The 114,516-nt window shown below is 43.9% G+C and overlaps 4 protein-coding genes, 2 non-coding genes and 1 pseudogene across 8 annotated transcripts; 3 read left to right on the forward strand and 4 right to left on the reverse strand.

Moving 5' to 3' along the window:
- The first annotated feature begins 41,085 nt into the window (after nt 1-41,085).
- On the forward strand, nt 41,086-43,172 carry SOWAHD (sosondowah ankyrin repeat domain family member D). The gene is made up of 2 exons (XM_061136654.1): nt 41,086-41,178; nt 41,563-43,172. The coding sequence occupies exon 2, from the start codon at nt 41,640-41,642 to the stop codon at nt 42,612-42,614; it is 975 nt and encodes a 324-aa protein (XP_060992637.1). The 5' UTR covers nt 41,086-41,178; nt 41,563-41,639; the 3' UTR covers nt 42,615-43,172.
- Nucleotides 43,173-58,249: 15,077 nt separating this feature from the next.
- LOC133053057 (large ribosomal subunit protein P1-like) lies at nt 58,250-58,594 on the forward strand. The gene is made up of 2 exons (XM_061137849.1): nt 58,250-58,320; nt 58,396-58,594. Exons 1-2 carry the CDS (start codon nt 58,250-58,252, stop codon nt 58,592-58,594), a joined length of 270 nt encoding a protein of 89 aa, XP_060993832.1.
- An 11,569-nt stretch (nt 58,595-70,163) lies between these two features.
- Nucleotides 70,164-73,605, reverse strand: RPL39 (ribosomal protein L39). The gene is made up of 3 exons (XM_061136510.1): nt 73,441-73,605; nt 71,739-71,842; nt 70,164-70,362 (listed from the first exon to the last, which is right to left on the reverse strand). Exons 1-3 carry the CDS (start codon nt 73,588-73,590, stop codon nt 70,314-70,316), a joined length of 303 nt encoding a protein of 100 aa, XP_060992493.1. The 5' UTR covers nt 73,591-73,605; the 3' UTR covers nt 70,164-70,313.
- LOC133053320 (small nucleolar RNA SNORA69) lies at nt 70,809-70,940 on the reverse strand. Its single transcript, XR_009692237.1, has one exon. It is a non-coding gene; the product is annotated as a small nucleolar RNA SNORA69 (small nucleolar RNA).
- Nucleotides 73,606-77,294: 3,689 nt separating the features above from the next.
- On the forward strand, nt 77,295-77,367 carry TRNAG-CCC (transfer RNA glycine (anticodon CCC)). Its single transcript has one exon. It is a non-coding gene; the product is annotated as a tRNA-Gly (tRNA).
- Nucleotides 77,368-79,233: 1,866 nt separating this feature from the next.
- On the reverse strand, nt 79,234-83,401 carry LOC133052568 (vasculin-like protein 1; annotated as a pseudogene).
- Nucleotides 83,402-89,540: 6,139 nt separating this feature from the next.
- On the reverse strand, nt 89,541-105,671 carry UPF3B (UPF3B regulator of nonsense mediated mRNA decay). Of its 3 annotated transcripts, none has more exons than XM_061138029.1 (11): nt 105,362-105,671; nt 104,397-104,503; nt 104,124-104,230; nt 100,349-100,447; nt 98,703-98,813; nt 97,211-97,254; nt 96,567-96,749; nt 96,146-96,184; nt 94,154-94,314; nt 93,521-93,815; nt 89,541-90,650 (listed from the first exon to the last, which is right to left on the reverse strand). In XM_061138029.1, the coding sequence occupies exons 1-11, from the start codon at nt 105,515-105,517 to the stop codon at nt 90,501-90,503; spliced, it is 1,452 nt and encodes a 483-aa protein (XP_060994012.1). In that variant the 5' UTR covers nt 105,518-105,671; the 3' UTR covers nt 89,541-90,500. The 3 variants fall into 3 exon arrangements, with proteins under 3 accessions (XP_060994012.1, XP_060994014.1, XP_060994013.1); XM_061138031.1 differs by lacking the exon at nt 104,397-104,503 and adding an exon at nt 104,558-104,607 and having other exon boundaries at nt 105,362-105,493; XM_061138030.1 differs by lacking the exon at nt 96,146-96,184 and having other exon boundaries at nt 105,362-105,664.
- Nucleotides 105,672-114,516: the final 8,845 nt, after the last annotated feature.

Genomic DNA, 114,516 nt, shown 5'->3' on the forward strand with positions numbered 1-114,516 from the left:
AGCCTTTCGCTTACTCCACGGGATCGAACCAACCCAGGGATCGAACCCACCTAGGGATAAAACCCAGGTCTCCTGCATTGCAGGTGGATTCTTTACCAGCTGAGCCACAAAGGAAGCACAAGAATACTGGAGTGGGTGGCCTGTCCCTTCTCCAGCGGATCTTCACAACCCAGGATTCGAACTGGGTTCTCCTGCATTGCAGGCGGATTCTTTACCAACTGAGCTATCAGCAAGCATCTTTTAATTTCATGGCTGCAGTCACCGTCCTTGTGATTTAGGAGCCCAGGATAATAAAATCTGTCACTGCTTTCACTTTTTCCCCCTTTATTTGCCATGATGTGATGGGATTGCATGCCCTGATCTTAGTATTTTGAATGTTGAGATTTAAGCCAGCTTTTTCACTCTCCTCTTTCACCCTCATCAAAAGGCCCTTGTCCTCACTGCGTGACTTGTGGGATTTCTCTTCCCAGAGATTGTACCCAGGCCGTAGCAGTGTAAGTCCGTAATCCTAACCAGTACACCACCAGGTACTGGTGATTGTATCAATTCTGATACAATCTGATAGTGTCAGATCCCACAGGTTAAGGGTCAGTATTACAAGATGCCCCCTCACCCCGATCTCAGATGCTAATTGCAAGTTCTGGTTACCTGTGCTTCTAACCAAGCTGCTGTAAATCAAAGGTTCCAGTGACACCACTCCTTAGGGGTCAATTAACCCAGGGATTGAACCCAGGTCTCCTGCATTGCAGGTGGATTCTTTACCAGCTGAGCTACAGGGAAGCAAAATGAATCTGCTAGAATAGCTCATACAACTCAGAGAAACACTTCCTCACATTTACCAGTTTAATTAAAGGCTATGATAAGGATACAGAAGGATATCCAGGTGGAAGAGATGCACAGGGCGAGTAACGTGGGAAGGGGGCAGAGCTTGCCTGCACTCTCCAGCTGCACTATTCTCCAGGCACCTCCAACTGTGCGCCAACCTGGAGGCTCTCGAAGCCCATACTTTTGGGATTTTTCTAGCGACTCCATCACATAGTCATGATTGAACATTATTATTCCATTTGCAGCCTTTCTCCCTTTTTGAGAGAATAGGGGGCAGGCGGTGCTGAAATTTTCAAGCTTCTAAACATGGCTTTTCTGTCTGGTGACCAGCCCCCACCTAGGAGCCATCCAGGAGTCCACCCAGAGTTGCCTCATGAGAACAACGGACACTCCTACCACTCGGGTAATTATAAGGGTTTCAGGAGCCCTGTGTCAGAAACCAGGGTTAAAAACCAAATATTAGAACAAAAGATGCTCCTTTGCTCTCATCAGTTAGGAAATTACAGGGTTTCAGGAGCTCTGTGCCAGCAGCCAGGCCAGAGCCCAACACTTATATTTTCTGTTATCTCATAACTATGAATTCTACATGCCACAACTGACATCTTTAGATATTGAGTCTTCCCGTTCCTGAACATGGTGTGTCCCTCCAAACATTCAGGTCTTCTTTTATGTCCCTCAGTAACAGTGCAAGTCTTTACTGTGCTCAACACTATATCTTGTAAATTGTTGTTATTGTTCAGTCACTAAGTCGTGTCCAACTCTCTGTGACCCCACGAACTGCAGCACTCCAGGCTTCCCTGTCCTTGACACACAATAAATATCTGCTGATGATTATCTGAAAAGGGTTTACTTGAGAACTGGAGAGTGAGAAGACAGAGCCAACCTTAGGGAAAAGCAGTGACTTTGGGCCAGTTTCTTGTTGTGCCTCAGTCTCCCTTTCAGACAAATAGGTATAATCATAGTACCTGCACCAGAGGGTTACTGTAAGAAGGGAGATAATTCATGCAATTTAGAACAGTGAGTGCCGGGCAAAAATTAGTGCCTGCTTTTCATTAGCTGCTATTATTGTTGCTAGCTGGGTTTCCTAGGTGGTACAGTGGTAAAGAATCCACCTGCCAGTGCAGGATACGCAAGAGACGCATATTTGATCCCTGGGTTGGGACAATCCCCTGGAGAAAGAAATGGCAACCCACTCCATTTTTCTTACCTGGAAAATTCCACAGACATAGGAGCCGGGCGGGCTACAGTCCATGTGGTTGAAAAAGAGTCTGACATGATTTAGCAACTAAAAAACACCACCCATGCATTGTTGCTAGCTAATTGGCCTTAACCATGCTATTGAACCTGTCAACTGTCATTCATTAAGTCTCTCATTTAACTTCTCATCTTTCCTCACTTGATTGCTCTAAGGCTTCAAAGCACCTGACATATAATAGGTATTCAATAACTCAGTTGGTAAACAATCTGCCTGCAATGCAGAAGACCCCAGTTCAATTCCTGGGTTGGGAAGATCCCCTGGAGAAGGGATAGGCTACCCACTCCAGTATTCTTGGGCTTCACTTGTGGCTCAGCTGGTAAAGAATCTGCCCGCAATGTGGGAGACCTGGGTTTGATCCCTGGGTTGGGAAGATCCCCTGGAGAAGGGAAAGGCTACCCACTCCAGTATTCTGACCTGGAGAATTCCATGGACCATATAGTCTATGGGGTCGCAAAGAGTCGGATGCGACTGAATGACTCACTTTCACAAAAGTTCCCTTGGTTCTTTATATGGTTATAGTGATATTTAACATATGAATACTTTATGCCCAGCATTTTACCTATTACCTTAGTTATCCCACTTAATTATCAAGACAATGATGTAAATGGTGTGGTATTGAGAAGCAGGTATCCCTAGTTTAAGATTGACTAACTTGAACGTGAAATAGATTGTGACCAGCCCAAGGGCATATTTCACGTGGTTCCGCTGAAATTTAAACTCTTATTGCATTTTCAAAGATCGACACTGGAGAGGGTCATTTGTAAATTCAGTGGCTGAGCCTTTATTGCTATGTAGCCAAAGACTTATTCTCCTTACTGGCTGGATGTGCAAGGATTTCTTGTCTTACTTTAAGAATAGGCGCGCTTTGCTGCCCCTTAGTGGCCTACCAGGTTCTTACCTCCAGGTTCCGTTTTATTAAAAAACAAAATAAATCAAAACATCTTATTCATTCCAATAATTTCCTTCTAGGAAAAGTGATGTGAAGAGCCGACTCATTGGAAAACACCCTGATGCTGGGAAAGATTAAAGGCAGGAGGAGAAGGGGACAACAGAGAACGAGATGGTTGGATGGCATCACTGACTCAATAGACATGAGTTTGAGCAAGCTCTGGGAGATGGTGAAGGACAGAGAAGCCTGGCATGCTGCAGTCTATGGGGTTGCACAGAGTCGGACACGACTCAATGACTGAACAACAAAGGAAAGGTGTTACCTTGGGAGAGGCAAGGAAAATAAGTGATTGGGGTAAACTTTGTTATTGGTTTTTTGAGTTTTTTAATAAAGAGGAGAAAATACAAGTGTCTCTTACACCATTCAGCATGATGTCCCAGAAACATCTGAAAAAAAGCAACACAGCAGCACAGCACTCAGATAGTCAGTTTAGGCGACAGAGCCCCCCAACTTTTGGATTTCTCCAGGCAGGGTCGCTTTTTCATCCCTGTGGAAATGTCCCCTCCCTCACCTCCTGGGAAAGCTGGCACTGGTCCTCACAGGAAGGATCTGGAGAATAGGTGATCCATGGGGAGGGTTGCCCCAGCTCCTGGTTCTGCCCACCATTGCTCTATTTGCCTACAGCCAGCCCTGGCCCTTTGGGCACATTGGCACATCTAGAGATCCTGCTTGCAGGTGGGAGTGGCATGGGGCACCTAGACAGAGCCACACCTCCTGGCGTGTCAGGCATGAGCACAAAACTGTCAGCTATTAATGGAATTAAGATGGTGGGGGCAGTCACCTGCTACAACATGGAGATCCACTGGTATGAAATGGAAGGTGCAGTGAGATTCCATTCATGTATTTTACATATGCACTTACAGGTATGTATTATGTTTCATATGCACATACATTAATGCCTACATACATACCAGAGGACGTTATGTCAAAATAGTAATAATGCATCTAGGGTGTAGGATTGTGGATGGGTTCTCTCTGCGCTTACCTGTATTTTGTAAGTAATCTCTAATAAATATGTGTTGATATCAGACCCATGCGTCTTCCCAGGTGACACTAGTGGTAAAGAACCCACCTACCAGTGCAGGAGATGCCAGAGACACAAGTTCAATCCCTAGGTCGGGAAGATCCCCTGGAGGGGAGGGCATGGCAACCCACTGCAGTATTCTTGCCTGGAAAATTCCATGACAGAGGAGCCTGGCGGGTTATAGTCCACAGGGTCACAAAGAGCTGGCCATGACTGAAGCGACTTAGCATGCAGCACACACATCAGATCCATAAGCCCTGATTCTTCATGACATTCACCAGAAAATCAACCTGAATAGACATAGGTCCTGCATGTGACAGATTTCAAAAATTCATTCTTGCTGTCTCTAAAACTCATGCTTAGACTTGTCAGACTATGGGTCCTAATTTGGGGATGGTGGAAACTAAGGCCCTGTGGCAGAGAGGTTAGCACCTAAGTTTGGATGAGGGGCAGAGCACCAGGATTAGTCTGGAGAACTGGGCTCCCAGGCATCCTGAGGACACCTACTGAGAAAGAAAGAGTTCCCTCTTTCCCTCCTTTCTTTTCCCTTCTTCAGCCTCATCTGCTGGTTCATTTATTCTTTCAGCCAGCAAACTTTTACCGGAGAGCCCTGCAGGCACCAGACTAGACTCTGAGGATACAGGATGAAAAGACCCAGTGCCTGCCCTCAGGAAGCACCCCACTTACTGGAGAAGACAGATCGCATAAGGGGCATTAGTTGAGGCCCTTGTAGGATGCTGCAGGGTCACAGAGGGATGAAATACTGGCCAGTTGCCTGGGGATGTGGGAACTTCACAGAGCTGGTGACAGCTGGGTTGGTTCTTCAAGGATGAACAAGAGTTTTCCAGGCAGAGTAGGAGCAGGAAGCATCTTCTGAGTAGACAGTGCAGTGTGGGCAAAGGCACGGAGGTGTGAGGGAGCATTGTCAGAGTCTAAGTTGGGAGGGCAACATGGTCAGATAGATTCACCCTTTGACTCAATACACATGTGCCATAGGAGATGGGGTGGCTGAGGTAGAAGAGGAGCCAATCACAGGAGGGCCTTGTGAGCCACGCACAGCAAGGTGTGGCGACATCTGAGTGGGCTGGGGAGGCAGGAGAGGGAAGTGCAGAGTTACAATGTTGTGAAGGTCTTCACCCAAGCAACTGGAAGTCTGGAGATGCCATTAGGTGACACGGAGGAGACAAGAGGAAGCTGAGGAGTACTCCAGTTTGGATTTGCCAAGTTTGCAAGGCCTATTGGATCTCTAAGGGGAGGATTCACAGCAGCAGGTGTCTGTGTTTATAAACCTCAAACCAGACCAGACAAGACCCTCAAGGGAAGGAGTACACAGAGGGAGGCAGGCCAAAGCCAGAGCCCTGTGGCTCTCCCGCCTCCTGGCACTAGAGGATGAGGGGAGAAGGAGGCAGCTGGAGGCCCTGAGGACTGACTGACTGACTGGCCAGTGGGCTCCAAGGAAAAGCAGGAGAGCTTGCTGTTCAGGAAGCCAAGAGAAGCAAGGCTCAAAGGGAGGATGGAGTGATGAACCACGTCAAATGCCCTGAGAGCCCCAGTAACATGAGGACTCAGAACTCACCATTGGACTCAACAGCAGGAAGGGAGGCCATGGATGGCCTTGGCACACCCCCACCTCATGGGTATGCAAGCCGTGCAGTTGGACAGCTCTCTCTCAGCAGGGTCCCACACTGATCTCATGCTCTTTTATCACCATCTGGAAACTTAAAAAAAAATTTTTTGGCCATGCCACATGGCTTGTGGGATCTTAGTTCCTCGAACCCATGCCCCCTGCAGTGGAAACACAAAACCTTCACCACTGGAACTCCAGGGAAGTCCTTGGATATTCTGAAGCAACTTTCTGCAGTGGGCTGGATGACAAGCCCTCTCCCAAAAGATCATATTAGGAGAAAGGGTTTCTGCAGATGTACTTTAAGTAAAGATCTTGAAGTAAGATCAGATTGGATTAGGGTGGGCCCTAAACCCTGTGACCAAAGTCCCAATGAGAGAAGAGTAGGGAAAGGCATACCCAGAAGGTGATGTGAAGATGGACGCAGACTTTGGAGTGATGCATCTACAAGCTGAGGAATGCCAAGCACTGTCTGTGGCCATCAGGAGCTAGGAGACACAGGTGGAATGGATTCTAAAAGTCTTCAGAAGGAACCCACCCTGCTGACATCTTGATTTTGGACTTCCAGCTTCTAGAACTGTGAGAGAATCCATTTGTGTTGTTTTAAGCCACACAACGTGCAGTAATTTGTTATGATAACTGTGGGAAACAAATAGACTTTTGAACAAAGGGCTCCACATTTTCACTTTGCCCTGGGCCCTGCAAATGATGTAGCTGATCTTGCCTTGCCAAGGGTGGATTCTGAGGCTTGGTGAGGTATGCACTGTACTGCAATGTGTTCAAGAGATAATGGGAGGTAAGGAAGTAGAGACTGCCAGGGAGGACAACTTGAATTCCCAGGAGTCTTGCTGAAAAGAGGACCCAGAAGTGGAGCAATTTTTTTTCCATTCTCACACACACACAAATCAGCATTTTGTGTCTGAGTTGCAGTGCTGTACCCACACCACACATGACAACAGCAACAGCTCTCTTCTTCACTGATAAGCTGCCAAAAGTGTTCACATCAAGGGACTTCCCTGGTGGTCCAGTGGCTAAGAACTTGTGCTCCCAATGTAAGGGGCCAGGGTTTGATCCCTGATTAGGGAACTAGATATGATATGTCATAGCTAGGAATTTTCAGGCCACAACTAAAAATCCCGCCTGCCTCAACAAAGATCAAATATCTTACATGCGGCAACTAAGACCCAGTGCAGCCAAATAAATCAAAATAAATATTTTTTTAAAGTGTTCACATCCATGATTTCATGGAACCCTCACGAAAGGCCTGGGAGGTAATGAAGTCATTCCCTTTATGTCCATTTTTCAAACAGGAAAACAGAGGCTCAGAGAGAATAAGAATAAGAATAAGATGACTGACTGGCAGACCCAGGGCTTCAATCACAGTAAGGTCTTTCCCTCTCTCCTTGGCTGCCCATTTAAGCCTTTTTTTTTTTTTTTTTTTTTTTGGAATTCGAGGAGCAGAGGAAGCAAATTCCTGAGGCACAGCAGCTCTTGAGTGTGGAAGCCAGTGTCTCTCTGGGCGACATGGTGGCTGCTTCTCTCACAACAGAGATCCAGGCCGGCCCTTGGCAGGACTCCCTCCCCGGAGTGGGCTTCAGAGGGGGCCGGCTAGCAGCCGACAAGGCTCGCAGAGAAGACCCTCTCAGAGCCGAGGACCCACTCAGAGCCAAGAGCCCTTTGAAGACAATAGTGCCAGAGGAGACAGAAGACAGGGGCATAGCAGAAAGGCAGATGAAACAGCGCCTGGGGTGGTGGCTGTCGCATTGAGGTTGTGTCAGGCTGGCAGTTTGAGGCTCTGGTTGAGGGAAGGAGGTGACGAGCTGAGCTAAGAGGCAGGAGAGGGTGGGAGGGCTGTCTAGGCTCCAGAGAAAACCGCACAGAACCCTCCTTTGTGACCGAAGTAGCAGAGAGATGTCACTTGCAGGCCTGGGAATGGCCGGGGGGCATAACAGTGATTCTAGCCACAGCCTCCTCCTCAGCTGGGAGCTGGGGCTTGCAGGGCAGGGTGGCCGAACGCATGCCATCTCAACATCTTGGTGACAAGTAGACATAGCACTCCCTATCTAGTCACCAAACTCCAGACCAGGAGCCCTGAAGCCCCCTCCCTGGAGGAGCTGGGTGGGCCAGGTGCTGGAAAGGGCGCCAGAGGACGGGCAGGGCCCCTGTCACAGCCCATCAGGCAGGAGCTGAGTGGATCCCAACACGGGAGGGGAGGGTTTGATACTGCTCTCTGAATGACAGCTGAAGTAGACAAGCTCCAAGGAGAGGATGGAGGAGCCTGAGGCCAGTCAGAGAACTCAGCTGAATCAAGGTCATAAAACAGGAAGGGAGAAACTGGGAGATTGGGATTGACATATATACACTACTATGTATAACTGAGTGAGAGAAAGTCGCTCACTCATGTTTGACTCTTTGTGACCCCATGGACTATACAGTTCATGGAATTCTCCAGGCCAGAATACTGGAGTGGGTAGCCTTTCCCTTCTCCAGGGGATCTTCCCATCCCAGGGACTGAACCCAGGTCTCCCACATTGCAGGTGGATTCTTTTACCAGCTGAACCAACCTACTGTATAGCATAGGGAACTCTACTCAATGCTCTGGGGTGACTATGACGGGATATATGTATACAGATAGCTGATTCACTTTCCTGTACATCAGAAACTAGCACAACATTTTAAAGCAACTATATTCCAGTAGAAAAAAATTTGTATAAGAAGCTCATAAAACCAAACCAAACCCAGCTCCCATTAACTAAGGGTTGCCACAGCCAGCATCATGCTATGTACTGTCTTTGGAAGAGCTACTTCAATTCTTAGGACACTGCTAGAAGGCAGAACTAATTATTACGACCTCCACTATCTGGTGAAGGAAGCCAAGGCACAGAACCATGCAGAGCATTGCCAAGGACACCTAGTTAAGTTCCCAAGTTGGGATTCAAACCAGGTGTGTCTGACTCCAAAGCCCACTCTGTTAGTTCTCTCTTGAAAGGATGTTATAATCAGTAATTTTTTTTCTTTTGTCTGTGCCATGCAACTTGCAGGATCTTAGTTCCCTGACCAGGGATCAAGCCTGTGACCCCTGTAGTGGAAGCACAGAGTTCTAACCATTGGACTGCCAGGGAATTCCCTATAACCAGTAAACAAAATAAAAGATGATATCAATAAAAGTAAAAATAACTGCCTCCTTGTATCAAGCACCTACTATGTGCCAGACATTGTTCTAAGAGTGTTAACAGGAGATGAAGAACTCATTTCATTGTCACTACAACCTCAGAAGTAGGTATTAATATTATCATTGTTACCACTTCCTTCTACAAACAGGAAACTCATTCATGTAGAGTGAGGCAGAGGGCCCAGTTTTTGCAAATTGCCCAAGGGCTCCCAGACAGAGTTGATCACCAGAAAGACCAAGATTGGAAGCATGGCACTTTTAGCTCCACCTCCATCCTCCAGAGAGGAAAAAAGGGGCTGGAAATGGAGTTAATAATGGATCATACACATGTGAGGAAACTTCCATAAGATCCCAATAGTAGGGGATTTGGGAGCTTCCAGGTTGGTGAACACATCCACACGGGAAGTTGACACATCCCAGCTCCATGGTGACAGAAGATCCTGCACTTGGGACCCTCCCAGACCTTGCCCTGTGTGTCTCTTCATCTGGCTGTACATCTGTGTATTCTTTTTTATATCTTTTGATAAACAGGTAAACAGAGGCATTTCCTTGAGTTTTCTGAGCCTCTCTAGCAAATTTGTTGAACTAAAGGAGAGGGTCATGGAATTTTCAGATCGCTAGCCCTATAGCCTGTTGGCAAGCAGCATAGATGAGAACCTGGGGTCACCAGTGGCAGCTGAAGTGGGGACTGAGGGCAGTCTTGTGAAACTGAGCCCTTAACCTGTGAGGTCTGAGGCTATCACTGGGTACATAATATCACAATGGAATTAAGTTGTAGGACACCCAGCTGGTGTCACAGAATTTTTCAAAGTAAGGGAAAAAAGCCACGTATTTGGTGACTGAAAGTGAAGTGTCTTGTATCAGTAATAGAGGAGACTCACAGGGGAGAAATACGTAAAGCAGAAGAGCTGGATTTTTTCCCTAAAGAGTATAGGGAACAAAAAATTATTTTCCCTGTATCCTTCTAAGTTCTTGGCTGAGACACCTCTGTAATAAAAGATAGATTATCATGAGAAAAACAAACAGAAGTTTAATAACATGTATAACTCCTGTACACACAGGAGAGACCCAGGAAAACTGAGTAACTTCCGGAAATGGCCCAAATCATCATCACTTTAAATACCATCAAAAGATACCATACCAGACAAAAGATGTTGAGGGGGGATGGGTGGCAATTTGGGGAGGTTACCAGGAAAAGCAAGGTAAGCAGTAAACAAGGCTGTTATGCAGATTTAAGTTGTTGCTTTCAGCATTGATAAGAATTTCTAGAGATTCAGAGTCATCCTTCTCTTCCTAGTTCAAAGGGGGAAACAGCCTTACACATGGAGATATTCCTTACAAATGTAAATGTCTCTTACTAAAGGGGAATGTCCACTCAGTTTTCAGAGCTTCACCTGTGTCTGCTGTTTCTTAAAAATAATCAGTTAAAGATAATCAATATGCCAAAGAGGCATATTCTAGGGTGGTATATTCTGTTTCCCTTCAACAGGAGGGAAAAGGCTGAGTTTCTCTTTTACAGCTTCTAAGCCAGCTCTGCCAACCACAGGTCTGTTCCCAATGGGGAGAGGGGCCAGAGGAGGGCTTGTCAGAAAATTCTCTGAGCAGAGCTAAAGTGAAAGCTATTCAGTTGTGTCTGACTCTTTACAACCTCATGGACTATACAGTCCATGGAGTTCTCCAGGACAAAATACTGGAGTGGGTAGCTTTTCCCTTCTCCAGGGGATCTTCCTAACCCGGGGATCAAATTTAGGTCTCCTGCATTGCAGGAAGATTCTTTATCAGCTGAGCCACAAGGGAAGCCCGAACAGAGCTAAAGGACAATGACAAGGCCCAGTACAGCCAGCCAGCAGCACAAGGACATATGGGCAAGGCCTAGGCTAGGGACTGCCCAGGCTGGTGGGAGAGAGAAAACCAAGACATAACTCTTGCCCTCAGCTTTGCTAAAAGCATTTCAATTGACCCTATCCAGGGGCATCGGCCCAGGTTGGCAGTTTTGACTAAAGGAGGGAAGGGAAAGAGTGGGGAGAGGTTGAGGCAGTCTCTGGAGAAAACATTGCATGTACCCGTCCTTTGTGACTGTTGTTGGGGAGCAAAACTGGTCACCCTCAAAAGTCTCTTTGTTATGAGGATTGTTTTAAGCTGATTAATTTTCAGGAGTCAAAAGAGTTAGAAAGTCTTATTTTACCTCCTTCTTAACTGCCTAAAATAATTTAGATGGGGCCTGCTCCAGAAAGAGAGCTACCATCAAAGATATCTGTGAAGGAAATGGTCTCATTGTGGTAATGTAACAGGAGGGAAAGGGGCAGGGCACAACTTTTGAAGGAATGACATAGTCTAAGGACACAACATAAAACAATTAGAATCAAATGGAACCAAGATGGCAGATAAGACTAGACCTTGATCCTCAATCAGCAAGTGAAATGACACACCCAGAGGTGCCATGACAGTTCCAGTTCAGTTCAATTCAGTCCCTCAGTCATGTCTGACTCTTTGAGATCCCATGGACTGCAGCACGCCAGGCCTCCTACCATCTCATCCTCTGTTGTCCCCTTAAGGCACTGTTAAAAGACCAAGAGGAGCAACCTCTTGCAGAGAGGAGCAACCCCCCATCCAAGGAGCCACGGCTGCGCGGTTGCAGGAGGGCCGAGAAGAGCTACTCCACGTTCAATGTCAGGAGTAGCTGACCTCCTCACAGGTGGCTGTGAGGAGATAACCCTCATCCAAGGTAAGGAGCAGCGGCTGCACTTTGTTGGAGCAGCCGTGAAGAGATACCCCACGTCCAAGGTAAGAGAAACCCAAGTAAGATGGTAGGTGTTACGAGAGGGCATCAGAGGGCAGACACACTAAAACTATAATCACAGAAAACTAGCCAATCTGATGACAGGACCACAGCCTTGTCTAACTCAGTCAAACTAAGCCATGCCGTGTGGGGCCATCCAAGATAAACGGGTCGTGGTGGAGAGGTCTGACAGAATGTGGTCCACTGGAGAAGGGAATGGCAAACCACTTCAGTATTCTTGCCTTGAGAACCCCATGAACAGTATGAAAAGGCAAAATGATAGGATACTGAAAGAGGAACTCCCCAGGTCAGTAGGTGCCCAATATGCTACTGGAGATCAGGGGAGAAATAACTCCAGAAAGAATGAAGGGATGGAGCCAAAGCAAAAACAATACCCAGTTGTGGATGTGACTGGTGATAGAAGCAAGGTCCAATGCTGTAAAGAGCGATACTGCATAGGAACCTGGAATGTTAGGTCCATGAATCAAGGCAAATTGGAAGTGGGCAAACAGGAGATGGCAAGAGTGAACGTCGACATTCTAGGAATCAGTGAACTAAGACGGACTGGAATGGGTGAATTTAACTCAGATGGCCATTATATCTACGACTGTGGGCAGGAATCCCTTAGAAGAAATGAAGTAGCCATCATGGTCAACAAGAGAGTCCAAAATGCAGTACTTGGATGCAATCTCAAAAACGACAGAATGATCTCTGTTCATTTCCAAGGCAAACCATTCAATATCACAGTAATCCAAGCCTATGCCCCAACTAGTAATGCTGAAGAAGCTGAATTTGAATGGTTCTATGAAGACCTACAAGACCTTTTAGAACTAACACCCAAAAAGAATGCCCTTTTCATTATAGGGGACTGGAATGCAAAAGTAGGAAGTCAAGAATCACCTGGAGTAGCAGGCAAATTTGGCTTTGGAGTATGGAATGAAGCAGGGCAAAGGCTAATAGAGTTTTGCCAAGAGAACGCACTGGTCATAGCAAACACCCTCTTCCCACAACACAAGAAAAGACTCTACACATGGACATCACCAGATGGTCAACACCAAAATCAGATTGATTATATTCTTTGCAGCCAAAGATGAAGAAGCTCTATACAGTCAGCAAAAACAAGACCGGAAGCTGACTGTGGCTCAGATCATGAACTCCATATTGCCAAATTCAGACTTAAATTGAAGAAAGTAGGGAAAACCAACAGACCATTCAGGTATGACCTAAATCAAATCCCTTATGAATATACAGTGGAAGTGAGAAATAGATTTAAGGGACTAGATCTGATAGACAGAGTGCCTGATGAACTATGGACAGAGGTTTGTGACATTGTACAGGAGACAGGGATCAAGACCATCCCCAAGAAAAAGAAATGCAAAAAAGCAAAATGGCTCTCTGAGGAGGCCTTACAAATAGCTGTAAAAAGAAGAGAAGCGAAAAGCAAAGGAGAAAAGGAAAGATATACCCATTTGAATGTGGAGTTCCAAAGAATAGCAAGGAGAGATAAGAAAGCCTTCCTCAGTGATCAATGCAAAGAAATAGAGGAAAACAATAGAATGGGAAAGACTTGGGATCTCTTCAAGAAAATTAGAGATACCAAGGGAACAGTTCATGCAAAGATGAGCTCAATAAAGGACAGAAACGGTATGGACCTAACAGAAGCAGAAGAGATTAAGAAGAGGTGGCAAGAATACACAGAAGAACTGTACAAAAAAGATCTTCACGACCCAGATAATCACGATGGTGTGACCACTCACCTAGAGCCAGACATCCTGGAATGTGAAGTCAAGTGGGCCTTAGGAAGCATCACTACAAACCGAGCTAGTGGAGGTGATGGAATTCCAGTGGAGCTATTTCAAATCCTGAAAGATGATGCTGTGAAAATGCTGCCCTCATTATGCCAGCAAATTTGGAAAACTCAGCAGTGGCCACAGGACTGGAAAAGGTCAGTTTTCATTCCAGTCCCAAAGAATGCTCAAATTACTGCACAATTGCACTCATCTCACACGCTAGTAAAGTAATGTTCAAAATTCTCCAAGTCAGGCTTCAGCAATACATGAACTGTGAACTTCCAGATATCAGGCTGGTTTTAGAAAAGGCAGATGAAATTGCCAACATCAAACTGCCAACATCCGCTGGATCATCGAAAAAGCAAGAGAGTTCCAGAAAAACATATATTTCTGCTTTATTGACTATGCCAAAGCCTTTGACTGTGTGGATCACAATAAACTGTGGAAAGTTCTGAAACAGATGGGAATACCAGACCACCTGACCTGCCTCTTGAGGTATGCCTCTTGACCTGTATGCAGGTCTTGACCTGTATGAAAGCAACAGTTAGAACTGGACATAAAACAACAGACTGGTTCCAAATAGGAAAAGGAGTACGTCAAGGCTGTATATTGTCACCCTGCTTATTTAACTTATATGCAGAGTACATCATGAGAAACACTGGGCTGGAAGAAGCACAAGCTGGAATCAAGATTGCCAGGAGAAATATCAATCACCTCAGATATGCAGATGACACCACCCTTATGGCAGAAAGTAAAGAGGAACTAAAAAACCTCTTGATGAAAGTGAAAGAGGAGAGTGAAAAAGTTGGCTTAAAGCTCAGCATTCAGAAAACTAAGATCATGGCATCTGGTCCCATAATTTCATGTGAAATAGATGGGGAAACAGTGGCTGACTTTTTTTTTGGGGGGGGGGCTCCAAAATCACTGTAGATGGTGATTGCAGCCACGAAATTCAAAGACGCTTACTCCTTGGAAGGAAAGTTATGACCAACGTAGATAGCATATTAAAAAGCAGAGACATTACTTTGCCAACAAAGGTCCATCTAGTCAAGGCTATGGTTTTTCCAGTGGTGATGTATGGATGTGAGAGTTGGACTGTAAAGAAAGCTGAGCACTGAAGAATTGATGCTTTTGAACTGTGGTGTTGGAGAAGACTCTTGAGAGTCCCTTGGACTGCAAGGAGATCCAACCAGTCCATCCTAAAGGAAATCAGTCCTGGGTGTTCTTTGGAAGGAATGATGCTTGAAGCTGAAACTCCAGTACTTTGGCCACCTCATGCGAAGAGTTGACTCATTTGAAAAGACCCTGATGCTGGGAAAGACTGAGGGCAGGAGGAGAAGGGGACGACAGAGGATGAGATGGTTGGATGACATCATTGACTCAATGGACATGAGCTTGAGTAAACTCCGGGAGTTGGTGATGGACAGGGAGGCCTGGCATGCTGCGATTCATGGGGTCACAAAGAGTCAGACACGACTGAGCAACCGAACTGAACTGAACTGAAAAGACCAAGGAGTGGGTGGTGGCCCAAATCCTGGAAATCTCCACCCCTTCCCAAAAATAATTGGAATAATCTTCCCACTCATTAACATATGAAATTACCCAGCCTATAAAAATTAACCATGCCAAATATCAGGGCCTCACTCGCCCTCTGTCTGTGGAGTGTGCTTCTCTCTGAATCTGAATAAATCCATTTCTTACCTATCACTTTGTCTCTCACTCAATTCTTTCTGTGATGAGACATCAAGAACCTGAGCTTCATTAGGTCCTGAAACCAAGTACCATGGGTTTTGGTTGGGTTTGAGTCCCAGCCCATGGGTTCAAGTCCCAAGCAGGGTTTTGGCTGCATTCGAGTCCCAAACTGGATTTTGGTTGGGTTCAAGTTCCAGCACATGGGTTCAAGTCCCAATCTGTGGTAAACAGTTTCAGTAAGGCGACTCATCAGGGCCTGGAAACCGAAGTCTTCTCTGTATCCCATTGTCTCTGCTTGGCCCAGCAAACATTCCTTTTACCAAACCCCTGTTTTTCTATCTCCATGAAAACTGCCTTTTTCCCCTTTGAAGTCCCCGCTTCCACTTCTCATCTTGTCCTTGGCACTGGTGTTCTTATGGAGGCCCTGCACATGCATGATTAAATTTGGATTTTCTTCTATGAGTCTATATCATGTCATTTTCTTAGACCAGCCAGAAGACTTTAGAAAGGGTAGAGGAGATTATTTTTTCTGTCCCCAATACTGTGAATTGAACACAGAAATGTGGCTTCCAGGCCTCACTGGTAAGAAGGTAGGGGGCCTGTCCATGAGCAGCCTGGCCCCGCTGATGAGATCAGAGGTGAAGGGCAGGCAGAGGTGAGAAGCCCCATTCTCACGTGTTACCAAGTCCAAGCTCACTCTGCTCGCCACACGACAGGCCAATGAATCCGAGAGATGAGGTGCTGAGGCAAGGAAGAGACTTTAACTGGGGAGCTGGCAGACCCAGAAGATGGCAGGCTAGTGCCTCAAATAACCATCTTATTGGGTTCTGGATGCCAGGTTCTTTTACAGATCAGAGGGAGAGAAGCTATGTGGAACTAAAGTCAAAAGTCAGCTTAGAGAGGGAGATGAAGTGAGGAAGTATAGTGAAAGGGTCTTCTGTCTTGCAAAACATCTCCAAGGTCCAGCCTTCAGAAGGGATGTGTTAATATCTTTGATTCACAGGTGGGCAGGGACAAACTCTCTCTCCAGGAGCTGAACAAAGGCATTTTAGTCTACAGTCAAGCAGAGGAGCAGGGTCCTCCAAGCAAGACATTGAGTATGATTATAATAATAGAAGCAAGTCAAAGAAAAAGTTTCCAACATGGAGTCAGAATTGGTTTCCTCTTTGAAACACAGGAATCTGCTGTCTTCTGTCTTCTGGCAGCAGAATGGAGTCAGTCCCCCATCAACTGAGTCTGGGGCGGAGGTACAAGCTTATTATATGTTAACTCTGACCAGTGTTCTATTCTTCCATCCTTCACTCCAGCCATGAGAGAAGGCTCTAGAAAGAAGAATTCCCAGGACCAATCTACGTGGCCGGAGGCAGCCTGGGTCTGGGGATCCAGCATCTCAGGGACCCTGTTCCTGCCACTTTGGAATTCAGACCTTCAACTTACAGAGATCTGGGTGAGAAGCTGGGGCTCTGGGTCCCCCACCAGAAAGTGAATTATGTGAGGAGACCAGCTCCAGTCCAGTCCAGTCCCAGTTACAGAAACACCATGTCTCAGGAAATCCCTGGCATCCAGTAGTTAGGACTCTGTGAGGGCCAGGTTCAATCCAGGATTGGGGAACTAAGGTCCCACAAACCACAAGGTCTAAAAAAAATCATGTGTCTTATGCAGGGTGGGAGGATGGGAAGGGGGAGGGTGAATCCTGGAAGCTCTCAGCTGGCCCCAGCCCTGAGAATGGCTTTTATCACTGCTGAGTCCCTTTGGGGGCTTCCCTTGTAGCTCAGACAGTAAAGAATTCGCCTGCCAATGCAAGAGACCTGGGTTCAATCCCTGGTTCAGGAAGATTCCCTGGAAAGGGAAATGGCAACTCAATCCAGTATTCTTGCCTGGAAAATTCCATGGGCAGAGGAGCCTGGTGGGTTACAATCCATGGGGTCACAAAGAGTCTGAGCATGCACAAATGATGAGACCTTTAAACTTTTGTCTTCACTTTAAAATATGACTTGTAATTGATTCATTTTCATTTCTTTTAAATCCTACAAAAGTAAGACAGGGATACATTTTCTTAGGGGAAAAAAAGAGAAAACTTTACGGATGGCAACTGTTATGCCCGATGTCCGAATCCCCGAGCGGGAAGAGAGAAGGCTTCCAAGACAATGCAACTCGCAAAAAAAGGGAAGTTTATTGCTGACTTGAGTGAGGGCTCCTGCCGCGTCCAACGCAGTGGTGCGGGGTCAGAGAGCGCTGAGCCCAAGCTGTTACCCAAATTTATAGGGTGTGCATAAGCAGTTGGTAGCTGGCTTAAGCGGATTGGTTACATGTTTGCAAAGTAATCTTATTGGCTCAAACCTTCGCGGGCTTTTTTCAAACTTGGGCATTCGTGGGCTTTTCAGCTTTCCCCTGATAGGTTCCCTTTTTCTTGCTAGGCGCATGTTGATTGGCTGGCTCCAGGTGACCTGATAATCATGTTACCCTGGAAAACCAGGCCTACTCCTAATCTAGGCTGCCTGTCATGGCGCAGCCTCACAGCAACCCACTCCAGTATTCTTTCCTGGAGAATCCCATGGACAGAGGAGCCTGGTGGGCTACAGTCCACAGGGTCGCAAAGAGTCAGACACAACTGAGCGACTAACACTACTACACAGATATGACTAAAATCTCCCTGGACACCCCCACTCACCCCCAGGCCCACTGAGAAGAGCCCTACTTATAAGCAGTGTCAGTGCTTTGGTGTGATCCTTCTGTAACCAGGAAGGGTTAATTTTACGTTTACACTGGATCTGCTTCTGTGACTTTAACCCTTTTTTATTATTATAAATATACATAATGGCTTGCCTCAGGGAGATAACCTCAGCCTCCCTTCTGTAAAGAACTATAAGAAAGTGAAAGTAACATGTTCCCCTGCCTGAGGCTTGCCATTCTAGGGGATATTTGCAAGAATTGTATAGTCTTTTTACTTTGTTTCCTCCCCTTCCCTCCATCTCTGATCTGTAAAAGAACCTGGCAACCAGGCCTTGGCAAGATCATTATTTTGAGGTGCTAACCTGCCATCTTCTCGGTCAGCTGGCCCCCAAATTAAAGTCCCTTCCTTGCCTCAACACCTCATCTCTCGGATTCATTGACCTGTCATGCGGTGAGCAGAGCAAGCTTGGACTAGGTAATACTTTCAGAGCCCGTTGCGTGAATTTACATCCATATGCATGAATGTATACAGGTGCAGAGTGGCGCTTTGTTGGTGTTCTTTTACATAAACTAGATCACACTAATTCTCGTTGTTCTGCAACTTGCGTTTGTCACTTACCAGTCCATCTGGGAGATTAACAAACATATATTGAGCACTCACCCTGTGCCAGACACTGTTCTAAGAGGTGGAGAGACTTCAGCGTACAGTCTAAAAATCCTTACCCTCATAGAGCTGACATTCTAATGATGGGGGGGGGGTAGGTAACATAAGTGAGTGAAACAGATAGTATGCTAGGGGATAATGAGCCCTGGGGAGAAAAGGAAAGCAGGGGAGGGAAAATAAAAGAGAGGGGATGGCAGGAGGAGCTTCGATTTTAAATAGAATGATCAGGGAAGGCCTTACAAGAATATATGCAGGGGGTGAGTGAGCAGGCCAAACAGACACCCGGGGAAGGAGCATTCCACACCGGTAGCCTGGCCGGGGTCCTGAAGCAAAAGTCAACTGATTCCCAGAGCAGGCAGGGTGAGTGGTGTGGAGACTTGTTGGAGAGGAGAACGTTGGCTTTGAGTAAGCTGGAACCATTGGGCCATTCTGAGCAGAGAAGTGATGTGATGTGAGTTGTGTTTTACCCAGAAATGAGAAGTGGCTGGAATCGAATACCTGTTGCAGAGAACTGACTGGATTTGCTGAGGAACTGGCTGTGGGATGTGTGAAGACTATTGGGGAGGAAAAGACTTTCCCTCTATCTTTTTAGGTTCTTTTGGTTGGTCTAGTCATTAAATTGATGTAAGACCAATTATCAGGAGAAAATCAAATTTTGATTTGGTACTTACAGGAATTCATAGAAATATGGGGCTCAAAGAAATGACCGAAACAGGCAGCTTTTATACCTTTCAGACAAAGAAACAATAACTGTGTGAAGAATTGACAAAACAAAGAAACAGGCTTGGGTACTAATCGGTGAAGTAACCAAGCAGAGTTTGGTAACACAGCTGCTCTAAGGGTTGAAGAAACCTCCCTACTGCTGTTAATGAGGATGTCTCCCTATCTCCTGTTTTCATGGGGGCAGAGAGGAGGGTCATAGTGTCCTTTCTGCACTGGCTGTTTCTCAGATAATTTTAATTCAAAATAATTAATATGCCAAAGTGGCATATTTGGGGGTGGCCTGCCCCAATCTGACCCAAGTTTTTTGGTCTGAGTGCTCCATTGAAAGCATGGAGTCTCCATTTCAGAAATGAAGAAGACTGAGAGGAGCAGGTTTGGGGGGAGGCATCGAGGATTTGGTGTTGCGCCTGCTAAATATGATGTAACAACTAGATATCCAGGTGGTGATGCCAAGGAGGCCGTTGGTTATACAGGTGTGGAGTTCAAGATAGAGGTCCCTCACAAATGAACTTATCTACTAAACAGAAACAAGGGAGGGTTGGATTGGGAGTTTGGGATTAGCAGATGCAAACTATTATATTGAGAATGGATAAACAACAAGGTCCTATTGTGTAACACATGGAACTATATTCAATATCCTGTGATAAAACATCATGGAAAAGAATATATGTGTGTGTGTGTGTGTATAAATATATATATATATATATATATATAACTGAATCACTTTGCTGTACAGCAGAAAGTAACACAACATTGTAAATCAACTATATTTCAATAAAAAATTTTTTAAAAAGAGACCCCTGCTGGAACTGTGACTGTGGGAGTTGTGCACTATATACAGGCAAGAACCATGTCTTGTATGCATATTTAAAGCCACAGGGCTGGAAGAGACCACTGGGAAACATTAGGAAAGAAAAGAGATGTCAGGACACAGTCCTGGGGCACTCCATCATTTCCAAGTCAGGCGATGAGAGGAACCTGCCAAGGAGACTGAGAACCGGGGAGGTAGGAGAGTGTGGAGGAGGATGAAGAAGAGATCAACGTGGTCGGTTATGCAGATGAGACAAGTCACAGGAGGATGGAGAAAACTGATCCTTGGGTTTGGCAGCATGTAGGTTGCTGACGGGGCTTCCCTGGTGGCTCAGCAGTAAAGAATCTGCCTGCACTGTAGGAGACTCAGGAGGCACGGGTTCGATCTCTCGGTCAGGAAGATCCCCTGCAAAAGGACATGACAATCCATTCCAGTATTCTTGCCTGGAGAATTCCCATGGACAGAAGAGCCTAGCAGGCTACAGCCCACAGGGTCGCAAAGAGTCAGACACGATTGAAGTGACTTGGCACACACACACAGGTTGTTGATGATCGTGTAGAGGAAACCTCAGTCTTTTTCCTTGCTATGTAGGGAAAAACCTGGTTCTCCACTGTGTATTTCTTCCCTGGGTCTCTACCTACAAAGAGAACACTTCACTTCTGACACTTCTGGTCACCAAATGTAGGGGGAGTGGGATTCCCCACACTAAAAAGTAATTCTAAGACACCAGTGGTATGGGGAACCAATAATTCAACACAATTCTGACACTATTTACCCAGAGACAGCATCAGATCAGGCAGGTGAAGAGCTCAGGCCCACAAGACTGCCACATACACCCCCAACTTCAGGTGCCAGTCACAAGCCAAGGTTATCACTTGTGCTTCTCACCAACCAGCTATAGATCAGAGGTTCCAACGAACCCCTTCTTTGGCTCAATTAATTTGTTAGAGCCCTTCACAGGACTCAGGGAAACACATTTACCAGGTTATCAAAGGATATGATAAAGGCCACAGAAGAGCCAGATGAAGACACACATGGGGTTAGGTCTGAGAGGATCCCAAGTGCAGGAGCTTCTGTCCCTGTGGAGCTGAGATGTGTCATCCTCCTGACATGGATGTGTTTACCAACCTGAAAGCTCTCCAGACTCCCTACTATTGAGATTTTATGGAGGCTTCTATAAACTTTATGGGCATGATCCATTATTAACTCCATTTTCAGCCCCTCTTCCCTCTCTGGAGAATATGGGGGGGAACTGAAAATCCCAAGATTTTAACTGTGGCTTGGTCTCTCTGGAGACCACTCCCACCCAGAAGCCATGCACCGAGAATCACCTCAGCAGAACAAAAGGTGTTCCTCACGGCTCTGTGTGCCACGCTCAGTCGCTTCAGTCATGTCCGACTCTGTGTGACCCTACGGACTCTAGCCCACCAGGCTCCTCTGTCCATGGTATTCTCCAGGCAAGAAAACTGGAGTGGGTTGCCATGACCGCCTCCAGCGGATCTTCTCAACCCAGGGATTGAACTCAGGTCTCCTGCATTGCAGACAGATTCTTTACTATCTGAGCCACCTGGGAAACCCACCTTGCTCTGATCACTTACGAATTTACCAGGATTTTAGGAGCCTTGTGTCAGCAATGGGGTCAAAGACACAGTCAGAACAAAAGATGTTCAAAGTGTTCTTATCACTTAGGAGATTACAAGGGATTCAGGAGTTCTGTGCCAGCAACCAGGCCAGAGATCAATATATACAGTCTCTATTATCTCACAGTGATCCTAACAAGAACAACTTTGGTAGCGTGATGGTGATAAAAGCCAGTTTGGAGTATGTAAAAGAGAAAGTTCGAGAAGAAAGACCTGGGTAGGTGTGCACAGCAAATGCAGATCATGCTTTTGAAAGGTTTAGCAAAGGGGAAGGAGAGAAATGGAGCAACGGCCGGAGGAAACCGTTTTTTTTTTTTTTTCTTCTTCATTTCAAGGTTAAACAGCCTATTTGTGTGGTGACAGAAAGGATCCAGTAGAGAGGGAAAACATGACACACGTGGTGATAGAAAGGGTCCAGTAGAGAGGGAAAAAATGACACAGGAGGGAGGCGGCTACTGCTGGAGCAAAGTATTGAGGTCTGTGAGAGGGAATCACATCAAATGCCAACAAGACCTGGCAGAAGCTCAGTATAGAATCTTCAACCCTGGGAACTTCCCTGGTGATCCACTGGTTAAAAATCCGCCTTGCAGTGGTTAGGATTCCATATCTTCACTGCAGGAGATACGAGTTCGATCCCTGGTTTGGGAAGATTCCACATGCCTTGGGGCAACTAAGCCCTAGAGCTACAACTACTGAGATGACACACTGCAACAACAGAAGCCCACACACCCTAGAGGCAGCGCTCTGCAACAAGAGAAGCCACTGCAATGAGAAGCCCAACTAGAGGGTAGCTCCCACTCACCACAGCTAGAGAAAGCCTGCATATAGCAACCAAGACCCAGCACAGCCAATGATAAATAAACAAATAAAAGATTTTTTTTAAAAAAAGAATCCCCCTTGCAATGCCGGGGTCCCTAGTTGGGGAACTGAGGTCCCACATGCCACAGAGCAACTAAGCCTGAGCTCCACAACTATTGATCCCTGTGCCCACATGCCTAGAGACGCCATGCTGCAACTAAGATCTGATGCAGCCAAATAAATAAATTAATTAATATTAAAGAACAAAACCTCCACCCTAAGGGTTGGAAAAGAGCTTAGAGGTGATTACTCCAGCTTTCTTCCATATACGGGAAGTCCCCTGTGTGGACTCCTAGAAAATACTGGTCCAGCCTTTGCTTGAACATTTCCAGTGATGACAGACTGATTACTTCCCAAAGCAGTTATTTGTATCCACAATCCCTGAGTGGTTAGGTAGCTCTTTGTAACTGTACTGCGCCACAGTTTGCCTCTCTGTCAGTTTCACCCACTGGACCAGGCTATCTGCTCCGGGACCACAGACACTCACAGCAATATCAATGGCTAAGTGTTTGCGGGTTTTATGCACTCTTTTATGAACCCCCCTCTCAGTGGATCCTCATAGCACAGGGAGAAATTATCTTTCAAGTCGCTGCACTGATGAAAAATACGAGGCTTCAGGAGATTAAGTGACCTAAGAGAGCAGGCCTAGTAAATCGCAGAGTGAAGAATTCAGCTGAGGGTTCCTGAATCCATAGCCCACACTTTCCACTCCTCCACTCTGCCTGAAGTCCCCTTCCTCCCTCCCACGGGCCAGCCCTCTGGTTTTCTAAAGGCAGCTGTCATGTTCCCCAGGAGCCTTCTCCTCCTCCTGCTAAACACTCCCAACTCTTCCGATCGTTTCTCACCTTCACTCCCGGTCACCCCTGTAGCTGGGCTCCCAAAGTGAGCACAGTATTCTGGGTTGAGTCTGGCCAATCGTGTGCAGGGCAAGCTTTTTGCGCCCCCACCCGCTTTGCTCTGGCTGTTGTCCTGCCATCCCTGCAGCCTGGAATCCAATTCCTCTCTTGGCAGGGAAGCTTCATCAATCTGCTGTCTTACGCATTGTTCACTCATAAATATGAATAACTTGCATATGTGTTTTTGGTCTGCTTTGTTCCTTTACAAAATCTTCGGTCCCCAGGAGCCCTGAGAAACAAGTGTTTTGTGAGCACAGAAGGAGGTACATGAGGCAGCCCTAGCATTTAATTAGACTTTGAAATGTGTAGAGAAATGGGAGCCCTACCCGACTTGCCAGATTAGGCATGCAGGCCCTATCCATCTTTGGAAGGAGTGTGTCCTCCCTCTGGATTTCCATGAATGAAACCATGTCGAGTTATTGCATCCGCCTGGATTTCCAGCAGCTCTGAGCGTCTGGCAGACAGAAAACAAATCAAGTGACTATTCTTCCTAGCCCGCTCTTGCCAAACAGGCTGCCAGGGGACCCTAGGAACAGAACTCTTGATGATGCCAGCTGGCCAACTGGAAAGGGTGGCCAGACTGGGGCCAGTTCTTCCTTGTGCCTTCAGGGAGCAGTTAAACTTGCAGAAGAATGGGAACCACCCCAGGATAGGTATTACTGAACTGGCAGCTCCAGGGTCCTAGAGCATCCAGCAGGGAGTTGACCTTGATCCCTCAACTGTTACAGCAGGGTCAGGGTTGATTTTCTTCCAGGGATTGACAACCTGTGGTATGCGTGCCAAAAGATGGTGCACAAATCCATTAGCAAAGGCACTGCGACCAACCGCAGCGCTCTCTCCTTCTCCCTTTCCCTGCTCTTTGGGGACGTCTCCAGCCACCCATGGGAAGCGCTGACTCAGGGACAATGTCTCGTCTTGAAAGCCTGTGCCCAGCTTGAGGCCCTGCTTGCTTCTCTACCAACCTGGACCAACTCCCCTAGCACATGGGACCAAGGGATCATGCTCTTAGCAGACCAGTCGTGAAGGGCCGCCCACACCTGCCCTAGTGAAAGTTGTTCAGTTGTGTCCGACTCTTTGCGACCCCATGGACTATACAGTCCATGGAATTCTCCAGGTCAGAATACTGGAGTGGGTAGCCTTTCCCTTCTCCAGGGGATCTTCCCAACCCGGGGATCAAACCCAGGTCTCCCATATTGCAGGTGAATTCTTTACCAGCTGAGCCACCAGGGAAGCTCAAGAATACTGGAGTGGGTAGCCTATCCCTTCTCCAGCAGATCTTCCTGACCCAGGAATCGAACCAGGGTCTCCTGCATTGCAGACAGAGTCTGTACCAGCTGAGCTACCAGGGAAGCCCTATAACCATAGAAGAAAACAGAGAGGGAATTGTGTTTAGTGAAATAGGTCAGAGAGAGAAAGACAAATATTGTATGATATATCTTGTATGTGGAATCTAAAAAAATATGACAAAGTAGCAAACATAACAAAAAAGAAATAGATTCACAGATATAGAGAACAAAGTAGTGGTTACCAGTGTAGGGGAAAGGCAAGATAGCAGTAAGGGATTAAGAGATAGAAACTACCACGTATAAAATAAGGGACTTCCCTGGTTGTCCAGTGGTTAGGAATCTGCCTTGCAATGCAGGGGATGCCAGTTCAATCCCTGGTCCAGGAACTAAGATCTCACATGCTGCGGAGCAACTAAGCCCACATGCTTCAACTACTGAGCTAGTGCGCCACCGACAGAGAGTCTGTGCACCACAATAAAAGATGATGCAACAAAGATCCCGTGTGCTGCAACTAAGACCCAATGTAGCCAAATAAATTTTAAAAATAATTTTACAAAATAAATAAATCACCTATAAGAATATATTATACAGCACAGGGAACATAGTGAATATCATCAACTATACCTCAATTTTAAAAAAAGAAAAAAATAGAGTGTTATTTCCCCCAAACCACAGAATACACAGATGAAGACAGTCTCAGCACCAGTAATGGCAAATCCCTATTTCTTGATCTCCAGAAATAGAATAATGACGAAGGGGCACGATACAAACTCCTACTAAAACTGCTTCAAGTTGGGGTCTCACCAGGTTCTACTCCAAGTGAATCAATGTCCAAGTGAACTCAGCCCATACAAGGGTCATTGAAACATTGAGTCCATGGCTTGGAGGCCTTGGGTCATTTAGAAGGATGCCACAAACCCAAGCAGGGGAATCTCTTTCCTCATTTATCTCATATAAGAGGGAGATATGGCCTCACAGAGGAGCCACCGTGAAACTCAGGGTTCGGATGGCAGAGTTGAGTGTGCCTCTAAGGGAAAGCCTCCAAGATCCGAATTTTCTACCCTATCAGGTGCCGGCATATCTGAGAGCTCCATCATTAGAGCCAGTCCTTAAAGTTAAGGCGTTGAAGGCCCTGATCACAAGACAAAGATTTCAGAGCAAAGGCTTTTGGCTGAACTTCTGCCCCTGGAGCCAAATTGCCTGTTTGAATCCTAGCTCCACCTCATGCTAGCTGTGCAAACTTGGGCGAGTCAGTTAACCTCTTAATTTCTCTGTGCCTCACTTTCTTCAGCTGTAGAATGGGAATAATAATGAAACCTGCTCATAAGGTTAGTTTGAGGACTCAATGAGTTAATACATGGAAACTTGGAGCAGTGGCTGGCACATAGGAAGTGCTCACCAGATGTTAACTGTTATCATTATGATGGGGTCACATTGTGAAGGGCTTTGTATGGGAGGCCAAGGAACAGTGCAGGCTCAGATCCTACCTGGTTTCCAGATTCTCTTCCTCCCCCTTCAAGTCTAGAGCCACTTTCTGAGGATCAACCAACCCTTTAGCTACAGATTCAGCCCATCCACTGGCTCTAGCCCAGGAGGACATCAGCAGTTCCAGCCCAGCATTCTGGGACCCTGTCAGGAGTCACCCTTACTACCGGGCCATCCCTAACTTCAGACTTCAATTCTGATAACTGGGAAGCCCCCTTACTCTTGAGGCCCAGCCCCCCTCCTGTCATGTCTCAGTTCTGATTGTTAGGCGACCTTCAACCTACACAAGAAATTGAGACATAAGTCATATGAGAACCATGTAGGACACTATATGATGAAGTGTTGGTGTGACAGGCTACAAGGATGCTGTGAAGGGGGAAGTGACTAGGATCAGAGTAGTCAAGCAGAGCTGCCTGGCAAAAGCAGAGCTAGGATAGGCAGCATTTACACTGGGATAGGCAGCATTTGCACCGACAGAAGGTGGAAGGGAAAAACGAGTCTGGCCATCTGCCCAGACCTTTATCTTAGGCTCCTACAGCTCACTTTACAATCTCATTTCCCAGCACCTCACTGCCTGTCCTCCCAACAGTTAACTGGATAATGTCCTGTATCTGGGGAGATAGCAATGCCTCTGGAAACTGAGGACAGCAGTGGCATCTCTGGATCGGAGGATGTCACACTGATGCCCTCTGCTGATGGACAGTCATTGGAGAACCACTGAGAGCGTCCTCAAAATAAAAACGAGGCTGGATCTTCCAAGGCAGCATCAATATCATGTAAAGCCAATAGCCTCATTCTTCTTGGAGGTTTCCGAAGAGGAACAAGATCAGGCCTTTATTGTCTTTCACAAACCCTCAGAATCAGGTTCAACTTGATTGAACCAAGGCTTTCCTATAATCCTTTGGGAACCATTTGTGGGCAATTCACCCCTTCTGCTGGCTCAGAACTGACCACCCCTGCTCTCAAAAGGACAGCTTGTGGGCATGTAGCATGGACTGGATTTGTCTATACCAGTGCTTTTCAAACTATCTGTGGTGAAAGATAGGTTATTTTTTTAATTTCCAATCTGCTGTGAACAGATACTTTGGTAAAACTTTTTGAAAAATAATTAGGCACTTGGATGCTGCATCAATATTGAACTTGTATAAATGTTTCCAAACTCTCTTGTGGCATGGAGGATCTAGTTCCCTGACCAGGGATCAAACTCAGGAGGGCAGAGTCTTAGCCACTGGACCAGCAGAGAAGTCCCTAGATGATATTTAAGGAATTATTGTTCATTTTTTAGGTATAATGATGTTGTATTTATAAAGCACTTATCTTTCAGAGTGACATATTAGAATATTTGTGGGTAGAATTATACAGTATCTGGGACTTGCTTCAAAATAATCTGCAAGGAGGTTTAGGGGTCAGTTAGGTGGGAGCATAAGAAAGCTAGATTGGCCATGAGCTATGATTCTTGGAGCTGGGTAATGGGCTTCCCTGGTGACTCAGATGATAAAGAATCTGCCTGCAGTGCAGGAGACCTGGGTTTGATCCCTGGGTTGGGAAGATCCCATGGAGGAGAAAATGACAACCCACTCCAGTATTCTTGCCTGGAGATTCTCCATGGACAGAAGAAACTGGCAGGCTACAATCCATGAAGCCACAAAGAGTTGACACAACTGAGCGAATAAACACACACAGAAATGGGTACATGGGAGCTGATTGTATTAATGTGTTCTCTTTGCACTGTGTATGTTTGAAAGTTAATGAGCACTTAAGGAGGTATGCGCCAGCACTGAGGACTCTAAGATGAAGCAGGCATCATCTGTCCTTAGAGAGTCTTATGGCCCGGTTCCCAAACTCTCATCACCGAGCACCTCTTCTGTTATTCTTTATCCTGGCAAGCCCCATGTTTGAATGATTCTGATCACTAAATAAAGCTATTTATTATGCAATAATTTAAAAAATACTATATATTTGTATGGTATATATACAATGGGATAGTACTCAGCCATAGAAAAGAATGAAATAATGCTATTTGCAGCAACATGGATGGGCCTAGAGATTACCATATTAAGTGAAGTAAGTCAGACAGAAAAAAACAAGTATCATATGATATCGCTTATATGTGGAATGTAAAATATGACACAAATGAACTTATTCACAGGACAGAAATAGACCACAGACATAGAAAACAAACCGATGGTTACAAAGGGGAAAGGGGGGATATAAATTAAGAGTTTGGGATTAAAGTATACACACCACTGTATATAAAATAATCAAGGACAACACTGTAAACTGACTATACTTCAATAAATAAATAAAACAATACTGGAAAAAAAAAACTTTCCAAACTCTTGATGTCCTTTCTTATCTTGTTGGGCTGGCATCTGTCCACAGACCACACTGTTCTTGACCTGTCTGGATTCCATCCACTCAGTGAGGAGATGCTGGTAGATGGATGTGGCCTCCTCATGAAAGGCTGGCTCTGGAAGATTCTGCCCAATCCCTGCCAAAAGCAGTGATGAAAGGCCAGACTGGAAGAAGATCTGCCACTTGCTGACAACCCCTGGTGACCTTGGACAAGTTACCTAATCTCTCTGAGCCCGTTTCTGCATCTGTAAAATGGGGACACTGTCTGGCAGTGCCTTTCTCGTGAAGCTGCTGTGAGAGTTAAATGAGACACAATGCATGGAAAGCAGTTGGCACAGAGCCTGGCATGTTGCTCTTCCTGTGTGATTACTGAAACAATACTGTCTATGAGGCAGGTGGACTAGAGGCAACACTGTGTATTGGTTAAGATCCCAGGTTTGGGAGTCATTCCATTTTTGGCTTGGAGTACCAGCATGACCATCTATTCCATTTTGTCATCTGTGAATTGGACATACCACTCGGAGCTCCCTTCCAGGGTCATGAGGATTCGGTGCTTGGCTCTGTGTGTGTGTGTGTGTTGTTGTTGTTGTTGGCTGCTCTGGGTCTTAGTGGCAGCATGCAGGATCTAGTTTCCTGACCAGGGATCAAACCCCAGGCCCCCTGCATTGGGAGTGCGGTCTTAACCAGTGGACCACCAAAGAAGTCCCTGAGCTCCATGACTTGCACATAGTAAGTGCCTGATGATTGGTGGTTAGAATACAGTTTTGCAAGTATCCTCCTTCTAAGCCTGCCCCTTTCTCTGCTGTAGACCACCTGAAGGGAAATGAGCCCCCAGCTGGGAGTTATTAATAAGATCATCAGTCTTCCCTCCTTCTGGTGTCACCAGAAATCATTTGTCATTGAACCAGCCAGAGTCTTTTGGTTGTAATAGAGGGAGCATGGGCACTGGAGCCAAACAAGTCTGTTTGAAGACTAGCTCTATCACATACTAGCTGTGTATCCTTGGGTTCATTTCTTCACCTGTCAGGACCTGAGTCATCTCATTTGTAAAATAGAATCAATGTAATAAATCAGTTGTCTCTAAAGTGAGATGTATAAGATGATACATTGAGGTGTGTGAAGAAAATATTCCAGTTTTGATTTAAATTTATTTTGAAGCAAAAAGATAAAAGACATTAAACTATAATGTACCCAAGACATGTGGTGACACTGGCACCCTCATTTGATCTGTTTGTAAGATGGACACTGATGGGTATATCCCAAAGAAGGAATGGTAAATTCACAACACAGAAGGGTTTGGTGGTGGCATCCACCCTCTTTCATTTCATTTTTAGCCTACTGAAAAGTTCTGTAATGTCTGTGTTGGGTTCTGAATTTACAGATTATATCATCTGGTTTTAACTAAACCAGTCCTCCTCAAATGGAAAAGTGGTTTGAAAAGATTCCTACAAATAAACCACAGCCTGAATGAAGACTATGAAGAATACAAGTGGGCAACAGGAAAATGGCAAAACTGATTCATCTCCCATTCCTAGTATAAGATTTTCATCAGCCCCACTTCAAAGCATTATGAAAACAACAATGAACAAATTGGTTCTGATAAGAAATCAGCCGAAAAAAAAAAAAAAGAAAGAAAGAAAAAGAAAAGCTAGAAAGCTTTTCAAGAAAGCTACTTACAGAATTCCCTGGCAGTCCACTGATTAGGACTCCACACTTTTACTGCCAGGGTTGGGTTCAGCTCCTGCTCAGGGAACTAAGATCCCAGAAGCCGTGTGACATGCCCAAAAGAAAAAAAAAGTTCAACCTGGAAAAAAAGAAAGCTATTTAAAGTATGATTCACGTCTGCTCTGTTAATAAAAAAAAAAACCTCATTTTAAATGTATACTTTGCCTTGATATATTAGCTAATAATGATATGAAGCTATCATGATTAGCAAGAACTTTAAAATCTGCTTTCCTGGTGGCTTAGATGGTAAAGAATCTGCCTGCAATGCAGGAGACCAGGGTTCGACCCCTGGGTAGACAAGATCCCCTGGAAGAGGACATGGCAACCGACTCCAGTATTCTTGCCTGGAGAATCCCATGGACAGGAGGGCCTGTTGGGTTACAGTCTATGGGGTCACAGAGTCAGCCACGACTAAGTAACTAACACATACATAGTTAATATATAATGTTTTTTGGTTTCTGTTGTACAGCAAGGTGACTCAGTTACACATCTACATATATCCACTCTTTTTTAGATTCTATTCCCATGTAGGTCATTACAGAGTATTGAAACACTTTAATTTTTTTAATGCCTTACAGGAAAACTGGAAAAGCAGTTTTTTACTCTAATGATGTGGGCTACCAAATGAAAGATAAAAAGAAGAAGATACAGTATGAACAAAATGACTGATTTAATTTTTTTGAAGTGCTGCTTTGACAGGAAGTTTTTTCAAAAGGTGGGGGTGAATTTCAAGGTAAGTTCACTGAAAAAGTTGGCAACTTTTCACAGCAAAGATATTGAGGCCTAAAATGTACAAAGTGCTAAAAGATTTATCAGTAGGGTACAGAGGACTTCCCTGCTGGTGCAGTGATTGGAATCCGCCTACCAACACAAGGGACCCGGGTTCAATCCTTGGTTTGGAAAGATTCCACATGCCCTGGGGTAACTAAGACCGTGACCCACAACGACTGAAGCTTGACTGCCCCTAGAGCCTGTTCTCTGCAACAAGAGAGTAGCCCCTGCTCAGCGCAGCTAGAGAAAGCCTACACACAGCAACCAAGACCCCTCGCAGTCAAAAATAAGTAAATAGATAATTTTTTGTTAAAAAAGAATTGCAATTGACTTTAAAAATATAGTACAGAAACTAGACTTCTGAAATGTTCACAGTACTCTATTTTGTAACAAAGTAGGAAGTGACACTCGCTTTGTCACTTTCTTAACCTCTGTGTCACACAGAAGTTAACTGGTTATTTTGTGGCAGGGCCCTTAAAGGAGTTTTCAGACTATAAGATAAAATTTCCCTTCACATGTTTTAAATTTACTGACCTTTTCTGTAGGGTCCTTTTACAGTCAGTAGTTATTTTTTTAAACAGTTATAATAAATACACCCCCATATCAGTCTTCAAGGTTAAGTTGAGAGTTCAACAGTGAGTGAGGAAAATAACTGCTTTGGAAGGAAACTTAGTTCATGGAGAAAACATTTGGAGAACAGATATTTGTGTTTTCATTGTTATGTAATTTTATTGCCAAAAATGATGTAAGTTGCATACCTAGAAAACCTCTCATATCTACACACTTAAAATCTGGGACTGAAAATGTCTACCCTGTTTTAAAATCTTTCAATTGTAGTGTTTTGGTGGATTTCAAACCCATTTGTTAAAAACACAAAAGTGCAACAAGTGCTGATCGATTGGCAAAAATAAATAATTGGCATCAGGAAAGGAGATGGCTTACCAGCCAAACTTCATCAAAAAACATTGCATTATTGGGGGGGTGGAATTGAAAAAGGAGAATCGTGATGACATGGTAAGCTCAGCCTCTGGAATCTGCCTTCCATTGAGAGTTGTATATCTTTTTCAGAAATCTATGATAGTCACTGCAACCAAGTGCTGAAATAAACTAAACTTAAATCCACACCTTCACATAGCTGTATTATAGTCTATAATTATAGCTATATTACTATATTCACTCAAGGTTTTTTTTAATGAAGCATATGCAGTCACATTCTCTGTGGGGAAAAAATGTATTCATGACATCGTAGTGAGAGCCAAAATAGTTTTTTGTACTACAGATACTATAAAAAAGTTTAAACAATATTTCATCTTTGTCTCATCCTTTTAAAATGTCCTTTCGATGTATGCTTTAGAACATAAATAATGTATTAATAGAGTAACACATAAATCATTTCACAAAACACTTAAATATTGAGAATACTTCTCAAAATATTTTCAGTAGAGAGATGTACAATCAAAAAAGTTGAGAGACCTCTGCTTGAATGGTGCCTACCTTGTTGTAGGCATCAACCAGGTCATAAATGCAATGTTCTGGGCACACAAGTCCTCAGTGAATATTGGCTCTTACCATATCCTCTATATGAGTAACGCATTAAAGGCAGTGTGAAATGGTGAAAAGCAAGAGCCTTACAGCATTGTAAAGCAACTACACCCCAATAAAAAAGAAAGAAAAGCAAGAGCCTTGCCTTCAGGCAAAGTTGGATTTGTTCCCTTGCCATTTACTAGCTGAAAGCATGTGACCAATTAATTTCTTTGGGCCTCAAGTTCTCTTTATTCCCCATGTCCTAGAGCTGTTATAAAGATTAAGAGGGGAAAAAAAGAGTAAGAGAGATGATGCACTCTTGCTAACAGTTTTATTGAAATATAAATCACTTACCATAAACATCACCATTATAAAGTGAAATGAACCATTCAATGGGTTTTTGTATGTGCACAAGGAGGTACACCATCACCAATATCTAAGTCCAGAACACTTTCATTACCCCAAGAAGAAACCCATTGGCAGTCACTCTCCACACTCCCTTCCCCTCCCCAACTCTCCTCACCCAGCCTAGGCAACCACTAACCTACTTTCTGTGTCTGTGGACATGCCTCTTCTGGACATGGCATACAAATAGAATCAGCCTGTATGCAGTCTCTTGTGTCTGGCTCCTTTCATTTAGCACAATGCTTTCAGGGTTCCTCTATGTTGTATGTCGCATGTATCATTACTTCATTCCTTTTTGTCACCAAATAATATTCCACTGCATGGATATACCACAGTTTGCTTATGCATTCACCAGTGGATGGGCATTTTGGCTGTTTCTACATTTTGGCTATTGTGAATACTCATGCATGATAAGGCAGGTTTAATGTTTAGCATGGGGCCTGCCAAGGACCTAAGTGCTCAATACCAGCAGGTGGTTGCTGTCCTTGTTATTAGGGAGTGCTACATTGGGCGATTTGGGACCTAGGGTGCCTGGATGTCAGAAAGGGAGGTGGAAGTCACCAGAGATAATATTCACTTTCTGCACAATGTCACCGAGAGCTATCCCTGCCCACCGCACCCAAATGAGCAAGGCAGCATGACACAGAGGCATGAGCCCAGGTCTGGCTCCATCACTTTTGAGCTGCATGATACAGGGCAGTTCACTTAACTTCTCTCAGCCTTGTGTGAGAGAGTTGGCTATAAATACTATTTTCTCTACATAACTCACAGCCTTGCTGCCCGGGTCAAAGAGATAATTTAAAAATATGAAAGCACTTTGAAAACCATAAAGCATTATCATTGCAAGTCTTACATAGTATAGAAAGTCACGCATCTCAAATAAAGTAAAGAAACATTTTGTTCTATTCATCACCCTCCTTCTCTCTCCAGATTGTTCACAATCTCTTCAACATGACACCCTGACATTCTCATGACAGCCCCTATGGCTAGTATCTCCTTCCTTGAATCTACTTAAGGGCCAAGGGTGAGCAGCCTGATCCTGGGTAGAAACCTGAATTCACATCAATAAAGGGCCTGCAATGTCCCTATTCCCAGGTAGAAATCCATTTGACCTTTCTGATTGTCTTCAGTTCAGTTCAGTTCAATTCAATCGCTCAGTCGTGTCTGACTCTTTGTGACCCCCCTGGACTGCAGCACACCAGGCCTCCCTGTCCATCACCAACTCCCAGAGCTTGCTCAAACTCATGTCCATTGAGTCAGTGTTGCCATCCAGCCATCTCATCCTCTGTCGTCCCCTTCTCCTCCTGCCTTCAATCTTTCCCAGCATCAGGGTCTTTTCGAATGAGTCAGCTCTTTGCATCAGGTGGCCAAAGTACTGGAGTTTCAGCTTCAACATCAGTCCTTCCAATGAGTATTCAGGACTGATCTCCTTTAGGATGGGCTGTTTGGATCTCCTTGCAGTCCAAGGGACTCTCAAGAGTCTTCTCCAAAAGCATAGTTCAAAAGCATCAATTCTTCGGTGCTCGCTTTCTTTATAGTCCAACTCTCACATCCATACATGACCGCTGGAAAAACCATAGCCTTGACTAGACGGACCTTTGTTGGCAAAGTAACGTCTCTGCTTTTTAATATGCTGTCTAGGTTGGTCATAACTTTTCACCCAAGGAGTGTCTTTTAATTTCATGGCTGCAGTCAGCATCTGCAGTGATTTGCAGCCCCCCAAAAATGAAATCTGCCACTGTTTCCACTGTTTCCCCATCTATTTCCCATGAAGTGATGGAACCAGAGGCCATGATCTTTGTTTTCTGAATGTTGAGCTTTAAGCCAATTTTTTCACTCTCCTCTTTCACTTTCAACAAGAAGCTCTTTGGTTCTTCTTCACTTTCTGCCATAAGGGTGCTGTCATCTGCATATCTGAGGTTATTGATATTTCTCCCAGTAATCTTGATTCCAGCTTGTGCTTCATCCAGCCCAGCATTTCTCATGATGTACTCTGCATATAAGTTAAATAAGCAGGGAGACAATATACAGCCTTGACGTACTCCTTTTCCTATTTGGAACCAGTCTGTTATTCCAAGTCCAGTTCTGTTGCTTCCTGACCTGCATACAGGTTTCTCAGGAGTCAGGTCAGGTGGTCTGGTATTCCCATCTGTTTCAGAATTTTCCACAGTTTATCGTGATCCACACAGTCAAAGGCTTTGACATAGTCAATAAAGGAGAAACTGGAACTCTCTTGCTTTTTCGATGATCCAGTGGATGTTGGCAATTTGATCTCTGGTTCCTCTGCCTTATCTAAATCCAGTTTGAACATCTGGAAGTTCACAGTTCATGTACTGTTGAAGCCTGGCTTGGAGAATTTAGAGCATTACTTTACTAGCGTGTGAGATGAGTGCAATTGTGTGGTAGTTTGAGCATTCTTTGGCATTGCCTTTCTTAGGGATTGGAGTGAAAACTGACCTTTTCCACTCCTGTGGCCACTGCTGAGTCTTCCAAATTTGCTGGCATATTGAGGGCAGCACTTTCACAGCATCATCTTTCAGGATTTGAAATAGCTCCACTGGAGTTCCATCACCTCCACTAGCTCGGTTTGTAGTGATGCTTCCTAAGGCCCACTTGATTTCACATTCCAGGATGTCTGGCTCTAGGTGAGTGATCACACCATCGTGATTATCTGGGTCGTGAAGATCTTTTTTGTACAGTTCTTCTGTGTATTCTTGCCACCTCTTCTTAATATCTTCTGCTTCTATTAGGTCCATACCATTTCTGTCCTTTATTTGAGCCCATCTTTGCATGAAATGTTCCCTTGGTACCTCTAATTTTCTTGAAGAGATCTCTAGTCTTTCCCATTCTATTGTTTTCCTCTATTTCTTTGCATTGATCGCTGAGGAAGGCTTTCTTATCACTCCTTGCTATTCTTTGGAACTCTGCATTCAAATGGGTATATCTTTCCTTTTCTCCTTTGCTTTTCGCTTCTCTTCTTTTCACAGCTATTTGTAAAGCGTCCTCAGACAGCCAGTTTGCTTTTTTGCATTTCTTTTTCTTGGGGATGGTCTTGATCCCTGTCTCCTGTACAGTGTCATGAACCTCCGTCCATAGTTCATCAGGCACTCTGTCTTATCAGATCCAGTTCCTTAAATCTATTTCTCACTTCCACTGTATAATCATTAGGGATTTGATTTAGGTCATACCTGAATGGTCTAGTGGTTTTCCCTACTTTCTTCAGTTTAAGTCTGAATCTGGCAATAAGGAGTTCACGATCTGAGCCACAGTCAGCTCCCAGTCTTGTTTTTGCTGACTGTATAGAGCTTCTCCATCTTTGGCTGCAAAGAATATAATCTGGTTTTCTTAATATCTAATAATAGTTGGTTGGAGCGCCCTCTTGTGTCTCCACATGGTAACACCTCAGGCCTCTTCAATGAGGTGATACTTTATTCAGTGTCAATAAAAGATGTAATGGAAATTTTTTTCTCCTCACACTTCATGGCCCACGCTTGACACTTGGACTCCAGTTAAGCCATTGCACCTCGAGTCTTAGGCAGGCTTCCTGCTTACACTCAGGTCTAAAGATTTCTTTCTACTCCCTGCCCACACCTTTCTCTTCAGTCACTTTGAAAAACCCTGTTCTCATCATACACAGATTTCAGCTTCGTCTTACCATCTTCTATTATTCCAAGCTTACTCAGTTCCCAAAGTAAGATCATAATTTTTTATAAAAGGGGAAAAAGCAAATCCAAAACACTAAAAAAGGATGTTTTAAGTGTTTACTAAATATGATTTGTTCTATAACCTAGGGAAAAGATATTCAGAATGTTAAACCTTTCACTGGGATCCCTTCATGGGAGGCCCTGACACTTGGAAAGAGGCAAATGACAACCAGAGGCAGTGATGTCTGGCAATGTGTGCACATGTGCACACACACATGAACACACATTTACACACTCACAGTCAAGCTTTTTTGCTCAGTGAGAAAGAAGCTTTCTCTCTTACTGAGAATCATGTGGTGATATCAGCACAGGTCTTTGGAGGAAAGGAGACTTGTCATTTATATCTGGAACCTCAAGAATGTTCCCTGCTCTTGCCCTGAGGAACTTTACTTCCCATATTTCACACAATCTGCTCATATCTGCTCTACATCCATGGATTTCTTAACATTTATATTTATTTATTTGACTGTACTGGGTCTTAGTTGTGGCATACAGGATCTAGTTCCCAGACCAGGGATCAAATCCAGGTCCCCTGCATTGGGGGTGTGGCGTCTTAGCCACTGGACCACCAGGGAAGTCCCTCCATGAATTTTTCTGAATCCATGAGCTCCATTCGCAAACTCCACTGTGAGCCAGATACATGTGCTCTTGACTTCTGGGGTGAATTTGCACACCTTCTCCTGCGTGCAAATTAAATTATTGCAGATCAATTATGATTTCCCACCAGCTTCCAATAAGATTTCTGAGCTGTACTCTCTCCTCATCAAGGTTGATTTTCAACACTTCAGCTTAAAGTTTCTCTGCCTCCTTCCATCCTGACAGCTAAACCTTATCTGGAGAATGAAAACCCTGACCAAGGAAACATTAACAGTTTTTATAGTTTGAATAGTCCAGGACAAATAAACAAATCCACAGACACACTGGGGAGGCTACCATTTGGAAAAGACAGCAAGTACCACCATTTAAGGGCTTCCCTGATGGCTCAGTGGTAAAGAAACCACCTACCAATGCAGGAGACACAAGAGACATGGGTTCAATTCCTGGGTCAGGAAGATTCCCTGGGGGAGGAAATGGCAACCCACTCCAGTTTTCTTGCCTGGGAAATCCCATGGACAGAGGAGCCTGGCCATGGGGTCTCAGAGTCAGACACAACTTAGCGACTAAAACAACAATCACCACCACCATTCAAAATCCAAACCTTCACCCTACATCCAACTTTTCAAGAGGCCATTTCCAAGGGCTTTAAGAGTTTTGCCCCACTCCCTTGGAGGGGGAGTAGCTGCCTCAGGGGATGGGCATTTTTGGCTTAGGAAGGCCTGTACTATCTCTTCTGCTTTCTGCTCTCTTCACCCCACTCCAGAGACCTGTTGACTGAAGAAAAACACACAACCTAGAAGTCACAAGTTCTGTCTTATTCAGCAGACTTACTGAGGACTATAGCCCAGGAGACAGCCTCTCAGAGAGCTCTGAGGAACTGTTTCAAAGAGGTAAAGGAGGAGCCAGGATATATGGAGTTCTTGAAGAAAAAGTAAAAGCATGTGTTTGAATATTAAAGATTACTGCTAATCCCCCCAAAAATAGATATCTCAAACTAGTGATTTTAGCCCTTTCCTGTGTATGGCAAGATGTAAGAGCCTGGGCTTATTGAAAGGGTTCCCTATATAAGCATCTAAACTCTCTAGGGCCAGTATCCTCTTTTTCTCCATCCTGAGTTTCAGTCAGAGCACACAGGGTGGAGGGATGCAGGGGGTCATTGGCTGCAGTGGTCAATGGCTTGATGGCATTTCTTTACTGGAATGACAGGCACATTCTTTGTCCACAGACCCTGTCTACTGAAACAGAGATGGGTGCTGTGGTTCTGCTGAATCGTGTATGCAGTTGGTGACCTATACAAAACACTTGCTAAGTAAAGAGCTGCTAGGGCGGCACCCTGGCCTTGGTCTCTGGCAACAGTTAAGCAAGGGCACATGCATCCTGGGTCTGTGCCTTTGCAGTCATTGAACTGGAACCAGAGATAATGTTACTGCTGATAGGGAAGGGAACTACCTGCTTAGTGGTGAGGAAAATTAATAGCCCAAGCATTCTTCCATCCTGCATTCTCCATGCTGGCATTTTGATTAAAAAAAAATATTGTTGCAGCTGTTTGCATATTCTGGAAGTGTGTGTGGTTTGGTGTTTACAGATTTGAGGTTGTGGAGGGAAGTTCCAGAGCAACGGAAGTAGCTGCTTGTCAGTCAGGGTTCATTTTGAAAATGAAAGCCTGAAAGCTTGGGGCCCACTCTGGGCCTGGTCTCTGAGGAATCAGCAAAGGCCACGAGGTGGCTTTGGTTAGTCAGCTTAGTGAAGCAACCACTTGTTCACCTTTTGCTTCTCTTTCACGAACTGACCAAGTCTATGAGTTGCTTTAGGTGTCCTGCAGATTCAGTCTAGGGCAGGGATGTGGGATTGGGTCCCCCACCTCCAGGTTCTGTGGGCAGACACCTCCCCCAACACGGCGCATACAATGGTCCCACCCCCACCCCAGCCACATATATACACACAATTACATTTCCCCAGGCTGCCAAACCAGAAGGTGGTTAACATATTTCTCACTCACCTACTAGGTACACAAGGGCAGCACAACGGAGTCATCAAAGAATTTAGTTTGATTGGCATGTCAGAGTTAAGGAAGAGAAATACAACACAGGGCAGTCTGTTCTGGCTGCCGAAGGAGTAATACAAATAGGTGGCTGGGGGACTGAGAAGGATCACTCCGGGTAGGGGTAATCAGAGGAGGCTCAGTGGAGAAGGTGGCAACTGAGGCCAACCTTGAAGGGCAGGGGGAAGAACTTCACCAAATAGAAGCTATAAGGTTGGACATTTGGGTTGAGGAGGGTGAGTTCAAGATATGCTCAGGTTAGGACAAGTGCATTCATTTGGCTGGAATTTGGGACTTGTGTGAGTGATTTGTAGTTGATAAACTTGGTTTGAATGCCAGGCCCTCTGTGCCAGAACAAAGGCTATGGTGTCACACAGACCTGCTCTTCTACTTCCTTCTGGGTGACCTTGGGCAAGTGGCCTAACCTCTGTGCAAAGGGAGGATAGTAACAATACTTAGCTCTTGAGATCCTTGGGAAGGTTAATAGAATAACACACACAAAGCATTTGGCAGAGTGGCACATGAAAAAAATGTTCCAAAAATGGACTACAAATGCATAGGCTGTCATGAAGGGAAGCTCCAGATATTTAGGACTGGCCTCAAATATTTGAGGGTTAAAGTGGAGAAGCCTCTGGTAACTTCCATCACTGTGAGACCCAGTAGAGTGGCCTGGCTTAGCCTCCCTTTGGCCTAGACTATTGGAACTGTCTCCTGGCTTTCTGCGTCTCCCATAATCATCTTCCTTGGTGATGGTGGTTTAGTCATTAAGTCATGTCTGACTCTTGCGACCCCATGGACTGTACCCTGCCAGGCTCTTCTGTCCACGGGATTCTCCAGGCAAGAACACTGGAGTGGGTTGCCATTTCCTTCTCCGGGGGATCTTCCCAACCCAGGAATCTCCTGTGTTGCAGGCAGATTCTTTACCAACTGAGCTATGAGGGAAACCCCTAATCATCTTCCTTAAACCTACCTTAATCATAGCTGTGTCCCTCTATGGTTCAAGAACCTTCTATGGCTCCCCACTGCTCATCGACTGAACTCCCTAATATGGGGGAGGGTGCAGGAGATGCAAGAACTACCATTTATTGAGAGAAGAAAAGAACAAAGAGGAGGCTGATGTTAGGAGTGAAAAGGTAAAACAGCCTCCTCTTTTAAAAGCCCTAAAACAATTAATTCCCAGAAATCAGCAGGTCCTAGAAGAGAGCAGGATACATCTCTGAAGAGGGTAAGGCGTTCGTGGCCAATGACTCTGATTCACCTACTTCTTCAAGTCTAGTCAGGAAAGGTTAAAGAGGAGAAGAGGGCAGAGAGCTGGGTAGGGAGCCCCCGGAGGGGAAGCAGGGTAATATTGTTTAGTCATGTCCAACTCTTTTGTTACTCCATGGACTGTAGCCCACCAGGCTCCTCTGTCAATGGGACTTCCCAGGCAAGAATACTGGAGGGGGTTGCCATGCCCTCTTCCAGGGGATCTTCCCGATCCAGGGATCCAACCCACGTCTCTTATGTCTCCTGCATAGGCAGGCGGATTCTGCCCACTGAGCCATCGGGGAAGCCCTAAGCAGGGGACTAGTCCTCAGTTCCCTGGAAGGGCTCCCGCCTGGACCCTTTCTCGAGTTTCTCTGCAGGAATCCGGGGCAGCTGCGGGAAGGGTCAAGGCACAAAAGGGGAGTGCAAGGGAACCCTAGTCACACGGGGCAGCCAGGCCACCTCCCCGAATGCGAGGCGCGGGACAAAGGCGGCTCAGGGACAAAGTGCACGGAGACTTCTTAGGAGATAAGAGGGAAGGGCGAAGGAAGGGGCGGGGAGCGAGCGCCCACGGAGCCTTAAGGATCACGCTCCCGGAGGCCTTGGCTGGGAGCCGAGCTCAGTTCGCCGGCGAGGGAGTTCCCTGGATCCTCTTCACCCCGGTAGCTGTGGGGATGCAGAGAACCCGGGGTCTGGGGCAGCCGGACGGCTCCGGGCGGCGCTCGGAGGCCGTTTGCAGCCCGCCCCCTCGCCCGCAGCACGGTTGCCCTCGCCAGGCGGGAGGCGGGGCCACCAGCTCACCTGGCCGTTTGGGGCGGGGCCGCCCGAAACCTGGGGGAACGGAGGCGGCGGCTGCACCCCGGGCGCTGGAGAGGGGCTCGCCCTAGGGGCCGGGCCGGAGCTCCCACCCCTCCGCGTCGCCCCCACCACCCCCCCACCCAGTGCCCGGGCCCTCCCTCGGCTCGCTTGCGCTCTCCCTTCCTCTCCTCCCCTCCTTCGCTCCCTCCCTCCGAGCTCAATTGCTCAAGCCGCTTCCTTCCCCAAAGCCAGCGCCAGTTCCTCTCGGTGGGGCCCGGGAAGGGCAGCCGACGCTAGATATTGGGACCGCCGTGGCGGCCGGACCATGGCCGAGCCCCGAGGGGCCGCCAAGCCGGCCCCCAAGGCCTCCTTCGCATCAACCAAGCTGAGCTCGAGGAACGCCCCGCAGCCCCGCCCCTCGAGAGTGGACGCCGGCAACCTGGGCAGGTACCGGGGCAACACCACCGCCTCCGGGGAGCCCCCTTTCCTTGGCGCGCTGATGCCCTCGGGAACAGGCTCGGCGCGCCGGCGGGGAGCGCGGCTGGAGCAGCTGGGGCTGCAGGGGGCGGCTCCCGCCGGGTGGTTGTCGGAGGAGCGCCCGGAGGAGCAGTCCCCGGGCGGGCCGAACGGACCGGGCGGTAGCGGGCTGTGCCTGGAGCCCCGGGAGCACGCGTGGATACTGGCGGCCGCCGAAGGCCGCTTTGAGGCGCTGCAGGAGCTGCTGGAAGCCGAGCCGGGGCTGCTGCTGCGGGGCGACCCCATCACGGGCTACTCGGTGCTGCACTGGCTGGCCAAGCACGGGCGCCACGAGGAACTCATCCTAGTGCACGACTTCGCCCAGCGCCAGGGGCTGCGGCTCGACGTGAGCGCCCCGGGTAGCGGCGGCCTCACGCCCCTCCACCTGGCGGCCCTGCAGGGCCACGAGATGGTCATCAAGGTGCTGGTGGGCGCCTTGGGGGCTGACCCCACGCGCCGCGACCACAGCGGCCACCGGGCCTGTCACTACCTGAGGCCCGACGCGCCCTGGAGCCTGCGGGAGCTGTCGGGGGCCGAGGACTGGGAGACGGCAGGCGGCCGAGACCGGGACCGTAACAACGCCAACAACAACAGCAGCGGCGGCGGCGGCGCCGCCGCCGCGTGGACACTGAAACGCGCCCCGAGCGCAGTGGGCGCGCAGGTTGTGGAGAAGAAGGCCAGAGCGGCGGCGGCGCCAGCCAAGGGGAAAGACTCCGTGGGCAGCCGGGTGGCGCAAATTCAAGGCCTGCTCCGCCATATGTTCCCCTTCTTCCAGGACCGTTGAAGGCGACGGAGACTGGACAGCGTGGAGGGACCCCGACGCTGCGGCGAGGCCTCTGTCCCGGGTGGTCCCGTGTCCTCCCACCCCCCACCCCCGATTGGGAGGCGCCCGGGACTCGGCTCGAGCCGCAGCCACGGGCGCTGGGCCTGCCAGGAGCAGACCCCCTCGGGGTGGTTCTCAGGCACCTGTCGGAGGTCTCCTACTGCACCGGCCAGGACCAAGCGGTCCTGGTGCCGAGACCCCAAACTACAGGATTTAGGCGTTCGGTGCAGAAGCTCCGGGACAAGGAAAGTTATGCTTCCAGTAGCCATTTCTTGGCAGGCAGAAGCTCTGGGTTTATTAGGAAACATTTGTTAGAAGAATGAGATAAGACTGTAAGCCAGTGATCCAGAGGAAGTCTAACTGCAGGCCTGACTTAGCTATTATAAGTTATTTTGGGGGATGAACCAGCCCTTGTCAACCTGCTCCATAGACAAGCAGGGCTTACTGGTAGGGGACCCTTTCTAATGTATCCCCAGTGACTTCTTTAGCATATTAAAATGGAATGTTTTCCTTTCACATGACAAAGCTGTCATTTGAGTGACTTTTTTTTTTCATTAACCACCAAGGGAGAAGCTCCCTGTGTTTGCAGGGAGAAGGTCACCAACCCGTGGCCGTGAGCTAGTGATCTAGAACAGACTCTGGACCTCACTCTCAGAGAAAATGGCCAAGCTGTGCACCAAAGGAGCTCCTTTCACCTTGGCTCTGAGTAGAGACACACTGTTTACCTGTCTCCCAGGCTCTTTGGCATCTAGGTCTGGCCTCCTGTCAGTCTCAGTCCGGAGGAGATGTCTGCAGGGAGCTGTGTGTCTGTGTGTGTGTGTGTGTGTGCGTGTGTTGCTCAGTCGTCTCCAACTCTTTGCGACTCCGTGGACTATAGCCTGCCAGGCTTCTCAGCCCATGGAATCCTCCAGGCCAGAATACTGGAGTGGGTTGCCATTTCCTTCTCCATGAAGGGAGCAGAGGGGAGGTAAAAGGAAAAAGCTTCCAAAAATTTTTTTCTAATATTTCCTGGTGAGTCATGCAATTAACCTTGACTTCTGCCCTCCAATGAGACACACCCCTTGGCACTTTTCTCCAAGAGGGGGCTTTAATCATCAGCATTGTGGGTTTCTTTTAATTTTATTTGATATATAAGTTGTAGTTTGGAAAATTGCTCCCATTTAGAAATACTGTGAATTGAGTAGAATACAGGAAGGTTGCTTGATTGAGCTGAATGGACGGAGAAGTAGTGGGTGGCTGGAAATCCATGCTGCCTCTGAGAACAGCAGACTTTTGAAATAGCACTGTATCCCTGGAGGCTTGGGTGGCCCTTGCAATGGACTGCTATGTCCTTAGCCCTCCCATCCCAGTCCTTGAAGGCCAGGGAGGAACTGAGTCACCACCCCACACAGCCCAGACACACCACCCTGAGTTCATCCATCCAGGTTTTCATCTCTGCTTGGCAGGCCTGTTTGCCCCTTCTCAGCTCAAAACATTCCCACCTGCCCTTAATAACCCATTAGACTCTTATCCATGAAATGATCCAAATCCTTCCTATTTATTCTCAGTCTGCCCCATGTCTCTAGTAACCATACCTTAAACATATTTACACAACGTTGCTATTGTTCAATCACTAAGTTGTGTCCAACTCTTTGCAACCCCATGGATTGCAGAACACTAGGCTTCTCTGCCCTTCACTGTCTCCCAGAGATTGCTCAAATGCCTGTCTGTTGACTCGGTGATGCTATCCAATCATCTCATCCCTGTCACTCCCTTATCCTCCTGCCTTCAATCTTTCCCAGCATCAGGGTCTTTTCCAATGAGTTGACTCTTCCATCAGGTGGCCAAAGTATTGGAGCTTCAGCATCAGTCCTTCCAATGAATTACTTACAATGACTATTCAAGGTTGATTTCCTTTAGGATTGATTGGTTTGATCGCCTCGCTATCTAAGGGACTGTCAAGTTTTCTCCAGCACCACAATTTGAAAGCATCAATTCTTCAGCGCTCAGCCTTCTTTATGGTCCAACTCTCACATCTGTACATGACTACTGGAAAAACCATAGCTTTGACTATACGAACCTTTGTCGGCAAAGGAGCAAGCGTCTTTTAATTTCGTGGCTGTAGTCACCATACGCAGTGATTTTGGAGCCCAAGAAAATAAAATCTGTCACTTTCCACTTTTTCCCCATCTATTTGCCATGAAGTGATGGGACCAGATGCTATCATCTTAGTTTTTTGAATGTGAGTTTTAAGCCAGCTTTTTCACTCTCCTCTTTCACCCTCATCCAGAGGCTCTATAGTTCCTCTTCACTCTCTGCCATTAGAGTGGGATCATCTGCATATCTGAGGTTGCTGGTATTTCTCTCAGTAATCTTGATTGCAGCTTGGAATTCATCCAGCCTGGCATTTCACATGATGTACTCTGCATGTAAGTTAAATAAGCAGGGTGACAATATGCAAGCTTGACGTACTCCTTTCCCAATTTGGAACCAGTCCGGTTGTTCCATGTCGGGTTCTAACTGTTGCTTCTTGTCCTGCAGACAGATTTTTCAGGAGACAGGTAAGGTGGTCTAGTATTCCCATCTCTTTAAGAATTTTCCACAGTTTGTTGTGATCCACACAGCCAAAGGCTTTAGCATAGTCAATGAAGCAGAAGTTTTTTTGGAATTCCTTGCTTTTTCTATGATCCAACCGATGTTGGCAATTTAATCTCTGATTCCTCCACCTTTTCCAAATCTAGCTTGTACATCTGGAAGTTCTCAGTTCACATGCTGTTGAAGCCTAGCTTGGAGCATTTTGAGCATCACCTTGCTAGCATGTGAAATGAGCACATTGTACTGTAGTTTGAACATTCTTTCACATTGCCTTTCTTTGGAATTGGAATGAAAACTAACTTTTTCTAGTCCTATGGCCATTGCTGAGTTTTCCAATTTTGCTGGCATATTGAGTTGCAGCACTTTCACAGCATCATCTTTTAGGATTTTAAATAGCTCTGATGGAATTCTGTCACCTCCATTAGCTTTGTTCAAAATAATGCTTCCTAAGGCCCACTTGACTTCACACTCCAGGATGTCTGACTCTAGGTGAGTGATCACACCATAGTGGTTATCTGGGTTATTAAGACCTTTTATGTATAGTTCTTCTGAATGTAGCATTTCTTTTTTAAAAAATAATTATTTATTTTTAATTGGAGGATAATTACTTTACAATATTGTGATGGTTTCTGCCATACATCAACATGAATCAGTCATAGGTATACATATGTCCCCTCCCTCTTGAACCTTCCTCTCCATCTCACTCCTCTAGGTTGTCACAGATCACCAGTTTGAGCTCCCTGTGTAATACAGCAAATTCCCACTGGCTATCTATTTTACATGTGGTAATGTATATGTTTCCATACTACTCTCTCCATTCTTCCCACCCTCTCCTTCCCCCACCGTGTCCACATGTCTGTTCTCTATGTCTGCGTCTCCATTGCTGTCCTGCAAATAGGTTCATTAGTATCATCTTTCTAGATTCCATATATATGTGTTAATTTTTCATCTTCTAAATGAACTTCTTTGGGACTTCCCTGGTGGTCCAGTGATTAGAACTCAGTGCTTTCACTGCAGGGTCCTGGGTTTGATCCTTGGTCGGGGTACTAAGATTTTACAAGCTCTGTGGCACAGCCAAAGAAAAAGAAAAAATGTAAATGAACTTCTTTGATGTTTACAGTGGAAGAGCAAGCATCTCCTGGCTTGTGGCATTTGGCATGGGCACCTGGTATAACCCTCCTCCACCCCCATGCCCATTTTCTAGATGCAAATTGGCTAACTGATGCAGGATGGTGGTTTGTGCCTCACAGCCTCTCCCAAGTGGGTTGGGCTTGGTGAAGGCTGGCAGGGTGAAGGCCTTCCCTTCCTGCCACAGGGCTTAGAAAGAAGATTGGCATGTGCCTTTGCCCCACATCCAAAGGACACTTCTAACAGTAGTCCCTTCTTCATAGGAAAAGTCTGAACCTCAGAATCTTAACTATAAGCAGATTCAGGGACCTAAGACAAGCATCTGCCCTGTTCTGTCCAGAATGAAAACCAAGTCAGCTGGAAGATTTGAAAGCAGCTTTCTAGAGTTTTTTCCTATCGTCAGCTATTCTTCCCACAAATTTTTTTTCATCATGTGATGTTGCTTAGCCTACCTCCTCCATGTAAAATTGAGGTTTGGCTGCAGGGGACAAACTCCCATGCTGAAAACTCCACATGCCTCACATCAAGCCATTGGCATTTCTGGTATGCTCACCCCAAGAGAAAGAACAAATTCCCTGAGAAACTTCTTTCCAGGGGAGCAAAGCAGAATTAAGCAGATGATGCAAATCTGCATTTGAGTGGGACAGATGGACAAGAAAACAAGACCAAGACAGGGCTGTAACCAGGTAAGCATCAGGGTTGGAGGAAGGGATCCTGCACAGAGGATGGGGCCTAACCCAGGCCAAAAGGTACAGGAAAGGCTTTGGGGAGGAAGATCATACCTGATCTGAGGCTGGAGGGGTGAGCGGAAGTATGTCAGTGGAGACAGGGGAGCAGCCTCCTGGCAGGGCCACTGGAGTATGTATCAGTGCACAGAGCGAGTAGCAGGAGCTGTAAGTCAGCCAGTATGGCAGGAAGGTGGGAGCTGGGGCGTAATTAACAGCAACCCTGGAGAAGAAGTAGATGGGGGTCCAGGTCACGAAGGGTCTTCAAGGTCATGCTAAAAGAGGAACAGAGAATTTTAACCTAGAGGTAGCTGGGAGCCATAGGTTTCTAAGCAGAGGAGTAACAGGATGGGATTTTAGAAAAATCACTCTGACAGTCCCGTGGAGGATAGATGTGTCAGGGGAGACAAGTGGGGGAAAACACATCATTCAAGCAGTGTCTTTCAGAAGAAACGCCTCAAGGAAAGCCAGTCTTCTGCTGGGAAGTTCAGAGACCCCTGTGGAAGGCAGTAGCCTTCAGACTTTGTTTTTCTTCTCCATAGCCCTTGCTCGGGGCTTCCCAGGTGGCGCTAGTGGTAAAGAACCCGCCTGCCAATGCAAGAGATGCAGGAGGCATAGGTTCAATTCTGGGGTGGGGAAGATCCCCTGGAGAAGGAAATAGCAACCCACTCCAGTATTCTTGCCTGGGGAATCCCATGGACAGAGGTGCCTGGCGGGCTACAGTCCATGGGGTCCCTAAGAGTCGGACACAACTGAAGAGACTTAGCACACACGCAGCCTTTGCTCAAATGAAGCTCATCTCAGAGCCCCAGATGTAAAACTGACAAGTGAGGAGCTAGTGAGGTGAATCTGGGTTGGACCTCACCTCCCCACCCCGTGCATCCATCTTAGACCAGCGGAGGGCGCACAGTGGCCCCTGGAGCAAAATTGTCAAAAGTGCTGGCGTGGTGGAAAGCACTCAGCCTAACCTGGCTTCCAAACCTGCTACTGATTAGTGACCTTGAGCAAATCACTCACCTCTCTGAGCTGTAGTTTCCTCAGCAGTAACATGGGACCAATACAAGCTCTCTTGCAGGGATGTTCCGATGATTCGAGAAAACACATGCACAACACCTAGCAATCTGCAGGACACATAAGAAAAAAGAAATAACAGTAAATGTATTTATTAACAAATTTATTAAAGAATTTATTAGGAGACTTCCTTGGTGGTGGTCCAGTGGTTAAGAATATGCCTTCCAATGCAGGGAACACAGGTTCAGTCCTTGGTCAGGGAACTAAGATCCCACATGGTGCCACTAAGACCAGATGAAGACATATCAATCAATAAATATTTTTTAAAAGGAAAAAAAAATTTACTAACAAATTCTCATTTGGAAAAATTGAAAGGTACTCAGCAGGTTCCAGTTGTGACCTGCATTGTCCCACCACCAAAATGTGTCCATGATTGCAGATTATTTTCCTTTTGTACTAGATGAGTGGCTGCTCCTCAAAGGAGGTATTGGTTCCTCTGCTGATGTTGTTCACCACCTACCCACTTTTACTTTAGACACAATCAAAACAAGCCGACTTACCTTGTTCTCAGCCCATAGAAGGCAAAGCAGCAACTTAGTAATTGCCCACCAACTATTAAACAGATTAGCTATTATTTCCAGATAAAGTCATAAACTGGACTTAGAGTTAAACCTGAAATCCTCTGAAGAGAATAAAAGCATACAAATTGCTCATCTCCTGACCCTGTTATCTACAGAAATGCCCCCTCCTATCCCAGCCAACATACCCTGCATTCCACACCCAGCCTGTCTTCGCTTTTCATTAAAATGAACGGAAAGAGCATGCCTGTCTCCTTTCAAGATGTAATGCATGCTCTCAAGCCTGCCTCCTCCCACAACCTAATTCCATCAGTTGTCCCTCTTCTTTATCTTGGAGAGCACCCTCAGTTTAGTGCAATAAACACTTGCTGACCACCTACTAGGAGCCAGGCTTTTTGGGTGACGAACACTTCCCAGCCAAACTTTTTCAAAGGAAGGTATGTTCCCTTCATATCTCCATTTCCTAACCTCTCTCTCCTTCTCTCTCTCTCTTTTTTTTTTTTTTTTTTTTTTTTGCTGCCTTACAGCTGCAGGCTCCAGAGCACATGGGCTCAGTAGTTACTGTACTTGGGCTTAGTTGCTCCGCGGCATGTGGGATCTTAGTTCCCTGACCAGGGATCCCCTGCATTGCAAGGCAGATTCTTAATCACTGGACCACCAGGGAAGTCCCTCCACTTCCTCACCTCTTAATCACTCCTATGCATTCTGGCTTCTGCCTCTGCTACAAAGGTCTCCCAGAATGATCTGAAGTGAAGTGAAAGTCACTCGGTCGTGTCCTACTTTGCGAATACTGGAGTGGGTAGCCTTTCCCTTCTCCAGGGGATCTTCCCGAACCAGGGTCTCCTCCTGCGCTGCAGGCGGATTCTTTACCAACTGAGCTATCAGGGCCCAGCTGCCAAATATAAGTCCTCACCTTTGTTCACTTCTTGGCAAGCATGCATGTGTGTGCATGCTCAGTTGTTTCCAACTTTTTGTCACCCCATGGATTGTAGCCCACCAGGCTTCTCTGTCCATAGGATTTCCCAGGCAAGAATCCTGGAGTGGGTTGCCATTTCCTTCTCCAGGGGATCTTCCTGACCCAGGGATCGAACTCGCATATCCTGCATTGGTAGGTGGATTACCACTGAGTCACCAGGGAAGCCCATCATTTATTGACAGCACTGGCCTGTGTGGGCTACTCCCTCCTCCTTGAAACTCTCTTCTCTAGTCTTCCATGACTTCCTATGGCTTCAGTTGCTGGCACTTACCAGGCTAAAGTCCTGGAAAGTTCTCTTCACTTTACATTCTCTCCCTAAGACATTCCATTCTTTCCCCACTCAACCCACCCCCACTCTACTCCAGCCACACAGTCCTCACTGTTCCTCAGAAGAGCTGTGTTCTCCTGAACTCTAATTCCTATATGTGATTCCCTGTTTAGAATCATTCTACCCTCTATTCCTTGCCCCCTTTCACCTGGTCTACTCTTACTCACCCTTCAAATGTCAGTTTAAATGTCACCTCCTTGGGGAAGTCTTCTCTGACCCTCAGGTTATATTAGAACTGCACCTTTGCTAATCCTTATCACACTTGAGAAGTTATTCATGCAGTTATTATATTGATATCTCCCCTGCTCTGTGTGTGTGTGTGTGCTCAGTTGCTCAGTTGTGTCCAACTCTTTGTGACCCTGAGGGCTGCAGCCTGCCAGGTACCTCTGTCCATGAAATTTTCCAGGCAAGAATATTGGAGTGGGTTGCCATTCCCTTCACCAGGGGATCTTCCCAACCCAGGGACTGAACCTGCATCTCCTGCATTCGCAGGCAGATACTTTACTACTGAGCCACCTGGAAAGCCCCTCTTCTGCCCCACTAGACTTAAATCCCATGAGGGCAGGAACCAAGTCTGTCTTATTACCACATTGTCCCTAGTTCCTGGTAGATGGAAGGTGCTCAATAAATAGGTATCTATTGGCAATGGAATCATAGATTTGACCTTAAAAGCACAAGGCACAAAAGAAGAAATAGATAAATCGAACTTCATCAAAATTAAAAACTTTGGGGCCTGAAAGGAAACTACCAAAAAGTAAAAAAACAACCCACAAAGTAGGAGAAAATATTTGCAACCATATATCTCATAAGGGTCTGTGTGTGCTAAGTCGCTTTAGTTGTGTCAGACTCTTTGCAATCCCATAGACTGTAGCCCACCAGGCTCCTCTGTCCATGGGATTCTCCAGGCAAGAATACTGGAGTGGGTTGCCATGCTCTTCTCCATGGGAATCTTCCTGATCAAGGGATCAAACCTGTGCCTCCTGTAGCTCCTGCATTGCAGGTAGATTCTTTACCCCTGAACCACCAGGGAAGCCTAGTATCCAGAATATATAGAGAACTCCTACAACTCAACAACAAAAATGTAAACAGCCTGATATAAAAAATGGCAAACACTTGAATAGACACTTCTCAGAGATATGCCAACAAGCACAGGAAAATGCGCTCAACATCATTAGCTATTTGGGAAATGCAAGTCAAATCCAGAATGAGATACCACTTCACATCCACCAGGGTAACTGTAATCAAAAAGATCATAACAAGCATTGGTGAGGATATAGAAAAATTGGAACCCTCATGTTCTGCTGGTAGGAATGTAAAATGGTACAGTCACTTTGGAAAATAGTATGCCACTTCCTCAAAAGTTAAACATGAGATTACTATATGTAATATTGTGATTTATGGGGCTTTCCAGGTAGCGCAAGTGGTAAAGAACCCGCCTGCCAATGCAGGTAGATGTGAGACTTGGGTTCAATCCCTGAGTCAGGAAGATCCTCTAGAGAAGGAAACAGCAGCCCACTCCAGTATTGCCTGGAGAATCCCAAGGACAGAGGAGTCTGGTGGGCTACAGTCTATGGGGTTGCAAGGAGTCAAACATGACTGAAGTGACTTAGCGTGCACTCACTCAATAATATAATTTATGATAAGAAACATGTATTTAGTCTTCAACCCCATTCCTGGGGCAGAGCTCCTAAAACCCTTGGAATTTCCTATGATAAGAGTGATAAAGGTGGCTTTTGTATGTTAAAAGGTGACTTTTGGGAAAGCCCTTAGGTAACCTAAGGTTAAGGGCTGGTTGCCAGGGGAACCAAAGGTGCAAGGAGGGCTTGGAATTTTTAGTACCATCCCTCCCACCAACCTCGGGGAGGAGAGAGGGCCAGGAGGTTGAATCAGTTATTGGCCAGTGATTTAATCAGTCGTGCTTATATAATGAAACTTCTGTTAGTGCGTGTGTGCTATGTCACTTCAGTCGTGTCTGACTTTTTGCGACACTATGAACTGTAGCCCACCAGGCTCCTCAGTCTATGGGAATTCTCCAGGCAAGGATACCGGAGTGCCATGCTCTCCTCCAGGGGATCTTCCCCTGGATCTTCCCTGACCAGGGATTCAACCCGGGTCTCCTGCATTGCAGGCAGATTCTTTACTGCTGAGCCACCAGGGAAGCCCAATGAAGGACAGGGTTTGGAGAGCTTCCAGATTGGTTAAACACATGGAGATTTGGGGAACATGGCGCCTTCAGATTGGGCATGGAAGCGCTTAACCTGTTCTTCATACCTTGCCCTTTGCATCTCTTCCATCTGGCTGTTTCTGGGTTACATCATTTTATAATAAACCAGTGATCTAGTACACAGGATGTTTCTCAGAGTTCTGTGAGCCTCTCTAGCAAATGACTCGAACCCAAGCAGGGGATCTCTGATTTATAGCCAGTCGATCAGAAGTACAGGTAACAACCTGCACTTGCAACTGGCCTGTGAAACCCAAGGGGTGTGGTAGTTGGAAGTTCCCATCTGTAGCCTGTCAGTCAGAAGCACAGGTGACAGCCTGGGGTTGTGACAAGCATCTGAAGGGGTGGGGCCGGGGACAGTCTTGTGGGATTGAACCTTGGACCTGTGGAATTTGATGGGGTCTACGTGTACAGTCAGAAGTGAGTTGCACTGTAGAACACAGCTGGTGTTGGAAAATTGTTGCTCAGTTCAGTCAGTTCAAATCACTCAGCTGTGTCTGACTTTGCTACCCCATGGACTGCAGCACGCCAGGCTTCCCTGTCCATCACCAACTCCTGGAGCTTACTCAAACTCATGTCCATTGAGTTGGTACCAGAACCTATTTACCATATGACTGAGCAATTCCACTCCTAGGTATCTACCCAAGAGACATGAAAATATAAACATATGTGAATGTTCATAGCAGTATTATTCATAATAACCAAAAGATGAAAAGAATGCTGTTTTCTATTAACAGAGGAAAGGACAAACAAAATGTGATGTAGTCATACAATGGAATTTTATCCAGCCATGAAAAGTGATGAAGTACTGATTCATGCCAGCTTCCCTGGTGGTTCAGTGGTAAAGAATTCGCCTGCCAATGCAGGAGACCCAGTTTTGATCCCTGGGTTGAGAAGGCTCCCTGGAGAAGGAAATGGCAACCCACTCCAGGATTCTTGCCTGGAAAATTCCATGGAGAGAAGGAGCCTGGCAGGCTACAGTCCATGGGGTCAAAAAAGAGTCTGACATGACTTGGTGACTCAACCACAATTGATTCTTGCTATAATACAAATGATCCTTGAAAATATGTGCTAAGTGAAATAAGCTAGTCACAAAATACCATGTATTATATAGTTCCATTAATAAGAAATGTCCAGAATAGGCAAATCCATAGGGACAGAAAGAAGACTAATGGTTGCCTAGCATTGAAGAGGATGAGGGATGAGAGGGGGGTGATTTTCTTAATCATTTTTTTATTGGGACTTCACTGGGCCCAGTGGTTAAGACTCTGCACCTCCACTATAGGAGGCAAGGATTCAATCCCTGGTTGGGGAACTAAGATCCTGCATTCGAATTCTTTCCCATTATAGGGTATTACACGATATTGGATATAGTTCCCTGTGCTGTACAGTAGGTCCTTGTTGATTATCTATTTTATATGTAGTAGTGTGTATATGTTTATCCCAAGCTCCTAATTTCTCTCCATCTATTCCTCTTTTTCTCCCTAATCCTTTTTTGGTTTGTTTTCTATGTCTGTGACTATTTCTGTTTTGTAAATAAATTCATTTGTATCTTCTTTTTAGATTCCACATATAAGCAATATATTTGTCTTTCTCTGATATACTTAATATGATAATCTCTAGGTCCATCCATGTTGCTGTAAATAGCATTATTTAGTTCTTTTTTATAGCTAATTTTCCAATATATATCTGTACCACTTCTTTATCCATTCCTCCATCGATGGACATTTAGATTGCTTTATTATTGCAAATAGTGCTGTGATGAAAATTGGGGTGCATGTATCTATTCAAATTAGAGTTTTCTCTGGATGTATGCCCAGGAGTGGGATTGCAGGATCATATGGTAGCTCTATTTTTACTTTTTAAATGAACCTCCATACTGTTTTCCACAGTGGCTGCACCAGTTTGCATTCCCACCAACAGTGCAGGAAGGTTCCCTTTTCTCCACACCCTCTCCAGCATTTATTGTCTGTAGACTTTTTAATGATGGGCATTCTGACTGGTGTGAGGTGATACCTCATTGTAGTTTCGTTTTACAAACTACAATTAAAAAATGAGTGATATTGAGCATCTTTTCATGTGCTTGTTGGTCATCTGTATGTCTTCTTTGGAGAAATGTCTAATTAGGTTTTCTGCCCATTTTTTGATTGGGCTGGGTTTTTATTTTTATTTATTTATTTATTTTTTTGGGGGGGGCTGGGTTTTTTAATATTTTTATTTATTTATTTGGCTGTGCCAGGTCTTAGTTGTGGCACTTGGGATCTTTGATCTTTGTAGCAGCATGTGGAATCTTTAGTTGCATGTGGGATATAGTTTCCTGACCAAGAATTGAACCAAGACGTCCTGCATTGGGAGAATGGAGTCTTAACCACTGGACCAGCAGGGAAGTCCTGCGTTGGTTTATATATATATATATATATATATATTAAACTGTATTAGTTGTTAGCATTTTTTGGAAATTAATCTCTTGTCAATAGTATCATTTGCAAATATTTTCTCCCAGTCGATAGGTTATCTTTTCCTTTTCCTTTTGTTTATGGGTTCCTTTGCTATGAAAAAGCTTTTAAGTTTAATTGGATCTCATTTGTTTATTTTTGTTTTTAATTTATTTCCATTACTCTAGGAGACAGATCCAAAAATATTGCTGTGATTTATGTCAAAGAATGTTCTGTGTATGTTTTCCTTTAGGAGTTTTAAACTATCCGGTCTTACATTTATGTCTTGAATCCATTTTGAATTTTTTTTAATTTTGGGTTTATTTTTTGTATATGATGTTAGAGAATGTTCTAATTTAATTTGTTTGCATGTAGCTGTCTAGTATTCCCAGCACCACTTATTGAAGAGACTGTATTTTCCCCATTGTATTTTCTTGCTTCCTTTGTCATAGATTAATTGACCATAAGCACGTGGGTTTGTTTCCGGGCTTTCTATTGGAAATTTCTTTTTTAGTATATGTACTGCCGAAGCGAGCACTGGAAATTTCTTTTTAAGGTGACAAAAATATTCTAAAATTGACTGTGGTAATGGTTACACATATCTGTAAATATACTAAAAACCACTGAACTCTACACTTTAAATGAGTGAATTGTATAGTCTGTGAATTATATCTTAATAAAGCTGTTACTTAAAAAATAATTTAAAAAAAACAGGAAGAACCAGAGACAAATATCCTCTTAGATTTGAGAGCAGTGAGAACACACACAGAGTTATTGAATTAATGCAAGAGAAGTGAGGAGGGGCAGCCTTCAGAAAGGAAAAGAGGAAAAAGTATATAAATAGAAAGCTGACAGAGGGACTAAAAGAACTAGAGCAATGAATCCCCAGATGTGGAGATAAGGCTCCTTCCAGGCCTCACAGTCCCTGAAGCACCCCTGTATACTCAGTTCAGTGTGATAAATGGTGTTCACATAGGGGCCCTAGGTCATTACAACCAGACAAAAGTGTTTAGTATCTCCACTGAAGAAGGCAGAGAAGTTTATGATGCTTCCTAAATAAGTAACAGTCTAAAAGCTGGGGTTCATCAGGGTATACTTCTCAGTCATCCAGAAAATGTACTTTATGGAACACATTCAACAGATAAGGTCCTCCTGGATTGATGGTCTTTTGATATGTCAACTTGGCAAGGCTACAGTCCCCAGTCACTCAAACACTAATCTAGGTGTTTCAGTCAAGGTATTTTCCAGATGTAATTAAAGTCCATAGTTATCTCACTTGAAGTAAAGGAGATTATTGTTGATAACCTGAGTGGGTCTGATTTAATCAGTTGCAAAGCCTCAAGAGAAATTCTTCTGTTAGACAGCAACTTCAGCCAGTGAACGGCCGGTGTCCGTGAAGTCCTGTCTGCTTTCTTGAAGGCCTGCCCTGGGAATTCCCAGTTTGCCTCTTTGGGCCTCATAATTGCAGAAGCCAATTTCTTATAATGTATCCCTTAACATTTATCTCCTACTGGTCCTGCTTCTCTGGGTGAACCTTGACTCATACCAAAAACAACTATGTTACTCCAGGATAATAAATTTGTGATCAAATTAAAGTTTATTCAGATAGAACATGTCTAATGCCTAGATAGTGGTTTCTAAATACCATTCTTCAATAAAAGGAACCAAGGTTCCTTGTTTCCTTGAAGAAATGGCTGGTTCTGGGCTGGGGGAGTATTGGATTATATCATAAGTATAAAATAAGCATCCATAAGTCCATCTTGATATAAAGAAATGGTTGGATAAATAAATAGGGAAAAAGAAACAAATCTCCCATGCAGAAAAATTTCAGATAATTTATGGAGATACTCAACCCTTGAAGAGTTAAAGAAGGGGAGCATAACTCCCCACTTCTTAAGAGACCTGCATGTGCTGACTTCCTTCCAAAGAGTACAGTTGGAAAGAGGAAAATAGAGTAACTGTACAGTGGAGAAACCTGATCAACACTGCTTCAGCCAGTTGATCAAGGTTAATACCAACAGTGATAAATCATGGTGACAGTACATATCCTTGAAATGACCTGATTAGAACAGCCCTTTACCTCTGTGATCTTCCTTCCCCAAAACTTATAACCAGTCTCATAATGAGAAAAGCATCAAACAAAATCCAATAGAGGGGCATCCTACAAAATATTTGACCAGTACTCCTCAAAACTGTCAAGGTTGGGGATTTCCCTGGTGGTTCAGTGGTTAAGAATCCACCTGTCAATGCAGGGGACATGGGTTCGATCCCTGGTCTGGGAAGATTCTACATGCCGTGGAGCAACTATGCCTGTTTGCAGCTCTATAGCCCATGCTCAGCAACAAGAGAAGCCCTCGCACAGCAACAAAGAGCCTGTGTGCAACCAAAAATAGTCAAATACTTAAAATATTAAAAAACAAAAACAAAAACAACTTGTCAAGGTCATGTTGTTGAACCCAAGTTTATGAGCCTGACACATAGTGAGGCCAAACCAACCGAAACATCAGCGTTTGGAGCAGAGAAAGTTTTATTGCCAAGCAAGGAGTTCTGCTTTAAACTCAGACATTTTGGCTTGTTAGGCCTCCCTTTTCATTGGGCCCACACACTTGGGTTCAACAACAGTCGTCAAAAACAAGGAGAGTCTGAGACACTGTCACAGCCAAGAGGAGCCTAAGTGTGGAGCCCTATACCAAAGTCACAGGTGTAGAGCCCTGCACCAAGGTGATAGGATAAAAATCTCAGGGAACTAGCCAGTTTAGATCCAGAGGCTCGTGGCAACAGTTGCTATGGGGCTTGGTCAGTTCCAGAGATTTTTGTCCTGTGAACTTGGTATAGAAGTCCACGCTGAGACATAACTACCATATGCAAGTGGTATCCTGGATAGGATCTTGGAGCAGAAAAGGGCAATTAGGTAAAAACTAAAAAAATCTGAATAAACTATGAACTTTATATTATCCTCTCAACTTTTCTGTAAATCTAAAACTATTGTAAATATAAAGCTTATTAAAATATTAGATCAGGAAAAAGTCAGATAAATACTTCTGAATATGTACTCTACAAGATTTTCTTTAAAGATAACTGAGCTAAATTTATTTTAGTTTTTGGTCACACTGCACTGCTTGCAGGATCTTAGTTCCCTAACCAGGCATTGAACTCCAGCCCACAGCAGTGAAAGTCTTATCCAACTCTTGGTGATCCTATGGACCATAGCCCACCAGGCTCCTCTGTCCATGGGATTCTCCAGGCAAGAAGACTGGAGTGGGTTGCCATTTCCCCCTCCAGGGGATCTTCCCAACCGGGGGATGGAACCTGCATCTCTAAAGCCTCCCACATTGGCAGGCAGCTTCTTTACCACTAGCGCCACCTGGGAAGCCCCCTAACCACTGGACCATCATGGAAATCCCTGTACTCTACAAGTTTTAGTCCTAGGCTACAAAATGAGGAGTCATTCTGCTGTTTTCATTTTTACTTTAATTTAAAAGCAAGTCTTAGCTCTTTCCTCCGCTGCCGCTAAGGTGCTCGGTTCTTCCGAGGAAGCTAAGGCCGTTTTGGGGTGAGGCCCTCACTTCATCCGGCGACTAGCACCGCCCGGCAGCCCCCACCTAGCACTCTCCCGCACCATGGCCTCCGTCTCGGAGCTCGCTTGCATATACTCTGCCCTCATTCTACACGACGATGAGGTGACAGTCACAGAGGAAAAGATCAATGCCCTCATTAAAGCAGCCCGTGTAAATGTTGAGCCTTTCTGGCCAGGTTTGTTTGCAAAGGCTTTGGCCAATGTCAACATTGGGAGCCTCATCTGCAATGTGGGGGCTGGTGGACCTGCCCCAGCAGCTGATGCTGCACCAGCAGGAGGTCCTGCCCCAGCCACCGCTGCTGCCCCAGCTGAGGAGAAGAAAGGAGAAGCAAAGAAAGAAGAATCTGAAGAGTCTGATGATGACATGGGCTTTGGTCCTTTTGACTAAACCTCTTTAGTAACACATTCAATAAAAAGCTGAGCTGTTTGCTAAAAAAAAAAAAAAAGCAAGTCTTAATTGGTAACAGTGTGTACATATCCACCCCAAACTCCTTAACTATCACTTCCTCTCAACCCAACAAGGACCTACTGTACAGCACAGGGAACTGCTCAATGTTATGTGAAAGGTGGACCGTGAAGAAAGCTGAGCGCCGAAAATTGATGCTTTTGAACTGTGGTGTTGGAGAAAACTCTTGAGAGGCCCTTGGACTGCAAGGAGATCCAGTCAGTCCATCCTGAAGGAGATCAGTCCTGGGTGTTCATTGGAAGGACTGAGGCTGAAGCTGAAACTCCAGTACTTTGGCCACCTGATGCGAAGAGTTGACTCATTGGAAAAGACCCTGATGCTGGGAGGGATTGGGGGCAGGAGGAGAAGGGGACACAGAGGATGAGATGGCTGGATGGCATCACCGACTCGATGGACATGAGTTTGAGTAAGCTCCGGGAGTTTGTGGTGGACAGGGAGGTCTGGCGTGCAGCGGTTCATGGGGTCGCAAAGAGTCGGACACGACTGAGTGACTGAACTGAACTGAACTGACTGATGTGGCAGCTTGGCTGGGAGGGGAGTTTGGAGGTGAATGGATACATGTATATATATGGCTGAGTCCCTTTGCTGTTCATCTGAAACCATCACAATATTGTTAATCGGCTATACCCCAATAAAAAATAAAAAGTTTTTCAAAAATAAAATAAAAGCAAGTCTTGATTATTTAAGTGGCTGGTAGTCTGTTGGCCCTCTGTTGATACTGACTGTCCTGTATCCTAGTCAATGCCAAATGAGTGGCTTTTCTACCCCCCCAGAGATGTTAGCAAGTAGCCCCCCAGTAGATAACCTCATTTTCTATTTCATCAAAAAGATAGAAACCACCTAAAAAGAATTGGTTCAACTTCCTGCAATCAAATCTATGAACTGACCTGCATGTGTGCTCATTTTTCCCTTCCTGTGCTCTGATATAGTAATGACAGTTACCACTGATGCAGTGTTAACTGTGTGCCAGGCACTACAGTAATGTGGACCAAAAAAATGTTACCTGCAGTTTTAGTAAATAAAATGTTGCCCGCCATCAAACCAGCAGCCACTGCAGACGCCTTGACGGCGCACCCCGAGGAGAATTCTGGAGAGAGAGAAACTGGATACTGGCCCTAGATAGTTAAGATGCATATCTAAGAAATGACTTCTATAGCCCACACCTGCATTTTCCCATACAGAGAAAAGCACTAAAATCATTAACTTGAGATGTTTTTGTGTGATTAGCAGTAATCTTTTCATGTTTGACTACATTTCCCCCCATTTTTTCTCCTAAATATCCTGGCTCCTCCCTTATCTCTCTGAAACATTTCCTCAGAGCTCTCTGAGAGGCTGTCTCCTGGGCTATAGTCCTCAGTAAGTTCCCCAAATAAAACACAATTCACATATTTTAGATTGTGGGAGGGTTTGAGGGGTGGCTTTTTTTAGTTGGCAGCAAACATATTGCATGCATTATCACCTTTAATCATCACGCTCAAAATTCTGAAGTAGGTTTTCATAATTTCCCCATTTTGTAGTCAAGGAAAACTGAGGCTCAAGAAAAGCAAGTGACTTACTTGTCCAAAAGTCTCACAGTCAGAAGGTAATAGAATGAAGTGTTCCAACCCAGACTCCGGAGTCTGACCTCTTAACTCCTGGGGTCTCTTTGTCTGTGAGACAAATCCCTAATCCTGTGTTCTGACTCATCACTTCTCAGCCCTTGGGAGCTTTAGTTCAGTGACTGCATACAGTCCCCTCAGTTTTCCTACTTCTTCCCTTCTGGGCCCTTCATATCATTATTCAAACAAGCTGTCACTCGGGTCAATAAAAAAAACCAACAGCTTTCTCCATTTCTCTCTTGACTCGCATCTTCACTCTCCAGCTGTCTATGGAATGCCTTCACCTGAAAGGCTTACAGCCATCCCAAGCTAGATACAGACCCCAAACTGAATCAGCTTGATTACTCACTCTACTTTCCCACCAGAACAGTATTCTCATGGTCTTTCCCTCTCAGCAAATGACACTACCATCCACCTTCTTAAGCCAGAAATTTGGGCGTCATCCTTGCCACCTCCCTCTTCCTCTTCCGCTTATACTCAGTCACAAGTCTTCTTGATTCTGGGAAATCTCTCCTCTGCCCATGTAACTCTGTCTCCACTGCCTCTGCCCTGATGCTGGTCACCATCCTTTTTCACCCAGATGACAAACCACAGCCTCTCACTAGTCTCTACTTCTAGCCGATCCTGCCCCATCCGCAGCCAGTCTGATCTCAGCACTCCACACACTAACCTCAGTGGTTTCTTAAACCCAAACTATCCAGATAGGTGTCTGTCAAGTTTCAAGCCCTTCAATGTTTTTCTGAGCCTCAAGATGCAATCCAATCTCTCTCTCTAGAAGTTGGGTCTCCTACTGATCTGGCCTCTGCTCATTCTCCAGCTTCCTGGTTCATCACTACTTCTTCTTGGCACTCTCTCCCACCACCCCCAAGGATGTCCCCTTTCCATACTCCTGCCACACAGAGTGACTTTCAAGTCCCTAAATTAGTTCTCCTTTTGACTGGGCCTTTTCACCATCTGTCTCCTCTGTGTAGGATATGAACACACCACACTCCACCCCCCAGATCTAATTCCTCTTTGGCCTTGGGGGCTCAGCTTGCTCTTCCTCAGCCCCTCCTCCCCTCCCATGTTCAGGATAGGTTCCCAAGGACCCAGTGCCTTCCTCACCATAGCATCAGGGTCCCTGGCGGTCGACACACTCGCCTGTTCCCTGCAGACTATGAGCCTGTGAAGATGGGGACCTGTTGATATGGTTCACTGCTGCAGCCCAGCACCCAGCACCCTGTGTCTGCCTCTGTATTAGGTGTTTGCAGAATGAACAAGTCGGGGCTGGAAGCTTGAATTTAGATCTGCAGGCTTTTTCCTTTGGAGCTCATTTATCTTCTGTTCCCATGCTCCCTTTGGTAAGCATTGTGGAAACACTTCTTCTAATGAATCAGATATACATTTAGAGAGTCACAAATGTGGCCTTAGAGCTTCATGATTCTAGAACTAATTTTCTCATTTTGAGTGGCAGAAAACTGAAGTCCCCAAGGTGACATGGTTTGTCAGTAGCAGGCTCATCGTAGCCGTAAAACTGGGACTAGGCCTCAGATTTATTTTTTTTTTAAATATTTATTTATTTAATTTTTTTTAAGCTGTGGTGGATCTTCATTGCCACACATAGGCTTTCTCTAGTTGTCGAGTTCAGTAGTTGCAGTGCATGGGCTCAGTAGTTGCAGTTCTTGGGCTCTAGAGTGCTGGTTCAGTTGTTGTGATTTACGGGTTTAGTTGCTCCAAGGCATGTGGGACCTTCCCAGACCATGAATCAAACCAGTGTCCCTTGCATTGCAAGGCAGATTCTTAGCCACTGGACCACCAGGGAAAGCCCTCAGATTTCTTGATTCCAGTCTTCCCATGCTCTCTCTCCTACCATGCTGTGACTGATTAAAGACATATACGAGTTCTGTGATACTCCTCCCAACGACAGGTGGGGTCTCTATCCCCCTCCCTTGAATCCAGGTAGGCTCCATGCTTAGACTAATAAAATACAGCCAGAGAGATATACTGGGCAGAGCCCACACTGAACATGAGAGACCCCGCCAAAAAATGTATTAAGAATTTCAAGATCACAAAAGCAGAGCATCAAACTAAGCACAGGGTCCCATGTGACTGCGTGGGTCAGAAGCCATGAAGCTGGTCCTCCTGTCAGTTTCTGGATCCTTGGAGACTGGCAACAGCTTCCTGTTCCTGTCTCTTGCAACACTCAGTCAAGCCAGCTGCCAACTAAGCAATCGACTACCTTGAGATCACAACACTGTGAGAAGCCCAAGCCACACAGACAGGCCTGGTGGCTGAGATGCCATGTGGAGAGAAAGGCCAAGCAACACCCAGGCAGCCAACATGTGAGTGTAAAAGCTAGCTTGGGAGCACACCTTCCAGCTCCCAACCCACAAAGTGAAACTGATGACAGAAACAAAATGCTGCTTTTAGGTCACTGTTTGGGGATGGTTTGTTGCCTGACAATGGATAATGGAAAAACATACTATCTCTAGTGTTTTTCAAAATGTGAGTGAAAAGGTGTCTTTTAAAACACAAAGCTTTTGTTTGTATAAAATGTTGCCATCCCGGGGTCCCCAAATTACATGCTAAATATATGTGTATGCATATTACAAACATATGAGTGTCACTTTGGTGATTTCAAGATGCAAAAATGTATCTCACACTAGGGACATATACTGTTTTGGCATCAGCCTTAACCAAACTTTTTAAAAATATGTGAGTTCAGAATACTTCCCTTGACCCTGAGGAATACTTCTCTATCATTGCACTTATAACATTGTATATGTGTCTACGTCCCAGTTCACATCAGTGTTTTTCAAACTGCAAATGCAGCCTATTAATGGGTCATGACATTCATTTTTAAAATGCATTTATTATAAAAAAAAAAACACAAGCATGAATCACACACAAGTATTAAATCAAGAAACTAGCAAGGGAATGTGTATGGCCACTGGACTAGACTGAGATCCCTCAGGCAGCATCCATGTGTCACTTATTCACTACTGTAACCCCAGCAGCTGGCACACTGTTTGGCACATGCAGATGTTCTATAAATATTTGTTAAATGAATGAAGGTTATTCTTCACTGTTCCTATTTGGAGATGAATATTCTTACCTTCTTGGGACTGTTTACTGTTTTCTTAGCACTGGGCTCCAGACTTCAACTTTCTCCCTAAGTTAACAAGTCTTATAGCAGCTTATTTTTTATCCATTCACTTTCAGTTTTCAGTTTGCACTTGAATGTCTACACCAGTGTCAGCTTTCTGTTATTTCCTGCTGAAACAGATATTGTCCATCCCCTCCCCAATCTGGTCAAAAAAACAAAAGAGGAAGGAGGGGGGCAGGGAGGGAGGACAGAAACAAGGAAGAATGGATGGAAGGGAGGAAGGAACAAAAAAGAAACAAAGAAGAAAAAATATTGGTTATAGGTTTATACCAGGAGGGGGCTTCTGCCTGCAATGACGGAGACCCGGGGTTAAATCCCTGGGTTGGCAAGATCCCCTGGAGAAGGGAATGGTTACCCACTCCAGTATCTTGCCTGAAGAATCCCATGGACAGAGGAGCCTGGCAGGCTACAGTCCATGAGATTGCAAAGAGTAGGACATGACTGAACGACTAATACTAACTAACTTACACCAGAAACTCTCAAACATGATTGCTACCATTTACTAAGTCTGGCAATAGACTAGACACTTTGGACATGCCATCTCAAGTAATTCTCACAGCAAGTCTGTGGCGCAGTATTATTCACTTCTATTTTATACATGCTCAAGGAGCTTAAGTAACTCCCCTAAAGTAGTGAATGAAATGTACATGATACAAACCCAGACCTGCCCAGCTGCAATGCTCTGTGAGCTTTCCCTGTCACTCCACAGTCTCCATGCAATTAACCAAAGCACTACCCAGAGGGTTGTGAAAAAAAAACAGCAAACAGTACATTTCCTCTGCCAACAAATGGGGAACCAACAAAAGTAGTCACTGCTTTAAGGTAGTTGTTTATGATGTAGACATCATTGGTGGAGCTCGACAGCCTTTGGTGATTTATAAACATACCAGGGACTCACTCACCCATCAGCATGTCTCCTTGAGTGCTTTAAAGTGCATGCTTAATCAATCAATTTCACCCCTAGGATTAGGTGTATGGTTGGTCATTTTATTTTAAAATCAATGGTCTATTTTCAAATAGTTTGAGGTTTACAGAAAAGTTGCAAAAATATTACAGAAAGGTCCTATATACCTTGCATTAAGTTTCCCCTACAGTTATTTTATTTTTTAAACATTTTTTATTCCAGCGACTTCCTTGGCAGTCCAGTGGTTAAGACTCCATGCTTCCACTGCAGGGGGCTCAGGTTTGATCTTTGGACTGGGAACTAAGATCCTGCATGCTGTACAGCGTGACCAAAAATTAGACAAAAAATTTTGATTACAACCACAGTAACAAATTGACAACAACATTAAGTTACCTCTACCCTTTGCTGTTTGGAACCCACCTAAATAAGTGACTCAGAGAACTCTCAGAAAGAGGTGTCAGGGTGTGTGGAAGGCAGCTCCAAACAAGAACCTGGGACTCGTCCCTGAGTGTCTGGAGAGAAGAAACATTAGATTCTGCTTGAACTCCTTGCAACTCAAACCGAAGAATTTGGTCTCAGGTCAAAAGGGTATGTCTTTTTCAAATCCCACAGCTCAGAGATTTATCTGTTTCAGGATTATCCCTGGTGTCCTTGACATGTCATCTTTCCTGTGTCTCAGTATTCTTGGAAGCCTCTGAAAATACCCACAGAAAAGAGCAAACTTAAACAATCTGGGTGGTGGTGACACAATTGAGTTCACCCTGTGAAAATTCATCGAGGTACACACTTAGGAAAAGGCACTTTTCTGTGTATATGTTGTATTTCAAGAGAATTTTTAAAAATGGCCTGTAATTCCAGTATTAATAATAGTGGGAGTTTTGGTGTTTTGTTAAGAGGAGTTGTTAACTTTGAAACTTTCTCTTTTTCTTTGCTTCTTCTAGAAAATGCCTCTGGCCTGCCTGGCCTGTGCTGTTGGTGTTGGCTTTTTTGGTGCATTTTTTCTATCATTTCTCTCACTCAAAGATAGGCATCTTTGTCTTTATGAAGCATTTCTAAAACATCTGTATTATCAGCTCTGCTAGAATCTAAATTATTCAAATTGGTCTGGAGAACACAGTTCCATTTAGGATCAGGGTTAGACATGAGTCCTGTCCTGCTGCTTCTAGGCAGCTGCAGGTGGCCTCATCAGTGACCAGAATTCAAGGGAAGGCATCGGCCCCGCAGTGTGGTGACAAGGTACCTGAACAGAGGGTGAGTGCTGGGAAGTTCTCACCTTTCCCTACTAGTTATGCCTGAGCTTTCATGATGTGCCTGTCTCCAACTTTTCCCCTAGCACCTTAAACCCCAGTTGCCTAGCTACCATGCATGCATGTGCACACACACCACTGGCCTCTTTGTGAACCTGGGTGAGGCCTTCCCAACTCCCCAGGCAAGTCATTCGTCCTTCACTCCTTGTAAACACACGTCAAGGCACACATTTTGTACTGCTCTTGCTCCCGTATGTGTCCCTCTCCTCATTCATTCAACAAATTTATTGAGTGCCTGCTTTCCTCACTCAACAAATGCATCTATTGGGCACTTCTGTTATGCCAGATGCTGGTACATAAAAGCAGTCAGCAATGAGCAAGACTGACCTCTCCTTGTAGAGCTCAGTCAAGTGAGGGAGACAGCCATCAATTAACTAACCACACATAGACCTTTACAGTTACAATCGGGACAGAAACTCACAGGGTGATTTAAGAGGTACTAAGCAGCAGGACCTGACTAGATTGAGGGGAGAGGGGCCGTGAGGGAAGGTCACCGCCTGAAGGTGCAAAGTAGCTTGAGACCTGAAGGATGAATGGGAGTTCACTGGGTGAAGGGGGAGAATGTTCCAAGTCAAGGGAATAACAGTGGGAAGGCTGAGGTTGGCTGAAGCTGTGCTTTGAGAGACCCAGAGGCCAGTGCGGCTGGATCCAACTTTGTGAGTGAAGAGAGGGTGGGAGCCACCCCTACTCCTTTGGGGCCATGTTAAGAGTGAGATTTATCCCAGGAGTAGTGTGAAGAGTTGGAGGGGGGAGTAGTGAGCCCAGCACATCTGTCTCAAGAAGCTGACTCCGGCTGGCTGCAGTGCTATTAAACCATGGTTTCTCAACTTCAGCACTATTGACATCTTCAGCCATATAATTCTTTGTTGTGGGCTTCCCAGGTGGTGAAGTGGTGTAAGAGTCCGCCTGCCAATGTAGGAGACACAGTTTGAACCCTGGGTGGGGAAGATCCCCTGGAGAAGGAAATGGCAACCAACTCCAGTCCAGTATTCTTGCCTGGAAAATTCCAGCCTGGCAAGCTACAGTCCATGGGGTCCAAAGAGTCAGACACGACTGAGTGCACGTGCACACACACACACACACACACACACACACACACACTTCTCTGTTGTAGAGGATTGTCCTATGGATTTAAGGATGTTTAGCAACATGTGTGCATGCTAAGTGACCTCAGTAGTGTCCGACTCTGCAGAATCCTTGGCTAAACATCCTCTAGCTGCCACTGGCACCTCCCTTCCCCCCATTTTTTGCAACCAAATGTCTCCAGACAGTGCCAAACATCCCCTGGGGGGGAAAGTTGCTCCCAATGAAGAAGGATCGATTCGTTTTCTCTGAGGGTTTGCCACCTTCCCTTCCTGCATTCCTAGACGGGCATATATGACATTCACAGGCATAGGCTCACAGCATGCTCTTTTGACTGCAATACCCAGCAGGTCATACTTGCATCTGGCTCTTCAAATACTCACTTTACATAAGCAAGGGCTTCATGTTTGCTTCTCTGGGCTAAAATACCCTCAGGGAAGTGTAAATGGTTAATATTTCACCCTGTTCTTTCCAAGAAAAATCTATTCCCTGTTCAACCTGGTTCTCACTGACATTCCTGCTGAGAGCAGTCACCTGCCAACATAAGTTACTCAAACTGTTAGTGACTATTAGCAGGAATGAGAATTATGTAATTTTTTTTTTTTAACCCTGGTCACCACAATGAAAACGTCAAGTCCTAACCACTGGACTGCCAGGGAATTTGCTTTTAAAAAAAAAAAAAATAGTATTTTTTTGTTTGAGAACTGTTTCACTTTTTTTATCTGTAAAATGGGAGGATTATCTGGTATAACTACTCCTTTACAGACATTATCATTCAATCCTTCAAGTGCAAGTTGCTCAGTTGCGTCCGACTCTGCAACCCCATGGACTTTACAGTCCATGGAATTCTCTAGGCCAGAATACTGGAGTGGGTAGCCTTTCTCTTCTACAGGGGAGTTTCCTAACCCAGAAATCGAACCCAGGTCTCCCCAATTGCAGGCAGATTCTTTACCAGCTGAGCTACCAGGGAAGCCCAAGAATACTGGGGTGGGTAGCCTATCCCTTCTCCAGTCAATCTCTGGTTCAGGAACAGAGCTGGGATTCAACTGGAGGCAAGTGTAAGGCCCAGGATTTTAGCTCTTAAGTCACCCTATTCCTTTCTTTCCAAGTCCTCGAGGGACTCTACTCCAAATGCAAATCCTGGAAATAGAAGGGAACGGGTATCTATCTAAAGGCTGATATTGAGCATCAATTCCACACCAGATCTGCCTGATTCCCCCATGCCAACCTGCCCCTTCCCACCATCTTCAGTCCCTGTGTCTTATTTTTGCTTTATCCAGGCTTCCCAGGTGACTCAGTGGCAAAGAATCCGCCTGCTAAAGCAGGAGACACAGGTTTGATCTCTGGGTCAGGAAGATCCTCTGGAGTAGGGAGTGACAACCCACTGCAGTATTCTTGCCTGGGAAATCCCTTGGACAGAGAAGCCTCGTGGGCTACAGTTCATGGGGTCCCAAGAGTCAGACTGAGTGACTGAGCATGAGTACAGTCCACACCAAAACTTTTAACTCTGCTCACTCCCCTTTCTTCTCCCTTTTCCCAGTCATTCAATCAACTGCTTCTGTGCATTATTAACTTCATCCTCAAAGCCCTTTGAGGGAGGTCCCATTGGCCCCATGTTGCAGATGACACTGAGGCTCACAGCTGGTGCACCAACAGAACTGGAAGGCTGACTCTATGGTCCTGTTCCTCCAGACTGCCAACTCTTGGCCACGACTCGGCTGCTGCCTGCTTCTTAGTAGGCCATCATGAGATGGGCAGCATCACCACGGGGTTGACTGTCTTTTCAAAAGCTGATCTTACACTTCACCTCTTAAAGGTAAATGTTATGTCCTACACATCTCAAAGCTCCTATTCTTCCCTTCAGGAAATAAGGGATCCAGTTCATAGAGAACAAATACTGGGAGCCTGGCACTGCAGTCCATGGGGTCGCAGAGTCCCATACGACTTATTGACTAAACAAGGCGGTGTGGAGTCACTGGATCCAGGACCTGTCCCACCCCAGGCTCAAAAGAAACCCCTTTTACACAGCCAAACAATCCACCCAAAATGTCTATCATTTTCTTTCCATTTTAACCCTCCTTTTTAAGGTCTTTAGAGAAAGCTCCCTCTGCCATGTGACCTTAGCTTTTTCATAAATTCCCGGGGCTCAGGAATTCCCACCTACTCTGAATGGTAAGACTGAGGTATCCCTAAGACTCCAAATGGCTAGGAATTTCCATGACTGTCAATTGTTATCAAGTCCCTCTGCCTTGTTCACAGTGGCAGCTGTCTTTGAATATAAAGCAAAGACTGATGCACGAAGAGGAAATATTTGAAATCTGGGATTCGTAAACTAGAAAATGTGCTTCCAAGATCTGTTGGTAGCACCCACGTTCCTAGGCTGGTTATTTGGCAGCCATTCTAAAAACTTCTGGTGAGCAGTGGTCCTTGTGGTCATGTGGTCTTAGTGTGGTTACAAGTCAGGGACCCCTTGGCTGTGTATGGCCCCTACCCCCATTTGCTGCACTGACAGCTCCTGTCACTTGTTTTCTTGGCTTGCTCCAGCACAGGCTCTGTACAAACTGGGTAGGTAGATAACACCAAGCAGGATCCCCCTCGCCCTGCTGCAGTCCCAACCTAACTCCACAGGTAACTAGGGCATTTTGGCTCCCTCCAGTGATTAAAGAACCTGCCTGCCAATGCAGGAGATGTGGGTTTGATCCTTGGGTGGGGAAGATCCCCTGGAGTGGGAAATGGTAACCCTATTATTCTTGCCTGCAAAATCCCATGGACAGAGGCACCTGGGGTCCAAAGAGTCGGACACGACTGAGTAATTGGGCATGTATCTTTCCCAGACATTAGCTATGGCCCATGTATTGGCCTATTACTAGCCTAACATACATTTGTCTATCCATCCATTGGTTAATCCCAAGTACCTAGGAATAATGCCTGGTAGGTAAAGTTGAATTTATTAAATGTCAAAAATATTTGATTTTTTCAACCATTTAAAAATGCAGAACTTCAGTTCACAGACCATACAAAAACAGGTGGGAGACCAGTTTGCCAAACCCTGGTTCACATCATAGAATAGCATATAAACATGCTTTTTATGGGACTTTCCTGGCAGCCAAGTGGGTTCAATCCCTGGTTGGGGAACTAAGATCCTGCATGTCTTGTGGCAAGACATCCCCCCCTCAACAGTTTATTTTAAAAAGGTGCTGCGTTCAGGTACAAGGATGACACAGATGTGTACTTCCTGTAACAGTAGGTTTAAGAGCTGCTAGTTATAGGGAACCATAAGACAACAAAACTTTTAAAAAGCCAGTTCCTAATTTACTAGCATCTAGTACTTACTAGTACTTCTAAGTACTTGGTAGCTAGAGAACATTTCTATCATTGGACAGCCCTGAGTCCTGACAGGAGTATTTATTCAGTACGTCATCACAAACCATATAACACAATAACAGTTCCAACGTAACGTATCATATTTATTACTGGTCTCAGACTGAGAGTGAGGAAATAAGAAACATCAGGAGCCAAGCATTACAGTAGTGATGTTCTCACTGTGATACGGCTGCTTAAATAAGTGATCTTAACATGTGTGCCACTTTTTATGTGAGGCTTCTTATAGACCCAGCTTGGTTCTTCTCCAATGTCTTCTCTTGGAGTTGTACCTACACAGAAGGAAATACCAAGTTACAAAGGCAGTCTGACCTCAAATTAGTTGCTCTTACTCACCAGAAACTTTGCCTTAAAAGTACCATAAAAAAAAATCTTTGAAAGCAAAGGGTTCCATTTTCCCTTCTTTAGCAAGTTTGGAGTTCTTTTTGGAGAGTAAAAAATGATTTGCTAGATGTGTTAAAGAACTAGTCAAATCAATTTTTTACCTCTCAAAATGACTCCAGGCTAAGGAAAACACACTCGTTCTTTACTGGGAGTAAGTAGTAGAGATGCTCACTTACTTTCGATTCAACAGACCTGGAGCAGACCCAGACAGAGATACATAACCCCAACTACTACACTAGATCAAACCAGTCATTCTACATAATAGGTTACATGTACATAAAAGCTCTCGCATAATGTTAATACATTAACATCCTCAGTTACTTCAGAGGCCATCAACTGTTTATGTCAATCTGTCATGATTTTACCCCCATAAATGGCAAAATCAAAAAACGATCAACACATTTTCTTTCAGCAGGATAATGTCAGTACTTCCACAAAAGAAAGCACTGTAATTGCAACCTGCTTTCACTGCATTTTAAAAGTTAGACCACAGAGCAAAAGACCAGCATCTGATAATTGCAGGTACCCTCTACTGAGCTACACAGAACTTTACATACATTTCTTTCATTTCTCACAACTACAAAGGCAGGGCCTACCATCACTGGATGGGATACAATAAACCAAAGGTTGCAATTAATTGGCCTATAAAGCTACAGTGAGTGATTCCCACATACAATTCCACTTCTATTTGCCATACAACCCAATCAGACTTCTACACTAGCTTCACAATCTTGCACTCCTGAGCTTCAGTGTTTATCCTGGCAAGGACTCACTTGCTAGGCCCACCCTACAGTGTCAGCTTAAAAATGCTTTGAAAATACTTTGGTTGAAAGGCATGCAGGAGAGTCTTAGATCCAGCTTTGTCTAGCGTTAACCTAGATGACCCTAGAGGTCCTTTGGAGAAATTCTAGTAATGTCTTTCTCCTAAAACCATCAGCTCAATTCTGTGGGGAAAAGCAAATCTTTCAATCTTCAGAAAAAATAAACACTTTCTGATATTCCCACTGGGATGTGTAATGAGACAGTCCCCTTATGTTCTGGCTCAGAGAGAAAGCAACCAGGAAATTTACAAATATTGGAGGAGTGTCTGCCCCTAAGCCCAGCTGTGGGCTGGCTGCTGTTCAGAAACCCAGAAGCACATTAAAAAAAAAGAATTTCAGAATGGTGGCACAAGATTAAAATTAAACTGCATATAACTTTCAACTGTGCACTCAAAGAAATCCTAAATTTAACAAAACACATGAGTGGGGGAGTGTGTCCTTACCTAATTTTATTGCCAGTTTTCATTCGAATCCACTGAGGAATGGGACGATTCTGCTTTTGCTTCTTGGCCAGGAATCGCTTGATCCTGAAAGTCTTGTGAGAAGACTGGGAAGGAAATGCAATCAATTTAACAGCAATACCAGAACTTATTCAAAAATTAGGAACTCTCTAAATCCAACAAATATTCAAATGCTTAACATATGCCCAAAACCCTTCTCAATGCTAAACCCATCACTGCCCCTTGCTTTTGTTCCTCACTTCTCCCGGGGCAGATACAAGGCTAGACACAGATACAAGGGAAGACTGTGTTCCAGTCTTCCCTGCTGTCACTCTAGGACTGAGGACCACATCACTGAAGGCTGGGACTAGAGCACATGGTTTTCACGAACAACAACTTGCAAGTCAACCAGTCTCAGTGCCCTGTTTTGTACACCAGGGTACTGGGAATCCCCTGGCGGGCCAATGGTTAGGGAATCTGTGCTTATACTGCAGGGGGCCAGCTTCCACCCCTGGTCCGGGAACTAAGATTCCCGCAAGCCACGCGGTGCGTTCAAAAAAAAAGAAAACACCACCTTACACAAAGTCCCTGACATTTGGCAGATCTGTTCCAGCTACCGACCATCTTGGTATTAAATTAACTCTATTTAAAATGTCACTTTCCCAAGTTCCCGCTCTTTTTTTGGCTTTCATAAAGAACTTGGGTCATCTAGTCAGTGTTAGTCGCTCAGTCGTGTCCGACTCTTTGCGACCCCATGGACTGCAGCCCACCAGGCTCCTCTGTCCATGAGATTTTCCAGGCAAGGATACTGGAGTGGGTTGCCGTTTCCTTCTCCATGGGTCATCTAATCTAACCCCAAACACCTCCCTCCCCGGTGTGCAGTAGAGTCCAGAGAAACGGCCTGAGTGCTGGTTTAAAATCTGACCCATGTGGCCCAACACACCCTTGCATAACAGGCGTTATTACAAAGAAGGAAAAGACTATACTCCTCTCTCCCAGCTCATAGCAGCAACTGTAAATTTCTGTTAATAAAACCGTATAATACCAGATACCGCTCCTCTCCACACCTAAAAGCACATACAGTTAAAATTTTCCAAAGTACTATCACAGGAAAAAGCCAGTGACTATCCGCACGCAGCTAGCATTTTACGAAGAACGCCCGAATGACACACAGATTCACACATCACCCCTTGTTCCATGAGTTTAAACTGGGTAACGTTCAAGTTCCCGAACAAAGGGCTAAAATATCCTATAATCTCATCAAGTGGATGAATTCTGGCTCCCAAGTTAATAAGTCTTCGAAAACCAGCAGTCCACATTCCCTTTTCGACGACCGAAACATCCCGCGTGTCACTGACAACAGCCCGAAGTCGGGCCAGTTTCTGTGGACCCCCTCGACTTCTTGCCCCAGAAACACAGTTCGCTCTGGGAAAAACGGGAATCCCCGCCCGCCTGAGTAGCGGCCTGCAACAGAGAGCGCCCTCTCGGACCTTGCGGGGCCGGCAAAGCCCGCCCCTCCCTAGGTGCTAGCTCACTCCTTTCCCGCCAGGCCCTCGGGTTGGAGCCGAGGCCAAACTCCCATCTCCCCTGGAAAAGGCCTTAAAAAGGGTCCCACACCTCGACGCAGCCCGCGGCACCGGGGAGCTAGCGGAGATCTCAGGTCTCGGAAAGCCCCCCCGGAACCGATGGTAACGGATGCACTTACCATGGTGCGGACAGAACTCAACCGCACATAGGATGGCGGAGAAGAGAAAAGAGGAGGAAGTGAGCGGAAGGACGTGTTTAGAAGGCGCCGCCGGGGGCGGGGCTTGGGGCGGTCACGCTGTGCGCCAATCAACGCCCCCTGGCGGCCCATCTCTGCGCACGCTCCTGTTAGACTGTGGGAAACAGCGCTTGTTCGTGCGAAATGGAATTTGCTATGCTTCAGTTCCGTAACTGGGTTCCTTAGGAGCCTGTTAGTGTGCCAGGGGCACGTTGTGTCATGGGTGAGGCAGACGGTCCATGATAAATGCCAAGGCAGAAACCCTTTCGAAGGCGGGAGAAGCAAGGGGGGGGCGGGGCTATCTCCAAAGAGGGCGGGGGAGACGTCATGTTCCAGCGCTAGGGACTTCGGTCCTTGGCTAGGGAGTGAGCACGCGAAGGGGCGCGGGCGGGAGCGCGAACGCCCAACCAGTGAGGGCCAGGCCGGATTTGCACCCACACCTGCTTCTCTGCGGGGCTACCCTGACGGTTAAGTGGCAAAGAACACCCCTGCCAGTACAGGAGATGAGGGTTTGATCCCTGCGTGGGGAAGATCCCTTGGAGAAGGAAATGACAACCCACTCCAGTATTCTTGCCTGGAACATCCCATGGACAGGGTAGCCTGGCAGGCTGCAGTCCCTGGGGTTGCACGGAGTCGTGTTAGCGACTAAGCAACAGTTCTTTCTTGGCAGTCGCTTCTCGTACCGTCGGGTGTGTCCTGCGGGATGGGAAGGTACAGTGGTGTTGGCAGTGGGGTTTTAGTCTAGGCAAGAGGCTACCAAGCAAGGTTTTTTTGTTTCCCTTCTAGTTTTATTGAGATATAAATGACATATAGCCTTGTATAACCAATCAATGTTTTATACTAGGCAGACTACTTACCACTGCATGACCACGGCCCCAGTCAAAGTTCTAAACTGAGAAAGTTCTGGACAAAACGTTTCCTCGACTGTTAGAAAGCTCATACTGAATTTGTAACTCACCTTTGGCAAGATGTATAGGAATTAGTGGCACACGTTTTGGATGTTAATGTTCCCCGTTTTCTTCTTTTTCTTCTCCCAATTTAAAAACAAAGACCTCTATCTTTTCAGTCACTTCAAGCATTTTTACAGTAATACATTTAGGTAAGGGTTTTTTACCTAGAGTCCACAAGTGTTAGTCACTCAGTCGTGTCTGCCTCTTTGTTTGGACTGTAGCCTGCTAGGCGCCTCTGTCCATGGGATTCTCCAGGCAAGAATACTGGAATGGGTTGCCATTCCCTCCTCCAGGGGATCTTCCCTACCTAGGGATCAAACCTGGGTCTACTGCATTGAAGGCAGATTCTTTACCATCTGAGCCACCAGGAAAGGGTCAGTGTATAAGATTCACAGGGTACATGAATGTGGATGGAAATTTTAAAAATCACAACTTCGTTCTCATCAAACTCTGAAGTGTAGTGCATTATTTACAAATGTAGGCAACGAATTACAGTGACATTGGCAGTACCTGTGACTTGGTCACCAATAGCAATCAAAGATGGTTTCATATCACATTGCAGTTGATGCAGATGTCTCAAAATGTCATTTATATGCTTATCACTTTGAAATTATAGTAGCTATTAGACCCACAAGAATTCTGTTAATCCTGTATATTGCTATAGTACACATTTCTTTTAGGAAATATTTTGATAGCTCTATTGCAGTGCAATTGGTTTTCTTGTCATCCAATATACTTTGTTTTATGCATTTAAAAACATTCTGAAAATAACTCCATAAACTTCATCAGACTGCCAAATGGTTCCATGGCACAAAACTTGTTATGAATCCCTGGACTGGGGTATAGTGACAGATGATAGAACAAACAAACTAGGTAAGAGGCTTTGGAAATAGTTTCAATAAGAAGGATGGTGGCACAAAGTAGTAGGGTAGTCCCCATGACATTGAATAAGAAGAACCAGACCAGGGGACTTCCCTGATGGTCCAGTGGTTAAGAATCCACCTTCCAATGCAGAGGATGTGGGTTCCATCCCTGTTCAGGGAACTGGGATCCCACGTACAAAGAGGCAACTGAGTCTGCACACCACAACTAGAGAGCCCCCCTCATGACAACTACTGAGTCTGCAAGCTCTAGAGCCCGTACTCCACGATAAGAGAAGCCCTGAGTACTGCAGCTGGAGAAAGCCCAAGTTCCGAATCAAAGAGCCTGGGGGTGGTAATGAAGACCCAGTGCAGCCAAAAAGAAGAAGAAGAAGTAACAAGATCAAGAGATGATTCTGACATAACATTAACAGGACTTAGTGCCAGGTCTCTGCCTTGGGCCATGGGATGCTAGAATACAGAAATGGTAGAAAGCTTGAGCCCAATTTAGTAGTTACTGGGGTCGAGCAGCGTGGCTTGCTGGATCTTAGTTGCCTGACCAGGGATTGAACCTATGCCCCCTGCAGTGGAACCATACAGTCCTAACCACTGGGCCACCAGGGAATACCTAAATAATTATGGGTCTTTTTTAAAAATTTTATTAATTATTTATTTTTGGCTTTACTGGGTCTTTGTTGCTGCACCGGCTTTTCTCTAGTTGTGGCGAGTGGGGACTCCTCTCTAGTTGCACTGTGCGGGCCTCTCATTTCAGTGGCTTCTCTTGTTGTGGAGTGTGGGCTCTAGAGCACTTTGGCTTAAGTAGTTGTGGCTCATAAGCTCAGTAGTTGCAGCTCCTGGGCTTTAGAATACAGGCTCAATAGTTTTGTCCCACAGGCTCGGTTGCCCCAGGGCATGTGGAATCTTACCGGATCGGGATCGAACTCGTGTCTCCTGCGTTGGCAGCTGGATTCTTTACCATTGAGCCACCAGCGAAAGCCTAACTACACTTTTTAACAGCAGAAGTTTAGTGACTTTAATCCCACTTAGTGTTTAGGTTCAGACCCTCATCCAAATTTACATTTGATTCAAGTGAGGCTTCTTACCTTGGATTTTTATTATTTATTTAAGAGCCAGTATTTTATTTTTGGCGGCCAGAAGGAGCAACAGATAAGCCTTTAATAGATGAATTTTCATTGTCATCATCATCATCATAGCTACCATTTCCTCAGGTTTAGAGTGTGACTGACACTGTGCTAAGAGCTTATATAAATCATCCTTTTAATTCTTACAGCTTCATCGGGCACTTGTTCTACCTGGTTTTCCTTCTACCTTGCATGCAACCCTTTCTGAGTTTCTTTTGCAGATTCTTCCTTATCTCACTTCCTTGTCTCTCTCTCTCTCTCTTTTTAAAACATTGTAGAGCCCTGAGGTTCAGATTTGGACTTCTTCTATTTTCTATATACACTCTCTCCTTTCATGACCTCATCCAATATCATGGCTTTAAATACTCTCTTGGACTTCTTCCCTGGAAGTCCAGTAGTAAAGACTCTGTGCTTCCAATGCAGGGGGCATGGGTTCGATCCCTGGTCAGGGAACTGGGATTCCCCCATGCTGCACAGTGCGGCCAAAAAATAAAAAGGAGTTGGTTTCTGGTAGATCATGGAGAGGAAGGCAGGAAGGAGAGACATTAAAGATGCAGGGAAACCCAGGTTTAATAGTGTGGGGGTCTCAGTGGACACAGTGGGCAGGCTGAAGAGCAGCAGGAAAGAAATTTGCCTTGAAAAGGACAACAGTCATTTCCCAAGTTAGGAGGGAAAAAAGATGGATGAAGAAAGAATTTGTTTTTGTAAATTTAATTTTGTTTTTTAGTCATGTAAATATTTTCCATGGTTCCACTTACATTCTATATGGCCCTACATTTCCTCTCCTAGATGTTTCTCCAACAGAAAGATGAACAAATATGCATCAAGAAGTATGTACTGGGACTTCCCTGGTGGTCCAGTGGTTAAGACTCTGTGCTCCCAATGCAGGGGGCACAGGTTCGATCCCTGGTCAGGGAACTAAGGTTCCACATGTCATAGGGTGTGGCTTTAAAAAGTAAATATATGTATTTTTTAATTTGAAAAAAGGCATGTACTAAATTGTTTATGGCAAAATTATTTCTAACAACCCCAAACAGGAAACTATCTATCTTCAACTGAACATGTAAAGTGTGGTATATTTACCAAGGGCTATTGTACAGCAGCAATTTTCAAAGTGTGATCCAGGGAACTCTGGGAGATCCTCAAGACCCTTTCAAAGGGCCTGCAGGGTCAAATTATTTTTATAATAATACAAAGAAGTCATCTTTTACTCTTGTCCTCTCACGGGTGTACTGTGGGGTTTCAGAGACTCGGTTCAGTTCAATTCAGTTCAATTGCTCAATCGTGTCTGACTCTCTGCAACCCCATGGACTGCAGCATGCCTCCCTGTCCATCACCAACTCCCGGAGCTTGCTCAAACTCATGTCCATCGAGTCGGTGATGCCATCCAACCATCAAAGAGGCTACATGACTTGTAATAACTTCATTGCTCTGACAGACAATAGAATGTATGCTTGTGTGTTCTTGGGGTTTAAATATTTTTCAGTTTTAATTTCTAATTCAGTAAACATCGATAGAAATAATCCACATGAAGGCCCTTTGTGAAAGTGTTAGTCACTCAGTCATGTCTGATTCTATGTGACCCCATGGACTCTAGCCCACCAGGCTCCTCTGTACATGGAATTCTCCAGGCAAGAATATTGGAGTGGGTTGTCATTTCCTTCTCCAGGAGATCTTCCCCATCCAGGGATCAAACCTGGGTCTCCTGCATTGGCAGGAGGATTCTTTATCATCTGAGACACCAGGGAAGCCCTAAAGGCCCTCTGGAGTCCTTAATATTTTTTTTCTGGTTTTATTACTGGTAGTTTATTGCACTGGAGAAGGAAATGGCAACCCTGCAGAATCCCAGGGACGGTGGAGCCTGGTGGGCTGCCGTCTATGGGGTCGCACAGAGTCGAACACGACTGAAGCGACTTAGCAGCAGCAGCAGCAATTTATTGCACATGTTTTTCTGCATCAAGAATGTATTTGCTAAAAGGAGAAACAGGTGTGTCTGAATTGGGATTTTTTTTTCCTCAGACCTCTAAATCCACTCATCTAATTTTAAAGTAAATATACTTCTTACACAAGACAATCCAAACTGATGCAAAATATTTATTCCAAGTTAGTTATTTTATGCAGTAGTTTTCCCCCTCAACAGACTTGTGATAACTACATCTTTTAAATCTGTAAATAATGTTATCAAAATAATCTTTATCTTTGAAATCTCACAAAAATTCATATTTTACTATCCACCCTGAATATCAAGGCTGCAAGAATAACACAATATTTCCTATATCCAAATATTTTATAGCTGTACCCAGAAAGAAAAATAAAGGGGAAAAAAAAAACACATATGCTTGGTTAAGGGCTAAGGTGACCCAAGCAGCCAGAAATAAAATATCCAAATTATTAGCATTAATTTAATACACTCATAACTTCAGTAGTCACTTTGTCATTGACAGTGATTGCTTGAGTAGAGGGATGAGTGCCCCAAGGGCTGGTAGTAGAAGCTGTTGCTGCAAACCAGTGTCTCCTCCTCACTCAGGACTGCCAGCTCCCACCTGTGCATTGCCCCATATATACTTTGTGTATGTGTGTGTGTTTTAAAAATTCTTCCCACCACACAAAGTTCTCTCTATTAAGCAGATAGCAGGGAAGAACAACAACAAAAGCTAAAGAAGCCAATTGCTCACTCTCTCTTTGGGATATGATTATTTCCCTTGTGCATGAAGTATTCAACAATAACATAGGAAAAGGAAAGAACTATTTCTTCTGTATAACCCCTAAACACACAAGCTGAGTTTACTGGGTCAGATTTAACTGTGAGCATTTATATGCCTTCTTCCAGGCATCATCATCAGATGTCTCACTGCTACTTGTCTCCATGGCTGAGTCCTCAAACTCTGTTCTGCAAGTGCTTCTCCTAGGGGAGAATAGGTTGGAACTTCGACTCTGTAAGAAGCTATTCTTTCCAAAGCCATTTCTTCTCAGCTGCTTTGTCTTCACGTGGAGCTCTCTGAGCTCATCCTCTGTGAGGGGAAGGCGATTCTTATCATTTTCAGGATACTCCTGCCATCCCATTGCTTTCAGTAACCTGTGCTCTGCTTCCAAAGAGTGAGAGAGGACCTCCCCTTCCTCTTCTACAGGGAGAGCAAGACCATTCTGATGACAGCCTTCCTCTCCATTTTCCTTTGGTTCAGGTGTGCTGTTGTCCTCCAAATCTTCCAACTTCTCACACTCTCTGCTCTCTGAGAAGTCTCCATTCTGGTCATCCTTCAGAGTCTTCAGGAATTTGCTCTTCTTATCAGTAGTTCTGTGGGTCAACTTGGTCAGACAAGAGGAGCTGATCTCAATCAGAGGAATGGTGCTGGCAGGGCTTTCTTTGGGAGAGCTTAAAACTATACCACCAGCCAGTACTAGTGGTTTGGTAACAGGGATTGGACTGGTAAAAACAGACTATCAGCTAGACGAAAGGGATCCTGATTTGTTTTCCATCCTGTTAGCTTTCCATGCACTGGCCTTGGATGGAGGTGGTACAGGCTTAGGAAACAGGTTCTTATAGACACTTGGAACCATGGTTGACGATTTGTTTCCATTTGCATGGTGAGATCCTGGTGAGGTGAATGCAGCAGAGAAGGCAGCAGCAGCATCTTCTCTGGAAAGTTTTTTGATGACTAGCATTTTTCAGGGCTGCTTGGCACTAGGTGGGTTTTCCCACACTCCAGAAGGAGTCCCAATAGGTCTGCATGGCTGATTCTGTTTGCCAGCTTCTGGATTCAAAGAAGGAAAGTCTTCCTCTTCAAACTGCAACTTTTCCACCTTCTTTCTTCTCTTCCCTGATATCTGTAGGTGGCTTTTCCTGAAAGGCAGCCTTTCTGGGAGTGGAAGCTGCCATTCCAGTGGCGATGGTTTCCTGTGCCACCCCTACTACGCTGGCTCATGCCATCATGACCTCGTGAAGAGCCATGCCAACCAGATAGGTTCCCTATGATTCCAGCATATGCTCCCTTAGAGACACCAGAGTCCACAGAATTGTGGCGGAACAGGGAGGGCTGGTGCCAAGAACCTCCTGTTGTTCGAAGAGATCCATTGTTGAAAAAGCCATCAGAGGAATTATGTCTATGACGGCTTACTCCAAATCTACCATCTCCTTGGGGTAGGTGCTCTCCATGTTTTTCGAAAGTCACTGTAGGTGACTTAGCTGACTGCGGTGTTGAGAAATTTAGCCAAGCAGGAACAAAGTCATGCTGCACTATTTAGGTCCAGTGTCTCTTTTTAACAAGGGGAGGCATCCGACCTCATGACCAGGATCCCAGAGTATAACCTCTGCGGTCCTGCTTCCTGAACTTCTTGAGTTGCCAGCTGGATTTTCATGAGGTTCTCTTGTTAAAAGGGTACTTAATTAGGCTGGCCAGCAGAATGCCTTACGATGAAGCACAAAGAAGCCAGGCTCTGTGTGGATCAATCTCTCAGTCCCCTCAATTGCTCGTCTTAAACGATCTAGTTCCTGACATGTTTCCCAAAGGGGAAGGGGAAAGGGCAAAGGGAAGGGAAACATAAAAAGTATTTGTTACATTTAAAAAATGGGGGGAAGGGGAAAGAGCTATATCAATGTTCACCTTATTCAACTTCCTTGAGTGATGGCACTATGATGTTGCTTAAATAGATAATACATGGACATTTGCACAGTGAATGCAGATACTGTTCATAACAAGGTCATAGCTTAGAAAGACAGAATGACTTCTGTTTGCTCAAATAATGTCATTGAAGTGATAGATCAAAAATAAAACATTGAAGAGCTATAAAAAAATTTTCTGAGTAGTCAACTCTAGTAGCAAAACATCCACATTACAAAGCCCTTAATTTACAAATCTCATTATTCTTACACAGCTGCTAAAAATAGTCTGCAGGTATGAGTTTATATGTCTTATCCTTCAAAATCTAAGGATATAAGAAACCTTGTTAAAAAGAAAAAAGACAGGAACTTGATATGCTTTTCCCTCCAAGAATAGCATCTTTCAAGGCAAATTTCTTGGTATAAAGCTCTCAAATGTTTTTTCTATTTCTTTGGTCTTCACTATTTATAAATTCACAGCAAAATTAAAACAAATAGAAAGGCAGAGTTTAAGAATAATCATGGAGAAAGTTCTAAAGTGAGGTTTTCTTTTCTTCAGTTTTCTGTACTTCACTCATTCTGCCCCAAAGACTAAACTGAGTTAATGGAAGGTAATAAGAATCTTCTGCTTCAGTAGAGAAGTCACTTTGGGTCCATTTTTATCGTTATTCAATCATTTAAAAGGCCACAGGAATCTGTCACGAGTAGTGGAGGGGCTATGGTTAGGGACCAGTCGCGGCATCTGAGGGTGCATCCCCAGCTTCCTGATCCGGCAGAGGGGTAGAGCCCACAACCTTAACAAAGATCTTCCCACTTAATAATTTTTAAGTGTAAAGGGATCCTAAAGACTAAAATGTTTGTGAACCACTCCTATGCAGCAATGAGAATAAGCAAACTACAGCTACCCACGGTGGCATGGATGGATCTCACAAACATCCACTAATGTGGAACAAAGGAAGCCAGACACAGAAACATGCTTACTGTATGATTCCATTTTTGTCAAAAAACCAAAACTGGGCAAGACTAATCTGTGCCTTTAGAAGTCAGCATAGTGGTTGTCCTTGTTGGGGGAGGAGACACTGGTCACATTCTATTTCGTGATTTGGGTGCTAGTTCTATGGGTGTGTTCCCTTTGTGAAAATTCATCTAGCTGAACACTTTGAGTTTGTGTGCTTTTCTGTATGGGTGTTATATTTCAACATAAAGATACTTTTACGTGGGTCTAAAGACAAAACTATAGATGAAATGTAACTCGGTCCCCTGCATTGGATTCGAGGAGTCTTTTTCTTTTTTTTTTTAAATATTTATTATTTGGTACTTCCCTGGTGGTTAAGTGGCTAAGAATCCACCTTCCCATGCAGGGGGTGTGGGTTCAATCCCTTGTTGGGGAACTAGGATCCCATATGGTGCAGAGCAGCTAAGCCCTGCATGCCCACGTGCCACAACTAAGACCCAGTGCAGGCAAATGAATATTTTTTAATATTTATTATTTTTATTTATTTGGATGCACTGGGTCTTAGTTGACTAAGCACGTGGATTCTTTTAGTTGCAGCATGCGAGATCTTAATTGCGGCATGTGGGATCTAGTTCCCGGATCAGGAATCAAAACTGAGTCCCCTGCATTGGGAGCAAGGAGTCTTAGCCACTGGACCACCAGGGAAGTCCTTTTTTTCTTTCTTTATTGCCTAACTCCCTCCCTAGAATGTAAATTTCATGAGGTCATAGATTATGTATTTTGTTCATTGCTGTCTTCCCCGGGCCTAGAATAGTGCCTTACACATGGTAGGTGCTCAGTAAATATTTGATGAATGAATGAATGACCTTGGTTTGGTGGTTTAGTCGCTAAGTTGTGTCTGACTCTTGTGACCCCATGGACTGTAGCCTGCCAGGCTCCTCTGTCCATGGGATTCTCCAGGCAAGAATACTGGAGTGGGTTGCCATTTCCTTCTCCTAGGGGATCTTCCTGACCCAGGAATTGAACCCAGGTCTTCTGCATTGCAGGCAGATTCTTTATCAACTGAGCTACAAGGGAAGCTTAATGAATGCCTGAATGAACTCAAATACCTCAGAACAGACAAAACAGAACAGGCCCCTCAGGGCAGTGGACAGCTTCAGTGTTTGACCTGGACACTTCTTGTTTGAGGAACCCCTAAAGCACTTCTGCCTAGCCAAGAGGGTTCCTCAGAGTAGAGCTTCAAAAAGAGTGGAAACAAGGAGACCCACAGGGGCCACTGATGCAAGTCCCAGCACAACCATGCGCTCTTTCATTGCAGTGTCCCCCAGCCTCTCCCACCCATTCCTTGCAGACTTAGCTCCTGGCTCACTGCTGCTCTCTCCAGCACCGTTCCTTGTCATGATTCCGGGTGAATTCAGCATTCACTTGTAGCCTCTTGTTCCTTTGCCCTGCCTTCAACGTTACAACGATCCCACTCTCTGCTCTCCTTGCAGCTAACTTCCTGTAGGACCCCAGTACTGACGATGCTCCCACCTCACCAGGACCACCCAGCCATCGAAACTACACCCTTTCCCTATTCCCTCCACTGCCCCGCCATGTCTCCTCTTCCCTCCTTATTTCACTTAAATTGTATCAGCCACTCACTTGGCCACACCCTGCCCTTTTTTGTACTTGCTTGGAGAAACCATAACCCTGGTAAATCCAGTTCTCCACCTGCTTGACAGCCTGTGCCTCTGGCAGCTGAATGAGGCTGAAGAAGACCGACTGGCCTCCTGTGAGGTTCACAACCACTGACTTCCAGTGGGCCCTCAGTGCTGCCCTGCGGCTCTGCACTCCCCCCGGGTAGCCACCCTCTGGTTCTCTTAGAGCACTGCTCTTCAAGATTCAACGTGCACACGAGTCACCTGGGAAATTTGTTGGACATGGACGACAGGTTCTCTCTCTCTCTTTTTTTCTTTTGGTTAAGCTGGGTCTTCGTTTCTGCACTTGGGCTTTGTCTAGTTGTAGTGAGCAGGGGCTACTCTCTAGTTGCAGTGTGCAGGCTTTTCATCACAGTGTCTTCTCGTTGCGGAGCACAGGCTCTAGGCATGCAGGCTTTGGTAGTTGTGGCACACAGGCTTAGTTGCTCCATTACATATGGAATCTTCCCGGATGAGGAATTGAACCCGTGTCCCCTGCATTGGCAGGTAGATTCTTATATGCTGTACCACCAGGCAAGTCCAAGATGAGAGGTTCTGAGTCTGCGTTCCTGACAGCTTCCCAGGTGACCCCTGGTCCCAGAAAAGGCCTCGATCAGGGGGCTGGCACACTGTTTCTGATAGCAAATATTTTAGGCTTTGCAGGTGACATACGATGTTTATTACAGCTAGTCAACTCTGCTGCTGTAGCTACTGTACATAAACTAATGGGTGTGATCAGTTTCCAATAAAATTTTAATTACAGAGACTAAAATTTTAATTTCATAGAATTCTTTTATATCACAAAATATTATTCTCTTGTTTTTTTTTTTCCATTAGTTATAAATACAAACCAGTCAATCCTAAAGGAAACCGATCCTGAATATTCATTGGAAGGACTGAAACTGAAGTTGAAGCTCCAATGCTTTGGCCAACTGATGTGAAGAGCTGACTTCATTGGGAAAGACCCTGATGCTTGGAAAGATTGAAGGCAGGAGGAGAAGGGGACGACAGAGGATGAGATGGTTGGATGGCATCACCGACTCAATGGACATGAGTCTGAACAAGCTCTGGGAGATGGTGAACAGCAGGGATGTCTGGCGTGCTGCAGTCCATGGGGTCACAAAGAATTGGACATGACTGAGTGACTGAAAAATAACATAAATACAAAAGCCATTCTCAGCTTGCAGGCTGTACACAAATAGGCAGTGGCCAGGCTTGGTCCACAGTTTGCCCACTGTTGGCCTGGATGACTGTCTCAGCCCTGCTTCCTCCCTTCTCACTCTCAGCAACAGCCTTGCTTCCTAGTCATTGAGAAAACTTCAGCAATCACAGAACTCCACAACTCACCTACCATATGCCAGCTACCAGCACTGTACTCCAATCCTCTCTACCTTTGTCCTGTTCCCACAGTGGATCCTAATCCCTGTTACCTATTCAGAAACCTGCCTCTATTTCTCGCTTTCTGTCCCTGCTTTTCCCTGGATTGTTCCCATCAATGCACAGATAAATACGTGGTTGTTCCTCCCATCTTAAAAATCCACTCAAAACAAAAACCTGGTCTTTACCACAACTCCCTTTCCAACTACTTCTGTTTTCCTTCCTTTATAACACAACTGTGAGATTTGTCTATATGTACTTTTCAATTACTCTCCCCATCCTTTTTTTTTTTGAGCTATAGTTCATATACCATAAACATCACCATTTTAAAGTGTATAATTCAGTGGGTTTTAGTATGTGCATAAGGTATCATCACCAACCATCACCAGTATCTAAGCCCAGAACATTTTAATTACCCCAAGAAGAAACCTGTGCCCATTAGCAGTCACCCTCCAGTCCCCTTCTCCTCCCAGGCCTGGGCAACCACTTTCTGTTTTTATGGACTTTGCATATTCTGGACATTTCATATAAATGGAATCATACATTATGTGATCACTTGTGTCTGGCTTCTTTCACATAATGTAATTTTTCAGTGTTCTTTCATATTGTGGCATGTGTCAGTACTTCTTTCCTTTTATGGCTGAATAATATTCCACTGTGTGGACATATCATTTTGTTTATCCATTTATCAGTTGATGGACAGCAGGGTTGCTTCTGTGTTTGGGGCTATTATGAATAGTGCTATAAACACTGGTGTGCAATTATGTTTGAGTTGTTTAGTTGCTAAGTTGTGTCCAACTGTTTTTGCTACCCCATGGACTGTAGTCCTCCAGGTTCCTCTGTCCATGGGATTTCCCAGGCAGGAATACTGGAATGGGTTGCTATCTTCCCAACCCAGGGATCAAACTGCATCTCCCGCATTGGCCAGAGGATTCTTTACCACTGAGCCACCGGGGAAGCCAGTATGTTTGAGTACCTGTTTTCAGTTATTTTGGATATATATCTAGGAGTGGAATTGCTGGGTCATATGGTAACTGTTTAACCTTTTGAGTAACTAGTGGGGTATTTTCCACAATGGCTGTACCATTTTACATTCCCTGTAACACTGCATAATAGTTCAATTTTTTCTTCAACCTCCCAAATGCTTATTTTCTATTAAAAAATTATAGCCATCCTAGTGGGCACCCATCCTCTTACGAGCCCACTCCAATTAGGTTTTCACCTAGCACTCAAGCTGAAATTGTCCTAAGATTATCAGTGACCCCTGTGTTGTGAAATCCTCATTTCTCTGATCTGATCTGACCTGTCAACATTTGTCTTAGCTGACCTCTTCTTAGAATGCTTTATTTACTTGACTTCCAGGACAGCACATTTGCTTGGTTTTCTTCCTATCTTACTGATAGCTCCCTCAGAATCTTTTTTTCTGGTTTTTCTTTATCTCATTTCCTTCTCTTTATTCAAAAGTCATCTTCTCATGGAAGTCTTTCAGCCCCCATCCACGACCATCATACTCCTTTTCCCCCCTGATTTATTTTTCCAAGTGCCTGTCACTTTCTTTTTTTTTTCTTTTTCATGCCTGTCACTTTCTAACCATAAGTAGTTTGCTTATTTTCTCTCTCCACTTTAACGAAAGCTCTATGAAGGCAGGAAGTTTGTCTGTTTTGTTCACTGATGTAATTCCAGAATCTAGAACATGAATGGCATATGGTGTGTGCTCAGACAATGGTGAATGACTAAATGGCTGCATGAATGATGGCAATCTGAACCTGGGCTACGAAGGGCTGGAGAGGAGGCAGATGAATGGGCAGAATGATTGAGTGGCCGTGGGGAGGGAGGATGGAGTCAGACCTGATCCTCAGTGCTGAGTGAGTAGGTGGTTCACATCCTCTGCTAAACCGGATGGGAGGAACCTGAGTTCAGTTTGTGGCCAGAGATACTTGGGGCCTTTGGATGATGTCCAGGGGATGGATTAGTCAGGGCTGGAGATGTGGAGGAGAGTCTTAAAAGTCTGGAAATGTGGATAATACATCAGGTACCACAGTAGCAATGAACTGTTAGGTATTTACCTATGTCTCCATAGTAGGAGCTGAATCAGTATTTGGTAGGTGAATAAATGAACTCTGTGAGATTTCGAAGGATGGCCGATCCTATATATTGTCAGTATACACTTTCTAAGAATTCACCAAATGTCAGCTTATTTGCTCCCTGCTTCCTTTGTAAGGATATAAATGGTCATAATACATTTTTATGGTGTAGAGGACAGTCCCAGAGATAGTAAATTCTGGACTGCCCCATAAAAACATGTAACACTGAGCTTCTATATACCCAGAAAAGGCCACAAAACTCTAATTAATCTCCTATGGAACTAAAGATAAGGTCAAGTTAGATCTTAATTTATAATCAGTTAAATGACTGCCTCAGGACTACTTTATATATGCCTGCTGGGCAAGGGGATATAGTCCCTGATTTTGAAGGCATGAAAGCCTCATGAATGCACAGGCCACCCCCTTTTCACTGTCCTGTAGGCACCTATTCTCACTACCCTCGCTCCTTGAACTTTTCCTGCCTATTTTCCCTTAGCATCACTTTTCTCCACCAGAGCAGCAAACTCTGCAAAGCTGTCAGCATCAGGAGGGCAGGGACCTTATTCACAACTATGGCCTTAGTACCAACATACAGGAGGTGCTAAGATGAATATTCAGATATCCAGTGTCTGAACTGTCTCCATCCTGTCTTTATTTCCAAAGAAATCAAACCTGTATCTGAAGGCAAAAATGCAATCAGTTGCTTTGCAGGAGGGAGGGCCCTCCTACAGTCTCAGCAGTTTGGTCTGGTTTAGGGATTTTCTTCAGCAACACTTGGCAGCCTAGGGTCAGATCCCCACTCCAGGCTATCACCACAGCCCTTCTCACATGGTGCACTGTGCTCTGGTTATTTCTGGTTGTCTCTTGACACCACTGGCCAATGGTTCCTCAAGGACAAGGGCTTGTTTGAGTCTTTGAACCCCAGGGCTTAGCACACAGTCAGAGACTAGTAAATGTTTGTTGAAGTGAGTACATCAATGGATGGAAATTTAACAGGGGATAGGTAAGTATGGTTTAATGAGTTGGACTGGCAAGGCCAGCAGAAGAGGGATGTAGTGACACAAAAACAGCCATGAGGGCTGGAAACAGGCCCCAGGCTGGGTACAGAGGCAAGTGATGCCAACTCATGCCTGATAGTTTTGGGGCGATGCTCTTCCCAAGGCCAACTCCTCTATTGTCAAAAACCTCGGCTGTCCAGAGGCTCCCTTTTCACCTGCCTTCTCAGGAAACCTACACTATTGGTTCTCTCTTCCCCTGGGTATTCATCTCTTAGATCTTTCCTTTTGGCTTCTAAAAATGCTTTAGTATTTGTCCTATTTTTTTTAAAAAAAATCCTTCCCCAATACCCTTCATCTATCACCATTTTTTTCGATTTCTCTGAAAAGCTGTCTATGCTGTTTCCATTCTCAGGGCAGTCTGGCTTTCATTCCTTATCATTCCAGGTCATCAGTAATTTGTAAGTCACTGAATTCCATGGCCTTTTTTCAGGCATCACACTTGACCTTCCAGCAGCACCTAACTCTGATGGCCACTCCCCTTCATTCTTTTCTCTTGGGTTAGGTAATACTGGTCTTCTGGTTTTTCACCTACTTTCTGGCTACTCCTTTTCTGCCTTTATAGATACATTCCCTTACCTGTTTAGCAGCCTTAAGAGTTCTTTAAGACTGGACTCTAGGTATATTTCTGTTTTTTCCCTACTGTTTCCCCCTAAGTGATTAAATCCAGGCCCATGGCTTCAATGATCACCTAAAAATAGATGAATTCCAAACTGGTATCTACAGTGTAAATCTCTCCTCTGAGCTCCAAGACCCGTATGTCCATCTGCCCCCATCTCCACTTCCCACCTGCCACTCACCCCTCACTATAACATGGTTTCTGCCTCACCAGTTCACACATGCTTCAGTACTGCCAAATCCAGTGAACACTGCATGTTTCTTGTCTTGCTTAATCTCCTCTCCCTGTGGCACGGGACACTGCCAGACATTCTTCTCCTTGAAAATTCCCCTTCCTTTGTGTCAGCTGAGGACCAGTCTCTTTCAATCACCTTCAATGTCTCTTCCTCTTTACCTGCCTTTTGGGATTCTGGTTTCTAAAAGCTGAGTAAACATAAAGCAGTGACTTATTAAGTAAAGGCAAACTGACGCCATAGTAGGAGAAACTGGCAAGACTGAAATGAAGCAGCAGCTCAAGGATGTTGTCCAGACAAATTCCGGTTCTTATGGAACAAGAGTGGTGAACCATGATTTGGTCTTCTTTGTGGGCAAAATAAAAGCAAGGTGCTAGTAAAGGCAGAAATAAATATCATTCTTCTACTTTCAAAATTCCCAAAAGGTTAAATATCAAAAGTTTAATTTCTCAAAAGTAATAGCTATTTTGTAAAGTTAATAAACACACTTAGCTTCATACTTGAGTGATGTTGATATTTATTGACATCAATGCAAAACAAGCTAAGTTGCTATTTAACAGGAACAAATATTGGTGCAGTTTCCTTCCTGGAGAGGGTAGGCACTCAGCTCATGAGACCTAAGGTCAAACAAAGACTGGATTGTTAAGAACCAACTAAGGGTTAAACTTTACAAATATAAAAATTGCTAAAGGCAAAAGGAGATGTTTTAAAAAAAATTTTTTTACACTAATCTCACGTAAGCAAACAAAGAACTAAACTGAAAGTGAAAGTTGCTGAGTTGTGTCCGACTCTTTGCAACCCCATGGACTACACAGTCCATGGAATTCTCCAGGCCAGAATACTGGAGTGGGTAGCGGTTCCCAAACTAATCCTAAAACTTTAGGACATAACATATTGACATGACATGACTATTTAAATTTCTGCATAAGTGAAAATGTGTTATATCCTTCACTGTACTTGTATTACAATTACATGCTTCTTGCTTCTACACTACACAAAGTCAACATTTACCACCAATGACTATAACTAGATCTGAACGAGACTTCACAGTGACTCTGCTCCATTGAAATTTAAGAAAATTCAATCCAGGATTAACAAAAGCTTTTGATTTTAAAGCCAGTTCTCCTATCTTCTTCTCTTGTCATACCTAAATAAGTCCTCTCATGACATTTCTTGCCTGCAAACTGCAATGCGTGTCCTCTCCCCCTCAGCTTTGTCTGACACTTTAAATTTGTAGGAACTGCATAAAAAATGAAAATTGTACTTCCAATCTGAACCTGCAATCGGGTTCCTGCTTTAACGCAAAACATACTCCTCTGCAGTGTACCCCACCAGCACAGCGACCCCCTTTCTCTCTCTCTCTATTCCTTTGCCCTGAAGGCACTTCTGGATTGCTTAATTCGTGCTCTTTGGCTGCCTAGACAGTCAGGACACCTAAGGCCATTTGGACCTATCACTCCTCGCTTCCTTCTTTTCTATGGCTAATACCACTTTCCTGCTTTTTTTCTACAGCTGAATCTCCAGCCTTGGTGCTGTCATCAGGGGGACAGAGTCGATTTCGGCTTCGAGCTCCTGGCTGGTAAAGCTGCATCGCCGGGCGATCCTAAAGTAAAATGAAATACTCATGTTACAAAACTGCTACTAAGCATGTCCAGGGGATAATATATACCAGTGAGAGCCCACATGAGATCAAAATTTGAGGGCACAGTACATGACAGTAAGTGTGGATGGTTATTTGGCTTCAAACTGCCTGCTTCCTTTCCCCTACCTACAGAGAAAAACAACTATTTCACAACTATTTATTTTTATAAATAAAAAACAACTATTTATAAGCAATAGTTATAAAGTATTATTTTATATGCCCATAGTAAATTTTGTTAAGTTTACTGCCTAATTTTCTTTACCATCTCAAGATGAACTGAATCAGCTTGAATAGTTTTTACTTAGAAACTGTGGTTGCTGTCTATCTCTCCTCCCCATCAGTAAATGGATTTTAAAATGCACCACCATCTAAGAAAATTTTAGGAGTGAAAACAATAATAAAGAATGCCAATTCTTAATAATGCAAAGTCCCTGAAGTTATGAGCTCAGACACTTGTAACCCATCAGAAATATGACTCTCAATTCAGATTTGACAAGGTGACAACCCAGCTTGAGACTCTCTAGGTAACATTTTAGATCTCAGGTTCCTAAATAAGCCTCAGTATCGTCACCAGGTACCTCTCAGTTCAAGTAATGTGTTGGGTTTATCACAATATGACCCTGGAAAAATTAAATGTATAGGCCTTTTTTTCTAATTCAACAAAAGACAACATGAGCCTTCCCTGTCCTTTCTCCCTGACATATGAAACAGCCTCAAAGCATTATTCTCGAGTAATTCCAGCAAAACATTTCACTGTTTTAACAAGATGAAACGTTAAAACAGATGAGACTGCCACATAGTATTTAAAGGAATGGATGATGGAGCTCCCAGTGTGCAAAGATGGGACAAGTTAAACGTCAACAAGAGCAATAACTGATAATAACAAGTTGGAGTTCACCAAGTATTTCTAAATCCACAAGCTATTTAAAGACTAAGCAGAACAAAACTCACTGATAGCCCCTACAAGTTGCTGGGACACCAACTCATTACTCTGAGTACTATAAATAAAGGGAATGGATCAAGTGCTGTTCTTGCCTTTCCTGTGTGAACTCAATTTCAAGACTAACCAAATAGTTGATAAGGGAAAACTCTGGAAGATTTTCAGATCATAAATGCAACAGGAAAGGCAGAATTTGTATATATATATCACCATTTTCCAATCTCTCCCTATGAAATAATGAACTAAACAATATCATTAGGAGAAAGGCTGATAAAAAACTCTATAATATATGGATCAGGCTTACAATACCTGAGCTAATTGATCAGCTATTTTTCCAACTTTTTCTCTCAAAAAAATTTAAATCTATAGAAATGTTGCCAAACTTGTACAGTGAATACCTAATACCCTTCTCCTAGATTCACAATGGCATATATGCCTTTTCTGTCTCTAGTGTGTATGCAGGCACACACATATACAGATACATTATTATTTTTGCAGAACCACTGGAGAATGAGTGCAGACATCAAGACCCTTCATCACTAAATATTTCAGCTTGTGTATCCTCAGAGCAAGGACATCCTATCACATAACCATAGTACCATTACTACTGGTCAATCTTAACATCATAATAAATGGATACCAAGACACTGTATGCTTCCTGATACAATGCAGTAGGAACTGCACAACACCACCTATCAAGTATTCTTGCCAACAATTGAGTCTGAATATATTAAGGCCTCTAGATGAGGGGCCACCCACCTCTTTCTGTGAATAAAGTTTGACTGGCTCTCAGCCAAGCTTATTTTTTGTTGTTTGTTTGTTTGTTTGTTTTTCATTTATTTTTATTACTTGGAGGCTAATTACTTCACAACATTGCAGTGGGTTTTGTCATATATTGACAAGCTTATTCTTTTACATGCTGTCTATGCCTACTTTCCTACAAAGCTTACTGGTTTTGACAGAGACCACATGGCCCACAAAAGCCTAAAATATTTACCATCTGGCCCTTGAAAGAAAAAAATTTTCTGACCCTGCTCTAGATATGACTACTGGTTTTCAAGGAAACATAGAAGGTAGAGGAACATGTTCAATGTTACCACAGGGATGTAATTAGCCACTCTGGACTATTAGACACTCTATAGGGCAAACTGGTTTCTGCAACAAAGAAATGGTAGAAAACAAGAGGAGGAGGAATTATTTAGATTAAAAGAGACTTAAGGGAATATTTCAAGCAAATACAATTTGTGGACCTTGTTTAGAGCCTATAAAAAAGATGTTAATGAAAAGAGATGTTAATGAGACAATTGGGAAAACCTGAACACTGGGTAGATAGGATGCTAAGGAGTTATTGTCAGAAATTCTTCTGTCTGGTTATTTTATTAAGAAAAAGAATATTAGGGTTTTTTTATTAAGAAAAAACCCTGGCAATCCAATGGTTAAGACTCCACACTTCCACTGTAGAGGGCACGGGTTTCATCCCTGGTTGGGGAACTAAGATCCCATATCCCATATGCCTCACAGTGTGGCCAAACTTTTTTTTTTTAAGTCTTTACTCTTAATACTGACATATTTAAAGAAGAAATTATCTGTCTAGGTCTTGCTTAAAAATAATCCCATAGGAGTAAGATGGGGTAGAGTAGAAAGAAGATTGGCCATAAGGTGATAATTGCCAAAGCTGGGTGAGAAGTATATCCTACTACTCCTCTGTTCTACTTTTGTGTATGTTTGAAAAATACACACAAACTCTAATAAAAGGACCCCACCAAGACTGAAAAAAGGTACAGATAAAGTTCCCCTAAAATTCTGTAACAATGAGCTAGCCCTCTCCTTTATACTTGCAGGAAAAGACAAAGAAAATCCTCATGAAAAGAAGTTTAATGAAATGCAGCACCTTGTTTCTTATGCGATCTCTCTTAACCACTTCTTCTTTCTTTTCAGTTTTTTCTGAGCTGCCTACTGGCTCTGTACTTTCAGGCTTTTTTCCTTTATCCCGAAGTGTTTCTTTCTCCTTCTTCATTTCTTCTTCCTTTCTCTTGAAAGCCTTCTCTTTCTCATAGCGCTCCTTCTGCCTGCGGCGCTCTTCCTCCTGCCGCTTCAGCCGCTCTCTCTCCCGCAGGATGCGCTCTTGGTCTCGTTCATAATCCCGCTCCCTCTCCCTGTATTCTCTGCCACTCTCATCTTCAGGTCTGCACGAAAAACAAATCTGAGAATGCACCCTTGAAGCTCTTCTAATCATGAAGGCAGGAACACTCTGATCCTGCCTTGGCCACTACAATGAGGTTGAACTCTCGGAGCAGCATTAAAAGAAAAAATAGTATTTTGAAAAGCAATTTGGAAAAAAAAAAACCCAAAAGTCATTCACCCAGATTAAGATACTAAAATACTTGAAACCTATCCTCCTCATCCCCATATCCCTCATAAAACCCAGTATATTGATTCAGGTACAAGTCCAGAATGCATCAGTAAAACTAGCAGCCAGAAACAGTTCGAAAACAAATGAACCCAAGAGCCCTCGACTACCGACCTCTTAGGCTTTTCATCTTTAAATTCACCCTCAGAACGCTTGGGCAATGTACAACTTTGCCCACTGGCTCTTTCATCACTCAGATTCTCTTTGTCCAATTTCTTGAGCTTTTCTCTTTTGTCCAATTCTTTTTCATCTCCTTTTTCTGGCTTCTTGAGCAGCTTTAAAGAGAACAAACTTAGGTTTATTTTGAAGGATGGGATATTGTCTTCTGATTCTCACAAAGAAAACAGTATACTAAATATTTTCAATTTAGGCTACTGAAGGCCCCGTCTCTGCAGTACTCAAACTTTCAGGTGAACAAATAGTGCACAAAGAGCAGTAATTTGCTAAAAGGGTGCTATTAATGTGAAAGTGTTATGCACTCAAGTGAAGTGGTTTAATCACTTTCTGGCAATAGGATCAAGACTCCTTTGGCTTTAAATCGGTCAACCTTTGAGTAGACCAACGCATACTTTCAAGTATGCCTTCTCTATCAAGCCAGCATGTCGGTATAACTTGATAGGGAAATACAGTACAAATTTAAAATGCTAGCCAGGTCATTATTGCTGGACTATTTTTACACAGTTATTAGAATAACAAATACCTTGTCACCAAAGGAGAGATCCATTGCAGGAATAATTTTGCCTTGAATCTGAGAGTAGCTACATACTTATGATGGTACAATCATATCATTAGAGATGAAAAGCAAGAATTATTTGGCATTTGATTTAAAAATCCAAATATCTCATACAACAGAACTGTGAAGTTCCATCTCTACTGAACAGGAACTCTGTTCAATGTCATATGTATATATGACAGAATGCAATTCTAAAAAAAGTGGTTTATAAAGTTCAAATTGCTAACAGAAGTTTCTTTCTCATGCCACTTCTACAAATCTCTCTAGAATACACCCCCAAGTGTTGGATATTCAGAGAGATTTTTACAAATTTCAAGTCTCAGAGTGAAGGCATCATACATAGTTTCATCTCAGTGTGAAGGCATCATACAAGCCACAAAGCTAAAGGCAAAGCACCACGCATGAGACTTAAGCATGAAGTATTTCAGCACACAGACAGCTACTGAAAACAGTGAGTCCAGAGTGGACACTATGAAGGCACCAGTGCAAAGTGAGGATAACATGTGCAGGTTTCATTGCAAGTGTTCTTATTTCTCTCATGAACATCTTCGTCAGGAGCCAAGATGTTCATTACTCTAATAAGAACATTAACGAATGTCTCTAGCATAACAGGCTTGACCTTCTGCCTTGCTGACAGAAATAGCAAGTCAGGTTGCTTGTAGCAGGGCGGACACAGATCGATAGAAGGAATTAAAATGAGAACCTCCCCACCCTGCCACCGCCAAGCCCCTTATCACCGATGAGTCCTGGAGAGCCTCGGGGTGCCCTAGCGACTTGACCGGCTGAATTCTGAGGAGGTAAAAGGAGACTCTGCCATCATCTCTGTGAGATTTTCTCTGACTTTCTCTGCCATACTATGTACAAGTACTTCCCTGGGCAGTTCACTGGAGCAAGGACTGCCCAAGCCAGGCCCCTGGAAGGGAAGCAGCTAGGTTGGGGTCTTTCCACAGGTTTTCCTCTTCCTACATGCAGTGTGTTAATCAGAATCTGCTGCTCACAGATTCCCAGGTAGACACAAGAAGGTAACGTCGGGAATCATGTGAGAGGGGAGAGGATGTATATTCCGAATACTCCCACAAGGCAGCCAGGTATGAGAGGCGTATAAAGGAAGAGGAAAGAAAGAGCTCTTAAGGCATAGCTGTCCTCTCACTGCACATTGTTGAAGCTTCTGGGTACAGAGCAGAGCATCAGGAAATCATCTGGGTTTCTTTCTAAAGCACAAATTTAAAACAGTTCAGCTTTTAAGACTCAAGTCAGTCTGAGGGCATTTTCTACAGGTAACACTACCACCACCACCAAAAGGACTTATTAACTAAGACCTGTGTGTGTGTGACATGATACTAGGTGCTCTGTATCATGTACTTGGTCCTTACATTTTTCTGATTCACAGCTTGTAACAGAAACCTGTGTACCTGAAGACAGTGGAAAACAAACAGATGAGGCAACTTCATGTATCAAATATGAAGGAAAAGCTGAATAAAACCCATAATTCATGCCAGCCAGCCCTAAGCCCTTATATATGAAGAACTGAGAGAATAATAATCCAAAATCGAACATTTTCAATGATTATAAATAACACTGCACTTTATAAATCCCATGTAAACTACTTAATCTTTTAAATTATCTTAAATTAAGAGTAATACATGAATATTATAGGAAAGATTCACTCCCTCCCAAAAAAGACAAAAACTAAAACACAGTTTACACCAATACAAGATGCATGCATATTTGAAGAAGTAGATATAGAACATGCAATTTTCAGCAACATGCAGTCAGTTTAACGTATGTTCATACCTTAATCTTTGGTTCATCCTTTAATTTGTCCCTTTCTGGAACTCTGTCTATCTTCTTCAGCTTTTCTATATCTTTCCGTTTTCGTTTCTCTTCTTCTTTCCACTTCCTCCTCTCTTCTTCTCTTTGTCTTTTTCTTTCTATTTCTCGCCGCCTCCTTTCTTCTCTCTTTTCTTCTCTCATCCTCTGCAAAGAAACATCAACAAAACCTTCAGACAAGATAATTACTACCAAAAACATAGTTCAGAAAGTACGGCAGGCACCCACTTAACTGCATCATCTTTCCTTCCCACTTTCCACTTCCTTAACCCCCTCCCCACTCCATTCAGAATATGAGAGAGAAAAACACCACAGCCTGCTCATATCAGTCTCCCACTGCTGCCTTGCTACAGTACCCAGAGGCTTTCAGGAAATCAAGAGTGCCTTTGGAACAAGCTAAGGACCCCCTAGTTCTGCAGAGTGAATCTATGGTCCAACAACCAGAGTAAAGTAGGAGGCCAGAGAGTGAGGCCAATGAGCCAAATCTTTAAAGAACAGTGGTAGAGAAAGCAGCTATCCCTACTGTACAATCCCAATGCTCTTAAATTTACAGAATGTGAACCAATGAAACAGAAGTATTGTGAGAACTAGAAAAACAAAAGGTTTACCTGCTTGTTTTTCAGGAAGCTCAAAAGTGGAGTTGTCTTTTTAGCTACACAAATGTAAACAGATTATTAATAATACTTAATCAAACCCTAGAAAGGATTCCATTTTCTGACATTCCCTGCCAACCACCCAAGGTGGGAAAACTATACCCCTCAAACAGTAAGTTCACAACTATCTTATTGGAAAGAAGTTTTACAATATTCTACTTCAATTCTGAAGGTTTAAAATATTAAAAGTTAAGAAATTTAAATTAAAATAAAACAATTTCTAAAAAGAGGAATTCCTAGTGTCAATGAGAATAAAGTGCAAAGGACATTCTCTTGTTTTACAGATGGGAGTATAAATCTGTTCAACCAGGAAGAAACTGGGATAAGGGGCTAAAAATATCTAATACTTTTGACCCCATAATTCTACTTCTGGGAATTTATTCTATGGAAACTATCAGAGGTGGGCTTATACTATGAAAGTGAAAGTCACTCAATTGTGTCTGACTCTTTGCAACCCCATGGACTATATAATCCATGGAATTCTCCAGGCCAGAATACTGGAGTGGGTAGCCTTTCCCCTCTCCAGGGGATCTTCCCAACCCAGGGATCAACCCCAGGTCTCCCGCATTGCGGGTGGATTATTTACCAGCTGAGCCACCAGGGAAGCATCCATTAATAAAAACCAAGTTTTAAAAGAATATTTAATTCATTTTTCAATATTCTGATCAATGCTATCTAATTGTATAGCTAGCTTTTTGAAAAGCATACTTCCTTTGGAGAAATTCCTAGGAGTGGAAATCCTGAGCAGGTTGGAGGCTATGCTTATGTTTAGAGCTGATGCAGTAGTGACAACTTACTACCAAAACCAACATCTAAGCTAGAATTTCTCAAGAGGTTTTTCAATTCTGCAGTAACCAATTTCATTTTTTTAATACTTTCAAGTCAAATTTTTTTTTTACAAGTATGAACTTATTAGTAGAAAATACCAACTGATCTTCAAAGACTCATTAACATCTTAAGGTCCCATATAGCTCTTCAAATTTTTATACATTTGTGTGGCACTAAATAAGTCAGAGGGGGCTTCCCAGGTGGCTCTACTGGTAAAGAACCCGCCTGCCAATTCAAGAGATGTAAGAGACCTGGGTTCTATCCCTGGGTGGGGAAGATCCCCTGAAGGGCATCGCCACCCACTCCAGTATTCTTGCCTGGAGAATCCCATGGACAGAGGAGCCTGGCAGGCTATAGTCCATATGGTCGCAAAGAGTTGGGACACGACTGAAGTGACTCAGCATGCATGCAAATAAGTCAGAGAATATTTCCCATCTTATCGATGGATTCTCATAATCCTGTGAGTCAGCTATTATCTGCACTTTATAGTAGAATGAACAGAGTCTCAGAGAAGTTAGTGCCTTTCCTATGGTCACATAGCTAGCAAATGACAGAAGCAGGAGTCTGACAGGTCTTCTGATGAAAAAACTATAACACTTAATGCCTTTTGCCCACTTACCTATTAGTTCTCTATTTTTTGCTTCTATTTCCTCTAGCAGTGTCTCTGGAGTAGATGTCATTTTCTCATTATCTGCAGCATAGCTCTCCAAAAATTTTCTATATTCTGGATCTAAATAATTATTTAAGTAAATAGAAAATATAGCAGACTTTAAACAAAATAAGAAATATTATCCAGGATATTTACTTATCAAAGAAGATAATTTTCTGCTTCATGAAAGATTGAAAATAAACCCAACTATACCCATAAGATAGACTATTTGGGGCTTTACTGGTCACTTACTCTGAGAACTCCTATTAGATATACTGACAGAGTCAGGCAAAGTGAGACACCATGCACTGTAACACAACCTCCAGGATGTTAAGTAGTTTGCTTTTAAAAACCACCACTCCTATTAATCCAGAGTCATACTTATGGGAGAACTGCAAGCTATAGCTATGGGACCCTCAGAGAGTATCATGTAGAGCATGTAAGCAGTTCCTGCATGGGTACACCTCACTTTAATGAAACTCAGAATAAGAAAATCGGGTGTTCTAAACAGATAAATGAGGGGGAATGTCCTAGATGTGGCACTAGAGGTGATGGTAATACCTGGAATTCTTTCCTAGATGCCTCCGACATCAAAAAGGGTAGCACATCTGAGTCATTATATTGTATGTGGAGAATGCACTGTGGAGCATGTCACCTGATCTAGTCTTCAACATCTGAATCTATGATATAGTCAATAAGCAGCTGTGTGTTGAGTCTTGTCTGTGTTTTCTTTATAAAATACACATTATAGCAATAAATAATAATGGAAACCAAACTAGGTGATTCTGAAATACCAATCTGATATAAAATATTGCGGCTAAGTCCTTAACCAACACAACCACATTACAGAGATCTCAAAACCTGGATCCAGTTTACCATAAATGGCAATTATTTGTTTTTTAGTTCCAGTATTTCAGTTCAATGTAATTACTATGTGTGCAGTTAACTGCATACTCAAAGCCTAGAAACAGGATTGACCACTTCAGTTACTTTATGTTGTTACTCAAGTACAGAAATTTTTCCAGCACAGTTCTCAATGATAACTCTTCCTCTTTATACAAATGTAAACCAAAAGTCAAATAAATAATCATAAAAATGGTAAGGGGCCTTAAGGAGTTGTACTTTGAAACATCTGACTTTTTCCATTGTCTTCTAATGAAAATACCTGTCTTCTAATGAAATATAAGGTGATTTACTACTCAATAGTCAACAATATATTGCTTAATAGTGAAGGAATGAAAAGCCACTAGGCAAAGAGAGTGATAACTAGAGGAAACCCATCTCCATTCTAACAAGCAAAACTTTCATCAGTGAATTACATTTCTCATGAACTTGTTTGCTTTTTTTTTCATATATTTTCTTAATTTAAAAGATTGGAGTCCACTCAATTCCCACAAAGGTAATATATTCTTTTAAAAATCTATGGCCCTACTATATAGCACAGGGAACTCTATTCAGTATTTGGCAATAATCCATATGGGAAAAGAATCTGAAAAAGAATGGATATATGTATAACTGAATCACTTTAACACAACATTGTACATCAATTATTAATCGAAGATTAAATTAAAAAATACATGGCATTAGCACATTAAGTAACTAGAGCTATACTATACCATCATCGATAGTCCCAACTTTAGTATCTCTTTTCTTAGTCTTCTTTTTTGCAGCTTTTTGAAAAGGTGCAAATTCTACGATGGCAGGATATTCCTGACCTGTTTAGAAAAAATAGCACACTTGCTAAAAGAAAGAAAATGTCAAAAATGGATACAAGAGACTCAACCCCCTGCTCTCTAGGCTTCCTTTGATGACAGTGATCTGAATAGGGTCTCCCAAAAGGCATAAATCTCATTGGCACAACTAAAATCAACATGTTACCAAAGCAGTCCCCAATTCATACCAAAAAAATAACAAAAAGATATGGGAGGGAATTAAAATATTCATTTAAATTCCACCTCTAAACTCTAACTTTGTGATATGTGGAGGGGGGTGGGGATCTACAAACTAATTTTCATTTAAAAAATATATTAAAGGGAATCCTTGATGGTCCAGTGCTTAACACTTGGCACTTTCACTTCAGGGGCCCAGACTGGATTCCTGGTGGGGGAACTAAGATCCTGCAAGCTGCATGGCACAGCCAAAAAGCAAACAAAGAAAAAACAAAACAAGATCACAATACTGACTATACAGGGGTATAAATATGTCAAAGGTCACCAAATGCACATGTAAAATGGATGCATTTTAAAATGAAAATTATACCTTAATTGATTTTTTTTACAAAACCAGAAATCTCTACAATAAGTAAGGCTAGAGATAGAAGGTAGGTTAGTGCTTGTCTAGAGATGGGGTTTAACAACTAATGGGTACATGGTTTCTCTTCAGTGTGATGAATGTGTTCTAAAATTAGATTGTGGTGAGAGCTGCACAACTTTTGCGAATATACTAAAAAATGATGAACTGCAATTCTTTAAAAGGGTGAATTTTATGGCACATGCATTATATCTCAGTAAAGCTGTTATTAAAAAATACAGCAGAAGACACCAAAAGCACAGGCAACAGAAGTGAAAAACAGATAAACTGTGCTGCATAAAAATCAAGAACTTCTGTGCATCTAGGGACACAATCAACAGAGTGATAAGGAAGCCTACAGAACTGGAGAAAATATTTTCAAATCATATATCTGATAAGGGGTCAATATACAGAATATGTAAAGAACTGTAACTCAACAACAACAACAAAAAAAACCCCAAATAATCTGATTTTAAAATGTTCAAAGGACTTGAATAGGCATTTCTCCAGAGATGATATATAAATGGCCAATAAGCAAATGAAAAGATGCTATGTGCTCAAGAATGTGAAGAGATTAAAATATTACCTCACTAATCATTAGGGAAATGCAAATCAAAACCACAATGCAATATCACCTTATACCTGTCAGAATGATTACTATTAAAGGGGGAAAAAAACAGAAAATAGCAAGTGTTGGCAAGGACATGGAGAAATTAGAACCCTCAGGCATTACTAGTGGGAATATAAAATAGTGCAGCCACTATGGCGAACAGTATGGTGATTCCTCAAAAAATTAAAAATAGAATTACCACATGACCCAGCAATTCCACTTTGGGGTATATATTCAAAAGAAGTGAAAGCAGAAACTTGAACAGATGTTTGTACATTTCCAGCAGCAGCATTCACAATAGCCAAATGTCTCTCAAAGGATGAATGGATGAAGAAAATGAAGTATATACATGCAATGGAAAAGGAAATTCTGACACATGCTACAACATGGATTAACCTTGAGGACATTATGTTAACTGACATAAGCCTGTCACTAAAAGTCAAATACTGATTCCACTTATATGAGACACCTAGAATGGTCAATTTAATAAGAATAGTAGTTCATAGAGGCAGAATGTATTAACAGCTGTCAGAGGCTAGGGGGAGGGAGGAGTTGTTCAATGGGCAGAGTTTCAGTCCTACAAGATGAAGAAGTTCTAGAGATTAGTTGCAGAACAATGTGAATGTACTCAGCACTACTGAACTGCACACTTAAAAATGGTTAAGATGATAAATTTTATTTATGTGTATTTTACAATTTTTAATAATGTCAAAAAAAAGCAATGAGATAATGATACATACTATAACATGGATGAAACTTGAAAACATACTAAGTAAAAGAGGTAGTCACAAAAGGCCATAAATTATATGATTTAGTTCATATGAAATGTTCAGAATAAGGAAATCCACAGTTAGTAGATTAGCAGTTGCCAGGGGCTGGGCGAGAGGAGAATGGGACATGACTGCTAATGAATACAGGATTCTTTTTGAAGTGATGAAAACATTCTGGAATTACACAGTGGTGATAGTTATAAAACTCTGTGAATATACTAAAAACCACTGAATTTTATGGGATGAGTTATATCTCAATAATAATTTTTTTAAAAACCTAAGTGACTACTGGAAAAATACATCAAATCCTTGCTATAGAATAATGTCATATAAGGTATAAAATACCATCTTCACATCTTTGGTGTGTAAACATAAGCCAGGATGAATTACTAGAACTGACCATTAGGTATCACAAAGCAGTCACAGAGGAAACAAGATTTTAGAAATCCTAGTGAATGCAGAATCATATTACCTTAATAACTGATATACCTGAAAAGGAATAGATAAAGCAGACTAAAGCAAAAGGAAATTGTGGAATACAGGCAAAAGAAAAAAAAAAAATTAGAAGCGAGGCCAAACAGTGGGGGATGCTGTCTACCTGACTAAGGAATTTGGACTTTTTTCCCCACAACTGCTGTCTTAAGTCACTATTTTCAAAAAGATTATTTTCATGGCAAAGTAAGATTAAGTTATACAGAAAATAGAAAATTCTAAAAAAAAAATCTATAAGTTTAGAGACAGTGGTTGTCTAAGCATTAGGTGATGAGGATGTGTGAAAGTATTAGTAAGTCTAATGTCCTCAGTCTAGATGAACAAGATATTAAAAAGCAATAAATTGACAAAATCCATCACTTGTTTAAATGTAAGGGATAAAGAGAGGAAAAAGTTAAACACAACTCAGATTTTCAGGAAATCACTTGCTATCTACTGAAATAAACTTGTGGAACAGAAAAGTAGCTGGTTTGGGGGGATTAATAAAAACTGGACAAACATAGTAGCAATTCTTCAACTTTTACTGGCATATTCCCTGACAAAGATTTCATTTTTACCAACTCTGAAGTAATACTGAAAAAATATAATCTAACAAAAACACACATCATTCAATATTGCAAAGCCAAAAGAAAAGCAGCAAACAGCTTGGACATTCTCTGGCTAAATGTTGCAAGCAACAGATAATAAAATGAGGATTAATGCAGAAGTTTTTCTTCCCTATAAACTCCTGGATAGGAAGTGGGAAATCATCAAGCTCAATGGTTTAATTACATACAACTTAGAATGTTAAACAGTACTCCAACTGGCAACTATTGACATAAAGGATCTGAATTAAATAAGTATTGGTCCTTGAAGCAAGATGAGAAGTAAATATTTAAAACTTGTCATACAAGTTTAAAGAGTCACTTGTCAGTATCACTTAAAAGTAGAAAATACTCAAGACAATGGATCACCGAAAACAGGGCAAAAGAACTGTCACAGGAGGAGAAAACAGTGGCAATTTCCTTCGGTTGACAAACTACAGAAATAATAGGCTAATACAAATACCTGTAAAAAGTCATATTATCTATTTATAAAGCTGTCATAAGCTTATCAAATGCGTAAAACTCTTTAAATGTTGCTCATCTTAGTACTCAGAATTTTAGAAACACTATGAAGGCACCAAGAGAACAGGGATACATTATCTTAAACATACAAATGACAAACTCCCCTTCAGTTAAAAGGACTCACCTTTATTGTCAAGGAATACATAACCATCAAAACGATCCCTGAACAAAATAATGTCCTCTTGGTTTTTAAAGTTGATATATGCTCTTGCATACATATGAGGATACAAACTGCAGGGAGGAAAGCAATTATGTGAATGTGCTTGCAGGTGTCCGGCTGAATTACAAGTGTGCATATATTAAAAAGATAGGCTCAAAAATCAAATAGAAATCATGAGTAGGATTAAAAAAAAGAATGGAAGAAACCTTTTTCATTTACCCCTCCCTCTTATTTTACCTAGTATCATTAGAAAAAAACTCAAAATAATCATGCTCAGGCATAGGCTGAAGATGTTCCTGAAGCTGCTCCTTGGTCAAAGTGGGCGGTAATCTCCGAATTACCACCTTAAGAAATGAATAAGGAAAATAAAATTAGTACAAATCAATTTTCTGTCATACCTGAATCACTGTCCCTGAAGAAAGTTGGCCTTTAAAAGATGAGATCACTTCTAAAAACCCAAGAGAATGTTCAGAACGCTCAGAATGATTAGTCAAACATAACAGTAACATAGTTAAAAAAAAAAAAAAAAAAAACTCTCAGAAACGAGAACTGCCTGGAGCAAGGAAATCTTAGGTTCTGTTAACCCGAAGCCCCACAGTTTACTGTTTTCGCCTCATTTTCTGTCACCCATTTTTCAGTAGTGGTAAGAAATTAGTAAACCAACCCTGGTCTTTTGTGGGTGCCAGGAATTCTTGATTGATAAAGTCCTTATTCAGTCAGCATAAAGAATTCAAAATTCTAAGAAATATCCCCAATTTCCTCACTGCTCCCCGAACAGAATGTACCCGATCTGGCCCCAAGACCAATAATAGCCGCCACCCACCCGTTCCCTCAACTAACCTCTGTTAATATTCCTATCACGTACTACTCCCGCTGGTGATAGCACCTTCCTATTTAATAATTCCCCCTCAATTCCACATCCTTTTCGCTATCGCCCCCCCTCCCATCATCATCTCACGGCTCTGACCTAAACCCTTCTAGTCAGGGAATCCCCCCGCCCTCTCTCACTCCCATCCCGGGACTCGGCCGGGAAGGGGACCCCCATTTTGGGCGAGTGGATGAGACAGGGTGATGCTATTTTCACTCAAGTGAAGAAACAGAGGAAGAGATTGGGAGAGGAAGAGGGCAGCCCCATTCCCAACCATCTTTCTCGGGTGGTGGAACCGTCCCGCCCTCTCCTGGGCCAACAGCCGGTCAGACACCTTGCTCAACGCCTCTTTCTTCTCCTTGTTCCGATCCTGCTTATCTTCCCCTTTGGTGCTGTCTCCCGAAGCCCCACCGCCGCTGCCTGTAGCACCTGGGGGAGTCAAGAGGGTTACTCGCTTCTCCTTAGGCCTATGCTCCTTCTCCTCCTTCATGGCCACAGCTTCGCTCCTCACCGCGGTAGCTCGGCCTAAACGCCGCTACGCCGGGTACCTACGACTCCCGGCCCGCTCGGGGCAGAGCTCCGCCCCCAACAAGCTCTCCTAGTGATAAGCCGACCCCAACGCTCCATTGGGCCCCGCCAGGATCTCGCGAGACTTTAGGGCATCCGGCTTCCTTCGCTGGAAAGGTTGTAACACCTGGTCTTAGCTTCCCGCCCGCGGAATCCCCGCATTGCCCAATCCCCTCGCGGCCCAGACTCCCTCGGGGCAGGTCATTAGCATATCCGCCATCTTGGTTAGGACGAGTATTTCACGGACTACAAATCCCGGCATCCAAAGCGGCTACCCGCTTCTGCCAGAGTTCTAGAGTCGTAGTATTTCAGGGTGTCTGTAAGTAAATGGACTCTTTAATCTTGAAAGGTTAATGTTTTTCAGATCAAAAAATACATTCTGCGGGCTTCGTTTTCCAGAGATAAAACCGATGTTATCCGAAGTTTACCTCACTAAGGGAACGACTTATATTTTCTATTATTGGTTGTAAAGTGAGCTTTCAGAACCTTTAGAATTTCTTTTCCTTATATTTTTTAGGATTCACAGATACTTAATAAATATGCACAAAACACTGACATTTAAAGGAGCACTATGACCAAAATGTGTGAGATTTGTTTTCACCACTCTTTTTAAAAGTAATAGGAATCTATCATGGTACTGATGCTCTGTAGGTAGGAGAAAATAAAATCCAACTCACTTTAGATAGGATTGACCTCCTTCCCGCTTTTAAAAAGGCCAGTTATGCATTATTTATAATAGCTCCAAACTGGAATAACCCAAATGTCTGTCGGCCCACTAATGCATAAACAAAATGTGGCACATCCATAGAATGAAATACTACTTAATTAAAAATGAACCCATACGTCCATCCACATGAATGAATCTCAAAACGATCATGCTGAGTGAAAGAAACAGAACACAAAGAGTACATGCTGTATGATCTCATTGATACGAAATTCCAGATAAGGTTTTTAAAACTAGTGAGAGAAAATTCTTAAAGAGATGGGAATACCAGACCACCTGACCTGCCTCTTGAGAAATCTGTATGCAGGTCAGGAAGCAACAATCAGATCTAGAATGGAACAACAGACTGGTTCCAAATCGGGAAAGGAGTAATCAAGGCTGTATATTGTCACCCTGCTTATTTAACTTATATGAAAAGTACATCATGATAAACACTGGGCTGGATGAAGCACAAGCTGGAATCAAGACTGCTGGCAGAAATATCAATAACCTCAGATATGCAGATGACACAACCCTTATGCCAGAAAGCAAAGAAAGAGCCTCTTGATGAAAATGAAAGAGGGAGTGAAAAAGTTGGCTTAAAACTCAACATTCAGAAAACTAAGGTCATGGCATCCTGTCCCATCACTTCGTGGCAAATAGATGGGGAAACAGTGGCAGACTATTTTTTTGGGCTCCAAAATCACTGCAGATGGTGACTACAGCCATGAAATTAAAAGACGCTTGCCCCCCCACCAAAAGACGCTTGCCCCTTGGAAGAAAAGCTATGACCACCCTAGACAGCATATTAAAAAGCATATTAAAAACATTACTTTGCCCACAAAGGTCCATCTAGTCAAAGCTATGGTTTTTTCCAGTAGTCATGTGTGGATGTGAGAGTTAGACTATACAGAAGGCTGAGCTCCAAAGAATTGATGCTTTTGAACTGTGGTGTTGGAGAAGACTCTAGAGAGTCCCTTGGACTGCAAGGAGATGAGACCAGTCAATCCTAAAGGAAGTCAGTCCTGAATACTCATTGAAAGGACTGATGCTGAAGCTGAAACTCCAATACTTTGGCCACCTGATATGAAGAACTGACTCACTGGAAAAGACCCTGATGCTGGGAAAGATTGAAGGTGGGAGGAGAAGGGGACGGCAGAGGATGAGATGGTTGGATAGCATCACCGATTCAATGGACATGAGTTTGAGTAAACTGGGAGTTGTTGATGGATAGGGAGGCCTGGTGGTGCTGCAGTTCATGAGGTCGAAAAGAGTGGGACACGACTGAGTGACTGAACTGAACTGAGTGAGAGAAGGGCTTCCCAGGTGGCGCTAGTGGTAAAGAACCTGCCTGTCAATGCAGGAGATGCAAGAGATGGGGTTCAATCCCTGGGTTGGGAAGATCCCCTGGAGGAGGGCATGGCAACCCACTCCAGTATTCTTGCCTGGAGAATTCCTTGTACAGAGGAGCCTGGCAGGCTACAGTCCATGGGGTTGGAGAGTCCTGACTCTACTGAAGCCATTTTAGCATGCACACAAGCAGATCAGTGATTGCCAGGGGCAGGGTTGGGGAGAAGGGACAGACTGCAAAGGGGCTTCAGGAAACATTTTGGAATAATAAAAAATATATTTTTTATCATGATTGTGGTGGTGGTTGCGTTTGTGTAAACATTGAATTGTATACAAAATTGGCAAATGTTATTTTATGTAAATTATTTTTCAAAGATCAGCCCCTGAAATGAAAAGAAATGCAAAATTTGAAAAATATTGCTCTGCAAAAGTCCTAGAAGGCTCCTTAGGAGAACGGAATGGAAGACCCATGTGTCTCCTTCTCCAAACCCAAGAAAAAGAAATCTTTTTCCATAGAGGAGCTGGTTAGTAGTGATCTTGAAGAGACAGCTGGCAATGGAAGTCTTTCCAAGAGGAAGAACTCTCCCCAAAGAGGAACCAGTCAGTGACCCTGAAGAGTCAGGAAACAAGAGGGTCCCCAAGAAAAAGAGGAAATTCTCTTTCAAGGAGGAGCCACTCAATCATGGACTTGAAGAGGCTGCAGTCAGCAAGAGCAACAGCTCCAAGAAAAAGCTCCAAAAAGCTATTCCAGGAAGATTATTAATAGAATGAACATTTCCATGGTGAGGAATAATTTGCAGACCCCTCTACACAGTAAGTGCCTGTTGGCCATCCATTTAAAATATAGCAGTGGGTACATATTCGTCCCAAACTCCCTAACTAACTCTTCTTCCTCACCCTTCCCCTGCCACAACCACAAGTTCATTCTCCATAAGACTTTTTTCTTTTTTCCACATTTTAACACCTCTGAAACCAAGATGCATCTTAAAATTGATGGTATGCCATATTTCAATTGGCAGCATTTTTTTCTTTTTTTTGGTATATAAAATAATGGTTTTAGATTCAATGGTATCTTAGCTTTGATGAAATACAAATGCTCTATCACTTAGAGCAATACTTCTCCTTTTTTTCCTTTTTATTGGGATATGCATGCATGCTAAGTCGCTTCAGTCGTGTCCGACTCTGCGCGATCCCACAGACGACAGCCCACCAGGCTCCTCGGTCCACAGGATTCTCCACTAGCCCACTCCAGTATTCTTGCCTAGAGAATCCTGTGGACCAAGGAGGTGTTAAAATGTGAAAAAAAAAAAAAGTCTTATGGAGAATGAACTTTTGGTTGGGGCAGGAGAAGGGTGAGGAAGAAGAGTTAGTTAGGGAGTTTGGGATGAACATGAACCCACGGCTGTATTTTAAATGGATGGCCAACAGGCACCTACTGTGTAGCACAGGGAACTTGCTCAATGTTATGTGGCAGCCTGGATAGGAGGGGAGTTTGGGGGAGAGTGTGTGCTCAGTTGCTTCAGTTGTATCCGACCCTTTGCGACCCTATGGAGGAGCCCACCAGGCTCCTCTGTCCATTTAGTTCTTCACCCAAGAATACTGGAGTGGGTTGCCATTTCCTTCTTCAGAGGATCTTCCCAACTCAGGGATCGAACCCGCATCTCCTGCATTGGCAGGCAGGCTCTTTACCACTAGCACCACCTGGAAAGCCCCTGGGGGAGAGTGAATACATGTATACATATGGCTGAAGAGCTCTGCTGTGAGCCTGAAACTATCACAATATTGTTAATCAGCTATACTCCAATATAAAATAAAAAGTTTTAAAATGTGAAAAAAAAGTCTTAGTATGAATTGAACATATTATATCTGTATTATGTGCCATTAAGGTAAAAAGAGGTAAAATGGGAGAGGAGGGCAAATGATAAGCCAGAGAGAGATACAGACACCCACAGCAGGCAGGAATCAAATTAAGGATGTAATAGAAACACAAGGCAGAAAGCTGGCTCAGGGCCAAGTTCCATTTTTTTGCGGACATCTAGAATACATTACCCAGATTCTGTATTTCAATTTTCTTACCTCTGTTGCCAAGCATATGTTTGAGTTTATAATTCCTGTTGCCAAGACTGTTTTCCTGTATTTGAGATCTGTCAGTCTTGCCTCCAGTATCTGCCCACTCTTACAAGCCTAGCCAAGTATCTATCTGCCTCTGACCTCCTACTTAGCTCTGCATTTATATTGTGGTATATATCCTTGTTTTGGGGTGCTTGCTAGATTTAAACAACTCTATTTCAGTTGTCAGAGTTGGGTATTCCAGGGCTCAGTTTTTAGACCTTTTTTCTATCTGTGCTCACTCCTTTTTTACTGTCATCTGTTCTTTTGGCTTTTCTCTCTTCACTGACAACTCCAAAATTTATACCACCAGCCCATAGTTCTCTTGTGAATTCCAGACTCATGTATTTAACTGCCTACTTTGACATCTCCACTTAGATGTCAAACACATTGACATTCTCTGAATATGTCTGAAACCGAACACCTGATCTCTCCTGACACGGCCTGTATTAGTTTCTTATTGCTGTTGAAACAAATGACCACAAATTCAGTGGGTTAAAATAACACAATTTTATCATCTTACAGTTCTGTAGCTGAGAAGCCCAACAGGGATATCATTAGACTAAAACTGAAATGATAGCAGGACTGAGTTCCTTCCTGGAGGCTGTAGGAAAGAATCTAGTTCCTTGTTTTTTTCAGATTCTTGAGGTTACTCATATTCCTCAGTTTGGGGCCCTTTCCTCCATCTTCAAAGCCAATAACATGGCACCTCTCTCTAACCCTGCTTCATCTATGTCTCTTTCACTCTCTCTTCCTCCCCCTTCCACTTTTTTTTGGTTGTGCTGGGTCTTCATGGCTGTGCAGGCTTTTTTCTAGTTGCAGCGAGCAGGGGCTACTCTCTAGTTGCGGTGCGTGGGCTTCTCATTGTGGGGAGGCTTCTACTGTTGCAGAGCACAGGCTCCAGGGTGTGCGGGCTTCAGCAGTTTTGGTGCATGGGCTCAGTAGTTGCAGTTCCTGGGCTCTACAGCATAGGCTCAATAGATTTGGTGCACAGGCTTGGTTGCTCCGTGGCATGTGGGATCTTCCTGGATCAGGGATCAAACCCATTTCTCCCACACTGGCAGGCAGATTCTTTACCACTGAGCCACCAGGGAAGCCCCTTCTTCCCCTTTTAAGGACCCCTGTGACTTCGTTGTGCCCACCTGGATAATATAGGATACTCTCCCTATGTTAAAGTCAGCTGATTAGTGATCTTAATTCCCTTTGCCACATAATTTAACATAGTCACAGGTTCTGGGGATTAGGGTGTAGACAATTTGAAGGGAGCATTGTTTTGTCTACTACGCACTGTAAAGTTTCTTTTTAATTAAAATTTGAAAGTGTAGCACATGCACAGAAAAGTGCACAAAAAAATAAACATATAGCTTGATGTATTTTCACAGAGTAAATACGCTCGTGTAAGCAGCACTGAGATCAAGAAGAACAATGCCAACATTCCAGATGCTCTCTTTGTGTTCCTTCCCAGTCACTTCCCCCACCATTGGTTAGTTTTGCTTAAACTAGTTTGCTTAAACTTTACGTAAACTGAATCACAGAGTATGTATTCTTTTATGTTGAGCTTCTTTCTCTCAATTTTTATCATTAATTAATTAATTAATTTTGGTTGCACCATGTGGCTTACAGGATCTCAGTTCCCTGATCAGGGATTGAACCCAGGCCACGGCAGTGAAAGCCCAGAATCCTAACCACTAGGCAACCAGGGAACTCCCTTTTTCAATTTTTATGACTATGAGATTCATTTATGTTGTCCTATGTAGCTCTAAATTGTTCATTCTCATTGCTGTGTAATATTCCATTGAATGAATCTACCACAATTTATCCATCCCAATATTTGAGATGCAACTCTGAACATTGTAGTACATGTTATTTGGTGATCATAGGTATGCATTTACATATCTATGGATACATATCTAAGAGTGGAATTGCTGGATCATAGAGTAAGCATACACTTCACTCTATTAGATACTGCCAAATAGTTTTCCAAGAGATTGTACCAGCTTACACTCTCACAACTGTGTGTGGGAGTCCAAGTTGCTTCACATTGTTCCCAACACTTGGTAATGTCTAATGGATGTATAGTGGTAGCTCATTGTAGTTTGGGGTTTCCCTGGGGCTCAGATGGTAAAGAATCTGCCTGCAGTATGGGAGACCTGGGTTTGATCCCTGGGTTGGGAAGATCCCCCTGGAGAAGGAAACAGCTACCCACTCCAGTATTCTTGCCTGGAGAATTCCATGGAAAGAGGAGCCTAGTGTGCTACAGTCCATGGGGTCACAAGGAGATGGACACAACCAAGCGACTAAGCACACATTGTAGCTTTACTTTGCATTTCTCTGATGACTAATTCAGTTGAGCACCTTTTCATATATTTTTTTTTTACTGTATGCCTTTTTAACCTTTTGGTTATCACACCATGTCAATATATTATTTATTCCAAAGCAAAAGAAAAGAACATAACCATGGTGAAGAGGTGTTATGGCTCCTTTTCACCAGTTAAGGAAGAGCAAAGGAGAGACAGGAAGAACTCTCCCCAAAGTTCCTTACATCATTGATTCTCAGCATTTGGTTGAACATTGCAAGATCCTTCTTCCAGCTTCCCAAGCTGGCAATATCATGGTTGGGACCCTACCATAGAAAAGCAGAAAGAATTTTGTCTGTCTACACATACAATAGAAAAATTCTTACTTGAAAATTCTTCCCTGGCCTTCACTGAGCAGGCAGCTTTTTATCAGTTGTATTGTCCCTTTTATATTAACTCCTTTCACAGATAACATGAGGAGTGGCAGGGGGGAAGGACCATAAAACCCTGCTCCATTTCATAAGGACTTAAGGACTCATAATATTTTGCTAAAGAACTTGTCTTTACCCATCTTATTTTAGGCATGTATTAGCTCCAGTAGCTTGTAAAACATGTTTTGGAGAATTTTGTGATGTCATAAATATGTCTATTGTAGAAAATAGTTCTGGCTTACAAACTGTATGTTATAAATCACTCAAGTCATGGCAGAGTGATAAACTGCAAGTAAATAACAGCTTCCAACAGGATTTATTCACAATGCCACATCTTGTTCTTGCATATACTTTTCTTCACTCCATTTAGTTTTATTTTTTCATTTAATCCTAATTCAGTGTTAACATTATTTGTTTTTTTGTTGAGTTGCTCAGTCCTGTCCTACTCTTTGTAACCCCATGGACTGTAGCCTGCCAGGCTCCTCTGTCCACAGGATTTCCCAGGCAAGAATACTGGAGTAGGTTACCATTTCCTTCTCCAGGGGTTCTTCCCAACCTAGGGATCGAACCTGTGTCTCCTGCATTGCAGGCAGATTCTTTATCACTGAGCTACCAGGAAAGCCCTGTTAACATTGACTATGTAAATGTTGTTCCTAGCTGAGACGTATACCATACTGTTACTATTCTTCCTTTAGTATATGACATTTTCCCCCTGGAGTTATTAATTACTTTGCTTATTTTATTTTTTTGGCTATGCCCTGCAGTTTGTAGGATCCTAGCTCCCTGACAAGGGATCAAACACACGCCCTAAGCAGTGAAAGCGAGGAGTCCCAACCACTGGACTGCCAGGAAATTCTTTGGTTATTTACTTAGTTTGACTGATTTGTCTCCTTGTACTGCTGCTGCTGCTGCTGCTAAGTCACTTCAGTCGTGTCCGACTCTGTGTGACCCCATAGACGGCAGCCCACCAGGCTCCCCCGTCCCTGGGATTCTCCAGGCAAGAACAGTGGCGTGGTTTGCCATTTCCTTCTCCAATGCATGAAAGTGAAAAGTGAAAGTGAAGTCGCTCAGTCGTGTCAGACTCTTAGCGACCCCATGGACTGCAGCCCACCAGGCTTCTCCATCCATAGGATTTTCCAGGCAAGAGTCCTGGAGTGGGGTGTCATTGCCTTTTCCTTGTACTACCTGTTACTAATTTTTCTGCCAAACCCCTCCAGAGATGTAAAGTCATACTCCATAAGGTCAAACAAATCAGGTCATTTACTAGTTTTTGTTTTCTATTTGGAGACATATTTCCTCCTGCCATCTACCATTCTACTCCTGTAAGGATTGACTGATCTTTAGGCCTGCTACATAAATGTTTTCCTGAGACTTCACTTTGCCTTTCTTGGATTCCCCTGTCTATTGGATGTCATTCTGTGTTTGACTATTCGGGTTGTTTTCAGTTTTGGGCTATTATGTACATTTTTGTAATGCTGTGTGCAGGCTTCTCATTGCGGTGGCTTCTCTTGTGGAACACGGGCTCTATGCACTCAGGTGTCACTAGTTTCGGCTTGTGGGCTCAGTAGTTGCGGTTCACTGGCTCTCAAGCATTGATTCAATAGTTGGGGCTAACTGTCTTAGTTTTCACGCAGCATGTGGGATCCTCCCAGAGGAAGGATCAAACCTGTGTCCCCTGCATTGGCAGGTGGATTCTTAACCACTGGACCACCAGGGAAGCCCCTCTTCAGCACTTTGAAGATATTATTTTATCATCTTATTATTCTATCATCTCTGTTATTTATTTATTTTTTTGAGAAGCCTGTTATTCTGTAGTTATTCTGCTATTGTTACTGTGTGGGTAACCTCTCTCTCTTATGTTTTAAGATATTTTTCTGTGTTTTTGATGCTCTGCAGTTTTACTACAACATGTCAGATGTGGATCTGTTATTATTTATCTTGCCAAGTACTTGAGGTTGCTCCTTTAGCTTGAAGATGTACATTCTTTCTAAAAATTTACTTAAAAGTTTCTAAAAATTTACTTTATTTCTTA

The sequence above is a fragment of the Dama dama genome, chromosome X (assembly GCF_033118175.1).
Source record: "Dama dama isolate Ldn47 chromosome X, ASM3311817v1, whole genome shotgun sequence".
NCBI lineage: Eukaryota > Metazoa > Chordata > Mammalia > Artiodactyla > Cervidae > Dama > Dama dama.

Coding starts and splice junctions, on each gene's coding strand:
- SOWAHD (XM_061136654.1), top strand. CDS start 41,640: ATGGCCGAGCCCCGAGGGGCCGCCAAGCCGGCCCCCAAGGCCTCCTTC.
- LOC133053057 (XM_061137849.1), top strand. CDS start 58,250: ATGGCCTCCGTCTCGGAGCTCGCTTGCATATACTCTGCCCTCATTCTA. Junction 58,321..58,395: donor GACGATGAGGTGACAGTCAC/AGAGGAAAAGAT, acceptor TTTGTTTGCAAA/GGCTTTGGCCAATGTCAACA.
- RPL39 (XM_061136510.1), bottom strand. CDS start 73,590: ATGGGCCGCCAGGGGGCGTTGATTGGCGCACAGCGTGACCGCCCCAAG. Junction 71,843..73,440: donor TGAGTTCTGTCCGCACCATG/GTAAGTGCATCC, acceptor TTTCCTTCCCAG/TCTTCTCACAAGACTTTCAG. Junction 70,363..71,738: donor AAAACTGGCAATAAAATTAG/GTAAGGACACAC, acceptor CCTTCTGTGTAG/GTACAACTCCAAGAGAAGAC.
- UPF3B (XM_061138029.1), bottom strand. CDS start 105,517: ATGAAGGAGGAGAAGGAGCATAGGCCTAAGGAGAAGCGAGTAACCCTC. Junction 94,315..96,145: donor AAGCTGTGAATCAGAAAAAT/GTAAGGACCAAG, acceptor TTCTCTTTAAAG/CTGCTCAAGAAGCCAGAAAA. Junction 90,651..93,520: donor GAGATCGCATAAGAAACAAG/GTGCTGCATTTC, acceptor ATTTTACTTTAG/GATCGCCCGGCGATGCAGCT.